Source organism: Melanotaenia boesemani, chromosome 22, assembly GCF_017639745.1.
Source record: "Melanotaenia boesemani isolate fMelBoe1 chromosome 22, fMelBoe1.pri, whole genome shotgun sequence".
Classification (NCBI taxonomy): Eukaryota; Metazoa; Chordata; class Actinopteri; order Atheriniformes; family Melanotaeniidae; genus Melanotaenia; species Melanotaenia boesemani.
Genome location: NC_055703.1, coordinates 6486122 through 6630300, shown reverse-complemented (window position 1 = coordinate 6630300; position 144179 = coordinate 6486122). Strand labels below are relative to the sequence as shown.

The 144179-nt window shown below is 40.2% G+C and overlaps 3 protein-coding genes and 1 long non-coding RNA gene across 6 annotated transcripts; 1 reads left to right on the top strand and 3 right to left on the bottom strand.

Annotated features, from left to right (window-relative positions):
- Nucleotides 1–43693: 43693 nt before the first annotated feature.
- Nucleotides 43694–50022, bottom strand: LOC121633305 (RAD51-associated protein 2-like). Of its 2 annotated transcripts, XM_041975187.1 has the most exons (4): nt 49060–50022; nt 46792–46941; nt 46332–46412; nt 43694–44558 (listed from the first exon to the last, which is right to left on the bottom strand). In XM_041975187.1, the coding sequence occupies exons 1-4, from the start codon at nt 49643–49645 to the stop codon at nt 44431–44433; spliced, it is 945 nt and encodes a 314-aa protein (XP_041831121.1). In that variant the 5' UTR covers nt 49646–50022; the 3' UTR covers nt 43694–44430. The 2 variants fall into 2 exon arrangements, with proteins under 2 accessions (XP_041831121.1, XP_041831122.1); XM_041975188.1 differs by lacking the exon at nt 46792–46941.
- LOC121634217 lies at nt 49770–62740 on the bottom strand. The gene is made up of 3 exons (XM_041976729.1): nt 62729–62740; nt 49942–51704; nt 49770–49822 (listed from the first exon to the last, which is right to left on the bottom strand). Exons 2-3 carry the CDS (start codon nt 51575–51577, stop codon nt 49770–49772), a joined length of 1689 nt encoding a protein of 562 aa, XP_041832663.1. The 5' UTR covers nt 51578–51704; nt 62729–62740.
- On the top strand, nt 55542–120381 carry vsnl1a (visinin-like 1a). Of its 2 annotated transcripts, XR_006009034.1 has the most exons (5): nt 55542–55830; nt 66399–66565; nt 99903–100118; nt 102054–102838; nt 118985–120381. XR_006009034.1 is itself a non-coding variant. In XM_041975189.1 (4 exons), exons 2-4 carry the CDS (start codon nt 66404–66406, stop codon nt 102249–102251), a joined length of 576 nt encoding a protein of 191 aa, XP_041831123.1. In that variant the 5' UTR covers nt 55542–55830; nt 66399–66403; the 3' UTR covers nt 102252–104234. The 2 variants fall into 2 exon arrangements, 1 of the variants encoding a protein (XP_041831123.1); XM_041975189.1 differs by lacking the exon at nt 118985–120381 and having other exon boundaries at nt 102054–104234.
- LOC121633310 lies at nt 112010–112914 on the bottom strand. The gene is made up of 2 exons (XR_006009035.1): nt 112598–112914; nt 112010–112449 (listed from the first exon to the last, which is right to left on the bottom strand). It is a non-coding gene; the product is annotated as an uncharacterized LOC121633310 (long non-coding RNA).
- Nucleotides 120382–144179: the final 23798 nt, after the last annotated feature.

The following is a 144179-nucleotide window of genomic DNA, read 5'->3' as shown; positions in this document are numbered from 1 at the left end:
GAGGTTGTCAGCCGCTCAGACTAAAGAGCATCATATTTCTGAGCTCTCATCCATTTAGGCCATGTTTCATAACCACATGGAAACAGCCAGGAGCAGCTGTGTACTGACGGCACCCCCTCCTCCTACCCCCAACGGTCCTACCTCTTTCCATCACTGTGTGGCTTTATCGCTTCATTTGCCAGAGCATTTTTTTTTAAATGTCAGCTTCATTTTCAGAGTCTGTTGAAACTCAGCTTTGTGATAGAAAACATAAAAAAATAGCAAATGTGACTGGAAACAGTCACATTAATGCTTCTGTCTTTCTGGTTTTTACCTTCACTTAAAACAATGTGAGAATCAAGTACTGCGAATTATAGAACTGGACAGAAAATGTTCATTAATCCACAGTAGGAGTGGTAAAGCTGCCTGTTTTGGGGCTGCAGCTGATGCACTTCGCTGAAATTAAGGTCAAGTGCGAAAAAAAAAGGTAGAGGTTGCAATAGTATGCTTCCAATAAAATCAGCAGACCAAACATCCATAAAGCACAAGTATAGCACATGTATAACCGTGGTCACAGCATGGGACTGTTGCTTGCGCTACAATAATTACTGTAGCACTGTAGCAGTGCTTCAAGATTTCAGTGGCTGCAGGGCTTATGTCTGAAGCACTGCAGCTCAGAGTAGTAGGTAAAAACTGATAAAGCTCAAATGTCTGGATCAGGCACATCAGCTTTTACTTCTACACCACGTTTGTGCAAACTAGATTATTTTCATAAGAATTTTTCATATATATATATATATATGAAAAATTCTTATGAACATTTGAAAAAGGTACCTACACTTTCATAAAAATCCAAACACTGACGTTCTATAACAAATTTAAAAACACGATATACATACATCCCAATAATGCAAGGATTTTCAAATGTGATAAAACCATATTTTATTCCCAAGAGAAACTGGTGCTGAAACTATATCATGCACACAGGGATTCCTTCTGATTCTATTAATCTTTTTATGCTAATATACACTGCAGATGGTGGAATCTTTTACGCAATTTTATTTTGAGGAACACTTTTCTAAAATGTTTACACAATATTTAGGCAAAAATAGTCTCAGAATGGTGAACCTCTGTCCACTTATAAATGCTCCTTTTATACCCACTCATGTTACTTGCCTGTTCCCAATTAACCTGAGTATGTGTTTCTGCCATCAGATTCAAACTGAGCTCATGTTTTCCATGAAATGTTAAAATGTCACTGTTTTAACATCTATGTTTTTAATGTTATGTGGGAAATAAAATATGAGTTTATTAAATGAATAAGTCATTGCATTCTGCTTTTATTTACATTTTATATAGCATCCTACTATAATTAGATTTGGGGTTGAGAGAACTTTATTCTGGTTGTGATGTACTGTGGCAATTCAAGGTACATTTCTTTGATAATTTATATTCAGAGAACACAGCTTCAGTAATTCCTGCTACTGTAACGTTATGTTATCTTCAACTCTGAACTTCCTTCTTATATGGAAAAAACTGTGGCCCATATTTCTTTTTAGTACAGTTGCCCTTTAAAGACGGGTGTTGAAAGCCAAAGGGCACAAAGAAAATTTAAACAGAAGCCTACAAAAGACTTTGCGTAATCATTATTCATGAAGGTTTCCCGCTATTGTAGTCTGGGTAAAAATTGAAGGATTTGCTGAGGAAGCCAGCAGCACTGGATTAGGTTGTGTGGCCCCATTATCTTTAACATTATTGTGATGCATTGCAGCTGTCAAAAGTACAGACTTGGTATTCCTTCAGATTTTTGAGATCCAAATAGATTCCCCTGCAGCACCATCTAATACACTTTTAGTCTAGCCAGGTTTAAGACCAAACCTAATAGATGAGTCTTTCTTTCCAGATGAAAACACTATCAAATTCAAGGTTTTATTCCAAACCATAAATATAACAAATTGGCAGCTCTTCTGACAATTTATGTTGTAATTGAATGAAGAGGGCAATGAAATATACCTATTAAGAGGTATGTTCTTCCCACAGAGCAGTGTTTGTTTATCTGCCCTTGTATGCCATTTTCTGTGGGGGTCTGATTGTTATTGCTTGTAGGGCTGTAATGGGGGTGTGGGTGGTCAGTGGCGTAGAGGTGGCTGAGATGGCTGCTGATGTTAGTGAGGGGATGAAAATAACCTTTTAGAGGAGCAACAATAATACAAAAGTCTCCGAGGGGTCAATAATATTCATGGAGCACAAAGCATCACATGCAAAACACAAGACTGGAGAGGTGAAAAACAAAAATCCTGCTCAGAAATTTACATGAAGTATATGTAAAAACAGGCGGCAGGAGCAGGTCCATGCTGGAGCTACAGGCTGCTGAGCTGCAGAGTCACAGCGAGGGCCGGGAGGGAGGAAGGACAACAGAGTACATGGTGCTCTGCTCTGCCATGCTGAATTTCCATGTGGGTGGATCACTAGAGGCTTTTCTCATGTTAGCTGAAAGCTATTTACACATAAAAACCAGACACAAATCCTGGCTGCTTTTTAAGGACATGATTTCTTTTTTAAAATGACTTTAGTATGCTGTAAGTATAAATCATTACCATGACTGTAGATGCTATCTATATGCCACAAACATGAAAATGGTACAAAAGGCTTCCTCTAATTGGTTCTTGGTGCTGTTTGTGGTCTAATCATAGATAAGTAGTGATTATCTATCATCAAATCAAATCATTTCTCCCCTGCTTCTTTTCCAGAATAATGCAAAAAGTATATCAGAGTTATCATTGACGACAGAATGTTAAATACCAAACTTAAAAATTCATTTTAACAAAGCAAAACATAAACAAACGAAATGTTAAAGAAGAATAGCAGGGCTACGATTGTTTCCTGGAGATTTTTTCCCCTTCCTTCCTTCCTTCCTTCCTTCCTTCCTTCCTTCCTTCCTTCCTTTATTTATTTATTTTTTCTTCTTTTTCTTTATGAATCCAATTAGTCTACAGGAACTATTTTTAATCGCTCCTTCTTCCGAGGATCGTTCCACAAGTTCATCGTCCACTTGTCCTTTGATAAAGGTCTTTGGGTCCACGGCATGATATTGTTTTCACCAAAAAAGACACATTCCTACTAAAATGGGTAACATTCTTTTTTAGAAGTAAAGTAAGATTACTTTGATTTAATCGTAATTATTTATTGTTACTTGCTAATGAAATTAACTCTGGAAGTTTTGCAGCTTGCTGACTACTTTATTGATCTGGCTTTATGAACTCTGAAGCTAAACAGAATATTACAGGGATTTTATTAATGACCTCAGCGAAAGAGGTCAGAGATTTATTATCACATGTATCAAGTACAATATGCACTCCTCAGTATGAATAAAAGGCCTTTTTGAGAAAGTAAACAGCAGTGGGTTATTAAAACTACAAAACTTATGCACATCATCACTAGTTACCATAAAAAAGAGGGTTAAAGTTGCACTTTAAGGTAAAATCATTTGATGTGATGAAACATATTTAATAAAAGTGAAAACATGTTACTCAATACTCCCTCTGAATCAGTTTATAGAACCTAATGACTCCACACTCCATGATGGCTGCTGGTTGCATGGACCTTGGGGCCTCCCTTTGTCTGCTCCTGATCCTCTGAGGGGGTGTAGTTGCGTTTGCACGATTGCACCCATCAGTAAACACAATATGCTTTTACAATAACATACAAACATGTGAACTCACACAGATGCTGATGTTTTGGTTGTTGATGTTCGTGTTTTTCTAAGCTTGTCTTCCTGTAGGTGCTCCCGATGATTCGCTGCTTTGTTCTGAGAGGCTGTCGGATGTTTGCTGTTTAGCTTTCTTTGTAGGTGAAGCTGCTGGTTTTTGTGTTTAGGTTTGGATTGTTGCTACTGTTCTTCTCTGTCTTTTCTATCCTTGTCTTCTTTTCTCCTCTGTTCATTCTCCTCCTTTATTCTGTCAGGTTCAGGAATTAAGAGAGTTGAAAATAATTGATTATAAAGTTTTATTCTTTATCTTACACTCACAAAACTTAATTTCCTTTGTATCCTTTAAGCTCACACCTAGTAAAGCCGATTTGTTTACAAGGACAACACGGTAGGCAGATCATCATTTTGCTGCCATGATGCTGGGCAGGTCATAGTGGGGGGAAAATATAACTAAACAATGACATTTATTGCCACTCCCTCATTGTGGAGGATCATTTATATGTCTATGATCCAGCTGCAGTAAGTCAAGCGGGAAGCCTGAGAAATTCTTCACTTCAAAGTCTTTTCTGCTTAGTTCAGCGATCCTTCACCTGGCATGTAGCTTTGCTGGCTTATCAAGAGAGAGAGAGGGAGAGAGAGATAAAGAGAGAGAGAGAATGTATGTGTGTGGGTAGGTATGTGTGTACATGATCTCATATAATAAAAAATCCAAGCACATGTTGCCTCTTTTGAAGTTCTGAAGAGCCCTACTTTCACTCCACTTAGATAACACCAGTCCTACCAGTGCTTATTACACGTTTCCATCCATCTTCTTCATATAACTTTATGCAGAAGAATGTGACAAGTTGAAAGTAATAAAATCTTTGCAGCACCTGTTTTATTATGAAGGCACTTTTTTCCTCTTTTATCTGTTCCAGAAAATTTCATCTTGTGTCCATTCAACACCGTTTATATTTTATCCTGCTGCTTTATGGTGGCTGTCAGGGGGTCTGAATCTAAAACCTGCCTTTTTATTGCCACAAATATTTTCCCTCTGAATTGTTATTGGACTGTAATGTGATTTCCTTCAGGAAGAAAACTCCCCTGCTGACATTTCTGTGGTATTTTACAGTGAAGCAGCTCAGAATGTAGATGACTGCTGAATCCATGTAAAGTTATTATACTAAGCCTGTTTAATACCACTTGAGTAAAGGACATGGGAAAAAGCTGAGATAGTGAGCATAACACTGTTACCCAAAATGCCTCTGTGGCAAAAAGGTGACAGCGTCTGTAGGGTGATAAGCAGGCTGCAAAGTACTGATAGATGTCTTTTCATGTATAGTGATGCGATAAATAGTTTATTATAAATATTGAATATGTATGTTAAAATGTCTGTGGTTGACCAATCTGAGCAGGTACTTTAAAAAAATATACAGTGGCATCCAGAGGTTGCCAAAGGCAAAGGCTGGCAATCACCTTGCGCCCTATGTTACTCACTATGGCTCCACCGACAGGTGCAGGTAGGGGCCGGGACATATTTTTCTGTGTTTCCAGGTGTGAAAACTGGGAAGCGTACGTTAACACTGACCTGACCCATCCTACTTTGTTGGAACCCTTCCATTGAGGTACCAATCTAACCGACCCGACCCAAAAAGGGGGAGCTTGACACACTGCAATCCGTTGATTGGTTGGGAAAAAAAATCTTAACCTGGCACAAGAACAAAGCAGGAAAGGCTCCTTGTTTAGAGCAACAGATTTTCTTCTTGTTGATTAAATCTCCATTTTGGTTATACTTTTAGGAAGGTGCTGCGCTGCGATGGCGTAATGCTGTTACATAGCTGAGGCATATCGCTGTCTGACTGATACTCGGCCTCTCAGGTAAGGTTACTGTTTGGTTGTGGAAACGCAACGAGATTAGTTTACAAACCATATCTGCAATTTTCTTTAAAAGTTTTAATAAAAGCTTACATTTTTGTGCATTTTTTTGTCAAAAAAACAAAAAAAAAACAAACAAACATGTGTACATTTATAGTTAAACGTTTAAATCAAACCTTTGAATTAACAACTGAATACAGAACCACAGCAAATTACATAACTAATTAGGATTTTGTTCATTTCTTTGCTCTTTCCTGACGGATTGTCTTTAAATCCGGCTCCTCCGTCTCTTCATAGGTCTGTTTTCCTGGTTTATACCAGTACACTTACAGGCTTTGGAGCATCTGTTGCTTTTCCCTTCTTTCATGTATTGGTATGGTCCTAGTCTGTCCTCACATGGGATTGGTTGCATGAGGTGCCCATTACAATAAAGCTCAGCTCTCCCCCAACAGTAGTCAGAACATCAGAACATCTTGCTTGCTTCTAAGAATCCACTCTTAGAGTTTTTTTTTTTTTTTTCATTATCTTTTTTACGTAACCCTTGAATTGTTTTAAGTCATTTAAGAGTACGATAAATAAATTATGTCTTGTACCAGTAATTTCCATAAGCTTTTACGCATCGAGATGAAAACAGTCTGAGTTCTTATTCCTCTTCGTAATCATTTATGTTGTTAGCAGAAAGAGTAGAAAAACTTAGAGCCTTTTTACTGAGAACAGTAGTATGATGAACTGGGTAATGCTAACACACTAATTTAGATTTTTACTAACTCATGTCTTAAAGTTACTCTTCATTTTGCATGTCTAACTGTTAAATCTGTCTTATGTAACACCATCCTTTTCAACACTTGGCCACATCTTTTGGTTTTCTTTCTATCGCACTTGGTGGTTTGCAGCTGATGCTGCTTGTATGAAAATGCAAAGAAACCAAACTACAACTTGTGTTTTAGAGCATACATAGTCTGCTGCTGTTTACCTGTGATTGTAATAAATTAGTTTACAATATCTCCATAATACCTCTGTGCTGATTACAATCATAACCAGTGCCTAGTGTTACGTCCCACATCAGGGGCATGACTGGGCGCAACAAAAGATGACGCTGGGGACAGATGGTAAAGTAAAATAAAACCATTTTATTAAAGCCCATGAACGGTGAGTGAAAACCTGTAACAAAAAGTACACAAAATGAACGAGTGTTGGGGTTAGCGGACCTGCTGAAAGAAATATACCAGACCCTATACCAAAAACCACCGAGTGAAAACCAAATGACTGTACAAAGACTCGGTGAAGCTAAAACCAAACAAAAGAGCAGCAGAACCATAAACTAAAGTGACAGAAGTCACAACCAAAACCAAACACTAATCTAGCCCAACGCTAACTAAACACAAAGCACCCACTGTGGCAGAACTACTAACGATGTAGCCAAAACTTAAACTTAAAGACTAAGTCCCCCTACAGGACAACACCAAATGGTTGGCAACCAAACGGATCACCCATACGAAGCACAGCGAGCACCCAGTAGCTTTGCTACCTAAAATTTCCACCACAACTCGGAATGTGGCCACCTGTGCTAACCAGCCACATTCCTACAACACACACATAGTGACTAAGTGGGGGGAAGCAGCCTGTGCCAATCCAGGTTCCCCCCTGACTGGCTTCGGCTGCAGCCTTTTCAGCCTCAGCCTCTAACAAGCTGCAGCCTGACTGGCTTCTCTATGGACCAATCAGAGGGGCGGGGACAGAGGTGTGCCGGCTCCAGCCACTCCAGACAGAGCCTCCCGAACTGGCAATCAGTGGCAAAATGAGCCACAGCTGCCAACAATAAGCGGTGGCCGTAACACCTAGCTAAATATTAAAGTAGATCATGTTAAGATTGCTATAAAACCTGTTTTTAAAATTAATTTGGGAATAACTGCCTAACCTAGTCAGTCCAACTACCCATGCTGCAGCCACTTTTGGTGCCATAAGTTTGTGGGATTTATCCACCAAGTATAAGATGTGTTTTCTCTCATCAGAAAGATAAAAACACCTGAACACCAAAGTGGCCCTGCAATGGACAGGTGACATATCCAGGGTGTATCCTGTCTCCCACCTGCTAAATGCTGGGTTAGGCTCCAGCTTCCCAGAAACCCTTAATGGACAAAGCGGTATGGATGGATGGATGGATGGATGGATGGATGGATGGATGGATGGATGGATGGATGGATGGATGGACACCAAAGTTTTGCTGAAAAAATTCAAATCTCACCAAGAACCCTCACTAGCAAATCAAATAAAGTGTTTAGTGACAAATCATGTCACTCTTTTTCAGGAAAATGCATATTTAAAACTAAGTGATGCTAACTAAAACCATTTCTTGAGATTATTTTCTCAGTAGAAAGTGGATTTAATTAAAAACAAATTATCCAAAATTACAAGGGTGCTGACATTGGATTGTTTGGCAATTATAGTTTTAATTAGTGCTGATTATGCTTAATATGCTTTTATGTTTTATATGTCAGAGTAATTATGAAGAACAAGACACACTCGCATTAAACAGCAAGGTTAAACACATTATCCAGGGAATGTTTTTTCACAAACGTAAGTACTAACCAACAGTTCAAAAATATTTAAAATCTGTGCTAACTGGGTTTCCTCAACAAGATGCTGTTGCTTAAGCTAGCATAACGGCTACTTCCAGCATCACTGATTATTAAGAGCTCATGAGGTTAGGATGTGAGTATGAGACTAAGTGGAAATGTCTCAGAGATGCAGATTAGTTTGTCTCAATCAAGTTTGTTTTGATGTATGCATGCATGCATTAACCACTGAAGGAAATATCACTGAGGGGGTTTAATTGATTTTTTCACACAAATTCCTCCCCCTGCTACTGACAACCACAAGTGCACTCTTAATAAAGAGGTTCCAGAGGATCCTGAGCTTTAATTTACATAAGTAGTTCAGGATCAGAGTTGTTTGCAAAATGTGGCCACATTTTATCCAGATTAGTAACGTTCCCAGAAACATCAGCTCTAATTTGCTCACTGTGCATGTGTTGGGAAAAATCACTTAAGCCAGGTATTAAGCGTGTCCCTTCACATGATTATCTCTGTCAGGGATGTTTTAGTTGGACATGCATGAAATGTATTTCCGTTCAAGGAGATGAAGTAGGAGGGAGTTGGGGTTATAAAGCAATAAAGCCTGTAAGTTTAAACTCTATGGTTCTTTGTAAGTTTGTGGATATGCATTAGTGTATTTTAGCCCATGAAGCTGTTTTTCTTCCTTCTGGAGATGATAGAAAGGTAACATGAACTCAAATAATCACTGGTTCCCACCAAAGTATGCAGAAAAGCATCTTTGAACACACAACTTGTCCAACCTTGAAGCAGATGGGCATTTTGGGCCCCTTTGTACCAAGATGAATCTACAGTTTAACCACCACAGCCTACCTGAGTATTGTTGCTGACCATGTCCATCCCTTTATGACCACAGTGGAGCATCTTCTGATGCTACTTCCTGCAGGATAATGCACCAAGTCACAAAAATCTCAGATCATGTCCACCTGCTTTCTAGAACATGACAATGAGTTCACTGTTCTTCAACGGCCTCCACAGTCACCAGATCTCAGTCCAGTAGAGCAGCTTTGGGATGTGGTGGAACGGGAGATTCTCATCATGGATGCAGCCGACAAACCTGCAGCAACTGTGTGATGCTGTCATGTTGATATGGAGCAAAACCACTGAGGAATGTTTCCACCACCTTGTTGAGTCTAAGAATAAAGGTAGTTCTGAAGGCAAAAATGGGGTCCAACCCCTTGTCCAACACAGTAAGGTGTAAAGTGGTTGGTGAATTTAAATTCTGTAACAGTGTCAAAATTTTGGTCGAAACACAGTGCTGCTCCTTCTCTGTGGCTGCAGCTTATCAGAAAGAACCCGCTAAATCAGCAACACTGGGCAACACAATGTCATCCAGCCAACAGAGCTGTTGCTGGACATGTTTACCTATGTGTTGGTTCACCTTTTCTATTAACAGGATTGTAAAGATTTGGGAAATGAGGGATCAGTGACTGTACATTTTAAAACAGATATTTTTGATATTAAAAAAAATCTTGATATTGATTTAATCTGCACAACAGTGGTGACACTCATGAAACCTTTTATCAACACTTTAAAAATAAGTAATTTATGATCTTACCTAATATTAGAGCAAATGTTAAAGTCTACATATTAGGTAGTGAATTGTGGATATAGGTTAGTTTTACTTTAACAGTAAAAATTATTCCTTCTTATTATATGGATCAGATTTCAAATATTCACATTGTTTTGCTCTCTTTAGCTGTGAGCCAAGTAATGTGAATAAAAACTGCACACAGGCAGCTGGTAGTTTGTTTTCTACACATGCAAGACTAATGTGACAAGGGGATAAAACAATAAAATTCACTGGAGCGCTGCTGACTGATTGCATTTCAGGAGGTGGAGGCGCTGGTGATGCATCGGCCTTACTTTTTCCACTTAGGTGTAATGTGTGAAAAAGCTGCCGCAGAGAGGAAAAACACTGCATCTGGAGGAGAAGAAGTGTCATTATTTCTAGGCTAAATTACTGTCCGGTTCACGGTGAGTCATCACAACATCAAACTGACGCAGGCATGAGAGATAAGCATGTCACCAATAAAAAAAAAAAAACCCTTCTTCCTGGTGCTAAGCCGTGTAATTAATAGTACGTCACCAAAATAAGGACAATAAATAAACAAACCTCTCTAAATGTGATTGTGGAAAATGTAAGCTGATAATATTTCACTGGATTTACAATAAGCTATGTTACAATCTGCAACTTTAAACAGAATTTACATTTATTTAACTAATAATGTACATTTACCTGTATCCCCTGATGTTTACTAGTGTTAGCATATCGCAGTATATTAATTTTATTGTGCCTCCAATAAAACTGATATTTTGTCAATTTTATTGGAGGCACAAATATAAACCCCAGTTCCCCAAAACTATAAAACTATAAAAAGAATGCAATGATTTGCTTATCTCACAAACCCATATTTTATTCCCAATTGAACATAAACAACATATCAGATGCTGAGACATTTTACTATTTCATGGTAAATATAAGCTGAAATTTTAATTTGATGGCAGCAACACATACCTGCGTCCATCTCAACAGCAGAGCTTATCAGGAGAAAAGTCCGGCTGCTGAACTGGCCTGCCTGCAGTCCAGATCTTTTACCAACAGTAAACATTTGGAGCATCATGGTAGCAAAGATCCAGCATGAAGGTCCAGGACTGTAGAGCAGCTAGAATCCTGCATCAGCCTAGAATGGGACAACACAATAAAATAACAATAATAGTAATGGATGGAGATTAAGGTGCACAATAATAAGAATAATAAGAAGGTGATAAGAACAAAATAAGAATATTATTGCTTTGAGACCAGAGGGTGTACCTCACCAATTAGGATCTTGGGTGAGATGTTAAAGTGCAGATTTCTAAATTACATCACATGATGTTAAAGTGCTAAGTTTATAACATGATAACGTGCACGAGTAACATTGCACAATGCCCAGACATTGCATGCTGATTAACTGAAGGCCACATGGGTCTCAAATCTGATCTGTTGTCAATCAATTAAATATACACATCATTTTAATTGGGAATGTAGTTTCCACTTTTATTAACTTTATCAACAAAAAGAGTACCATTTTTTATGTTTATAACTGTTAAGAGATTGATCCATTTGCCGTAACTATGGTAACTGCAATGGAGAACATACAACTCCAACTTGGAAACTCGCCATTCCCTCTAAAGAGCAACAACTTGCAAACTTTGGTAAAATGTCATCAAAGTAAAATGAAAACATTATCTTCCAAAAACCAAATAGTGACAGAAGAATTACAACATGGTTTGCTGCTTTTCCTCCACCTGCCTGCCTCAGCATTCCCATCTTCATTGCAAATGTGTAAAAGCCCTTTAAGGTGTGTAGTACTTCAGAGCACTCCCAAACCCACATAACCATTCAAAAGTCCCAGAACTGTTTAGTCTGAATGTGCTTGTTCACAGTACTGAAAGACCACCATCAATTAAGGTCTAAACCTACTTAATTTGGTCCTATAGGGGCTGCAGTCCTGCAGGCTTTTAATGTGTTCCTGCTCCAGCCCACCTGGCCCAAATTAATGAGTCATTGTGTATAACTTCATAGGCTGTTGGATCAATTTAATATGAGTCAGGTTTATTGCAGAGGACACACTGAAAACCCGCAGGACTGAACTGAGTAGCCCTGGTCTAAGCCATTAGATCTGAACATGTCCCTGTTGGATTTCTAATTCATTTAAAGACTAACGCTAATGTCAAGAGTGAACAAGTCCTAAAAGTCCTTGTCAGCTTTTCACCTTTTAGCCATCACCTCACCAAGTTTGTGGTATCTCTCTTGTATTCAGAGGTCACCTCTTGAATTGTTTGTTTGGGTTAACCAACCATTGATCTTTCCTTCTTCGGCTCCCGCTCTCCTTTTCATTCTCCTCCATAAATCCCTGTGGGCCTACAAATGGCTGTCAGTCAGCTCCCAGCCCATCCTGGTGAAACACAATCGCCTTGAGGGTGTGATCTGCAACCAGAAGTCAGGGCAAATGATTGTTGTATGGAGGGTGTTGGGGATGAAAGATACGGACGGTCTCTGTGTGCAAACTAACATTTACCTGGGAATGTTTATCACTGATTAAACTTTACATACATTTTATTGCTGTTTATTTTCTAAGTGTGTTTGTAAAAGTGAGCTTGATGAATTTTTACGTCTGTAAGAAAAGGATATTTAGCTTTTCCTGCCAGGGAAGCCTGATTATCTCAGGTCTCTATCATATGGGTAATTTTGTAATCAGGAAAAATGCAGCTCAAAAGCTGAAATATGTATAATTTATATCATAGTATTAAATGAAGAAAGCCAAACTCATCCATCTGTCAAGGTCCCAGATGAAAAGCAAAATAAAGAGCTTTTGTGTGATTTGCCTCATGGCTAGTATTCAGCATATATTTCAATCAAACTAAGGTTTGAGTCTCAAATCAAAGCCTCGAAACTTTTACATATACAAAATTTATGAAATCTACATTCACTTGAACCACCCCAATTATTTGTGGAGACACTCCATCAGAGCACAAAATGTCAGTTTGAGTTTACAGCATAGCACACATATTATGTTTTAACCTTAAAAAAGGACACAAAATAAAAAAAAATCTTCAAATGGAATAATCCATAGGATTTTCCACAGGAACGATTGTGTGGGTATTTAAATTCTAAACCCAATTCCCAAAAAGTAGGAACAGAAAACGATGATTTGAAAATGTCATCAACTCATATTTTATCCCCAATAAAACATAAGCAACATGTCAGATGTTAAAACATTTTTTTCATTTCATGGAAAACATGAACTCATATTGAATCTGACAGCAGCAACATGTCTGTAAAAAGTAGTTCCAGGTGATGTTTAGCAGCTCTTCTTTTAAAATCTGTAAACATCTGGGAAGTGAGGAGACCAGTTGCTGGAGTTTTAGGAATGTTGTCCCATTCTGGTCTGATGCAGGATTCTAGCTGCTCATGATGCTCCAGATGTTGTGTATTGGTGAAAGGTCTGGACTGCAGGCAGGCCACTTCAGCAGCCGGACTCTTCTCCTGTGAAGCCATGCTGTTGTGATGGATGCAGGATGTGGTTCAGCATTGTCTTGCTGAAACCTGCAAGGCCTTCCCTGAAAGAGACGTTGTCTGGATGGGAGCAGATGTTGCTCTAAAACCTCCATGTAGTTTTCAGCATTGATGGAGCTTCACAGATGTGGAAGCTGTCCACGCCATAGGCACTAATGCAGCCCCATCCCATCAGAGATGCAGCTTTTCACCTGTCCACTGATAACAAGCTGGATGCTCTGCAGGACAGGGTGTCCATTTATTTTAGTGTGAACTGTGTTTCAGATTTCTGGAAGTGTTCTTGAGCTTGTGTAATGACTTCCAGTAGAGAATCGTGCCTTTACTGCTTTTAATGTAGTGCCGTCTGAGGGCATCAAGATCACCAGCATCCGGTTAAATCTTCGTCTTCATCTCATGCACACAGAGATTCCTTCAGATTCTCAGAATCTTTTGATATTATACACTGTATGGTGGTATCTTCAAAGTCTTAGCTCTCTTCTGCCAAGGAACATTTTACAATTTCCCATTGAGAAACATTTTTCTGAAGTTGTTCCACAATTTTTAAACATGGTTTGACTGGCAAACCTCTGCCCAATTTTGCATCTGAGAGACTTTAACTCTCACTTTACTGAACTGTTGCAATTTGCTTCTCCAGTTGTTTTTTATTTGTACCAGTTACTTTCCCAGCATTTTTTTGCGTCTTTTCTAACTTCTTACGTGTGTTGCTGCCATCAGATTAAAAACCAACTCATATTTTCCATGTAAAGTCTCAGTTTCAACATCTGATATGTTGTTTATGTTCTGTTGTGAATAAAATATGAGTTCATGAAATTTACAAATCTGTTTTTCTGTACATTTTACATAAGATTATCAGTTAGCTCGAGGTGGAGGATAAGTTTTACACGGTACCCCTCCTCATCTTTGACCCCACTATGAAACAAAACAAAATAGAGAGAACACACTTAAACTATCACCATGGTTCTCTTCTTGCTGCTTCTCCATGTTTGCTGAGTGACAGTTGAAATATGCACCTCCAGGCAGGCTCCAACCAATCCTTATCTCCAAGACCCCTGAGACTGTGCATTACCACGCTGCAGCAGCATAACTTCATTAAAGTTTCATTGTGTCTCGGAGCAGGCTTGACTGGAGCTTTTAGCTGCCTGCCTGTGACTGAAAGTACAAATGTTTCATGCTCTTTTCTTCCTACTCTTCTCCTTCTCAGAGTCTCACTTCATCTCTTCTTCTTCCCATTTTCTCTGGTCCAGCCAAGCACTTGCTAAAGAACCTGAAGTTCCCCAGAGATTTAGTTAGAAGCTAAATAGGCCAGAAGACTTCTCCACTCACTTGTAGTTCTCTTCTGGTATTTGAGTTGTTGTTAAGACTCGGGAGAGACATGCAAGGAAAGCATGAAGCAGGCCTTTATCTTCACACAGCAAAAGGAATCAGTGCCAGAGTTTGTTTGTTAGACTTAAGGCATTCATCTGATGCATCAGCTTAGTGCAACTTTTAGGGTACATCATTAGTACGATTTATACACCCATTTCCATACTCACTATAGCAGCCTATCCCAGCTGTTGCATGGTAAGACAATGGGTCCACCCTGGACTGATAACATTACATTTTAACATTAGTAACACTGCAGCTTTTTTCTGGATCTTATGCACCCAGTCTGACAATAGACTTGAAAGGATTCTTTTGCAAATGTAATATGGAATCAGTTGTTTGTGGTTGGATTTGTGGCAAGGATTTATAAAGCTGATGACTATTTTTGAGCATTTGCATCAGACAGATTCTTTGTTTCTCTTTATATTCTCCGAATCAACAGCAGCTACTGGCAGGTTTTCCAACAAAGCAGAAGGGCAGTCTATCCTGTCATATTTCAGCAAATATTTTCATACGATCACATTTTATTTGCAGGGACTCTGAGCCAGGTGCAAATATTTTTTCTGCCTGGAAGTATTGTTTTACTAGCTTAATGAATGATAGCTTTTAAAACTGCAGTGAGTTTAGGATCAAGTGACTGATTTCCGGTTGCTGAGAACACAGTCATTATACTTTGTTACGTTACCAAAACCATTATTTGTATTGCTAACACTGTGGTGAGTTCTCCCTCTGAGGTTTAACCTTATATTAAATATAACCTGTGTAACTGCATGTACACAAGTTTCCCCAGAATATGCTGTCTTTTGGGGGAAATTACAAAGAAGCCCTGCATAAGTTAAAGAACCCAATCATGTTCACAGAGACCTCTTAAATCCCAAGAAAACAGGGATACTCTGATGTTATCAGGGTTATTTTGTTTTACCCATTTGAGTAACTGTGATTATAACAAAGGAAGATCACCCAGACACATCGTATCAGGATGTAGCTGTCTCACACAATAGCTGTTTAATATGTATATTTGTTTACTAGGGCAATGCGTAATACTGTTACAACCCATCCATCCATCCATCCATCCATCCATCCATCCATCCATCCATCCAGGTGCCGTACATAATTAATAAGCTTGTAGAGAACTTGGGTGTGGTTGAATAGTCGAAAAAATGAACTTTTATCACCTTTTCCTTGCTGCTCCCACTCATTCCTCTGGATAAACATAACTGAGCATTGCAGCTTTCCTCCTTTCTTTCTTAAAGAATGGTCTGCTTCATACTTTGCTAAAGGAGGTAAAAAAGGAAGCACTGAAGCTTTTTTCCACATTGTTTGGAGAATTTTAACAACTTTTTTCATGGATGCTGCTTAGATACTTTGGGGTCAGTTAGGAAGGTTTCTCAGTGAAACAGACTTTTTGACCAAACCTCTTGAGGAGCTTTATTTCATTTGCTCTAGGCAGTTGTTTTCTGTCTGGCAGCAGTTACAAGCCATAGAAAGAATGAAGATACATTTATTTAAATATGTGGAATCTATTATAACCTTTTATAAATTTTAAGTAGTTTCCTTGGGGTGACCCATTCACACTACTACCACTGTAAAAAATGTTCACTTCAAATGTTGTATTTTACTATGGGTGTCTGAATAAACTAAACCAAACTAAATTTTCTTTTTACTGTGAACAATGAGGAGAATGCATCTTGAACCAGCAATCTCTTGCATAATATTCCACAAATGTCTATGATTAGCATCTTCCATCATCCCCTTAGATGCAGGATGTGGGATGTGGACATCATCACATCAGACTACATGCACTACAGAGGCATGCTGATTATCTAAAATTTAAACTCTTATTGTATTGAGAATAAAGTAAGACAAATCGAGTACACGTACAAGTTCTTTTGCCCTTTTTGCAAAATATTTTACTGAGGTTGTCATGACATGAGGTCAGGCAGAACATAACTTAGATGCTACATTCTCTACAACTATAACAGAACTGTGCTTTACTGAATAAGTTAAGATGTTTTGCTTTTGCAGCACAATCAAATAGACTCAAACACAAAAATGGACGTTAGTTTGATGCTACGATGGTGGTGAAGAACATTGCTAACCAAATGTCTCATAAGCATTGTAGTGAGAAGTCTTCAGAATGAAGGATATGAGGAACAGAGTTCAATATGCATGAGATCTGGTGACTAATGAGAATTTGATTTCCATCATTTGCACACTTGTAAAATCACTCAGCAACTCCTCCTGTTTTATGGATTGAGTGGAGGATTCTCATCCTGAAAGAGGCCTCACCCATCAGGACCCAAACTAATTCACACAATGTCCCCTAACGCATAAAAACTATGCTAGGATTCATCATTTTCCTCTAATTTGTCACCAATCCCTCCCCTATTGTACATACATATTTCATTAGAAGCTCATTTGAGGAGTTAAACTGAGTTAGCAAATTATGCAACAGCATTTCATGCCTCATTACCACTGGTCACCAGAGACTAAATATGAAATAATTATAACTAATAAGCTTCTCCTGAAGCCCACAATAACTAGCACTGTTTCTATTGAACAGGGAAATTCCCACTGCAAGTTTTAAACAGGCCAAATAATCTACAAATCCCCTTTTTTCAACCTGCATCAACAGGTAGCTTGTTGTGGTTGAGTGAAGGTGAAAAAGAGAGTGACAACATGGCAGATAATAGGAGATAGGTGGGTGGAAAGTGAAACAAATAGAGGGAATGTTAATAAGAGGGTGTGATGTGTCCTGTGGGCGTATGGTGGGTGGTTTGAGCTGCATATTTAACATCCAGCGGGGCTAATTCTCAGACAACAGCAGTGACACGAGGAAGACTCCAGTGTCTTCTCCCTCACATGAGTGATTGCTGTGGAAAAGAAACGAAGGAGGTGATGTGGCACATGTTCTGTTACCATAGCAATGAGTTCCATGTCAACCCACAGATCATAAATTAATTTCAGTTTTTCTTGGGGTTTGACATGAAATTCCGTCTTCTTGTGTCTCAGTTGGTCTTTTCAGTTCCTGCACTTTGACTTCCACCTGCATCCCACCGCTATGTGAGGTGGGTTCATTCAGCCAAAATAGCAGCATCACTTTTAAGATCCGCTTTTAATACTGACAGTGAGATAATGCTTAGTCATAGTGCTCATTTATATTCATGCTGCTGTAACTTAAGCTCAAAGACATAAAGTAGGATCCTTTGCTGTTGGGGAGAAACATGTTTTAGTGTCGGTTGAAAACGTGCTGACAAGATTTCCATTGCATAATGCGCCTTGATGTGTCTGACGTGTTGGTGGTTGTGATTTATGGCGGTGAAAAATTGATGCTGATGTTTAGGAGATGAAAGACCTCTGCAGCTGGCAATGAACAAAAGCATGAGAGAATAAGGGGGCAGAGTGGCAGAGCATAAAACAAACTTGCAGAAAAGACAGCCTTGAATCCTTCATTGTTTTCAACCTGTGTTTTCACCTTGGCAGAAAAGGTAACCGTAAATCAGGGCATGCACAGCATAACAGCATTGTTTCACTGAGCAAATAAATACACAAAACAACTCTGTATAATGTGAATCTAATTAATATTCCAACTAAAACACATGCATTTATTTAGTCTGTCTAAACCTTGAGTCCGTCCACGCTGTTGACTGACTTGTTTGGTGTCATGACAAGATAATGCAGCTGAAAAACAACTGGTTTAATGAGCACTGCTGGAATAATAACAATTAGACAATCAGTGCCATGGGCTTTGTTAGGTTGGTTTCCAGCGTCCACTTCATTTTGTCCAGTGAATACTAAACTAACTCCCAAAACCTCAGCAGGAAATGTTTGTTGGCATGATACACTATCCCTGTTGATTGAATGATCAAATAAACACTCATCAGCCACTTTATTGGGTACACCTGTTTAATTGTTTAACATAAATATATAATCAGCCAATCACATGGTAGCAACTCAATGTATTTAGTCATGTAGACATGGTAAAGGTGTCTTGTCGAAGTTCAAATTGAGCCTCAGAATGAGGAAGAAAGGGGATTTAAGTGACTTTGAATGTGACTTGGTTGTTGGTCTGAGTATTTCAGAGTACAGAAGGGTAATTAAAGGCTTGATGCCATAGCTTTTTATCGCATGTGCAGTTAATGCTGTTGTTACATGGTCACAGATTTTCTAAATGTTGTGATAGCATTGTGGGATAGTGTGTTGTATGTTATGTGTTGTTTATTTTAAGTTTTATTTTTAGTGAAGACTTAGTGAAGACTTGAGGATTGATTTTTTGACCGTCTTTGTCCTGAAAATGTTAATTTGCCTCTAAAGAAGTTGCTTTCTACTTTATAGCTGTTAAGCACATTTTATTACATTACTCTTTGAGATTCAAAAGACATATTTCTTAGCAATATTTATAAAATGGAATAAGTGCAATACACTACTTCAAAAATCATCACTTCTTCACACTCGGCTGCAAATCTTTCCAGTGAGAGCTGAAGATCACGATCTGATGAGGCCAACAGAACCACATCATCCGCAAAGAGCAGAGACCTAATCCTGAGGCCACAAACAAACGCCGCAGCTGCACCTAGAAAGTCGGTCCATAAAAGCTATAAACAGAACTGGTGACAAAGGCGAAGTCCAACCCTAACTGGAAACAAATCTGATTTACTGCTGGAAATGCAGACCAAGCTCTGGCACCAGTTGATCAAGGACCGGACAGCCTATGCAAGGGTGTCGGCACTTTATACTCCCAGAGCAACCCCCTCAGAGTCCCAGAGAGACAAGGTCGAACACCTTTTCCAAGTTCACATAGCACATGCAGAGTGGTTGAGTGAACTCCCATGCCCACTCAAAGACCCTGAAGAGGATGTAGAGCTGGTCCACTGTTCAGTAACAGAGAAGAAAACCTCACTGCTCCTCCTCAATCTGAATTTCGACTCTCCGACAGACCCCCCTCTTCCAGGATCCCATAGACCATACCAGGGAAGCTGAGGAGTGTGATCCCCCCGTAGTTAGTGCACACCCTCCAATCCCCCTTTTTAAAGAGGGGGACCACCACCCTAGTCTTCCAGTCCAGGGCAACTGTCCCCAATGTCCACACAAAGCTGCACAGGCGTGTCAACCAAGACAGCCCTACAGCATCCAGAGCCTTAAGGAACTCCGGGCGGATCTCATCCATCCCCGGGGCCCTGCCACCGAGGAGTTTTTTAACCACCTCAGCGATCTCAGCCCCAGAGATAGGAGAGCCCACCCCAGGGTCCCCCTGCTTTCCTTCCTTGTCAAAAGACAAATGGGTGGGATTGAGGAGGTCTTCAAAGTATTCCCTCCACCGCCTCATAACGTCCCGAGTAGAGATAAGCAGCCTCCCTATTCCCACTGTACACAGTGTTGATGGCGCACTGCTTCCCTCCTGAGCCATCAGATGGTGGACCAGAATCTCCTCAAAGCCACCCGGAAGTCATTCTTGGTATGAGAATCAACACAGTTTATATATATATATATATATATATATATATATTGTATTTGTAATTGTATGCTAATAGTGAGCGAGACACTGACTTACTGATTCACCCACCCTGATCTACAGCAGGGACATTGGAAAGTCATTTGAACTTCAGAAATGCAGCTGAATCGTATCAAGGAGAGCGAAAGTCCATAATCTGGACTGAGGGCATTGCACTCCCAAAGGGCATAATAACAGATGTTGAGGAGAGCTACAAGTACCTTGGCATACCACAGGCAATTGGCTGCCATTAAGATGCCACAAGGAAAGCTACCACAGCCTAATTTCTGCAATAAAAAAAGCAAGTCCTGAGAAATCAGCTCAATGGCAATAACATGATCTGGGCAATTAACAGCTATGCCCTGCCTGTGATCAGACACCCTGCTGGGATGATAAGCTGGCCAAAGGAAGAAGTTCGGACCACAGATGTTAAAACACAAAAGCTGCTCACATTGCATAAAGGGTTCCACCCAAAATCCACTGTTTAGAGACTTTATGCTAATCGCAAAAATGGAGGCAGAGGACTAGTGAGCATCAGAGCCACAATACAAGATAAAACATCCAAGCTCCACAAATACATCAGGAACATGGCCCCAAGAGATGAAGCACTTTGTGAATGCCCTCAGGCAGTGGAAACTGAAGGAGAAGGTGTTGGAGGAACCACCATGGGAGGAAAAACCCCTGCATGTATGTATGTACCACTGACAGATAGCTAAAGTGAGGGATATGAAAAAGTCCTACCAATGGTTAGAGGGCAGGAAAGCCAGTGTCCTTATTGATTGATGACTTATTAATTTCTTTCTTTATATGTATTTTTAAAAGATCTTCATTTGTCTGTGTAAAACTATTTCCAATCAGTCATAACACTAAATATAAACCTTTCTATTAAATTAAAAGATGTCTGTACTGCAGTTTCTCCAACCTTAAATCTTTTTATAACTCAGTATAATTTGTATGCTCAGTATGTTTGAAAGCACTGGACAAGTGTGGTTGTGCAGATGGAAAGGTGTTTTATTACCCAATAACATTGCAGGGAACAGAGCATCGCTTAATACACAATGATGATGATAATAACAATAATTTTCAGTGTTATAAAGTCTAACCACAGTCAACAAGAGAGGAGGCGGCTAACTGAAAATGAGAAAGAGAAACAGGAGAGAGGTTAGCTCTTACAATCACAATTTGTTTTGCTGCATTGCAGCAGTGGTTCCCTCATGGCCCTGTCTCTGGAAAGGAGGGAGAGTTAAAGGAAAAATAAATAAATAACACAGCAGTCTAAATTCCAGTTCAACTCCCTGAATTAATAGACCCTCATCCAACATGCTGGTCTCTAGGCTGAATCAATGTTTTTATCTCAGTGCTGATGAAACACAAAGATGAGATGCTCCAGGATTTTTTCACTCTTTAGTTTGTAAAAACCTAAAAATGTGCATCTTTTTTTTATTCTTTCCATTATTGTCTAACTTCATTAAAATGACTAAAACCCTGTTTTTTCCAGCATTTCACTGCTCTAACCAGATCAAAGCAATTTATTAGCCTCTTCAGTAACACAGGCATTAGTTCCAACAAACATCAATATTATCCTGTGAAAACAGTGTCTGCTGCTTGATGATTTAGACAGATTCTCTAGCCCTGCATTTATCTACGTGGTAAATCAGCTAATCCCTGGAGAGATGCGTGAGACAGATGATGGAGAAGGTGCGTTTCCAGGTTGTAGTATTGTATTGACAAAACCTCACACAGAGGTCAAACCTTTTTGCAATGTGGTACAGTTCTTGAGACAAGCCAGTCCCACAGCAGACTGTTGTGAAAAGAAGAGGAGCAAAGTTTCCATTGCTGTTCTGGGGGGTATTTCAAAAAGTGGGTTTACTGGTTTAACTGGTTTAAATCAGTCAAAAATCACTTTGACTAAAAGAAATGGACAGACAACTCCATTATCGATTTTTTTTCAATTATTGTCTGGCAGCTTCTGCATTGCCTGAAAATAGAAACACTTCGTTATGCAACGTCATCACTCACTGACATTTTGGCCCATTTTGGTCTCCATGGATTTCTTATCTTCAATTTTAAGTATTCCGTTTCCAGGTCCGCCCTTGCAATCCTGCACTGTAAGTGGAATTTATAGAGTTACTTTGCAATCATCTGGGCCCGGTTTTGATGATGTAACTCCCTGGGATGCCCCTCATCATCGAGGGTCTTGGTTGATGCTGACTGCGAGCTCACATGGGTGAAGGTCCTTTGCACTGAACAATATTTATGAAAATTATTGCCTACCAGAGGATTTTTTTTCTATGGTGCTGATGAGAAATTCTTACTAGTCTGAAGAATGTTTTTATAGTTTACTTTAACTTGGAGCCATTAATATAATATAATATAATATAATATAATATAATATAATATAATATAATATAATATAATATAATATAATATAATCCACTGGGACTGCCAAGCTAAAATGTTGGATAAAAGAGGCAATCGAGATCAGGAAGCGGGCTAATAACTCCATAAACTGGGACAAGGGGGCATACATGCTCTCACACACCTGGGATTCCCTACTTCAGAGACCACCACATGGCGGGAGGTGTGGCTGTCCCAGTGGACCTGATGGATTGGCTGGGACAGTCACACCTCCGGAAAACAGCTGATAACAGTGGACGTTTCTGAGGAAGGCTGCAGGTGACACACGAAACATGTCAGGTATGTTACAACAGCCTACTTTTATTGTCTATATAGAAGGAAAGAACCCTTAACAGGCCATTTTAGCTGTGTCTGACTTTCCCATACTTCAAATAAATATTACAGAGATGTAAATAAAAAGGCAGCCGCGTAGTGCCAGGGTGAATTTGTCCGAATGTAGGACCTGGATTTATCTGGATCAGCTTTAAGGTCCACCATCAAAAAATGATATTCACCATGCTGTTTCTTTGCTTGTAAAATAGGATGAACCCTGGGTTGTCTTTCTCTTTTATACAGTAGAGTCAACAGCAAGATTCTGTTAATTCAAGCAAAATCTTCTGACATCCTTGATGCCTTGTCTGTCACAGACTGCTTTGAAAACGTCAAAATTCCCTCCAATGTCATAACCAATCAAATTTCTTTGGAGACAAGTGATCCAAGAGCATGTTGCATGACGCTGCTGCCGACATCTTGAACCGCTTCTTCACACGCTTCGACACTCCAAGCAGCAGAAATACTGTTCACCCACCACAGCCAGAGGTGCGGCATCAGCCTCCTAACCTGCAGCTGCACCAAATCACCTCCACCCTGAGAAGGATCAACATTAACAAGTATGGACACTAAAATCATGTGCAGACCAACTGGCAGAGGATTTTACCGACATCTTCAACCTGTCCCTGCAGCTTCCCATGGTTCCTGTCTGCCTGAAGCCCAAAAGAACAACCATCACCTGCCTCAATGATTACTGTCCCGACGCTCTTACCCCAGTCATCATGAAGTGTTTCGAGCAGATCCTCCTAAAACACATCAAGGACGCCATCCCTGCCGGCCTGAACAGCCTGCAATTCGCCTACAGAGAGAACCGTTCTATGGAGGATGCTGTCTCGATGGCAGTTCACACAACTCTGACTCACCTGCAGAATCCCAACGCCTATGTGAGGATGCTGTTTGTGGACTTTTTCAGCTCAGCCTTTAACACAATTCTATCGGATGTGCTGGCCCTAAAGCTCCACAACCTGGATCTGTCAGCATCACTCTGCACCTGGATCAGTGACTTACTCACCAACAGGCCCCAGGTGGTGAGGATGAGGAAGTGATGTGCTCATGAACTTTTACAGAGCCACCATGGGGAGCATCCTCAAAATTTCATTATGCTTGCATAATGACAATAAAGATCTTGAATCATGAATGTATTGAGCTCTATGCTCTGCCATGATGCTGCAGAGCGCTCTGTTATTAAGTTAGACACAGTTGACAGACTGGGTCAGACCATTCTGGGCTGCTTAGACCTTTTAGATTTTAGTGAAAAAGTCTTTTTATACAGCAGGTGTTTGCAGTGTTTGTCAGTGAACTTGGCAACAGCTCTGACCCTTAAAAACAAGGCTGCATCAGTTTCTCCAGGAGCAAGAGAAAATACTTTATTTACAGATCAAATGGTAAATCTTCCACTCTGCACTAATCTAGCATGGACTTAACAGGCAAGTTTAAAGATGAGGCCTTCATGGTCATCACCTGGGAATCTTTTTTTCTTCACAAATAATTTCTGAACAGTGGTTACTGCTGGGAAATGATGCATTATCCTGCTGAAGGAAGCTACTACCATGAAAGAGGTTGCATGTGGCCTGTGTCTAGTTTTCATTTTTATTTATTATTTGTATTGTAAATGAGAACATGTCAATAAGTAGTTGCAAATTCAAACTGTTCCATATTATAAAAAAAGTTTAGAAACTTGTGGTGGTTTTTACCTGTATAAAACAAAACAATTTATGCACTTTAGTGGGAATGAAAACATCGTTTTAAAGCACGCCTGACCTGACAAAGATTAAAGACATCAGGTCTGAGCATCAGTTTATGATATAATATCCCAGAGGTTAAAGTAGTTCATAAAGAAACACACTCTCCATTTTTCTGTTCTGGATGTTCACTGCAGTTGTTGAGGTTTGCTACCAATATAAAAAATACTGCTAAGATGGCTTCAAATTTCCTTCACTAGTGAATGGAAACCGGGCTAATGTTTAGGTGAGTCAAAATAGCATCCAGGTGAAATATTGCTTTGAAGAAGCACCTAAAGGCTGCACTGATTTTATATCACTGAGGTTCTGTTCTGAGTATAAGACCCATTAAACCAGTAAGTCTGATCCATACCAGCCAGTTAGCGGTGAACACACTAAATGTTTACAAAGTAACGAGAAAGTGATGAAATTATGTCAGTAAAAAGCTGTTTTTTTCATTAGTTTCCAGCAGGAACAACTAGTAAACTGGTTGTGTTTACTGGTTAAAACAGCAGATCTTTCTTCCTGAACTAAATCATCTTACTGAAAGTGAGAAAATAATCTTTTAACCATCATTTAGCAGCTTTCTGGTTTTCTTTATCAGCCCGTCTCTTATTGTTGGGGGCTGATAGTCGGATACTTTTGAGTCAAAATGTGTTAGAGGCAGCTTCTGTGTAGGTGTTTATGGAAGACACATTAATGAAACACTTTTTAAGATTTTTTATTTATATACATTTTTGTCCATATGCCATACTGTTTGTCTTTTTATCAGAGAATCCAATAATTCTGGACCTGGCTGCATCATTATGTTTAAAAGATCTTCAATCGTTTGTTAAACCTGGTTGAGATAACATAGAAGAGGAGCAGCAGACAGAGACACTGTTTCTACACTTTGTCCAGGAACAGTTCTCATTTAAGTCATTATTTCTAATGCCACTTTCTTCTTCTGTTTTTTTTCAATCACACAGTAGGAAATGCTGCTCTGATATTCATTGTGCTGGAGCATAGATGTTTTTTGTTTTTTAACAAATACACTTTTTGAAAGAATTTAATGTGTCTGTTCTCACTGATTCCTGCTAACTCACTGCATGGTTTTAGTGGCTTTAAGGAGTTGCACGGTTGATATTCACATAAGGGAGCGCAAAGATTTGTGCTGTGCATGAACGTGTATGAGCTGGTCTGAGGCAAAATGCCAGGACTGACTTTTTATCCTAGTCAGCCCCCTGGTTAAGATGTATGCATTGAGCCCTACATGCTTGATTTTGTGTTTATCTGTAAACAGAATCATTAATAAAGTAAAGGTGTCTGTAATTCCCGTCTTTAGCCTGCAGAGCTTCCTATTATAAATCATAAAACAGAATATGTAATGAGGTGGAACAGCAAGTACATTCAAAGGGAAATGTTCCCTGACTTTAACAAACAGCATAAGAAACTGCATGAATTGTTTATATTTGGTAATAAGTACTCTAATGAGTAACATTTCTCAGCAAGAAACAATAATGTTACTACAGTAATCCTTTAATTAATTCATTTTAAAACTATTGTTACCTGACACATTGCTGTGGTATTTAGTTCTGTTTAGTCAAAAACACATGGAAAGGGCTAAAATCTTTAAAAAAAAAAAAACATGTCTAGGGTTATCTATGAACAAATAAAACGATTTGTTTAGACATTGAGAAAATACAGTGTTGGGTTTTGCTATCACTATGTGAAGGATAATCTAATGTATATCAGGGTGGTCAGATCCGGTCCTTGGTGGCCACCACCCTGTTGGTTTTGGATCAGGGCTACTCAGTTTGGTGAGTGAATGAGTCGTTGTGGAGAACTTCATAGGCTGTGGGATCTTTTTAGGCTATGTCCACACGGCACCAAAGCCAGTTCAGGTGTGAAAACGGTGTGAAAATGGTGCCAAAAACTAGAAGAAAAGGCTTTAACATCCCCAACATCTCCACAAAATTGCTGTAGTACACACTACGAAGCTGTGGGGAGCGCTATGATGATTAAATAGTAACACTCCAGAGCTGGAACAAGACGTAGCGCATGAGCAGATAATCTACTATCTGCTTACACCCGCTGTTGATGGTACAGTAGTGCAATACTGTGTTGTAAAAGCCGTGCATTTTGGTGCTAAAGCTGTACACAAGCCAGGACTGTCTGGAGCAGCACCACAACACAGTTGGTCACTGGAGCCATTATTGTTGTAGGCATTTATATCCCGTCCAGCCACAAAATGGAGCGTTTATTCTGAGACGCTATGGTAATCCACAATGAGTGATGCATGATAAGGATTATCACATTTTCATAATAAAGAAGATCATTATCATTTCTATGTTGTTTATAGACTTCTATTTTGAACTGGATATCATGATGAAGGCCCTTTCTGTCAACTTTCCACCAATCAGAGAGCTTAAATTGATAGTAATGTCCAATCGGGATCAGCCAAAGATCAACAATTGAAAAGAAGAAAATTAATGGTCCTCTGTGGCTGGAATATAACCAAGATGTTCTTTATGCACAATGGCACCAAAAAAGCAGCTGAGTTGGACTTAGTAGGTAAGAAGTAGCATAAATAACTGTAAATAGCAAAAAACAGCTGGAGAAAAAAGTGTAAATATATAAAAAGTTTCTGTTGTGTTTTTTTTAAATGCCAATATTTTTTTGTCCTGAAAGCCAAGACTTGAGCGAATGATATGCAGATGAGAAAAGGCTTGGTCACTGTTGATTCGTATGTTATTTCTACAAAGTTATATTTGTTGTAACTTATGACCAGGCAGGCCTAAGATGTACACTGTAAATTGCTTCTTCAGAGAAACTCAATCATGGAGATCAGGTCTGGGAAACACTGCTCGTTTATTTTCTGCAGGACACAAGCAACTGAGACTGTCCTTTAAAGAATAAAAACATAATAATGAATTATAATAATAATAAAAATTGAAAAACAAGTTGGATGCCATCAGATCTGCTGTTCTGCAAAAGTTTGATCCCAGTCGTCATCACAAATTTTGTATTTAGCTCTGTACTCATGTCCATTATTCACTTGCCCATTGATATTTATCAACCCCTTAATGGGTGGCATTGCAATGAAATAATCAATGCTATTAACTTTTTCTGTCAATATTATCAAGCTGGCTGGTGAACATCCATCATCACATGTATATCTATATAAAGAGCAGCAAGCAGCACCATGGAGATCAATGATGGACATAGTGAGTGAGTAGTGAATCAGGGCTTGTGTGGATGATTAGCCAGCATGATCAAGGTACTATAAACAGTTTCAATGACTACACCGTCAGCCTTCCTCTGCTCCACAGAGGATTTAAATACACCTAATTAAATACCAGAAGAAACGCTGACTCATAGTCCCATCAAAAACAAATTAAAACCAGAGCAACAGATAACGTGAGGAGAAGCTCTGGACAAATCAAATACTACGGATCAAAACCAACACCACTGTGCTGTTGAGCATATGCTTCTTAATTGTGCCACCTCAGCACCTCTAGATGGTTGCTGAAATGACTGAAAAGAGAGGGCGGCTTCGCTTTAACGTGACTCACAAAGCGACAGTGATGTCAGTAAGAAATGTCATCTGCTTCAGCTGTTAATTACAAACAGCATGTCCTGTCAGCCCATCAGGAGAGTGATATTATAAAACACTCCTACACTCAGTCACCCCACTTACACCTCATAAATGTCAGATTTTCTTGGTTCTTGTTGTGAAGAGAATCTTCCGTTCCACCACATCCCAAAGCTGCTCTACTGGACTGAGATCTGGTGGCTGTGGAGGCCGTTGGAGTCCAGTGAACTCCAGTGAGCTTTGTGACATGGTGCTTTATCCTGCTGGAAGTAGCATCAGAAGATGTTACACTGTGGTCATAAAGGGATGGACATGGTCAGCAACAATACTCAGGTAGGCTGTGGTGGTTAAACCATGAAACATTGGTACTATAGGGGCCCAAAGTGGCCAAATATCAACTTCATTGCAAGCAAATCAAACAATTTTTTTCAAATTGTTCTGTCATGAACTTTAATCTCTTCATTGTGAGAGCTTCCTGTACAGGGGACTGCATGAGGATATAGCAATATAGCAGTAAAATCTAATTAGTTTTACTATCTGGTAGTTCATTGAACATGTTTGTTTTTCTGTGAATGTTGCACTGAACAAAAAATATTTTCAAACAAAGAACTTGAACATGATCTTGTTCAGATTATGTGAGGTCAGTCACTGTCGACATTTCTCCAGCGCTACACCAACTTCACACTACGTTACCAACACCAGAGCAGTCCTGCTCTAAAGTTCAAGCATCTGTCCAGTGTGAGAAGATATACCATTTCTACACTTTGCAGCATTTTTTTTTCCTTTAAAGGAAAGACTCAAGACAAGTTTATTTTATTCTATTTTTGTAAGAGTTAAGGTGAAAATTGCTGTTAAAGAAAAAATGTACTTCTGTTACGCTTAAAAATGTTACTTTGGTCCATATTTCTGTTCCACATGCATATCTATTTTATATGATCTAAAACAAAACTTTTTAAATTAAATTAACTGAACTAGTTCAAAATTTGAAATGGTGAACCATTAAAGTAAACTCATTCATTCATTTTAACCTGTGAAAACTGAACTTTGAACTAGTTCATGAGAAGCATGATGTTGGATAATACTGCTGGCAGCTGATAAATATGGTGCCAAAATGTGCCCACATGGCACATTTAGTGGTTCTACAAGAACATACATGTGTCCCAACATCTCTAAAACCGCTTAGGATGTCTGTATAAATGTTTTATACAGATAAAAAATACATTTTCTACTGTGTACCAGATGAATTTACTCTAACACAGTAACACGTATCTTGATTCTGACATTTCTGTAGAAATCTCATGTCTCAGTTTTTTTGTAGAGACTGGGGTTATACATGCAGCCCTTGTTGTGAAGTAATACTCCATTAATTTGGGGTAATTCATTTCAGACAGGGCAACAAAATGGGCCTTTTGATGAAGACGTTATCATTTAAAAAGCTAACTGAGGCATGTCGACTCTGAGAAGTAGCTATGGGTTCAAAGAGGTACTCATGATTGCAAATTATCAGTTTGCGTTGCATTTGATCAACAATGTCTGGCTGAAAATTCTCTTCACTCCTCTAGAAGCAGTAAGGGTGTGCTTGTACTTGAGTGCACTAGTTTTTCCACACACTACTTTAACTATAGTTAAATTAGAACAGGATGCTATACATCATGCGTTGCTGTTCAACTGAGATTGCATGTACCAAATTTCACAACATACTGAGGATCACATGTCCAAATACATAAAACCTGATGAGAAAAAGTGAGTGTACTTTATTTTTCACATGGCTCTGCAGAACATCGTATACTCTATTGACAGAATTGTTGTTCCCATCTGTATTTATCTGGACATTCAGATAAAGAGGAGCACAGGTGTTGCTAATGAAAATAATAACAGCTCCTTTGTATGAAAGTATAATATTGGACCATAGGACAGTGAAAGTAAATCAACTTAACAGATTTTAGTCATCACTGTTATCAACATTTACCTGTTCATACCTGTAAACATGGTATTGTTTACAAGTTTACTTTATCAGTTTATCCAGTTACTGACCTTAAAAAATTACTTAGCAGTTGCAAGGGCCACCTCATAGAGCATCTTTATTTATTGTTACTAGGAGGTGATGGAACGGGTGGCTTAGTGGATGATTTCCTCATGGACTTGATACACACAGTTTCTTCCCTCTGTTTTGCACTCAATCACATTCACTGACACGCATGCTTATAGTGTCATTGTGCTGTTCTGCAGGTTTAATCACACGCAGATACAGTTATATCCATATATATTTGTCACTATTTAGTTTTTTTCTTTTAGGTGCTCCTGATGATTGTCTAAAGTAAACCATTTATTTGTACAATGCTCAAAGTTCACCTTTCTACCTCTAATCACATCCACTCAGTTAATCAATATAGACTGAGAACACGCCACAGGCAAGCCTTCTACTTCAACAATGACCAGGAGAAATAATTTGAAAGGGAATGATTAACATTGCAAGAATTAGAAAACAAAAACTGGATGATGTGTTCCTATAATTCACCCTCCTACAAAAGAGGTAACAAAATTTAGAAAGGGAGCATTATGGGTGACATGAGTCCTATAACCAATCACTGAACGTCGGTATTGGTACCTAGAATTACCACCCTCTAAAAGCACATTTTATTGCTGTTATGTTTTTTAATTCAGACCACAACATGCAAAATGTTAGTCTGGTCATGAGCCAAGAAGAGTCCAAATATCATTCACCAGAAATGAGGTGTGTGTCTGGCATGTTTATGAAGTCAGTGTCAATCCTCCTCAAAGAGCATCTGCTTGGAAAAATAATGCTATGCTGTGTCTGAGGAGAAAAAAATCATAAATCTGATGAGAAGCAGCAAAGACAATGACATGTGTTCTGTCTTCCCTGGCACCCTTAAGCTCCTTTGTAAAAGCGTGAACTGACTTGTGAACCGAACCAAGGAACAAAAAGAAACAGAATAACCGTCATTTAACTGATTGAGTGAGACGGAAGCCATGAAATATTGGATAAAGCTGTCTTGTGAATGTTCATAGCTACAGTGTGTGAGGTTTAGAAAGCAGGCTTAGGAAGAGCATAAATCTTCTGATCAGAGTGGCCACAGCTGCACTGCCTGCTCAAGATTTATCCAGCAGTTTCTAAAGAAGAGGCAAAGATCTTCTCATTTAAAGAAAGAAAAAAAAACTAATTTCCAAAGCAGTCTGCAGGAGTTCATCTAAAACAGACTTCCCCAGTCCCCTTCTGACTTCTCTTCTAACGTTTAATATTAGAAGCTCATTAGAAGAGAGACTATTTTTACACATATTCTCATCCTAAACTGCAGTGCCCTAAGATGAGGGGGACAAATTCTCTGCTAGTCCTCTACAGATTAATACCCTCTCCCATCATGCCTGCGGGGTTAGCTAAGAGTCAGACAGCGATTAGTCATTGGGTGCGGTAAATTTATGACAGCCCCTCATTTTCATGTCAGCTCAGTGGCTGTGATAACACACACTTTGAATATCTTCTTACTTAATCAGCCCAACATGAACATGTTGTAAAATCTGTAATGATCTTGCAGACCCTGCACACCAAGAAAAGACATGAATTTCTCCCCGAATAGTCCCGAACTCTGATGTATAACAGCATGAATGTTTTTTAAATTTGCATAGCTGAATGGTAATGTGTTGTACTTAGCTTCAAACCTGAACACTGAAGACAGCTGGGACACAAAAAGCCAGTGTTTATAGTGTGGGAGGATAAAATGGTACTGCAGCATGTAAGTAATGAAGTACCATAATGGAATTATGAGCGATTTTGTTGTTAATTCAGGCTTTAACTAAATGGCCCCACCTACGTTGTTGTAGCTGATAGTCCTGGCCCTGATTCACGCACCACACACTTAACTGGACTTCACCTCAGTAGCATAACAATACGTCTCATCACGCTGCAGAACATTTCAACAGATGCCCACGGCAGCACTTGATGTTATGGACACAAATGAGGATTTAGAGGATGGAAGAATCTGTCCTGCTCTAGCCAACAACACAAAGCCAAAACCCTGGGAGGTAGAAATCATAACATAACCCCATTTATCTAATTACAGTTTGTAAACTTTGTGAAATGGCAGTTATAGAGATGATTTTCTAGTAAGTAAATCAAGTTTAAAAAATTTGTTTTAGCTTGACTTTTCAATTGGCTTTAAAAACTGGTGAAATGCATATAATTCTTTTTAAAAGTAGGACACATTTTAACAAATAAAGAACTGTAATGAAGGTCTGAATAGACCCATTAATATGTACCTGCAAGCACACTTTGGCACAATTACAGTTTTGCTGCATTTGGCCATTTGATTGCAGTAGAAGCAGTGTGGGAGAGCAGTTGCTCCCTGATGATAAATTTAATGGATCTTGATGACAGAACAACAGGAAATCGATCAGAATCACCCAGATGTTTTTGACCAGTTCCTTTATTTCCATACATTCTTACAGCTGTCTGGTGAAATGGTGGTTCTGAATGAGTTAAATCCACCCACAAAAAATAGTATTAATGTTATGAAAATGCAAATGTCAAAATAAATGGAGCAAACATAGCTGCTATATTTACCCTGAACATGAAGTCACATAAAATAAGTCTAAAAGGGGGATTGATCTGTAGCCAGGAGAGAGTGGCAACATGCCCCCTTTTAAGTTGCTCACATTGGGATCTTTCCAGTTGATTCATGTTATGGAAGAAACAAAGTGGGTTTCTTCCTGGTTGTGGAACAGTGAACCAGATTTTTACCCCCGCAGAGTGGCTGAGGGGAGTCACAGGCGTCTGACCAGTTTACATTTTTGTTTTGTGGATCTGGAAAGGTTTTTATAACTGAGTGCCTTAGGGGATTCTGAGGGGGGGGCAGGAGCTTGACTTTGAGCTACATTTTCAGCACAAAATCAAATACACATACCTGTTCACATACGTAAAGAGAGGATAAATGAGCCTTAATAGTAGAAAATAAATACATACAAATAGCTCTACTAATTACAGGGAGTGAAGGTATAAACATTGAAGATTTTGTGAGAAGTGGCCATGTCTACATGACTAAATACATCAAGCTGTTGCCATGTGATTGGCTGATGAGGTGAACTAAACCGGTGGACCTGATAAAATGGCTGTTATATAAATGAGGATGAAACAGATTCTTGAAAGTTGCATAACTTTCATATTTAGCTGAAATGAACTAGATGTTGAGTGTTTTTTTTTACTCTTAAAATCAAGAAAGCAATTATTATTATTTAATTCCAGGTCGCCTGCTTCTTGTTTTCTTCATTGTCACAAAGAAAGCAGATGGGTGGTAGCAATACAGCTTCTTTAAATAAATAAAGTAAAGTAAAAGCAGCACAGTCAGGATCCTCCAGATAAACATCAGCCCCTGCCATCTGACTGCAGTCCACAAGCTGGATATCAATGTCAGGCTCATTTATATGTGCATCTGTAAAATAAAACTTAGCCCTAAGCTGTCGGATTTGCTGTTGATCTGCAGAGGATGTATGTAAAAACATCTGTTGTGTGACTTTCTGAGAACCCATTAAGCTGATCTCGATTCATTCCTTACTAAAGAGGATGCAACTGTCTCACTAATTTAGAAAGCAGTGAAGTCATTACAGTGGAGAAAAACCAGCATGTTTGTACTCACAGAGCCGTATTGTTGACCATTCTGTGTGCAGAGTTTTAATAAAAGCTCAGGACAGCTGTTCAGGCCAGCAACTCATCCCACCTTCAGCCTTTGCAAGGATCCTGTTTACTCAACCAACACGGCGGTTTGTTGTCCTCCAACAGGTTTTCAGTCATCACCAATTTAATTAGAGCTTTCAGAGGTAGGCTAAACAATAGCACGACATTATGTCATAACAGCAGACTGTGAAATCCTCTTATTGCCCATTTTCTCAGCCTGTTCCACTTTGTTGTTCTCTATTGTGCCGGCAGACCTGAGTGAAACATCACCGGGGTATATTTTCTGTTTCCACTTTCTTTATGTCTTTGAAAAACTACTATAAGGGGATGATTCAAAGTTGATTTCTGGGGACAAAAGTATTTAGTTCTGCTCACTTTCATGGTTGTACAGTCCGGCAGTGAACTACAGCAGAGTGCGCAGGTCGATCATCTGTTTCTGCTGCTGTGACCCTGTGATTACTATCGATCTGAAAGGGCAGGAAATGCTCGAGCTTGGCTTGTGTGAGTGCCCGAGCGAGTATACATAACAGTTCTGTAATGTGTGTGTGTGCCAAGCTGTTAGATCACACTCTGCTTATTTGCTTTGGAGAGATGCTGCAATCTGTGTTTGATAGCGCCGCTTCTCCTTTGATAATATGAAAGACATGTCAGCGGCTGCACTGGAAACACAAGCAGGAAAGTAAACAACGATTTCATAGAAACAGACTCTGGACTGTACTTGATGTAACTATGCGGACGATGGAGATCTCTTTCTACAGATGAAGCTATGTTTTATTTTAGGTTTGATAAATATTTATTTATTCTCAGTCTGAATATGTTCTGGGCTGCAGAAAAAATAGAAATTTAAATAAAATAAAGTGATTTGCTCTCTGAGTAAATATTGAAAGCCCAGTCAGCTGATGTCAATTTTCTCTTGTAAGTTTCCAGTGATAAGTTTTCCAATAACAGGCTTTTGTGGTTCTTTCTACACGGCAGAGAAATAAAAATGGTGCAAAGGGCGTAAAGAAAGGGAATGGGCATGCCATTTTTTTCTTAGTTGGACTCTCCTGCTGGGATGATGCCCATCCGCTATTCTGCAAGCTGAAAATAAACAAATTTGTTCATGCGGGTTTCCTTTGATTTTAGTAGAAAGGAAGATAAAACAAGGGAATGTAAATCACGTCTGCTTTTGTTTTACATCTTGGATCCCTGGGTTTTGCTTAGAGCTCATAATTAGTGTTAAATGAAATAAATAGTGGAGATTCTGTGAGAAGGAGAGAGGCAGTTTGGAGTTAGTCTGTTATATCAGTATATAACACAAATGAAGGTAATCATTTTACATAATGACTTTGTTATTGCAAACTGGGCCATTTAACTGGTAAACCACTTGTAAATAAAGGGGTCTGATTTGGTTTAGTCAGATATGATAATTATCATGAGAAGAATTCATCAATGTGACTTTTAAATGTTTTAGGAAGGTTTTTTTTTGTGTGTGTTTCTTGTTTTAAAAACCAGAACACATAGGCATTAAGTAGAAATTTGATGGTGAGATTAGTAAATGGGACTTTGGAATAATTGTGCAGCTTATTTTAATTCATTTATGTTTATTTAAAACTGGTTTTATCAAGTCTACATCACCAGTACCGGGGGTGAACCCAGTTGCTCCATATTGACATGACAGCATCACACAGTTGCTGCAGGTTTGTCGGCTGCATCCATGATGAGAATCTCCCGTTCCACCACATCCCAAAGCTGCTCTACTGGACTGAGATCTGGTGACTGTGGAGGCCGTTGGAGTCCAGTGAACTCATTGTCATGTTCTAGAAAGCAGGTGGAGATGATCTGAGCTTTGTGACATGGTGCATTATCCTGCTGGAAGTAGCATCAGAAGATGCTCCACTGTGGTCATAAAGGGATGGACATGGTCAGCAGCAATACTTAGGTAGGCTGTGGTGGTTAAACCAGGCCACGTTGGTACTAAGGGGCTCAAAGTGGGCCAAGAAAATATCCCCCACACCATTACACCACCAGCAGCCTGAAGCACTGCTACAAGTCAGGATGGGTCCATGCTTCATGTTGTTTCCACCAAATTCTGACCCTACCATCTGAATGTGGAGCTCACCAAACCTGGCAACAGAAATTTCATCTTCTGTTGCCAGCATTGGTGAGTCTGTGTGAAATGTAGCCTCAGTTTTGTTTTCTAAGCTGCCATCGTGACCATGTCTACATGTCTAAATGAACTCAGTTGCTGCCATGTGATGTAATATATATGACATAATGTTTCTTCTATTCCAGAGAGAAGGCTGTTCTCGATCAGCTATTCTAGTGCCGAGGCCAGCATGCTTGTTATGTGCATCCTCCTTGAGTTAGACCGTTTTAACAACCCAACAGGATGTTTTTGAGGATAGCTGGAACTGCACACAGATAACATGCAGAGTCAAAGATGTAGGGTTAGTAAGTAAGTCAAATTTTATTTATGTACCACCTTTCATTTTTATCTTAATCTTCACAAAGAAATACAAGAAACAATGAAATATTAAACACAACAGCAAAAGCAAGTTAAATAGCTGCTTTTAGCTGCTCTTTTAAAGAGATCACAATGGATCTCAGAGGAATGGAGTTCCAGCAAGTCTGAGTGACTAATGCAGAGTCACCTTTAGTTTTTAACCTTGTTTGCTGCAAGACCAGCAAACCTTGATCACATGGCCTCAGGGACCCGTTGGAGACATATAGCAGCTGAGGCTGAGGACTGAGGCTGGAAAGTGAAGGTGTGTCCAGGGAGGCTTCTGAGCCAGCGCCACTGTAAGGCTGCAGAAGGAGGTGGGCATCAGAGGGCAGACTTAGGACAAGTTAATAACAGAACTTGCCGCTTTCACCAATAGAAGCATTCATTGGCTATTTATAACGTTCCAGGGTTAGGAGAGGAGTCACCTTATACACCCAATCCCACTGCATCATGGATCCTAACAATCCTAAACAGAAAGCCCACTGATAAACATTTTAACAGCTTAATTGTACAATTCAGCTCAACACACAGTTCTCAGCCTTTCAACATGTTTTAAACACTTAAATCTCCGGATTTCTTTATCCTGGCTCTAATTTTAAAATGTGTTATGTATTGCAACTCAAACTACCAGGTTGCTTTATTTATGTGTACAGGGTGTGCAGAATTATTAGGCAAGTTGTATTTTTGAGGATTAATTTTATTATAGAACAACAACTATGTTCGCAATGAACACAAAAGACTCATAAATATCAAAGCTGAATATTTTTGGAAGTTGGAGTGGGGCTTTTTTAGTTTTAGTATCTTAGGAGGATATATGTGTGTGCAGGTGACTATTACTGTGCATAATTATTAGGCAACTTAACAAAAACCAAATATATACTCATTTCACTTATTTATTTTCACCAGGGAAACCAATATAACAACTCAAAATTTACAAATATACATTTCTGGCATTCAAAAACAGAACAAAAACAAATCAGTGACCAATATAACCACCTTTCTTTGCCAGGACACTCAAAAGCCTGCCATAGATTCTGTCAGTGTCTTGATCTGTTCAGGATCAACATTGCGTGCAGCAGCAACCACAGCCTCCCAGACCCTGTTCAGAGAGGTGTACTGTTTTCCCTCCCTGTAGATCTCACATTTGATGAGGGACCACAGGTTCTCTATGGGGTTAAGATCAGGTGAACAAGGAGGCCATGTCATTATTTTTTCTTCTTTTAGACCTTTTCTGGCCAGCCACGCAGTGGAGTACTTGGATGCGTGTGATGGAGCATTGTCCTGCATGAAAATCATGTTTTTCTTGAACGATGCTGACTTCTTCCTGTACCACTGCTTGAAGAAGGTGTCTTCCAGAAACTGGCAGTAGGACTGGGAGTTGAGCTTGACTCTATCCTCAACCCGAAAAGGTCCCACAAGCTCATCTTTGATGATACCAGCCCATACCAGAATCCCACCTCCACCTTGCTGGCGTCTGAGTCAGAGTGGAGCTCTCTGCCCTGTACTGATCCAGCCACGGGCCCATCCATCTGGCCCATCAAGACTCACTCTGATTTTAAAAGTCCATAAAACCTTAGAAAAATCAGTCTTATGATATTTCTTGGCCCAGTCTTGACGTTTTATCTTGTGTGTCTTGTTCAGTGGTGGTCGTTTTTCAGCCTTCCTTACCTTGGCCATGTCCCTGAGAATTGCACACCTTGTGCTTCTTGGCACTCCAGTGATGTTGCAGCTCTGAAATATGGCAAAACTGGTGGCCAATGGCATCTTGGCAGCTTCACGCTTGATTTTCCTCAGTTCATGGGCAGTTATTTTGCGCCTAGTTTTTTCAACAAGCTTCTTGCGACCCTGTTGACTATTTTGAATGAAACGCTTGATTGTTCGATGATTACGCCTCAAAAGCTTGGCAGTTTTAAGAGCGCTGCATCCCTCTGCAAGACATCTCACTATTTTTGACTTTTCAGAGTCCGTCAAATCTCTCTTCTGACCCATTTTGCCAAAGGAATGGAAGTTGCCTAATAATTATGCACACCTGATATAGGGTGTTGATGTCATTAGACCACACCCCTTCTCATTACAGAGATGCACATCACCTGATATGCTTAATTGGTAGTAGGCTTTCAAGCCTGTACCGGTTGGAGTAGAACAACATGCATAAAGAGGATGATGTGATCAAAATACTCATTTGTCTAATAATTCTGCACACAGTGTATAATCAGTAAGAGATTTCCAGGAAGTGGAGATGGGAATGTGATTTTATTAAAGACAATGAAAGGAAATTGAATTTTTTCTAGTGCTACTTATTCATATTTGCTTAAGGATAAAACGTTATTAGCTGAAGGTTTAAAAACTGGCATTTCCAACGAGGAAAGAGATGTCGTATACATTTAGAGCCTGAGCCTGGCAACATACCAGCAAACAAACTGGCCAAATATGGCTCAGACAAACCCAACACTGACAGTCAATGTAAAAAAAAAAAAATCGAATTCAGCTCCCCAGCCTTCACCGACTGTATCTGATTAAGAGGCAGATTGAATGTGCATTGTCAGAATCCAATTATTTCTGGAAAGCCATACCGTGGTATTGTTTCTTTTTGATTTGCACTTGCCTGTCTGCCAGCTGAGGCACTTTGTTCAGAAAAACAAAATGCTCCAAAAACTGGTATTTACTGGCAGAAACATCCTCCCTTTTTGATTCAGACCTGTAATCAGGGCATGAGTATATGAAAAGAAAAAAATCTACACTGATCAAATTACTTTGATGAAATACAACAAGGGGATCCCTGTTTACGTATGAAAATTTGAGCTTAATGTAAAAGACAAACAAACAAAAAACAGAAGAACAGAGTAAAAACTACAAATTTGAATATTTTTCTATTTTATTTTTCAATGTTTGTTATATGGATAATATTTTTTTAATTTATTTATTTTATGCAGGAAAAGATTAAAAGCAATCAAGCCTGGCTCAACTGGTATTAAGCTGGTTCCTGCTTTGCAGAAACATCAACACACAACACATCTTTATAGACAAAACTATCATACAGTCTTACAGAGAGAGAGGTTGGAGGAGGCTGTGGGGCCACATCCGCGGTCACAGCCGTAACTATGTGTGTTTTAAACAGACCTGGTGATGCAGTAGCCCTCATGTGATGTGATATGTAGTTCCAGGCTTTGGTCAACACATAAAAGAAAGATCCTGAAGAGTGGTAGTGGCTGAAGTCCATCTGTTACTGACCTGGTTAAATGATCAGACCAGGGGCCTCTTTTATAAAACTGTGCATGGCAAAGCAGACTACAGGGGGCATACATAGGGAAATGCTGTGCACAAAAACTTACAGATTTATAAAAGCGTGTGCATGCACATTCCACGCCTGTTTCTGTTTATAAATCAGAATCAACTCTAAAGTTGGTGCATGTGAGGGAAAGCCTTGCCCCACCCTTATGCTGGCTATAAAAGGTCAGGTGAACGCCTACAATAAATAATATCATTTTCATGATGGTTCAGGAGGTAAACATAGGGAAGAAGCAATTTTTTTCAAAAAGCAAGACTGAGATTTTATTTGGTGAGGATGTCATGGGCATCACCAAGGTCAGAAAGGCAGAGAAGTGGCAGCAGGTGGCTGATGCTGTCAATGCCGCGTCAGAGGGCGAGACACGCCAGAGGAATCGTATGATGCTGGTAATCGTGGTGGTGGTGGATTGGGTTTGTGCTCCAGGACTGCTGCTGACCACTAGGGTCTCTGGGCCGCCCTAGTCTGCCTCCAGCCTCCGCAGAGACGTGGTCGCATTTGCAGGATCAAACTCCTCTCTGCTCACTCTTCATTCCTCATCCTCTGCATGCTGACACAGTCACTGAGTTGTCCCGTGGGTTTATACACTAAATGCTGCTGCTTAGGTTGGTTTTTGTGTGTGTGTTTCCAGTACTTTGGTTGTTGTTGTGATACATGTTGTTGGTTATTTTTTGTTTTAGGAACCCCTGATGACTGTCAGCTTAAGAGCTGTAGGAAATTCTCTGTTGTGTCTCTGTACTGGTGTAGCAGTTAGTTGTCTGGTGTTAGGCTGGATTGAAGGGTTGTTGCTTTCTATCTACTGTATCATTGTCTCCTCTTTCTTTTTTCCACTTTCCTTTTATACTTTCTTCATTACTTTCCTTTTTTTTTTTGTCCCATCTGGTCAGGTCCAGCAAGACTACATAAATGTCATAATTCATAAAAAAAAAAGAAAAAAAAAGAAAAGAAAAATAAAAGTCATAATATCAATAGGAGACTTATCCATACCCATGAAGCTCCCCTTGACCAAGTGAATTTGTTCATTCTGCTTGACAGCATGCTGGACAGAACAAGTTAATAAAAATAAAAAATAAAAAAAAAGATGAGTCATGGGTGGACCTGGGCCAACCAGCCACTACAGTGATAAGCAGCAGGTCACATGATTTGGACGTTTAGAGAACGAAAATGCTTTAATTAATGACAGCAGATTTAATTTTTCAATTTGCAATTTCCCTCTGGGATTCAAGTATCCTCTTTCTCTTTCATTTAAATTTCATTTTATTCTCACTTGATGCTCTTATTGCAACTTTACTGCAGCAATGGCACCGGTTACATCAGGGAAACCGGACATTGCTGCAAACTGCATAGTTTTGTTTGCCTGTTCAGCTCAGTGTAGTACAGTTAATGTGATGTTGTGACAAACCAGTGATGCTGTTTAACACGTCTGGTATAACACGGCTGAAGGTCGGCTGTGATATTACCGACCTGTCAGCCGGTTCCTTCTGGAAAGTACCGGTTGCCAGAAAACCTAGTGTTATTAGCACTTGCAGAGGGACTGGCACAGCGTGGTTCCTCCGGGTGCATCTCTGTAACGCACATGGTGGTCGGAACCGGTCATGACCCATGCAGTAAGTCCTGCTGGTCTCTGAAAATCTGCTCACTCCGGAGTCTTGTACCATATTGTCCAGCAGTGCCAGATAAGCCATTATGCCTCTTTACGCTTCAGGGCGTTTTTTAATATCCAATGATCAATTTTCTGAATAGCTACAGGTGGGGGATATACCCCGACTGTAGCCTGATTGACGAGCAACTTTGCAACCATGTGATTTTAATAGTAATTATTATTAATTTGTCTGGCACATGGTGGCACACTGTCCACCTTATTTAGTGTGAACGTATTTTATAACATGGAAGTTTTGTTTCACAATGACAGAACATATTTTAGCGTTGAGGTTCTTATTAATAACATACATCTCTATTTTCCTTATAAATTCAGATTTTATTTATTTATTAGTAAGCGTGTGCACATACACTCCCAGGAGTATTATTCTCAATATGCCTCTTTATTTATTTTTGCAAAAAGCTTTAATATATGGCATGTTGTAAAAGCTTATATTTGATTTTGCACAAATGTCTCACATTTCACATCATTCCCTTGATTTTATTTAGCCGTTGGTGTCGCAGTTTCCCGTTTCTCCAGATTTTGTGCGTATGCCAGGCTCAGAGCTGCCATGGAGGTAGGAACATTCTCCTGCAAAGTTTGGTTTTTTAAATCTCAAAAGTTGACTATAATTGGCATATGCCAGCTTTTATATGAACGTCAGCTTTATGAATGAGGCCCCTAGGGTTAAGTTTTGGCACTGAGACAGCTAACACTGCAGATGGGCATCTAAAGAGCAGGTGGAAATACAGTTTAGCCCGATGACACAACTTTATCAGGTACAAAGTTGTGAAAGGTTGATGAATTGACAGTGACAGAGCAGAACAGAACAGTGGTGAGTCCAGCCAGGTAGCCTGTGGTGGATCTTATACTTTCTGTTATAGTCTTACCATTGGCCCAAGGATTTCATTGTACATTTCGTTTATCTTTTTTATTGGAAAATATTAACCCCTATGTAATCAAACTGGCATTTAAAGGGTTAAAAGTCTAATAATTACTTTATATGTATTGTTTTTTATCAGGACTAATATTGACCAAACAATTTAACCCAACAAAAGATTAAAAATAATGATCTGTACTATTTTTAATTCTGTTTTTAGAACTAATTATTCAAATTTATAATTTATTAATAATTTATTAATCACTTAAAGTTTAAACTTGATGCTGCACAAAAACTAATAATGCATCAAAGCCAATATTTTAGCTAATCTTTATCATATTCATGACTGATTTTAAAAAAAAAGATTAATTATAAAAGAAGTTGCCTTAAAAACATGAAAGTAAGCTGCAATAAAAGGGAAACAATAAACACTAATACTTCCAACATCCTTCTATGTTCCAGGGATGCTGATCAAGTAAAAACAAACTAATCCACTTCCTGTTAATGGGTCAGTAAATGCAGGTAAACAAACCTTAACAGCACTCTTCAGATTAAAGTCAAATTATCATGGCCACTTCCTACAGCAAATACAACCACTGCCAAATCATCTAAACCGGATGCAAGGCAAGGCATTTTTTTTTGTATAGCACATTTCATGTACAAGACAATTCAAAGTGCTTTACATAAAACATTATAGCAGGGTGCAGAAAGCAATACAAGTGCATTAAAAAACAAAGATTAAAAGAAATGTAATTATTGAAATAAAAACAGAAGGAAGATGCTAAAATAAAATTGCTAAAATGCAAAAAAGAAAGTTCCAGTGTGGGGAAAGACAATATTAAAACATGATTCCAGCTTAAAAGAACCAGTAGATTTAGACTTTTAAATAAAAACTAGTGAAATGCAGCAGAAAACAGGTGGGTCTTTAACCTGGATTTAAATAAAAGGAGTGTTTCAGCTGATCTGAGGCTTTCTGGGAGTTTGTTCCAGACATGTGGAGCATAGAAGCTGAACGCAGCTTCTCCATGTCTGATAAGAAACATGATCCAGATAACATGAGGGTTCTGGCAGGTTCTTACTGGGTCAAGAGGTCACTGATGTAGTTTGGATGCAGCATAAAGACAGTGAAGAACTTTGAATCACCCTGTTGTTGAATTGTGCTTGACAAATAAATCTGCCTTGCCTTGCTTTAAGATGAGGGATTATATTACATGAAATCAACCCGTCACTGTTTATCATTTTGTACTCAGGTAACAACAGGAAGTGACTTCACCTTTAATATGTGTTAGTCTGGAAATCTGAGGAAGAAAACAGGTTTCTGTCATTTGGAAGAATTGTTCCATATCAGAGTCCTGCATGTGGATAAAAAACCTTGTCCTCTTATGAACAGCACAGCTGGATTTACTGGAAATCCTCCTTCTGGATGGAGTTTCTAAAAAGTTCATTTTCAGTGACCTAAAACTGTTTTAATGTGGACAAAAGGCAAAAATGCAAAGAAAAGTCTGTGTTCCCTGTGCACATGTGCTGCATGGTGGGTGAATGTGGCATGTTGTCAACAAGACTAGAAAAGCCCATTTATCATATAAAGAATTTAATCTTTACTAGAAAAGTAAATGAAATCAGCTGACGTAGTTCAACACAGCAGGATATCACTTACTGCTGCTCTTACAAAACAGTCAAAAACAACATTTAAAAATTAGAAAAAAACATTGTCTAATAAAGAGCAGACCAAGGAAACTGCCATAGCAATAAAAACTCCGGCAAACCTCCCACTGAACTACTGGAGGATATGTTGAATACATCTGAAACCATTCCTGCTACAAATAACAGAAAACACAATATACACACAACTTATGCATGCATGGAAAACAGCCACGTAGAACAGAAACAGTGTTATTAACATTCTAACAATATAACACACACAGATGTTTTATCTGTAATAAGCCTGAATTAAATGTAAATTTATCCTTTAATGCAGATTAATGTAAAAACGACAGAGATAATATATTTAAAGAACGTGTAACTGGAACCAGTAAACCTACTAAACAAACAATTCAAACCACAATCATGGTTCACATAAAGTTAATAAATACATATAAATAAATAGATAAATATGTATAAATAATTGTGTAAAATTTTCTCAACTAAAAAGAAATAAACTCAGTAAATGCGGACAGGAGACAACAAACTGGGATTTTATGAGAGGAAATGTAAATGTTTGAGTGAAATGAGGTGTTTTGAGCAGTAAAGTAAAAAATAAAAAAACAGCACAGCCTGGAATAACTCTATCCAAACACACCCAACCATTACACCTAGGAACCTCATAAGAGCATCATGTGCCCACACACTCATCACCTGATGCATCATGTCTCATGTTTGTAGGGGTGGAAGCAGTGCAGGTGTTTGGTCTTGGCTCTTCTTGAAAGTCCAACCCGGATTGGACGTGTGCATGTTTTCAGAGGCTTCAGCCTCCTGAGCTGCTCCGGTGGTCCTGCACACACAGCAACACGTTCATTTAACGTTGTATGAAATGGTCCGGCCGGTCATGCAGCCTTTCCTACGCATACGGCTTCTTTTCAACAGAATGCTACATGCTAACAGATTAACTTCATGGTCCTAAAACTGATGAACAGATCTTCTTTCTCAGGTTGTTAATTAATCCATCAGATCTTTTCTGTAAAGTATTTTTCATACATAACCAGATCTTCGTTTAGGAACGTGCATGAAAAATGTGTCACATCTGCCGTCTGCTGCATGACAGTTTCCCAGTGTTCTGCATAAAAGTGGAGCTAAACTGATTTTTTACCGCTTCAACATTGTGGTGAAAGACCAGTAAAAGTCGTCATTTGAAGTTTTTCTACTGCAAAACACCACCAGAAAATGTCTGAAATGAACAGACAAGACAAATCACCGTGACAGAGTTTATAGCATCCAGATCTGCTGCAAATGCTGAAAGAATCTGAATTTTTTCTTATTTGTGCTTACTGTATAACAACACGTTGCAGCTTCAAGAGCACTCTGCTGGGCAGTGAAAGACTCTTCCAGTGGGCTTTTACCGATTTTATAAAGCTGGAATATCTGAAGTTACAGTTTTGTAGAATTATTTAAAATGGATTTCAGATGCTTTTGCAAGAGAAAAAAAACACAAAAAATGGCTGCAGCTTCTGTTGCAACTTTCACAAAAGCTACAAAATAATCTAAAAAAATTGCCTTATCATTAAGTAATCAGAAAATATAGATTTAAATAAAGTAAACAAGACTAATAAGTAAAAAACTAAATAATAATAATAATAATAATACATTAAAGTCCAGTTAACAGTCTGACTAAATGGGTAGGTAGATTTTGGCTTTGAAAACATTACCTCAACATACATCGTCAGCTTCTAACTATCCCCAGATCACAGCTTGTCACAAAGGGAGATCGTTTTTTTTCCCCATCAGACACACAACACCTCTTGATCTCTTTATATCCTCCTAAAACTTTCCTTCTTCAGATTTTCTTTGGCATTGTTTGACGAGTATTTATAACATGTTCTGCTGCTGCTAATCTGACTGCCTTGTCCATGCTTTGCAATTCATAACTGTTGGGAGAGTTGCATATACATAACATCTTGTTTTTATTGTTTATTTTATTTATTTAATAAAGGGAATTCTGCTCAAGAGTTTCTTTATGTTTCATTTTGTTCATTGTACTGGTTTTTGATTCTATGCTGCTACGCGAAGAAAAGAACTATACGAACAAAGTTTTATTATCATTAACGGATTTCTTCAAGAAGACCTAATAGTTCTTGAGGGCTCATATGGTAAAAACAAATCTGATGAGCAGGAAGGATAGAGGCCATTAAGAGTTTAAAAAACTAATAATAAAAGCTTTAAATCAATTGTAAGTCTGACAGGAAGCCAGACTGGTTGCTGTTAAAAATATACCAGCTACTTTCAGCAGACTCGAGGTTCATCATGAAAAGGAAGAGCAAGAAAAAAGGAAAGAAAGCGTAAGACTGGATGAAGGAGAGAGTCATTTACTTCCACTCTCTGACATTTTACTTGCTGTTAGATGTCATAAACAAAGAAGTAAGAAAAAACAAGCAAAAACCACTTATTGACTAAATCATTACCAACTAATCTGCCTCATTTCACAATGTAAACACATTCAAAAAACCTTTCTTTATGAAGCAAGATTAAGACCCCCACTGCAGGAGAATTAGCATTTTACCAATCATATGCTGAAAGAGGTTTTAAGTCATTTGTCTTAAATTAAACTCACTGTGGCTCAATTGTTGCAGGAGAGGCTGACACATGAAGGACGGACACCAAATTTTCCCTTTCTGCTCCATCTCCCGGGGCTCTGAAAGCAACATATCGACAGTCAGGACGGGCTAATTCTGTCTTATTTCCTCGATTTAGCCTTAAACGTTTCTGCCTTCATTAAGGCGTTGTAGTTCCACCGCACTTTTACGGAGAAAGAAGGGGAGGGAAGGGGGGGTTATTTGAACATTTGTCGAACTGAGCTGTGTCAACTTGATGAGACAAGTCAATAAAATTAATTGTATTTCCTAGCTGAATAAACCAAGCTGACCTTTTCAAGTCCATCACTCACTACTCTGAGAATACAGTGTTAGCCATGCAACACAGAAAACAATGAAAGAAAAGAGCAGGAAAGTCTAATTAAACTTGGAATTTCTTTCTTTGGAAAAGTGGCCAAAAACATAAATGAAGCAGGGAACCTTTGTGCCTTTCTGCAGTGTCCTTGGACGTCTCCCGGTAGGGGTGTCTGTTAAGGGGCACTTCCTGTTCCCCATCGCTGCTGACAGCAGTAAGAGAAACCCCTGAATCACCTCCACATATTTCCATGCTGAGGTCTTCATCAGCTTCATCTACAAATAAGCAGGAAACAATCTATTTTTACACAGTGCAAAAAGAGCAAAATCTGAAAAGAGAGCAGCGTTTGGTCTCTGATTCCCTCAGTTAAGATTTATAAAAGACGACTGGGCAATTTTAAATAGATTTTCAGTGACAATCTTAATAAAGCTTATGTGCATGTTTTTTATGACAATGAAGAGCTGCAGAAATCCCCACAGCTCAGTTGGTTGAAGCAGTGACTTACTGTTAAGAAATGTTTTGTGTTTATTCAATTACTGCTGACATGCAGATGAGAGCCATTACACTCTCCCCACTTTTCCCTGTGGGATGAATTTCACTAGAGTAGAGCCATACGGGGCACTATTTTCTCAATCCCCCTCCCACTGAAATTCTTACCATTACTGCCCGCTCCCACACAATCTGTGTTTAAACACTCCCGCAAACCCATAGCCTTGTATAGTCCAAGTAAAATAAGCTTATGTGCACAGTTTTATTAACGGCCTGTGACAGAAGAACAAGCTAAATAAAAATATATTCATCAAAGTTCTCTCTGTAAAATGATACTGAAACATAAGCTGTCTAAATGTCTGCAGTTATATAAAAAAAAGCAAATCTATTAAACAAATGTGCCAATATTTGAACATAGTGCTGGGCGATATGACGATACATATCGTGGGGACGATAGAAAAGTGTCTATCGTGCCATTTCTCTTCTATCATTTCTATCGTTTCTAACCTAATTTTATCAATTATTACAACAAATATATCATTAAATACGCTGCAACGATTTTATTAACGTTGTCTTGTCACTATGCATACTCTAAGTTTATATAAGTGAAAATAAAGAAGAATAAAAAAAGATTTTTTGCAAAGAAACTCCGTCTGGTGGTTTTGCGACATGACGCTGCTTTACGTTCTTTGATTCTCACGCGGGTTTGCAAAATGCTTTACGTTAATCATGAGTGCTGAACGATGGACGCGGAACAGGTTGATGTTTCATGCCCGGAGTCCCAGCACCATAAACCAATCACATGTGCCATCTCGCGTTACATCTGTAAAGGAATGGCTCCCGTGTATATAGTTGAGAAGGACAGCTTTCGAGACCTTAAATTAATTAATTAAATAGTGTTTATTTTGACAGTTGAGTTTAAATAACTGTATGATTTTGAAAAAAATGTGAAGGCTACTGTACCTCAACCACAGCTGTTTTCATTTGATACATTTATATTGCTGCACTAAAATGTATGTTTCTCATTTGTGACAGTACAGTTAAATGTCACTTCAAAATAAAGCTGCAGAAAAGTAAACAATGAAATTTTTGTCAAACTTTTCAGAGAATAACTGAAAACATACTTTATTGTGGTATGTCGTGATATATTTCGTTATTGTGATATAAAATAATCCATATCGTGATATATGATTTTTTCCATATCGCCCAGCACTATTTGAACAAGTGCTAGAGAGAATATATACTTTAACGTCCACAGGAGTGGGAAGCAATGAGGACACGGAGTGGCTATATATCACTTTATTTAGTGCCTCAAATAATGATTACTGGCGGCTGCAACCTCGTCATACACAACCAAAACCGAACTCTGCACTCGTCTCAGGCTTCACTCCTCACAAACACACAGACTCCATCAGCATGCATGCCCCGCCCACTCGCCACACACACCAATTACATCCCCAACTGTCACAACACAACAGATAAACAGAACATGAAGATCAACTACAGGATTTTTCTTTCTTTTCTTTAGTTTCATACTCTCCAGCCTTCATTTTGTTACCAACCTCAGTTGCACTCTCCATCCATTCGTAAATTTGGGACTCGCTGCCCAATACAACCTTTAAACCGTCTGCTCCCAGTCCCAAAGCAAGGCTCTATTACAGACTAAATTAACTTCCATCACTGACATCCTGAGCCTCCTCCACTCAGTCTTCAACTAAGAGACAGCCAGAGGAGCCAATCAGAGAACTCCCATCCACATCTTTCATTAAACCACTAAACTCCCATTGTTGTTGTGGTGTGTTTTGATGGGGTGTGTTGGATCCATGTTGTTACAACAACTGGCTGAATTCATGTCAAACACTGTCCAGAGCATGAATTCACACTGATGCATCACACATACATACCTGCTGATGTGTTTCTATGATGTCCCAGTTTGGGGCTGCTGAGGTGATCTGGGCATTTTACTGTGATCCTTTCAAAGGTTGGAGGTGTTTTACTCTGCTGCTCGGGTGGAGATCTACGGTCTTCTGCAAAATCATTCTTACTGATCTCAAAAAATAAGTGCAGCTCTTTTAAGACCCTGTCCAACTGTTCTTTCATTTCAAACTCAGAGCAGCTGTTCAGACCAGAGGAAAGGCCTTCACTGGGAACAGCAGGAGGCACCGACTGTGGTTTCAACTCATCATGTGTGTCCTCAGAGGAATCACAGACTGATCCACAGTTAGGCTGTTGCTCTGGGCATCCGAGGGCAATGATGTCTGCTGCAGGGGTAAAGCTTGGGACTTCGTTACAAGTTAAATCGCTGCTGACAGATCCGTTTCTCCTGTTGTCAGTGTGACACTCAAATCTTTCCACCTCCTCTTCTTCGCCTGCTTCATCTCCTTCCTCCCCTGGTACCTCCATTTGATTGTCACTCTTTGCCACTGGCATGTGAAGTTGTTGCTGGGGTGTTTTCAGCAGTTGTCTGGGCAAGCTGGTGAGGACCGGCATATTGCCCAAGCCAGAGGCTACATCATCGTCCTCATCATCTGGTAAGAGTTGGATCTTTGCGAAAGTGTCAAACCCCTCCAGCACACGGCTGCAGTAAGTGAAGGCATATGGGGGAAATCTGTCACTACACTTCAATGCTGTGGTGCTGCGGAGAGCATTTTGTGAATGAAGTAAATCCTGCTGACATGGAACAACTGCATCACTTATTGAAGGGAAATTGAAGGCCAAAAGCTGATCTTTATTTCCAGCCACGGATGTGTCAGCTCTGTTTTGTTGATCAGAGAAACAGCTGAGACTTTGTTCCTGGTCATCTCCATTACAGAAGGCCAGTCTGCTCCCCTCTGTCCAGTCAACGGGTGACTCCAGACTCACATCCTCTTTTTTTTCACTTTGTTTCTGCACATCATCCTCAGATTTTTCCTCAGTTTTCATTTCCTCGTCAACGTTTATGTCCTCTTTTCTTTCCTCCCTCTCAGTTGTCACACACATCTGATCACACAAACATTCAGGTTTATCTCCTAGCTCAGTAGGGTTTTGTGTTTCTTCCTCGCTATGATCAACAGCAGATGCATCTGTTTCATCTTTGTCGCTCTGCAGCTCAAGCTTCTCCTCTGACTTTCCCTGCTCATCAATTTCAGTTTTTTCCAGAAAATTCAAACCTCCCTCTTTCTCTTTTATCTCAGCTGTCGTTTCCACTTTGTCAGTTTCCCTATGGGGGTATCCGACCACCTGCGTCTTCATGTGGTCAACACTCTCAGGAAAGCAGCTCGACTGACTCTGCTCTTTCAGCTGGTGTCCCTGAGTATCATGGCTTTCTTGTGTTCCTCCATCCCCAGCAGGAGGGGGCTTTAACGGACTAGATTTCCACTGACAGCTGCCTTCGTCTCCAGTTATGTCACAGGTTTCGTTATTTACAGAACAAGCGTGCAATTCTGCATATGACTGACAGTGAACCTCATTTTTAGCTCTGCAGGGTTGTGTTCGGCTTTGCTGATCAAACTGCTCGGCCTGGTCTGCAGATGAAACCTTCTGTAACGTCCCTACGTCAGAGCAAAGTGGAAGAGGTGCTTCCATCCCGCAGACTTTTTCTTTACCTGCAGTGCCGTCTGAGTTAGCGTTCATCCCCTCAGCCTCCTCGTCAGCTTCACTCCTGATTGCAGGGTCAATTACACAAAATGGGTCTTCATCATTATCTCCTTCGGCAGACTCTTCGTGATCAGCCCCGCTGTGGTTATCAACTTCAAGACTTGCTTTTTCAGCTGCAATATTTCCGATTAAAACCACATCATTACAAAGAACTGATCCCTCATCACATTTTGCAGCAGAGGGGATGAAGGTTTTGCTCTCATTACCTCGGCCTTTTGTTTCTCCCTTACAAATGGAGACATTTTCATTCTCATAAATCTGTACTTCCAATTTGTTCTTTCCTTTTTTTCCACCTTCTGCCAAGTTCCCAGAAGGGTCCTTTTCAGACTCTGAGTAGAGTGGTTTAAATTCAGCATAATCCCTGGAAGATATGGGACTCTCACCCTCTGCCCTGCTGAAATCAAGCTCCTCTCTCCTCTGATTAGTCTCCAGAACTTCAGCAAATTGGCTCCGTGTATTACAGAGACCTGTGCCATGCACTGCGTCTTTAGAAGTGCAATCAGACTGACATCTGACCTCCTCATCTTCCTTATTTCCAGCAGAAAGACTGCAGCTATCAGCAGCCTCGTCCTTGGGAGAATTCCCCAGCTGCTTGCAGTCAGGAAGACCGGGTCTGGCTGGAGGGGGAGACCCACCTGTACCATCTGTCAGATAAAGACTGAGCTGGTCTGCTTCGGTAACTGGAGGCTGTTCATCTTTCATCAGAAGCACAAGGTGTCTCTCAGTACTGATAAAACACACCTCGGATGATTCTGCATGTGCACTGTTACTGTTAGAAGTAGTCATATAAGTAAAAGGAGTGAACTGTGATTGGTCAGGAGGTTTTACAGCTTGAATACTGGACGTCAGGCCCTCAGTCTCCAGAAGAAAACTTATTGTTTTCCGCTCGCTTTAGGGACGGTTGTGAAATAGTCTCCCCTGTTGTTTGTTGACTTGCATTATCTTGTGCGATTTCATCCATTTTCTTTGAAAAGCCAGATCTAAAATAGAAAAAGATTAAAAGTGTAAACGCTTTGCAAACATCTAAAAATGGTTCACAGGAGCATGATATTAAATAAGTGAACTATCAGTATCAGAAAAGACTCCAGTGACTGTAAGTTCACTGTGCAGAATATCATGATGGGACTTTAACATCCCGACTAAGAAGAACTGAGATTCTATTAATGCTAGCTTTAAATACGACTGTCACAACTGACTTCTTTGTCGGCAAACATTTTGACTATTCATGGCAGGAAAACAAGTAATACTCATGACATTAAGACAGCTTCCTTTAGTCGCCTGGAAAACAATGACATTATCATCCAGCACGCACAACAGGAGGACTGTAAAACAGAAGCAGCTAAAAAATATTCACTGGGATCAGGTTATATTCATGTGCATTTTGAGCTTGTAAATCAATAATTACAAATAAGGTTGTAGTTGTAAATGAAACTCTGTCGGCCTGTGAAGTAGACAATAGATGTTTGATAAACATTTGTTCAGATACAAAGCAGAAAACTGTGTTTAAAACTAAAAGCACACAAATTTACAAGATGCAAGTACAAATCTCTGAGCCTTTTTTCACTCCTTGAACTGATTGGAGGGTAAAAAGTCAAACACAAACCAAATAGCAGGTAGTTTTGTAACCTGGACAATGCCAGTATGAATGTTGTGGGAATTAAAGAAAACCATTTAATTTAATATAATTTATTTAAAATAATATATGAAGGCTTGTTATTTCTCTTACTCAACAGAAATAGTTCATGTGTGTCTTTTGAATCTGAAGAAAACAAAGTATTCTTAGTGGTAACATCAATCTTTATACTTTAAATTAAAGAACTACCATTGATGTCAATGTCAATTTGTCTTTATTTAAAATACAAATTACACTTTTTACACATTTGCAAGTTTAATCTCACAGACTGATTCATTCTTCTGGCTAACAAAGTATAATTTACAACTAAAACATCATTTACAGCTGGAATAATTTGTGAACATTGATTTAGAAGCTAAAATGCATGAGTGTAATTTGATCATGTAGAATTAAATTATTATTAATCATTACTTTATGAATTAATGCTAATCATCACCACAGTGACATGACAAAGTGCTTCCCTTACCCATGCAAATGAACCTAAATTTGGGAGCTAAAATTTTAGAGCACCAGATTGTGCAACTTGCAGCACAGGAATCTCTGAAGGACTGTGGCATTAAAAGTGAGTTTTTTTTCTTTTTTAGTTCATAAATGTTCAAACACACCAAAAAAATAGTCAATTCACTGTATGAGATTAATGATAATGCTATAGCGTGACAAAAACTACATGCAAATTAAAAAATAGATTTTCCCTTTCACATTTATGTTTTTATTTTCTACTCATAAAAATATTTAGCAAATAAAAATGTAGAATTTATACGACTTACGCAGGGTTAGAATTATCTCACAGTACATAGCATGAACTCTTTATGACTCTTACTCTTATTAATTTGTACTTCTATTAATTAGCTGTTATGAAAAATTAAGGTTCTAATACGAAAGTCCTGAAGCAGCAGCTTCTGGTATTGCAGATACCTCCTACTCATCATGGTGGACGTCCTTGGTCATAATTGCAGAACTTAGAAGTATCTTGACTAGTCGAGGACTTGGGAGAGTTGTAGGGTAGCAACAAACCACAGACTGATGGCATGAAAGCTTGCATTAGCAGAGTTTGTGAAGCCGGGTAGCACACCCCCAACCCACTTGCAAGAGGACCTGCATTCTCACACCAGGGAAAGAGTGGCAGATGTTGGCAGATGAAACAGATGGTCTTCCAGAGCGACTGTGACAACTACATTTTCAGTTGGTCTGGGATAGAGAAAAGGGTCCTGCTGATAAGAGCTAAACATCCCCTGGGAAGAAGGTATAGGAGCAGGCCATGAAAGGAAACGTCTTCAGTACTTAGTGCTGGCAGTGAAGTACCAAGAGGCTGGCTGGAAAGCCAAGGTTTACGGCATGGAAGTTAGTTGCCAGGGCTTTGTGGCCCAGTCAACAGTCAAGCTGAGGAAACCACAGAGGTGCTAGAAGAAGCAGAGAAAGGAATCTACTGGCTCTGCCTACAGGGAGAAGACATTAGCTGGAGGTCAACACCCCACTGAAGGCACCTGCAGGAAGATGTCCCTAGTGTGTCACTGGTCCCCCCCCCCCACCGGGAGATGTACGGGTTTAGGGGGCTGAAACGTCTTGGGAACAGCTGCTTCCAGCTGATGACCCAGCACTTAATGGCACTGGTGGAGGTGTGGCTAGCCAAGAGGCCAAAGCAGGAGACATCATCTCTCTGTACACTGATTCTTAAAAATTCAGAAAAAAGGGGAAGTTTTTTTTTTTTGTATCTCATAAATTCAGAAAAAAAACTCAACAACGAGGTAATTCCTTTTTACAATAATTATCTTGTAAATTAATTTTAAAAAATCTTTTTTTCAAATTGGTTTCAGTTTCGAAAGAAAATAAAAATTCTGCTTATAGGATGGGTGGTCTGTCAATTCAGAAAAAGGAAAACATTTGTATTTGAAAAACTCAAACAGGATAAATTAAAAATGTATTAGACTTTTGTAATACACACACACACACACATTTTTTGATAATATTTCATGATATCTTTTCATGGGACAACACTATAGAAATTACACTTCGACATACAGAAAAATCAAAATTTAGTTTTTATAGTTTGGTGTCCTGTATATCAAAGTTTCATTTCTGTAGTGTTGAAAAGATATAATGAAATATATACACACTCACATATATATATATATATATATATATATATATATGAGTGTGTATATATTAGGGCTGTCAATAATAATGCATTAATGGCACTAACTCATTTATGTAGTTATTGAATTAATATTTTGCATGCATAGCATAACAAGCCCAATCAGTCATGGAACACTTATTTATTTTGTAAATTTATCTATTATTTCAGAAAACCCAATTTTTTTGTTTTCTTTTTGCAAGAACACCTTTCTCTAGTCATTAATTATTCTAGCAGTGTAAAAACCTTAACAAACATCTGTATTACATATAGTTGCACCTTATTATATCCTGATAACAGAAGTACTAACCACCAAACTTTTGGCAATGTGTTAATTCAGAATGTGAGTTTTCTTAAAACTCAGAATATAACGTTAGTGTAACTTAGTTTTTACTTTTTATATTTTATCAAAGGTCAACGCTAACACTACATAAATAAGCTAGTTAGCTAGCTTAGCATTCCAACACTAATTAGGAAGCTAACTCAAATAAGGCTAAATTAACGTTTTTTCAACCACTAAATGTGATATTAGTTTACATTTAAAGTTATTTTTTTTATCCCCGTTATCTGGTAATTTGTAATTAACCGCATACCCAGTTTACAAACCTTTTAGTTGTTCGGCACTGACTCAGTAATCTTCCGCCATTAGCCGGCTAGTCCGTCACTATGCCCTCGCGATGAATGGCGCGAAAATGGTTTTAACTTAAAGAAACAGCAGAGTGGAAAATTAACTTGTAGTTTTACTAAAAAATCGAGAACTGCTTTATCTATTCAGTCCGCCTAACTGGGGGAGGGGGGATAACAAGATAAGCACAATTTATTACGTGGGGACACAAAAGTTCGTGCTTGAACTTCTGCCCATATGAGGAATAAAAAGTTGGTGTTATTACTGGTTCCATTGTTTTCTCTGTACAGCATGATCACACGGTGCACAGCCACACAAACTGGGAGCGAGAGAGACAGAGATGCACACTGAGCTCCCTCCCAGTGTCTGTCTCCTCCTCTCAATTCATCAGCTGCGCTTGGTGTTCAGCAGCATCCTACGGACCTGCACCGCTTTACTTTCTGACTTTTCTCCCGCAAACCACGCAACAAAAACACATAAGAAACAAATCAAAACGCTGAGCAAACCCTAAAATTTTCTCGTGGGTCTGACTGAAAAGCATTTCAGACATTTGAAGCGCGAGTTCCCTTTCCGTCCTCGCAGGGGTTCGTGTGGCCACTCCAGACATCAGAACCGCCGGACTTCTCTCGTTGACTCCACACTCTCGCCAGGTAGGATGGACGCTTTGTGTAATGTAAAAAATGTATGTTTATTGTACACGATCCTCTCACTGTTGCATCTATACCAGCATGATGCAACCTGGTGCGTCATCTTTCTTAATTTCCTGGGAGTGATTCATTTATTTATGGAGCTATTAATTCCGTAATAACGAGGCACAAATTACAAATACCGACACATTCAATTTTATCAGCTTAGGGCGCCACAGCTGTTTGCGCGAATCCTGGTGACATGTTGGCGTTTTTGCACGCGCATACACGCCAGGCTTTTCGACTCAGCATCCAAAGTGAAGATGTAAGAAGCACTGGTCGGTGTGATTTCCCCTATCCGTGCAGCAGCGTGAATTTTCTCTGTTATAATTGCACTTACGTGGGGCGGTTTGGTGACATGGCACGACGTGGTGTGGTTAGTTTGTCACTGGTGCTGATGTTGCAATGGTGTGTGTGTGTTTGGAGAAGGTGGGGTGTGTGTGTGAGTGTGTGTGTTTGTGTGTGTGGTGATGATGGTGTGTGTGTGTGTGTGGTGGGAGGGGGGATTGGCCTCTCTAACCCATTCTCGGTGGGACGCTACTTTTTGCAAATCAATGCAGACATGAGTGAGCACATCTCATCCACCAGCCCCTCCATGACTGTTGCACCCCACCTCTTTTACACGTATACACAAACACACACACACACCTTTCTAGGCAACAAGGGCTGTAGGATTAGGCTGAAATCTGTCAGATTTTCCTAAATTAAAACCTCAGACTGCTTTGTTTCATCTAATGTTTCCTTGCTTCAACCAGGACTCTGCCTTCCTCTCAAGGTCAGCCCCTGTTGGCAAATCATGGTAAAGGGATGGTTATGTAACAGCTGATTGCATGGCTCTGGGGCATCTCTGTTGGCCGTTACATGACTGTAAAATCAGTTTTTTACAATATATCTTCATGTCAGTCTGCACCTGTCGCCGATGAGTCTGATTCTTATCTCTTTTTTTCTCTCTTTTTCTCTCGCTCTGACAAAGCTCCAGCGAACCCTGAGACACAGGGCTATGACTCAGTTTTAGTCAGCATGGTGCTCTGCTCCACACTGCACTGCAAAGAGACCCAGTGTATCTTATCCCAGACTTTACCCCTCTATCATCTCTCCCTTGCTATAACAAAACACCAACATCTGCTGATGATGCACCAGCAGTTTGTGTTTTTATGTTTATTCCTTTGGGTGGATGTGAGTAACTGGTATCAAAATATTGCAATGCATAAAATTAAGAGTGAGCATGCAGGCTGTGGTATGTTCACTGTGCATTTAGTTCAACATCACACCATCATTCTTATATCTCTCCAGAATCTAAAACCAGTTTAGCGATTATTGCGTTTGTGCACTAAGTGGTTAATTCGGCCGTGAATATGGAACATTTGAAGGCTTTTTTTTTATTCCAGTCTGTATTTAATGCAGCACAAGGTTGACAGTGAACAGTAACAACAAAAAAAGAGGGAGTGACAGGGCTCGTAGGCAGCTTTGAAGAGTGATTCTTAGTGGGGGTGCTGAAGAGAAATGACAAGTAGCCTATGGGAAGCAAATATTAGCAGATACTTAAGGTATGTAGGCCGTGATAATGGAAGTCAGTCAAATCCAGAATCAGAATTTTTCTGTACTTGCTGAAATGTGTGGGATGTTTTGAAGTTGCTCCATCTTTTTAAGATTTTAAACATAAGGGGAGTCAGGTCGGTTGCAATAAAGATGTCTTATTTGCTCACCACTAACTGAATAATACATTCCAGTTGTAAATGCGTATATCAGAAATGTGATGTTGGGCCACCAGCTGCATGCTGACAGCACAGATGCAGATTCAGCTCTGCTGCTTGCTGCTGAATGAATGGCAGCAGGCAGCATGGTGAGTAGCACCGGCATTATGATTCAGTGTGAGCTTTTGATGAGTACACTGTGAAAGCGACGGGGGGGTAGAATGACCACTCGGCACCACATTGGAAGTCTGTATCTTTTATTCGCCAGGGATTTTATTATGTTGTGTTGTAATTATAGGTTCGTGTTGTGCTTGGAAAGCTTTAAAAATAACACACTTGAGCTGAAACCTCTATGCTGTTTGTTGTCCCAGGATGCAAAGTGCACTCAAATTAGCAATCTCAGAACCGTAAAAGTCTGACATGGTCTGTTAATTCTGCACAGGAATATGAACTCATGCACTAAAGTATTGTGCAAAGGTCTTATGCAGCTTTCAGTTCTGTTTATATTGCCAAGAAAATAGGAAATAGGTGCAGCAATTTGCTGAAACATGCCTAACACAAATGGAAATACAGGATAGAAGGCAAAAACAGGGTTTGAACTATTCTAATGAGCATTAAGTGCATATTTTTATCACAACTTCCTGTCTTAGACAAGCTTTCTTGTCATTTCTTTAAGTAGTCTCCAGGAATAGTTCTCGAGGCTTCTTGAAGGACTTTTCATTTTATTCTGTTCTCTGTCCAGATGATCCAAAATTGCTTTAATAATGTTGAGGTCTGGGCTCTGGGGAGGATTCATTGCTCCATAAAACCTCAGCCGTCCTGTTTCCCTTCCTTAAGAAGACCTCTTGACAGCTACCTTTCCATGGAGATCATTTCTGATGAGGCTTTAATGAACATTAGATGGTCTAGATGCATCTCTCAGATCCTGTGTCAGGTCTTTGCTGGATTTGTTCCTGTTTCGCTTTCTGCTCCTTTTCATCTGCTGTAGATTTTTCTTTTTTGACCTTTTGTACTCCACTTATTCACTTTTCTTAATGTTTTTTAATGACGTCATGCTGGAATTTAGCTAATTGGGTTGTGTTTTTTGCATTTTTTTAATGTAACTGAAGAAAAGGAAACAAATTATGTTGTTGTGACAGTCTGTAAGCAATAAAGTGTCTAAAGCTGCAATTTAAAACCGTTTCTTTTAGGTTGTATATTATGTAGAGAAGCAACAATAGTTGATTCCTTGTGTTTAGTCCTGTTAAATTCTTGAATTATTCAAAGGGTCAGTGTTAAGTTGCTTAACTAACAAAAACAAACAAAAAACATTCCCCTGGAAACGATCAGGTAAAAGATCTGAGCTGAAAATGAGTGAAAAAGTTTTTTAAGAAAACCCTTAGAGAACCTGGAGAACTATTCAAGACCACTTCAGAAGATTATAAGAACGCCTGGCTAATTGGAAGTAAAATATAAATAAATAAGGGGTAAGATTTGGACACTTTACAGCACATGCTGTCTTAAAACAATTGCATTTGCTTTCAGTGTGCTCACACACACACACACACACACACACACACACAGTGACATAATGGCGAGGCTGCAACGTGGCTTCTGTTCACGTCTCTCCCAGGACACGTGTTTCCCACTGCAGCTGCTGTCTTCAGCCTCGGCCCACCTTGTAACAGAGAAGTGTTAGTAACTTAATGTCAGGCTGCATAGCGTCGTCACTTCGCCTGCAGCGCCCGGATATTTGTTTGTAGGATGGTACGGATCCACAAAAACAACAGAGGGAGGCTAATTTTCAGTTTGTGTCTGTGTGGTTTGGCCTACAACCACATGTCATTTAGAGAACAGATGAAACTGGTTTGTCTTTAATTCCTTTATCCCAATATTTATGATCTACAACATAAAGACTAGTGAATCAAGAAATAAAGCCAGATATCTTAGAGATATGATTACATAAATTATGTTTACTTGGTTCCATGACTGCAGCTTAAGAGTGGAGAGGAATATGTTTGTACTTGGAGTACTAACGGAAAGGAGAAACCAGCTATATTTCTTATGTAGACAACCTAAAGCACAATAATTTCGTTGCATAATGTACAATGACAATAAAGTTATTCTAATAACTCTTACCCAGCTTGTGACAAGGTGAGTCATTGGTCAGATTATGTGTTTGTGTCCTGGAGGCGCAAAAACAAAGAAAAAAAAATCTGTTACACTCCTTCTAAATGACAATATTCATTGCTGAAAATTACCCAAGCACCAATTGAGTTTATTTTCACATAGAAACTGCAGTTAATGGATAGCAGGGTCAGTTATGAGTGAGGAAACTGTGCTACTTCCTTTCCTTTTCATAAGCAACTGAATGCACATAAGATGCCCAAAGGGTCACATTAACACAAAGCCTGTTTTCCTGCACTGTTAAAAAGCTCCTGTTGAGAGATGCATGTTTTGTTTTGTTTTGTTTTGTTTTTCTTTTCTCATGTCTAAACACTTTTGTCTGCCTATATTACATAACCTTTGCTGAGATAGAGTACTGTGTCCTTACACACAGATGGTAAAAATGACTATGTCTTGCTCAAGGACACTTCTGGCTCACTATGATTTCCACAATGTTTAAATAAGAGTCTGTTTGGTTTTCTAAGTAAATACATTATTCATTTCTGTAACTGAGCACCTTAGTCTAACTTACTAGTACTGAGTTGGACCTCCTTTTCCTTTCAGAACTGTTTTAATTTTTGGTGTCATTTATTCAACAAGGTGATGGAAACATTCCTCAGAGATTTTGCTCCACATTGATATGACAGCATCACACAGTTGCTGCAGATTTGTCAGCAGCATCCATGATGAGAATCTCCTGTTACAGTGAACTCATTATGTTCAAGAAACCAGTTGGACATGATCTGAGCTTTGTGACTTGGTGCATTATCCTGCTGGAAGTAGCATCAGAAGATGCTCCACTGTGGTCATAAAGGGATGGACATGGTCAGTAGCAATACTCAGGTCGGCTGTGGTGGTTAAACCAGGCCAAACTGGTATGAAGGGGCCGAAAATGTGCCAAGACAATATCCCCCACACCATTACACTACCAGCAGCCTAAAGCATTGATATAAGACAGGATGGATTCATGTTTTCATGTTTCCACCAAATTCTGACTCTACCATCTGAATGTGGAGCTGAAATGGAGACTCATCAGACCAGCAACGTTTCTCCATCTTCTATTGTCCAGTGTTGGTGAGTGTGTGTGAATTGTAGCCTCAGTTTCCTGTTCTTAGCTGACAGGAGGCACTGGTGTGGTCTTCTGCTTCTGTAGCCCATCTGCTTCAAGGTTGGACGCTTTGTGTGTTCAGAGATGCTATTCTGCTTACTTTGGTTGGAACCAGTGCTTATTTGACTTCCTGTTGTTTTTCCATCATCTCCAACCAGTCTGTTCATTCTCCTCTGACCTCTGACATCTACAAGACATTCTGGTCCAGACAACTTACTGGATATTTTCTCTTCTTTAGACCATTCTCTGTAAACCCTGGAGATGGTTGTGTGTGGAAATTCCAGTAGATCAGCAGTTTCTGAAACACTCAGAGCAGCAACCATGCCACGTTCAAAGTCACTTAAATCTCATTTCTTCCTCATTCTGATGCTCAGTTAGAAGTTCAGTAAATTGTCATGGAGATTATAATAATTCATTCACATTACAGCAAAGCCATCTTTCCGACCTATGCATCTCTTCATCCATCTCTATTCTGATCATGCCTCCCCCAAATGGGATTGTTTTCTGTTTATAAAATCGCCTTACTAATTTAATTGAGTTTTATTTCTCATCAACGGAACAACCAGCTTTTTTTTATACTTCATACCTACAGTAAATTATTTTCTTGTGAATCTTTTTTTGTTGTTGTTCTTTTGTTTGTTTGCTTTGTTTTGTTTTTTGTTTTTTTATGTGTTAATTTAAATCACAAGCACAATGGAGGCCTAATAATGATTATTTTACTCAAGTTTCAGTTTGAGACATTATTAGTCCAAGGTTCCTCTGTGAACTTTGGTCACGTTTAGCTCAACATAAAAACTCTTAAATTGGCTTTCAGGGCAAAGTATATTTATCTTTTGCAGACAAATGGTTGCCAATTTGTGGTTCAGAGAGTCTCTGTGATGCCTGAAAAGGTGCTTGGCAAGGTCTTTTCAACATGATGGATTCTTTCATTTAGTTGTTTTTTTTCCTCTTTTGCTAAAAATAACTTTTCAGGTCGCCGACATTTTCTCTGTTTATCAACAATGGAGACAACCAGATTGAATTGCACAGCTGAAACACACACAAGCATACACACATCTGGTTTGGATTGAATGTGGAGACTCTCCATTGACGTAACTCTAACCATCAGAACTGGATCTCTAACCTCAACCCTTACCCTAAAACCAAGTGTTGACCTTCAAAGATAAATCTTGTACCCATGGGGACAAAATAGCCGCCCTTGCATTGACAGGAAGTCCTCTTAAGCTGTTACAGTCAGGTTTTGGCCCTCATCATCTAATAAATGCACACACACACACAGATAGCTATCTTTATTACAACATTACATTGATTCCATTCATTTATGGTATCAGGTGTCCTGTGTGTGTCACTCATACCCCTTACAGTCATGGATTTAGACTGAATAGAATTTCATGTTTAACAGTTCAAACTTCTTTACATTAAACATTGAAAGTATTCCAGCAAGGTGCAGAAGCATTAAAAAGTATATTAAAACAAACTTTAAAAAGAATTAAAAGAAATTAAATAAAGACAGAAAAGGCTACAATAGAACACGATTAAATCAACAGCTGTTTTAATAAAAAGCAGCTTTAAATTTATTTTAAACTTGTTCCACATTTGAGGAGCATAAAACAAAATGCTTTCTTCCTTAACACCAACAATTATTTTCATTATTTCAGTTTTGTCTTCATTTAACTGAAGGAAGTTCTGGCACATCCAATATTTAATATGATCAATGCATTTGATTAATGTTTGGATCGGACTACAGTTACCTGGTGAGATGGTTTTGTAGATTTGTGTGTCATCAGTATAATCATGCCAACATATTTTGTTGTTTTTCATACATTTTAATGAGTGGGAGCATGTAGAAGTTTAACAGCAGTGGCGCCTTGGGGAACTCCACAGGTTATTTTTATTTGCTCAGATTTATAGTTACCTATAGACACAAAGTAGTGCCTGTCTCATAAACAGAACTCAATAGACCTACTCTCACATGTAAGTCGCTTTGGAGAAAATTAAGATGTCAGATGCAGCAGTTAGATCCACTAGTACCAGGACTGAAATGTTGGCGCTACATGTATTCAAGCAGATGTCATTAAAGACCTTAACCAGAGCAGTCTCAGTGCTGTGGTTTGGCCGAAAACTTGAATGGTAGACATCAAAACAGTGTCAGGAAGTTGTGTAATTGACAACATCATTAGCAACAATAACTACAATAGTTTAATTTACTACTTTTATGAAGCTAATAGTTCATTGGCATCAGAGATGACTTTATCACAGGGAGGTCAAAGCAGCTAAAAAAATAATGGAGAAATACGGGTGAAAAGCACAGAAAATAGTTCAACTGTACTTTAGTTTGAAGAGTTTAACTAAAGAATTTCCCAAAGCAAAGCTAAAGGATCGAGCACAGCACACTAACACAACCAAGAGTTGCCCGCATCTCATCTTTTATTCCAATTTATTTTTGTTTTATTTGAAAGCACTGATTCAGATTTCATGCAGAACTATGTTCAAGCCCTACTCACACCTCAGCCCTAACTCAAGCCAAGACATTTTATCTTATAAGGACCAGGCTTTAGTCCCCACAAAGACAGTGATTTTTTTTCCCATGAAAGGTCCCCATGACGTCTCAAAGACAGCACATACACACACACACACACACAAATGCACGAATAAACCTTCCCTTCAGTTTCACGACTTTTAAAAACTATTTTAGTAGTTATATTGTACCACTTTGTTAGATTTATTTTACTACAGTATAAAACTTTAGACTCCTTTTGGATAACTTGTCACACAAGAACTATTGACTTTACCTCTGCTGATGAGTTATGTTTCAGCTTGTAATATACAGTAGAGCAGGGACCATTCTGGAAACTTGCCTGGATGTTGTCACCATGACGACGGACTGACATCCAAGGTGTAATAGTTAGCTGAAAAGCCTTTCTGAGCAGTTTTGCAACAAAAGCAAAGTCTAAAGAGATGATCAATAAGCTGATTTGGAAACCATGAAAGCATGTGTGTGAAGTGATAAATACCTCACAGTAACAGATTTGCAGGTTGGCAGCCAGCTTGGGAGTTGGATGTCACATCTTCTTTGAAAGTGATGTAGATGAAGCCAATGCTCACAATGTCTTGACCTAAAAACAGGTAATTTACTGTCATTACTAGTAGTATCAAACTACAAAATGATGTACTGCTGATTTCTTAAATTAATTTTTCCAAGATTGTTGATATGATTATACACTAATCAAGGTGCAACATTTTTAAGGCTTCTGCTTCATCAAACAAGCATATGATGAGGCAGTCTTACAGTACATTATTGCAGCACCTGCACACCAGTATGGCTGCACATACCAATGGGCTCCATACCATAGACACACACATTACTGGTCTTTCCAAGCCGAGGAGCTCAAATAAAACATCTCAGCAGAGAGTAAGAAATATTTCAAAACTACAGCCATATTTATTAAATTTATGATAATTAGAGGCTGCTTAATGAACTAACAAAGGCCATAAATTGAAAGCATAAGCACCACGCTGACAGGAATGAAGGAAGCTGTGTGTATACAGTTGCAGCGGGGAAATTAATGGGCATTAAACCAAAGCATCCTTGAGTTTTTCTGAAAAGTCACAGTGGGCCAACTACCTCAGGATGCAATTAGTACCATTTCTCAAAGCCAAAGATTTTCCATTTTAGACTGACGTATTCACTGATTGAAAAATAAATAGCTAGGGCAAGAATTGTGAATGGAAAAGGTGTTTGATTTGTAAATGGGTTCTTGTGATGTACAAATAAAATCATAATTCCAAAATAGGTGTGAAACTGAAAAATGTAAATACAAACAATGCAATGATTTACACATCAGCTCAACTTATTTCCCAGTGGAACATAAAAAGCACATATCAGATGTAGAAACTGAGACAATTTACCATTTTAAGGAAAATATTAGATAATTTTGAATCTGATGGCAGCAACATATCTGTAAATAATTAAAAAAGTGACAACAAGAGGCTTGAAAAGTAAAAAAAACAACCAGAGGAGCATTTGACAACTAGATTAACTGGCAACAAGTCGGTAACATGCTGGGTATAAATGGAGCATTTCAGAGAGACAGAGCCTCCTAGATGTAAAGTTTGGCTGGCTACTAAGATCAAAGCATTGGTCCATATCTCAATTACCCACTTCATTTTTTTAATTCTTTTGACTGGCACATTGCTGGCCTTCTGGCCCAAGAGTAATGCGGCCTGCCGGGAATCCTCCCGAAACTCCAGATAAGCCACTTCAGCATTTTGTGCATGTTTATCAGTCCAGTTGCCTTCCGTCAACAGTGTAAATGGCAGTGCTACGTGGTGTCCCAAAATGTCGCAAGGTGGCGGGCTTACAGTTTAGTTGCTGTTATAAAATTATTAATTTGCAGTTAATGAATAGATGGGCAGTGGGCCAGTCCAACAAGACTGATGAGCCATTTCTGGCCCATAGGCCAGCAGTTGAATGGCCCTGATCTACAGTGTATAATATCATGAAAAGATTCAGAGAAACAGTAGGAATCTCTGTGTGCATAGGACAAGTCTGAAGGTTAAAACTAGATACTTGTGATCTTCAGGCCATAAGGGGGCACTGCATCGACAACAGACATGATTCTATCCTGTAAACCACCGTATGGGCTCAGAACACCTCCAGAAATCTCTGTGAACACAGTTCACCCTGAAACCCATAAATGCAGGTTAAAAGTCAATCATGCAAAGATGAAGCCATATTTTAACACGATCCAGATTTCAGAAAGACTATACCATACCACTTACTGCATCCATCATAACAAAGATCCAGGACTGTAGAGCAACTGGAATCCTGCATCAGACCAGAATGGGACAATATTCCTCTCCTAAAACTCCAGCATCTGGTCTCCTCGCTTCCCAGATGTTTACAGATGTTAAAGGAAGAGCGGATGCTACCCAATGCTAATCACCCTGGAACTACTTCTTATAGATGTATTGCTGCCATCAAATACAAAATAGCTCATATTTTCCATAAAAAAAGGTAAAATTTAAAGCAATTTAAACATCTGATATGTTTATGTTCTACTAGAAATAAAATATGGGTTGACAAGATTTACAAATCATTGAATTGTGTTTTTATTAACATTTTACACAACATCCCAACTTTATGGAATGGGGTTGTATTTAAAAAAATAGTATTTTTATGTAATTTCCACTGATTGCACACAATACACACAGCCAAGCTCAAGTTTAATTAATAAATGAAATAAAAAAGTTTACATTAGAAGGGATTCAGGTTTTAAGCTTCTCTATAAGTGAAACAGCAAACAAAATATGGAAAAACAGCTGCTCAAAGACAGAAAAAGAAAGTAGTACATCTAAAAAAAAGAATCCTATTAGCCAGAATGGGCCAATTTATAATATGTGACACTATGCCAATGTCTCACATTACAGTGAGTTAAAGCTTATTTTTATAGTTATGTGGAAATCTCTACTTTCACTCTCCCAATGACAACATGTACAGGCTTTTCTTTGTCTCCTGCAATAATGGAAAGATGTCTAGCATCATCAATATATGTGTGCTTGACGTATGTAATTTCTTTTTGCAGGAAAAATGGGGAAACAGAACAGCAAGCTGACCCCTGAAGTGATGGAGGATCTGGTGAAGAACACAGAGTTTAACGAGCATGAGCTGAAGCAGTGGTACAAGGGATTCCTGAAGGACTGTCCCACCGGCCGGCTCAACCTGGAGGAGTTCCAGCAGCTCTATGTCAAGGTAGTGCTCCACTGACTCACTTTCACTTGATGGATTACAGACATGTTGCATGCTATGATGCAACCCTGGTGCTCATTTTTATGTGCTCAGCACGCTAGAGGATACAGAACCCAGTGTGCTGTCTAGAGTTCAACAAAGCAGTAACAATAAGGTTTGATAGATTAAGACGGTATAAAAATAGTGCAGTAAGAAAAAGACAAAAGCAGAGAGAGTTTAATAGATAACATTAAAATTTGTTAAAGAATAAAGTGACAGCACTTAAAAAAAGATCTGCTGTGCTGAGCCCACTATGACCGTTATTAATATGTTCAGATAATCTTTGATTTGATATCGCAAAGGTAGCTCATGTTTTCATATTGTATGCCTGTTGGAAAATAGTTTATCAATAAATAAATAAATACAAATGCATAATAAAGGTATACTCTAAAAAAATATATTGTTATAGGATAGATTGCTATAAAACCTTTTGGACTTAGATTGCTATAAAACAATAGGCATTACTCCTAAGCAATTATTTTAACATTTCAGTTTATTTTTTATTTGTTTTAGCTTTTGGTGGCAAATAAATCTACTGGATGAGGAAAAATCACAATTTACAATTTGAACTTTTTGATAAATTATTGAGCAAGTTGAGAGGTTCAAGATTTGCTGCTTTTAAGGAAAGTATTAAGAAGGGTTGGAGCTGTTCTAGCTGAACCTTGATCTTACAAGCATTGCTCCTGTGCCTAATAGTGTATTTATTTGGTGTGTGTGCCTTAAAAGAGGAGGAGTTGGTGTACTGCATGTGTGTTGAGATTATACCTGGGTAACCTGTCCGGGTATTTCCATTGCGAGTTCCTATGAAGCAGCTGGCAGGATGATAATAGCTTGTCCACATTGTATTTTTTATGTTTCCTGTAAAAACAGAAGTTAGGATGGCCTGAAAGGTCTCTTCGCACAGCTTGGTCAGTTTAAGTGGCCTGATCAGGCTCCTCCCACTTTCTGCATGAGCTCTGCTGAAATTCATAATTTAAAAATAGCATTTTAGCATACACCCCCAAGTCTGAAATGAGTCAACATTTGTACATTGTTTTTACTAGAAACTACAAACTCCTAAATACCATTAGATATATAGTATTTATTTAAGGTTTAGAATGCCTACAAACATTTTTTTTCTCATTATAAAGCCAAATACTAGTGCTAGGTTAAACATTTGAGCATCAAATTTGACTTCATGAAGGCATTAAATGTGAAATAAGTCCCCATAAGAACACAATCAGGTCTATTAATAATGTAAATACAGACTTTATGAGTAGAAATATTGTGAAACCATTACCACCACCATTACTTCTGAAACTAGCAATATTAGCTATTTGCTTTATTTCAACAAGATACAACTGGTATTAGAAGTGTTTGTTTGGGTCACTTGAACAATCTGAATCACCACAAAAATCTTTGAAATTGAATTGCCTTTATTGCAGCTGTTAGTCGGCACACAGCCATGCTCCCGTTCACCTCTCCTGTATCTGGGCAAAAAATGAACAGAGAACCTGAAATCAGAGGCTTTTGGATGATGATATCTTCTCATGCTAATATGTATTCTACCGCATCTTATTATATCCAACGGAGCAGCGAGAATTTATTCCATGATTTATTCATTTAGTCTCATCGAAGAGAGACAAACACATTTGCAGGAACAATGATGATCTAAGAGTGAAACTAATAAGACACCCAGTGGTCAAATATCGACTTGAATTGGGGTTGCGCATCCTGCTGTTGATTATAAAAAATTAAGATTATATTTTATCTTAAAAGTGATGTTGCATCTGTGACCTGGTAAACCTCATTTGCACAACTTCTGTGCTTAAAGAAGGCTCTGACTTTATTAGAGATGGTAAATGGGCATTAAATATATGGTAGCAAGTTTGGATTGTGAGATTTTTTTTTACGAAAAATCTAAACACAAAGTTCACACACTACATGGAGTGTGGTATAAATCGACACAGATATAATTTTTCCCCAAGTCATGCTCCTACATCAGGCTTATCTCAGCTGATGTGCTGGACGTTTTAACTCCCCGAGAGGCCTCATTGAAGAAAGCACTCTAAATGGTGCAAGAATGCACGTTAATCTTTTATCGGCAGTACCAGGAAATGCTTTATGACCAGAGGGGGCTGTCATTACATAAGACATGTTAGGGCATTTAGGTCATGGGTGCACTTCCTTTTAAATGTCATCGGAGCTCATGCATCAGCTGAAAGTTTAGAAAAAAACAAAACAAAAAAACAATAAAGAATCTTGGACATCTTTTGGACACAACGGGGAAAAAACCTGAACAAGTAACATCTGTCAGCACTAGAATATTTAATTTGAACCAATAATGACATTAAAAAGCACACAAATATCTAATCACATGACAGCAACTTAATACATTGTGACGCCTTGTTGTAGTTTAAAGTTTTCAAAGTGAAGTGAAATTTTCTGTGTTGTCAAGCTGTGCACCAAGACGAGGATACTTTACACAGAGAGGGCTGACTTTTTCAGCACTCATGGTGTAATTTATGAACTGACTCCACTACCCCAGCCAGACAGGTATGTTGGCATTATGCACTGTTACTGGTGATTGATTGGGAAAAGAAACATTAACCGGCCACTTTATTAGGTTTACTTGTTCAATTACTTGTTAACACAAATTCTAATCAGCTAATGACATGGCAGTAACTCAGTACATGTAGTCATGTAAACATGGCTAAGACTACTTGCTGGAAGTTTAAACTGAACATCAGATTGAGGAAGAAATTGGATTTAAGTGACTAAAAGTGGCATGGTTGTGGATCTGACTATTTCAGAAACTGCTGATCTACTGGGATTTTCACACACACAATCTCCAGGGTTTACAGGGAATTGTCTGAACAAGAGAAACTATCCAGTAAGCAGCAGTTATCTGGAATGGGCAGACTGGTTAGAGTAAAAAAATTAAACAGGAAGTCAAGTAAGCACTGGTTCCAACCAAGGTCTGCAGAACAGCATTCCTGAACACACAACACCTCCAACCTTGAAGCAGATGGGCTACAGCAGCAGAAGACCACACCGGGTGCCTCCTGTCAGCTAAGAACAGGAAACTGAGGCTACAATTCACACAGATGACAAAGTCTGATGAGTCTCCATTTCAGCTCCACTTTTAAATGATGGGTTCAGAATTTGGTGGATACATCATGAAAGCACAGATCCATCCTGCCTTGTATCAATGCTTCAGGCTGCTGGTGGTGTAATGGCATGGGGGATGTTTTCTTGGCACACTTTGAGCTCCCTAGGACCAACATGGCCTGGTTCAACCACCACAGCCTGAGTATTGCTACTGACCATGTCCATCCCTTTATAACCACAGTGGAGCATCTTCTGATGCTACTTCCAGCAGGATAATGCACCATGTCACAAAGCTCAGATCATCTCCATCTGCTTTCTTGAACACGACAATGAGTTCACTGGACTCCAACGGCCTCCACAGTCAGCAGATCTCAATCCAACAGAACAGTTTTGGGATGTGGTGGAGCGGGAGATTCTCATCTTGGATGCAGCTGACAAACCTGCAGCAACTGTGTGATGCTGTCATGATGATATGGAGTAAAACCTCAGAGGCAGTTCTAAATGGGTCCATCCTTGTACTAGTAAGGTGGACTTAATGAAATGTCCAGGAGTTTAAATATCTACACGCACATAGAGAGCAGTGGTTAGAGAGTCACAAAAAGGTTGAATGTGCTTCTCTTGTAAGCTCGGGGTTAAAACCTGTTATCAATGCACCCTATTTTGTTTCTAGGCAACGGTGTATCAGTGACAGGGCTTTATTTAAATCCAGAGGACTGATAAATGGAAAAATGGTCTCCTGCGACCTCACGTTAGAAGGACAGATTGTTCCTGTGAAGAGAGACTGGCTGTGTGTTTCTGATAGTGCATGTTTGAGTGGGGATGGGATGGGGGGTCATATGTTTAGTAGGAGGGTGAGGGAGACCGAATAGCCTGTTTGCGTTGGTAGAAAGTGAGAAACAGAAAGGGGCAGAGGTGGGAAAAGTAGAAAATGGGTTTAAATTATTTATCAATCTTTAGAGTTATTAGAGTCATTCAGCAGAGTGATGGCAGATGCATATGTGTGTGTTTAAGAGATTGTATGCATGAGATGGGTAGTGCATGATCTTTACTTTTCAGCACTCCCACGCTTGTGCCCACACCTCAGCAAAGATCTACACCTGTGACACTTGTTCACAAGTTGCTTCTGCCGGGGTGATGAGTGCAGCGTTACCTCCACGCTGCTGCCTGCCTGGAGTTAACGTTACTGTTTTGGCGGAAAACAGACATGCTGTTTGTTCTCTCAGTTTTTTATTTCCTTTAGTCTCTCACTATTTTAGGCGGATGTTAGAAAAGGAACAGAAAGCAGGTGCAGCATGTCGGGTGGAAATAATAGCGCTGCATTCGAAGGGCATTTCTGATGTCGTGTAACAAAGCTGAGCTGCAGCATTTCCTCATACAGTCAAATAAAAAAGGAATAACTGCTTCCAGATTTTGGATAAATTTAGTTAAATAATGACCTTGTTTAATGCAAGATGTGTACTGTTGTTTATTTTAGGTTATTTTTATTTAATTTGAACACCTAGTGAGGACCAGATGATACATTATTTTGATATTTAGGATTTATAAAACCTTGTGCCTTTTTGTTAATGATGTGCTGCATTCAGCAGAATAGCTAAAGGTGAATTAAGATTTAGTAAAATTAAGCAAAACTTAAACCATTCCAAAAATATTATATGGTTTAGTTAACCATATAAAAGCTGAATTAAACTAAAATTTGCTCAATGATTGTTTTTTTAAAAAGGGGGAAAACTTAACTTGTCTTTTGTGTGGAGCATCTTTTATGATAAATGGATGTGAAATGTCTTCATCACATGTTGTAATTGTGATTGAATTCTTTTGACTAAATAGATGAATTTTTTTGCCACAGTTCTGAGATCACTAGATCATTTGAGTAGAGGAGCTGACTGGAAACCTAAAAATAAAAATGTGAGTAAAATCAGTCTACTCTGTCAACGGGTTTAGAGTAATGATGCCTTGTTTGTCTCGTTTTTCTCACAGCGGTGTCAGCTCTCATAAATCCTGACCAAACTGCCCAGGATCATTAAAGTGACCTGTCGCAGCTTTTGTTTCCCAGTGGATTCTCGCATTTAGCGGTCCCGCCGCTGCCAGACAGCGACTTTAAAAATGGAAGCGAGCCTTCTGTGCCAATTCACACTCAAGCTCTCGCATGGCACGGTGTGTGAAATTTCTCATCCGACACCGACACAGGCCCCTCTGCGGGCCATTTGTAACAGGATAACTGCGCTCCCTGAAACGCCAAGGTGATTGATTTTATTACTGCATTTATTTTTTGTCTTGTGCTTGATGCCCACACTTGCATTTATTAGTGATCTATACACATGAATTACGTTTATTCTTGCTTTTTCAAGCAGGGAAATAATCATGAACATGAGACTTTGCATCGCGGTTGTGGGTCTGTCTGTTATTGATGGTAACATGTAGTTAGCATCAGTCCTGTTGGTCTCCTGCCAGTTCAGTGTTTAGAAAATGCGTTTTAAAGATTAAGATTGTACTTTCAGTGTCGTTGCACTTTAGATAGGGCAATAAATTTCTACTGGTTGGTCAAAGGGAAACAGCAGAAGTCCTTGCTGTAGATTGAAAGCATTGTTGTGAGCAGGGCCCACACTGAAACAAAGCCACTGACCTGAATATAGATGTTTGGATGGATTCCGCTCTGCTGCATCTCGCTTGCAAAGCCTCAAGCCTTTCGTTGTCGACGGGTGTGGTGTGAGTGCATGTGCCTACATCTACGCATGTCCAACACTGACTGGGAGACTCCCCATGGCTTCCTCAGGCCGACAGACAGACATATAGACAGACAAAGATCACGAGGCTGAGTGATAGAAAGGTAAATGGAGCGACAGAGGGACACTGGCATCATCTGGCCAACAGCCCGTTTCTGGGAGGAAACATATGGCGCCTAATCACAGGAGACAAAAGACAGACAGAAAAGATGGATCAGACTGACATTGAACGTTAACTGTGAAAGCCTGCTGTTTTCCAGGAGGCTTATTTGGAAACTCTTTGTGTATCATTTAGACAGATGTGACACATGGTGTAGCTAGCCCTCAGGTGACAGTGCTCTTACATAAATGGAGATCTTATTTCTGTTATTTCATATCTATACGCCATACACTAACAGTGATATGGATGAACTATATCCATGAGGAAGTATGGTTCTTTATCTTGCCATATTTCTTAACAGAGCCTCCCAGGAATTATTATTTATTTATATTTTTAATTGTATTGATATTACTCGTGGAAAATGTATGCAGACTCCACACCAGCTGGACTAGTCTATATTTTTGCATTCAGACTTCTGTTTGCTATGGAAGGTGCTTTTGCTATATGTTGTTATAATGCATACATGTACATGTACATCGCACAGAGCAGCACGACTTATGTACGAAAACCAAGTTATCAGCTATTTATCAAATGGGTCATCCTGTGGCTATCCTATAAATCAGGGATCTGCAACTCTGGTCCTCAAGGCCGCCTGTCATGCAGACTTTCAATGTTTCCCTGCTTTAACACACCTGACTCAATTTAATGGCTCATTAGCAGAATTGGCAGAGCTTGTCAGAGATCAATTTAATTTGAATCAAGTGTGTTGCAGCAGGGAAACATCTAATACCTGCAGGATAGTGGACCTTGAGGACCAGGGCTGGGGACCACCGCTCTAAATACAAGGCTTGATACTGTCAGAAACTTCATAAATAAGGAGAATAAAGCTGTTTTGGGGGGATTCGGTTCACCTCTGTGACAAAACAGCTACAGTGGATGCCCAAAATTAGCTTCTCTTGCCGAGATAATGCCAAACTTGAATTTTTAATATGAGATGAGCAATAACTTTGTTGTTTATGAGTTAATGCGAAATTAAAAGAAAATGTGACAATTGCATGGATTAATCTCTTTGCATTAGCACAATAATTTTGACAGCCCTAATTAAAATGTAAAAACCTGTAAAGTGTGTTCGTATGAAGTTACACATTGATAGTATTGGGAAATTAATTAACACATAATAATTGTGCTAATTATAAAATTAAAATTTCTTTGACAATAATTGTACCAAGTAAATTTGTAATCAGATAAGTTTGGACTTAATCAAGTTCAACAAATTAGCCTTCTGTTTGTCTTCTGCATCCTTTACATGCATATTTTGGTCCATTCCAATGATGTATCAAACAGGGCAGTATCACCAGAAACCATGGGGGCAGTGTTGCACAGGGTAGCTCATGCACAACTAGTGAAATGAACAAAGAAGAAGAAGCTGTATGTAATGCCTGTACAGATCACCACTGTTGAAACTGTACTGCCTCTTTTTATGTCTTTACTGAGAATGCACATTATCATGATCTCGTGCATCGCTGCCATGTTTGCTATTGTCTGAAACTGATGTTGGAAGTGAGCTCTAAAGTCTGCACTGCCCTCTGGTGGATGTATTGGCTAATAATCATGCCAACATTAAGCATGCATGGGAGTATGTGAGCAGTGGTTTTGATGTTTAAAACGGACATACTTACAAATGTACAGGGAACATAAACGAGGCTAAAGATGATCCCTCTAATTTGCTGAAACCCGTCTAACAATAAAACTCAAAGTTTCATGTTCCAACAATATGTGCTTTTGTATTTTCCGCCATGTCGCCATTGAATCAAAGTTCCACTTTGTAGGATTTAAGCAAAAATGTGATGCTATTTTTTTCATTAGTATGAATTCACACAAAATCTATATTGACACACACCACACATCCTCCACTGCAGTCACATTCCATTGTCATGTTTCTACAGGAGCTCAGAATGGACAAATCAACAACTGGCTGCCATATAGTGGAAAAATTAAAGCTCTCTTTTTCGTTGTTTTTTTTTTTTTTTTTTTTTTTTTTTTTATTAGTTGTGATCTGCAACTTCACCACTCGATGTCATCAAGTTTTACATATCAGTGGTCAAGAAATTTTAGTTTAATTCAGCTGAAGGTTTTTTCCCCAACTAATTCACCATTATTTTAAAAAGTTTATCACCTCTCCTCACACTTGTTCCTCTCATTTCTTTTCCGTCTAAATATAAAGTAGTCTGTGAAGCTCTGTACCATTCATCGCCATTAGATGGGTTTACATTCACTAACAAAATACATATAAAGCTGCAAAGCAGAAATGTGAATCGGAGACTTTCCATTAACTGGTTTGAAGCCCATAAAATATACTGTAAACTGTCACCAGCAGGTACTGGAATAAGCTACATTTTCAGTAAATGTAGTTTACCGGACTGTAAACAATACTTAAGTGAAAAAAGAAACAACTGAGGGGAACAGACACAAAATGAACTAACAAGAACTCTTCTTTAGGAATTGCTCTCTTCTATGGGAATATTTGGGATAATAAATCGTATTTTTGAAGTCTCCAGTCAGTCACATGAGTTTATTGCTTGTCAGCTAACACTGGAAACAACTGATGAGCCACTGACCAGTTTTTATCTTCCCTAAGTTAGGTGCACTTTAGAAAGTTGCATCAGATTTTTTTAAAGCAAGCAAAAACCACATCAAGTGAGCATGTATATGTTTTTGTGCACTATTTGATCTTTTATTTATTTATGTTGACAATTCCCATATTTTTTCTCTCTCCACATCTTCGAATAACAAATCAAGAACAGCAACGGCAATTTACTTGTTATAATAAAAATGGACTCAGATGACCACAAGAGTTTCCCGGGAAACGTGCTGAGGTTTACTTCCACCAGGTGAATGAATGAATGAATGAATGAAACTTTATTGTCATTGCAACAGGTGCAAATCTTTTTCCAGTACAAACCCGTCCAAGAGTAGACAACAACAACATACACTACCATTCAAAAGTTTGGGGTCACTTTGCCATGGGATTCAATAGGGAAGTGACCCCAAACTTTTGAACGGTAGTGTATAAGCAAACAGGATCAGGCAAACTGAGGCAGCAGCCGCCGTGCAGCCATTTTCACAGGTGGAAAAGATAACAAGAGGGAGAGTAACGGGAGGAGGCTAGAAAAAAATGCATCTCTACATTGGGCCTTGACGGGCCCAGTGTAGAGATACAAAAAAACACACCTCGGTACATGAAAGCACATAATTCAGACATTCACAACATAAGAAAACACATGGCGGGGGGGGGGGGGGGGGTCTTACTTGACTTCCTAATGCAGCTAAGTGAGGACGCTGCTGAACTCAAGCGCATCCAATCAACCTGCCGCCCGGGATTGAAGGGAGGGGGGGAAGGGTCCAACCAAGGCAGTGAAATCATGGGGGAGGTGTGTCTGTAATAGTGTACATGAGTGTGCTTGCATGTGTGCTTGCATGTGTGCTTGCATGTGTGCGTGCATGTGTGCGTAGTAAGTTTAAGTAAGTAAGTGAGCCTGTGAACTTTCTCCCAGTTCCTTTCTCCAGTCTCTGCCCCAGATGAAAGTGGGGCGACGTTGGAAGCTGATCCAGGAAACGCCAGTACAGGGAGCCAGATTACGATAACAGCATTTGTTTTGGTTCAGGCTAGAGCATGTTTCGTCTGCCTTGAGTCTCTCAGTGGTCTCACTGGCTACTTCAATTCATCCGAATTTTTGGGTCAGTTTCCACCCAGCCGAGCCGACAACTTCTCCAAGTTGGTGTCCACCCGGCGTAAGAGCTCCAGAACGCCATAGTCTGATTGTTCGTAGCTCGGCATACACCGGCACAGAAATCCGGCAGCTTGCCAGTGGCCGCCGACAGTGTCCGAATTTTGCGAAACACCTGGAAACTGCCCACTCCAAACAGCAGAAACCCAATTATCATTAATCCAAATGTATAAATGTCCTCTGCATCCTCAAAAGAAAGAATCAACAGACACATGACCCTCCACACCCTCCAGGAGTCCATCACGTATCCAGCCGCGAACGTTCCGCCAGGACAAGTGGGCTTCCCCCACGCCCGTTTTTCGGTTCGAATGAATTTGGTCAATTGCATTGAGAGACCAGCTGATCCGATCCATGGTTCAAGGTGGTTCAGATTTAGATCAGAAATGCAGAGAGAGGCTCAGATAAGACAGGACAAGTAGCAGGGCAGAGTGTGGGGAGGGAGAGAGAAGAAAAACATTTGCCTTCGTCGAGAGCAGGAATTGAAAGGTGTGCACAATTAAAAGGAAAATATTAACACAAAAGAAAACTAAATGGAAATAGTAATATAAAACATATTCTTAGAGAAACTCTGGGACTCTGTGCAGGATCTTAAATGCCAATATAATGCCTGACCTAAAGGAGTCTTAATTAGGATATATATTTTTTATTATAACAGTATATTTCTGATACAGAACCACTACAACATAAATAGTAAGACAAACCAAGGTGCCCTCCAAAGCTTGTTCATCCTTCTTATTTCCCTAAAAATATTAAGTAAAGAATACCATATTATTTCTTCCTTTCTTTGCTTCTTTTATTCTGTCTTTTCTCAGTACATATTTTCTTTACCCACTCCCTCCCTCACCTTCTTTCTTCCCTTGTCTTGTCCAAGTAGGTTTGTGGCTGCCATGCTCTAAAAATAGCTTTTGTCATCTCAGAAGCTCTGATGCCATTCTCCATCGTTGCCACAACACAATCTCTCTCACACACAGCAACACTTTGTATTGACTTACAAAAGAAAAGAAAAAAAAGTATTTGTGTGGTGCACCAGGCACAAATATAGAAACAACTCCGACTGCTGTTTGAATATGAGACTCATATGATGGCGATAAACTGTGGTCAAAAGGATTCACTTGTAAGGATGGAAGGGAGTAAGGAGTTAGCGATGTTTAGAAAGACCATAGGGAGGGGAATCTGACACTGAATAAGCATGCTGTAATTTTCACAAAGACAAACAGTAGTTTTTCCATCATGAATATTCTCCTGTCCCTCTGAACGGAAAATTGGTGTTAATTGCTGTAAGTGTCTGTGTCAGTGTTTGCAGATAGGGTTAGGCATGCAAAATGAGCTATAATGGAAAATATGGACATAAATACGATCAGAGATGCAGGCACTCAGACTGAAAGAAAGGTACACACAGAAACAGAAGATGGGCAGATGGCTGGATTTATAAAAAGTATTTGCTTTTGACCTCTCAGCTGCTCCCTGGCCTTTTTACAATACCTCCCTCTAGACTGTGAACATGTAATTGAATTATTCAGTGAATTTCAGAATCTCACCTCTGCTGTGGAGGTGTGAGAACAGGAAATAAGAAGTTAGAGTGCCTGTAGCTGCACAAAGTCGGATAGTAGGGTATGTTGTAGGGGGAAATTTTAGTCAAACTGAGCTGCTGTGTATTCAGCACATCATTTATCGTAGCCGAACAGCAAACAAGGCTCATAGCCTCACAGTACAGATTTTGAATCCTGTGGTGCAAGTGGGCAATGGGAATGACTTTTAACTGGTTAACAAGAGCTCAAGCCACCGTGTCAGCGAGCATCCACCCATGAGGGAAACACTGAATCCCTATTAGTCGGACCTTTGACCCTCATGTGTCTATAGGCTAGCAATGAGAGCACTTCTTCTTCACATTTCTATATTTGTCTATAGCTGACTAGTTCAGTAGACATTCATTAGACCACTGATACTCACTTCGGTCCTACGAGGGCCGCAATCCAGCAGGTTTTCCATGTATCCCTGCACCAACACGCCTGAGTCAAATTAGGTGGCTCTAACAGCCAATCAGGTTCTACACAATGACTCATTAATTTGACTGAGGTGTGTTGGTGCAGGGATACATGGAAAACCTGCTGGATTGCGGCCCTCGTAGGACCGAAGTGAGTATCAGTGCATTAGACCCTAACCAGGAAATACATCCCTATTAATTCTGCTCATGATGCAAGACATTAAAGTCTCAATTAAACATCCATCATATCCTGAAAACTCATCTATGCCTCTCAAAATGAATTGTAAATTTTTAAGTTGTTAAAAATAACCTCTCACATGCTTATATGGGAGGATTCTATCACTCCTCACTCCTGAGTCACAACCAGCTTGTTTGGCTGATAGAGCTGACCAGGAGCCTGGGGTGGTGTCTTCTCCCAGCTTGGCACTTTGGTAGTTCGCTTGATCAGCCAAAACCCAAGAGATTCACCAGCTGAGTGACTAGAACTGCAAATGAAAGCAGGACAGAGGGCAAACCCTGGTTCTTCCAGGGATTTGGAACATACGGGCGACCTGAGCTCACCTTTCTGAGACCACCTGTTGCAAAGCAAAAGACACCACGTATAACGATGATATCTGATTTTACTTTTATGTCTTGTAACTAGGGCTGTCAGAATTGTTATCTGGTTAATCTCAGGACAACTGCAGATCATTGATTAATCAGCATTCCTAAACATGAGGGAAAATTCACATTTTCTCTGTATTTTAATGTTGGAACAGAAAGATAAATGACAGCAGAGTTGTATTTATCGTTCCCATTATTGAATCCCATTCGCATCATAGCTGTCAACTCACCGGCCCACTTGTCCATTGAGGATAAGTTAACATGACTACTGGACAGAGTGCAAGTATTCTCAGAGCTGAGGGACAAGAGAACAGGACTGTTCTGGAAGAGGAGCCATTAGAGTGATTAGAGCCAAAGGCTTTGTTCTACCACAAAATGATTCTAACAACATTACAGCTCATGTCACGCTTGAGATTGTAGCGTAATTGCATCTATAAGATCTGAACAGTTGAGAAACACATTAGTTAAGTTGTGCAAATCCATTTGTGGTTATGTCGAGTGGCCCTTAATCAGCAGCATCTGAATTTCATTCCCCATGGGTGCACGCTGTCAGATAGTGTAACCACCAGATTCTCCGAACGAAGTTAAACAAGGAGCTTCTTTTTCTGGCTGGAGTTGATCAAAAACATTTAATTATGGAGACTAATCTGAACCCTCTGAAATAGCTGAGATAACTGGTTTAAAATACCCATGAAAACTTACAGCTTAGCCTGGAGCTGTTTGATCATAGTTTATAATCTACCTATGCCCTTCTGTGTCCAGGACTTTATCTGCTTCATGTAAAGGTAAAATTTTCCTTCCTAGCATTGGTCATGTGAGCATTCTAATTTCAGTATCAAGAAAATTACACCACACAGAACAAATAATCATCCTTTCTTTATTACCATCGTTACGATGTATTGTGAGTTTAGGGAAATGTAAAAGGTTTGATTCATCACTTAAATTAAAGAGCTTTTCTACCACCTTCTACGCTCTACATCTTTGGTTGAAATGTTTTTTTTTGGTTTAACTAGAACATTGCTTGACAACATTGTCATACTCGTAGCTAGGAACATATGCTGTGCTGATTCCTAATAGGCTGTTGGAGCCATCTGATTTGAATCAGGTGTGTTGGAGCAGAGCAACATCTAAAACTTGCAGTACTGCGGCCCTCTAGGACCAGGGTACCCCACCGCTGATCTAAAACCTGCAGGACAGTGTAGCAGAAGCACGTATAGACTAACAGTAGAGTAACCCCCTCTCAGTCTTGTCTTAACACACAGTAGAAATGTGTGGTTGTGAATATCTTTGCTGGTGTTTCTCTAGTTTTTTTCTTGTTTTGCTGTGGTGGAATAATATATTATATATATAATATATATATATATATATATATATATTTTTTTTTTTTTTTTTTTTTTAATGGCTCTGCAGGAACGGCTGCCTTACCAGTGTCTCTTATGCAACCGAGTGATTCTTTCTTTCTTTCCTATCGTTTTATTCCTTATTTTTTGTATATATATCCTATTTTTTGATTCTATTGAATATTTTTTAACTCTAGCATGGCATTTGCACGTCTTGTTTATTCAAGAGATGAACTTTTTGCATGGAGGACTAACGTTGGAATGCAGCACAACGTACCGACAGAGCTGAGGAGGAAGTACAGAGGCTGCAAGTCAGGATCTAAGCTAAAGGCTGCTCGACAACGTTTTAAGCCAGTGATCCCCTCTGTACTAATGGGGAACGTCAACTCACTACCTAACAAGATGGACGAGCTGTTGGCACTGAACAATCAACAGAATTATCGCGCGTGCAGCTTATACATCTTCATAGAGACATGGCTCACTGATGCGATACCGGATGGTAATGTGGATCTACCGGGTTTCACTGCTGTGAGAGCTGACAGAGACATGAACGCCTGCGGTAAGAGCAGAGGTGGGGGGCTCATCATATATGTGAACAAACATTGGTGTTGCCCAGGACATGTCTCAGTGAAAAAGGAACTGTGTTGCCATGACTTGGAACTGTTAGCCGTTAGTCTGCGGCCATATTACTTGCCGAGGGAGCTTAGTCACGTGATCGTGCTCTGTGTTTACATCCCGCCCGGTGCGGATGCATCAGCTGCCTCTGAGAAGATACACACAGTAACAGCAAGGCTGCAGACTAAGCACCCCGAGGCGTTTATGGTCATATCTGGGGATTTTAATCATGCTTCCCTGGACTCTACCTTGGCCTCTACCAGGCTGTAGACTGTCCCACAAGGAACAACAGAATAGACCTGCTGTACTCCAATGTGAAGGATGCCTACACAGCCACCCCCCTCCCCCCACTTGGAAAGTCTGACCACAACCTGGTTCACCTACAGCCACAGTACACCCCCCTGGTCAAAAGGATGTCTAAAACCACACGCTCGATCAGGAAGTGATCACCTGAGGCAGAGGATGCTCTGAGAGACTGCTTTGACATCACTGATTGGATGTACTGCTGAGACAACATGGTGAGGACACTGAGGAACAGACTCACTGTCTGATGGACTACATCAACTTCTCGCTGGACGTAGTCTCCCCCAGTAAGACTGTCCGTTGTTATCCAAATAACAAACCTTGGATAACACAAGATGTCAAAGCTGCCCTCAACAGGAAGAAGGTGGCTTTCATGAACCATGACAGGGAGGCAATGCAATTAGCACAGCGGGAGGTGAAACAATGCCTGAAGGAGGCGAGGGACACCTACAGAAGGAAGGTGGAGGATAAACTGAGTGAGAGCCGTATGAAGGAGGTCTGGGATGGTGTCAACATCATCACAGGCTTCAGATCAAAGGCCATAACTGCGGGGGGGACAGTGGAAGAAGCAAACAGGCTGAACATCTTCTTTAACCGCTTTGAACCGCCCACTGTACGCCCTCCCCCACTGCAGTACACATCCTCCCTGACTTCATCCCCTGTGCAGCCCCCCCCCCCCCCCCCCCCCATCTCAACACCCTCCACACATAACAGCTGAACAGGTGAGGGGAGAACTGAGGAAGCTCCACCCATGGAAAGCAGCTGGCCTTGACGGAGTGCCTCCTCGTCTGCTTAGGACCTGCGCTGCTGAACTGGGGGAACCACTCCAGCATGTTTTCAACCACAGTCTACAGCTAGGGAAAGTGCCTACCCTGTGGAAAACATCCTGTATTGTTCCAGTTCCAAAGAAAAAACATCCTGGTGATCTGAACGATTACAGACCGATGGCACTTACATCCCAGCTGATGAAGACGATGGAGCGGCTCATCCTCAATCTCCTCAAGCCCCAAGTGCAACAGGCCCAGGACCCCCTACAGTTTGCCTATCGCGCAGGTGTGGGTGTGGAGGATGCTATTCTCTACCTCCTACACCGTGTCCAAGTTCATCTGGATAAGGGGAGGGGCACAGTGAGGATCCTCTTCTTGGATTTTTCAAGTGCCTTCAACACAATCCAGCCCCTGATGCTTCTGGACAAACTGAGGGAGATGCAGGTGGACCCCTGCTTGGTGTCCTGGATTGGTAAATACCTCACAGAGAGACCGCAGTACGTCAGGCTAAAGGACATCACATCTGACACTGTTATTAGCAGCACAGGAGCACCCCAGGGGACGGTGCTGGCCCCCCTCCTCTTCACACTCTACACCTCAGACTTCTGTTACAACTCAGAGCTGTGTCACATCCAGAAGTTTGCAGATGACACAGCCATCGTGGGGTGTATCAGGGATGATGGAGAGGACGAGTACAGGAATCTGGTCAGTGACTTTGTCACCTGGAGTCAGATGAACCATCTCCAGCTTAACACCTCAAAGACTAAGGAGCTGGTTATTGACTTCAGGAAGTCCACCCCACAACCACGTCCAGTGACCATCAGGGACGATAAGGTGGAGATTGTAGACAACTACAGGTACCTCGGGTTGTGGCTGGATAACAAGCTGGACTGGACATGCTGTACAGATCACCTGTACAAGAAGGGCCAAAGCCGTCTGTACTTCCTGCAAAGACTGAGATCTTTTAACATCTGCAGGAAACTCCTGTGGATGTTCTATCAGTCTGTGGTGGCTAGTACGCTTTTTTATGCTGTTGTCTGCTGGGGGGGTAACATGACAAAAAGGTGTGCTAACAGGCTGGAAAAACTCATCACGCAGGCAGGCTCTGTGGTTGGCATGAAGCTGGACTTCCTGGTGACTGTGGCAGAGAGGAGAACACTAAAAAAACTATTGTGAATGATGCCAGTCACCCTCTGCACACTGCCATCAGTGCACAGAGAAGCCTGACCAGTAACAGGCTGCTCCTCCCCAAGAGTAGGACCAACCGGCTCAGAGACTCCTTTGTCCCCCGAGCCATCAAACTGTACAACTTTGCATTAGGCAGGAGGGGGAGAAGGAGGGGGGAGAGGGAGGTGTGAAGTCTGCCTGATAGAACACATGCACAATAAGTTCTTTATTCATTTTTACCCATACAAACAGTTGCAATAACTTATACGTGCAATAGTGAACTGGGAATCTGTACCACCTCTACTGTGTGCAATGCTTGTTTATATTGTTTTATTTAACTTATCTTATTGTTATTATTGTTATATTTATTGCATTCTATTTGTCTCTATTTTGCTTTGTACTTGTATATATTGTGCCTTGTGCTTGTCCTGCTTTACTGTTGGTGTTGTATTGCTACTGGTACCCAAATTTCCCTGAGGGCTCTCTGAAGGGATTAATAAAGTATTTCTATTCTATTCTATTCTATTCTATTCTATTCTATTCTATTCTATTCTATTCTATATTTCTTAGCTTCAGCTTTGAAGATGGTCAAAAGTGCCAAATTTACATTGGTGCAGGTGTGTGGACTAAGAAAACATAGAATAATCTTTTTATATTGTTTCTTTATACTAATTTGGTCAATGCACATGCAGTCAGTGTGTTTTGTCCTTTGAAATGCAAAATGAATTATAAATGTTTTTATTCATGTTTCTGCTTTAAACCTTAAAAGTGAAAAACGAAAAAAAAAAGAACTTTAAGTGTCATGTGTCATCCCCTTGTTCAAATAAAATGAGAAATTAAAACAATTAATAAACCATTTGTTTTTCCTAATTTCATTTCCTAAAGCATCGAAATTTGTACTTAAAACAAAAATGGACAAAAGAGATCATTGAAAATTGATCACTTTTCTCTGGTCTGTGTTGACCAAACATCCAAAACTGTACGGGAGTCATTTGAGCATCATGATTAAAACATACTGACAGCAATATAATATAATATTTACATGTGCATTACCATACCTCCATACCATTTATTCATTTATTTATCTTTCTACTTCTAAAACCAACACAACAGCTGATTAAAGTGTTGTGAAATTAAACTAAGAGAGGAAAGAAAACCTTAAACTCCACAAATGGAGAGCAGGAATTAGAATGCAAACAAAAATATAACAGACAACAACTCACTTTGTCAAAGGCTAGGGAGTAAAAGTGTTTAAATTAATTTATTTAACATGTTTTAGGTACTGTTAAAAGCACCTGATCAGCTGTTCTAAGAGCACATGATGGCATGTAAGAGTGAAGCAAATAAAAAGAGGGAAGAACATTAAGACACTTAAAAAGAAATAAAAGAATAGTAAAAATTTAATGTTCACATTAAAAACATTCTTTTTAATTTCCTTGCGACAATAATAGGAGTTAATGTTTTTTTTTTTTTTTTTTTTTTTTTTTTTTTTTTTTTAAGAAATGATTAGAATAATTGTTAAATTGTTAAATGGTCAAAACTTAAAACAGTAATAGGATACCAAACAATTTTGTCAGTATATACCCCAAATAAGTGGTAGAGAAGGCTTTGGCCGATTTAAATCCACAAAGATCCATTAAAGTCTATGAAGAATTAGCTCTACTGAGCAGTAGAGCAGGCAGTTAAAGGGTAAAGATGGATTTTTAGAAGGACAGGAAGCCAGTGAAACCATTAGCTCTCTTTAGCTTGCACCAGTTGAAAGTTGTGCAGCAGTAATTTCTACTGGCTGCAGGCCAGTCCTGGGAGAAATTTAAGATAATGAAAAAAATGAGCCGTGAGCAGCCATTGTTGGTGTAAATTGGTCACCAAGCATAAGCTATTATTTCAACTCCTTGGTATCTACTATAAGGGTGAAGACAAGAAAAAAATGTCTAATATACTAAATTCTTTTTCATTTTTTTAATATTCATGTCAAACAAAATAAGGAAACATTTGATTCTGTATTTATTTATCATGTTGATCAAAATAGTTAAACACAGTATTAGATGTGTAGCCAAGAGACAACTTACGGGTCATGATGCTTCTCTAACAGTTCATTTTTATTTTGGTTTTGAAAATAAAAAAAATAGGGTTCAATAAGCATATTTTTTTTTTGGTAAAGGAAAACGGGGTCATGTGACTTTTCTTAGATTCAAAACTAACCAATCAGGCAATTTTGTTTTGGTTTTTTTTCTTATCATTTCAAAGGAATAAACAAACTGAATGTACTTCTACAATAAATCCACAATCCTAGCAGCTTCTCACGTAGCAAATTGTATTTGTGCTATATGATATAACCAATGCAAAACAGGTGTCTAGGGGAGGGACCAGACGAAGTGTGGCTCACAAAACCCTTATGATGATGAAAAAACAAGGACCAAGGTTTCCCTTGCCCGGACGTGGGTCACCGGGGCCCCCCTCTGGAGCCAGGCCTGGAGGTGGGGCACGGAGGCGAGCGCCTGGTGGCCGGGCCTTTGCCCATGGGGCCCGGTCGGGCTCAGCCCGAAAGGGAGACATGGGCCTCTCCTCTCGTGGGCTCACCACCTACGGGAGGGGCCATAGGGGTCGGGTGCATTGTGAGCTGGGCGGCTGCCAGAGGCGGGGACCCTGGCGGTCTGATCCTCGGCTGCAAAAGCTAGCTCTAGGGACGTGGAATGTCACCTCTCTGGCGGGTAAGGAGCCTGAGCTGGTGCGCGAGGTTGAGCGGTTCCGGCTAGATATAGTTGGACTCACCTCGACGCATAGCTTGGGCTCTGGAACAACTGCCCTCGAGAGGGGCTGGACCCTCTTCCATTCTGGAGTTGCTCCCGGTGAGAGGCGCCGAGCAGGTGTAGGCCTGCTCATTGCCCCCCAACTTGGCGCCTGTACGTTGGGGTTTACCCCGGTGGACGAAAGGGTAGCCTCCCTCCGCCTTCGGGTGGGGGGACGGGTCCTGACTGTTGTTTGTGCCTATGCACCAAATAGCAGTTCAGAGTACCCACCCTTTTTGGAGTCCTTGGGGGGGGTGTTGGAGAGCACTCCTTCTGGGGACTCCCTCGTTCTGCTGGGGGACTTCAATGCTCACGTGGGCAATGACAGCGAGACCTGGAGGGGCGTGATTGGGAGGAACGGCCCCCCTGATCTGAATCCGAGCGGTGTTTTGTTGTTGGACTTCTGTGCTCGTCATGGATTGTCCATAACGAACACCTTGTTCAGACATAAGAGTGTCCACATGTGCACTTGGCACCAGGACACTCTAGGCCGCAGTTCGATGATCGACTTTGTAGTCGTGTCGTCGGACTTGCGGCCGCATGTCCTGGACACTCGGGTGAAGAGAGGGGCGGAGCTGTCAACTGATCACCACCTGGTGGTGAGTTGGCTCAGATGGTGGGGGAGGATGCCGGTCAGGCCTGGCAGGCCCAAGCGTGTTGTGAGGGTCTGCTGGGAACGTCTGGCAGAGTCCCCTGTCAGAAAGAGTTTCAACTCCCATCTCCGGCAGAGCTTCAACCAAGTCCCGGGTGAGGCGGAGGACATTGAGTCTGAATGGGCTGTGTTCCGTGCCTCTATTGTCGAGGCGGCCAGCCGCAGCTGTGGCCGTAAGGTCGTCGGTGCCTGTCGTGGCGGTAACCCTCGAACTCGTTGGTGGACGCCGACAGTAAGGGATGCCGTCAAGCTGAAGAAGGAGTCCTATCGGGCCTTTTTGGCCTGTGGGACTCCAGAGGCAGCTGATGGGTATCGGCGGGCTAAGCGGAGCGTGGCTTCGGCGGTCGCTAAGGCAAAAGCTCGGGCGTGGGAGGAGTTTGGAGAGGCCATGGAGAATGACTTCTGGACGGCTTCGAGGAGATTCTGGTCCACCATCCGGCGGCTCAGGAGGGGAAAGCAGTGCTCCGTCAACACTGTGTACAGTGGGGATGGGGGGCTGCTGACCTCGACTCGAGACGTTGTGAGGCGGTGGAGGGAATACTTCGAAGACCTCCTCAATCCCACCAACACGTCTTCTGATGAGGAAGCAGAGTCTGGGGTAGCTGGTGCTGGCTCGCCTATCTCTGGGGCTGAGGTCGCTGAGGTGGTTAAAAATCTCCTTGGTGGCAAGGCCCCGGGGGTGGATGAGGTCCGCCCAGAGTTCCTTAAGGCTCTGGATGCCGTAGGGCTGTCTTGGTTGACACGCCTCTGCGGCATCGCGTGGACATCGGGGACAGTCCCCCTGGACTGGCAGACTGGGGTGGTGGTCCCCCTCTTCAAAAAGGGGGACCGGAGGGTGTGCTCCAACTACAGGGGGATCACACTCCTCAGCCTCCCCGGTAAGGTCTATTCAGGGGTGCTGCAGAGGAGGGTCCGTCGGATAGTCGAACCTCGAATTGAGGAGGAGCAGTGTGGTTTTCGTCCCGGTCGTGGAACAGTGGACCAGCTCTATACCCTCTTTGGGGTCCTCGAGGGGGCATGGGAGTTTGCCCAACCAATCTACATGTGTTTTGTGGATTTGGAGAAGGCATTTGACCGTGTTCCCCGGGGACTCCTGTGGGGGGTACTCCGGGAGTATGGAGTGCCGGACTCGCTTGTAAGAGCTGTCCGGTCCCTGTACGACCGGTGTCAGAGCTTGGTCCGCATTGCCGGCAGTAAATCAGAATCGTTTCCGGTGCGGGTTGGACTCCACCAAGGCTGTCCTTTGTCACCGATTCTGTTCATAACTTTTATGGACAGAATTTCTAGGCGCAGCCGAGGTGTCGAGGGGATCTGGTTCGGTGGCCTCAGGATTGGGTCTCTGCTTTTTGCGGATGACGTGGTTCTGTTGGCTTCATCGGGACGTGATCTTCAGCTCGCACTGGAGCGATTCGCAGCCGAGTGTGAAGCGGCTGGGATGAGAATCAGCACCTCCAAATCCGAGACCATGGTCCTCAGCCGGAAGAGGGTGGAGTGCTCTCTCCGGGTCTGCGATGGGGTCCTGCCCCAAGTGGAGGAGTTTACATATCTCGGGGTCTTGTTCACGAGTGAGGGAAGGATGGAGCGAGAGATCGACAGGCGGATCGGTGCGGCGTCCGCAGTGATGCGGGCTCTGCATTGGTCTGTCGTGGTGAAGAGAGAGCTGAGCCGAAAGGCAAAGCTCTCAATTTACCGGTCGATCTACGTTCCTACCCTCACCTATGGTCATGAACTGTGGGTAATGACCGAAAGAACGAGATCTCGAATACAAGCGGCCGAAATGAGTTACCTCCGCAGGGTGGCCGGGCTCTCCCTTAGAGATAGGGTGAGAAGCTCGGTGATCCGGGAGGGGCTCAGAGTAGAGCCGCTTCTCCTCCACATCGAGAGGAGCCAGATGAGGTGGCTCGGGCATCTGGTTAGGATGCCTCCTGGACGCCTCCCTGGTGAGGTGTTCCGGGCACGTCCCACCGGAAGGAGGCCCCGGGGCAGACCCAGGACACGCTGGACAGACTACATCTCTCGGCTGGCCTGGGAACGCCTCGGGATCCCTTCGGATGAGCTGGTGAATGTGGCCGGGAAGAGGGAAGTCTGGGTTTCTCTGCTTAGGCAGCTGCCCCCGCGACCCGACTCCGGATAAGCGGAAGAGAATGGATGGATGGATGGAAAACAAAGGGTGTGATACAATTCTTTGTTCCATGTGCTTCTAACACAGCTGTTGTGCTGCTTTCAATGCCATCTGCACGCCAGGAATAAGAAAACGACACAAAATATTGGACTTTCTCATCTGTGTCATCGTTTTTTTTCCTTTAAACATAAACCCAGTTGACTTTCTTTTTGACGTGGCTGAATAAAAAGCAAACCAATAAAACAAGAGAACTCACTTAGAGCGATCATCCACTGATGTTAAAATGGGTCACAGACTTGTCTGTTACACTTTAGTCTCCACGTGATGGGAATGCAGCTCTGTGTTTGCATGCTGCTCAGAGCCAGAGAACCCAGTAAAATCAGACTCACACATGGGGGAGATGATGTAAGTCATTTAGACGTCTTGTTTGTGTTTTAGCTGTAAGATGGAAATAACTTAGTTGCAGCAGGGAGTACGACCACGGGAACGTTTGCATGCGGATGCAGAGATGGGTCCTTTCTTGTGCGTTTGCAGACGCAGTCGTGATTGAGTAGTGAAAAATGAATTCATGCCCAGAGAGGAAAAGTCAAAGAGATGATTTGATGAGTCATGTGAAATGGAAACGCAATGAGAGTAATGAGCTATACCAAAGACATCCAGAGAAAACCGAAGACAGGTCGTGTGCTGTGTTTTGTCATTCGGTATTTCTTCACCATCTCCCTTCCTCACACTCTTACTTCTCCCTGCTGCCTCATCGCCTCCTCTTCTTTTCTACTTTCTTTTCCTTCTACAGCTCTGCTGCTCTCTTTGTGGCCCTAGCTATGGAGGAGATGCTGGCAGGCCAAATGTGAGCTTCTTTAAAAGGTGGCTTCAAAATGCACAAGCTGCTGCAGATTTATCTGCCAAGCGCTTAAGAGAAGAGACACACCACTGGCGAGCGAAGATAAGCAAGCGGGTCCTCCTTGTTTCTCTGTTGTTCTGCCTGGCTTTGAATTGCGTTACATGAAGCAGAGGGTAGCCCTCAGCTCTACCTGCCAAACCTGGCAGCCAGCAGTGAATCACTTTCTGCTTTCTAACATCCTAATGAAAAGGCATAGAAACGCCACCAGAGAAGCACACCAGGCTTGTCATTTTACATGCTAATATGTTGATAAATACATTTTCTATTAGTCTATTTCAATCTCAGATTGAGCAGTTCTGATCTATATTATTGATTTGGAAACTTGCTCCAATACTTAATCTACCTTCATTGCCAATAACTACTGTCTTCACTATCCACTTGTGCATGAAATATGTTTGCACGCTCAATAGTGCCATCTGCTGTTGTGCTGTCATTGCAGACTAAGTGCTTCCAACACAAAACCAACTGTTAAAATTAGTATGTGGGATTTGTCTTTTCAGAAAGAGGTCTCTACCTTTGAAAACCCATTTAAGCTAAAATAGTCAAGACTAAAACAATATGTCATACACACTTATCGGCCACTTTATTAGGTACTCTTCAGTTGCTTGTTAGCACAGTTAGCTAATTAGCCAATCACAAGGCAGGTTGTGAAGGCTGATCTACTGGCATTCTCACACACAACTATCACTATAGTTTTCAAAGAATGGTCAACAATCCCACTTTGGGCTCCCGATCAGCTGAGCCTGGTTTAAACACCACAGTTTACCTGAGTATTGTCACAAAGATGGTATGGAAAAATAGAATACATTTTATTTCTGTTTGTTAACACATATTTGGATGTTTGAAGTCACTGCAACTCAAAAGCTCCAATATAACCCAGTCCTGTTACTTTGTTAGAGTCTGAAATTGTCGCACTCATTTAGCCATTTGATTTGCAGGGTGTGTAATGAGAGTAGAAATGTTTTGCCTCCTCATCATTATTTCCACCCAACTGGAACTTCAGTTCATGCTACAGCCACTCTTAGGCCCTGTTTACACCACAACGCTGACACAGTAAAGCACAAAAGCTTTGTTGCGTTCGAACCTCTTGCTTACACGGTAACAGAGTTTTGAGTGGATAAAACCACAAAGATTTGACAACGGCCTCCAGGGTGAAAATTTTTCACAAGGCGTGTCACTTCAGTTTAAACTTGAAGTGGAATTTTGTGCTGCTACATCTTTTTAATTTATTTGACCTGTTGAAGCAAAACCTGTTTCTGGTAGAACATGAATGCTGTCATCGGGCAGTGGTAGCCTTGTGGTTACAGAGGTGGGCTTGGGTCTGGAAATCCTGGGTTCAAGTCCCCGGGCTGGCAACTAAGGTATACCATTGTAGGCCCCTGAGCAGTTCCCTAAACCCTTGACTGCTCCCTGGGGTGCTGGAATCTGGCAGCCCACTGCTCCTAGCAAGTAGAATGGGTTAAATGGAGAGAAAGAATTTCCAAATTGGGATTAGTAAAGTAGAATGAGTTAAAAAAAAAATCGAAGACACAGAGGTTACATGCGCCAGATAACTGACACATATGTTGTGTTTTGTTTTGCAGGTGTGGTGCACAGCTGGGTGTGTTGTTGTAAAGTTTCACTGCCTACAAGTGATGTGCTGATTGAAATCAAAATATCGATACTACCAGCTTTCTATGTTCTAGAAACAATTTTCTTGTTAGAATATGAATATTTTACTGATTTGGGGTAAAAATGTGGTCTATCACCAACTGGAAAACTGTGGAAAGTAACTATAATATCAGGATCTTCTCCAAATTATACCCAATTGGCAGGAACTACTTTTTTTTCTGCCTGCCAAAGTCATTTGTATAATGGCTCAGCGTAGGAGCGCAGCAGCGCATCTCTCAGGCCGGAGCATCATGTGTGGAGCTGAACAGCAACGGCGCGATGTATGATGTTTGTGGGAAGACACAGAGGTGTTGTAGCAACACCGCAATCCTCCTTAAACATCTGAGAGTCAACCATAACACAGTATATAATTAAATTATGATGAGGAAGAGGAGGAAATTAGCGGGACAGGTGCTGCAAGGGTGAGACACGTCACTCTTGGAGTCCTTTGATGCTGCAGACAGGTACTAACCACTATTCAGAGGGAGAAAATGTGGAGCTGTGGACTGATGCTAAATTTTGGGACAGTGATTTTCATCTGTCTGCTAGGTTTGTTTTTGTGTTGATGTTTAAACAACAGGAGTTCAACTCGTTCTAAAGACTATTGCATCCTGTTTTGTTATGAACAATATTAGTTCTGCAATAAATAACTGTATGAATTCAGCCCTGAGATCTCTGGGATGACATAGTCTTTAACTGGTGCACACATACTGCTGACTGGTCACTAACATACATTAGCGTTTTGATGCAGTCTTTTGGAAATCTTTTGATTCACAAAAAGAAGTGCTTACAAGTGTGATCAGTACCAGAAACTGTCTCTGGTTGAACAGACGAGGCAATGAAAACCAGTAGTTAAGTTCTTCTCTATTGAGTAGTAGTCTGAACTCAGTTTGCAAGTGTGAGCTCATAGGCTTAGTATTGTTTGCTTTTTTTATATAGTAATGGTTACATTCCCAAGACGGGTGCAGGGGGAAAAGGGAGTAACACAACTTCAGAAGATGCCAATGAGGAGACGATCTGAAGTTTAGCTTTCATTTAATGTTAGCAAGTCAGTTAAAACACAGAAGGGCCAAAAGCATCAGGGACATCTAAGACCAACATATCAAATAGTACACCCCTAACTAGAAATAAAAGGACAATTTACCTAAAGTTGCCCTTTTTTAATAGTAAAAAGTTTGCACAAAGCTTTACCCTGGATGTCATTTCAGGAAGAAAGGGAAGAAGAAATTAATGGAGTGGCTCACTTTGCCCCTTGAAACCAGCAGCTATGAAAAGAGCAGTAAAGACATGGTTGAGAGAGATCTGCTGTTCTATTTCTTTGTGGTATCATATCTAACGCTAGTCGTAGCAATTTAATGCAAGACCTCAGAAAATTGCTCAAACTAAGAAAAAAAGAGCAAATTGTCTCCTTTAATGTTTAATTCATCTCAATGAAACATTGTTAAGGTGAAGTAATCAGTCACATCTTCACATTATATACATTAACTTATTGCTAAAAACAAACTTATTTACCCTCCTACAACTGAAAATCCTCAAAAAAATGCAGTCCTGCTTGATTTGGCAGCTCCTGTGATAACCATGGTAACAGCAAGCGTGGGTTAATAATACATCAAACACTACTTGAGCAGCTTTGTCAGACACGCAGCAGCAGAGCAACTGTTGTAAATACTTAGTGAGGCCAAACTCCCGTTGTTTCCCAGAGGAAAGTCAGTTGATGCTAACCACAGCTTCTAATTGTACCCAATAGTGGAGAGTAAACAGGGAGGCTGGTCCTGATGAGAGAAAATGATGGTTATAGGATATTGCACACATGCATCACACATTAACAAGCAATCTAGCTTACGAAGGATGGATTTCTTCATTTAAAGAAAAGCTTATTTTTAATTTTAAGATGATCTCAGTCAACATTGTGTGTGTTAGATATTAGTGGCTGCTTCAGTTGCTAATGTTGCTATTATTTCTATAGAATAAGAACTGCTAACTTTTGTAGATTTAGTGACACTACTATCACAGCAGACACCCATCTGAGAGGAACAAGAGGATGATTAAAAACGTATTTTGCAGAACAAAGGGATTGTGTGCAAGTGCATGTGTGTAAAAGTGTGTGTGCTCTGCAGACCCTGCAGGCTTGGAAGCAGTAGCAGCTACAGATTTGTGTTGGCTCTGTTTCTGCAGCTTCCTGGCATGTCATTGTGGTTTTATGTAAGAGCACATGCAGACATGCACACGCAGAACCAGAAACACACAATGGATTATACACGTTTTTCCTCTCTTTCTTCCTTTCAAGCCCTTCTGTCCTGCTACATGAAGCAGTATCTGTGCAGTGCTTTGACAAAGCAGTGTAAGCCATGTGCGGGGACCGCCAGGCCTGCCAAGCCGAGGTCCGAAGAGCGCAATTCTCCAAATAGGCTGTGCTGCATCTGACAATATTAGCAAAGGGATGTGTGAAACATGAGGTGTTATTTACACAGCAGAATTAAGGACACCATAAGAGACAAGTCAACGCAAAAATCAAACCTGTGTTTTTATGCAGGAGCAATGACAAGATTATAGCACATTTGCTTTGTTTTTGCAGGATCTTTGAGCAAACTTCTTATTTCAAACTAATCCTGCAGGTCCTGGTAACTTTCATCCATGAGGTAAAACAATACTAAACCATTCATATCTTTTTTTTCTTTTCTTTCTTATTTGTATAGCTCTAATTTACAACAATTTCATCTCAAGACTTTACCCAGACTAATTTGCCCATTCATAATAAATAATAGTCTAATTAAGGAACACCAACAGATTGCAATGAATATTTACTTTGAATCAATTGATTCATTGGGCCTGGATTTCCTAGACAGTAGGAAATCCAGGCACAATAAATATGAGGAAAGTGTTCTTTACATGCATGTGTGTGTGTGTGCAGTTAGGGGTTTCAGCATGTGTCTCTGGAAGCAGCAGGTGGAAGGATATCTGCACGGACAGATTTGGAGTCAGTAAGAGAAAAACTGAACATGGCATTGACCTGGCATCAGTCCAGATCAGGCATTATGGGGCAGTGAGCGCATGGATGATCAGATATAAGGTCACCCACAGTGAGTGTGTATGGATATATATATATATATATATATATATATATATATATATATATGTGTGTGTGTGTGTGTGTGCATGCGTGGGGGGATTGTGCAGGTTAAGCTTCTTTTATGCTGCTTTTAGCAGATGTGATTAATCATAAAATCCACATGGTTGCATGCTAACATTTTAGGAAAGAGTCATATAAACCTGTTAATGTGATTTTTCATGTGTGTTTGATGATAAATAAATAGAACATGTACAGCTCATTACATCACACAGTGACCATGGGCGTTGTGACTATAGCTGTAGCTATGATGAGAATCTCCCGTTCCACCACATCCCAAAGCTGCTCTGTTAGGCTGAGATCTGGTGGAGGCTGTTGGAGTCCAGTGAACTCATTATCATGTTCAAGAAAGCAGTTGGACATGATCTGAGCTTTACACTACCACCACCAGCAGCTTGAGGCCTTGATACAAGACAGGATGGATCCATGTTTTCATGTTGTTTCCACTAAATTCTGAGCCTGCCATCTGAATGTGGAGCTGAAATGGAGACTCACCACACCAGCAACGTTTCTCCATCTTTTATTGTCCAGTTTTGGTGAGTGTGTGTGAATTGTAGCCTCATGAGTTGCTGCCATGTGATTTACTGATTAGGTATTTCTATTAGGAACAGAAGTACCTAATAAAATGACCAGTGAGTGTACTTATTGTATATTGTATTGTAAATTACTTTTACTTCCAACTGTTTAGAATAAGACAGACATTTCTGTTTCTAGATTACAGTCATTCAGTTAATGCAGTTCCCAAACTGCAACAGAATATTTGTGCAGTAAAAATTTTCCCTACAGACATGTGGATCTAAAATGGCCTCACATCAAGTTATTTTCCAATCAAACTTAAGTAATTTGTTGCCCGTTATTGATGAATTTAGTGGACGCTGTACATCGAATGACCTCCTTTCACATTATTTGAGATGTAGTATTAATTTCTCTCATGAACTTTCCAACCAGCCACTTGTCTGCTGGTGTGAAACGGCCTTTGACTATGTGTGACCAGTGAAATGTCTTTCTCTTCTCCATTTTCTCTCCCACACTCGTCCTGTTTCACTCCTCCTTTTCCTTCCCCACCCTTCTCTGGCCGCCCCACTTCCAGCTCTTGGATCAACACCAGCGCCAGCTTGCAGGCTGATTATGAAGGCTTTAATGTTCCATTTAGCAGCCGCTTGTTTTGTGTGTGTGTGTGGAGGTTGGATGTAGAGGCAGAGTGTGCCTTGCAACACTCACTGTCACACACAAACATGTAGACATTAGCCATTATTAAGCCCCCTTGTGCCTGTGTGCTTTGCCCCTCCCTGAGTGGACAGAAGCAGCCTGGCACTCTGTCTTTTGATGGCCGACTCCTAACAACCATATCAAGCAGAGAAGTGTTGCTGGAAATGTTAACAGCCTGATATTCATGGCTGTAAAACCTTGACTGGCCCATTTCAGTTGTTAAATGGTAACTGTCTGCCATCTAGTGACTGTTTTCTTTTCCTCCTTTTGTTCTTATTTTGTTTTTACGTAACAAAGAGTTTCATAACTTGCCAGATTGTTGATATGCCACAGAGGCTTTTTCTCATCCCCTCCCATCCTTTAAACACCCCTCCCGCATCCAGTTTCCTTCTACCTTCTCACCTTTTCTTCTTATTCATCCCACTTAACTATTTCTACGTCTGTCCATGTGCATCCTGGCACTCCTCTGGGACCGGCCAGATGAGCTGTCGCAAGGCCATATGGGGGCGGGGGGCAGCACTTGTGGGAAGGAAGCCACATCACATGTATGCAGAAAATGTCCTGTGCATCCCAGCAGCTTCACGCTGGTCCTCTCTCTGCCGAGGGGGACTTCTTTTCTCGAATTTGCTTCGTCTCTTTGGTACAGATGAGTTAGATAAGGACCCGGATCAGAGGCCTGAGCCGAGACTTTTTCTGTCACCCTCAATTCAATCTGCTCCATCTCTTCTTTAGTGCTTTCAGTTTCTCCTCATCTCTGTGCTCGTTCATGCCCCCCTTTCTCACATCCCTGACATGACTTTTCTTAACTTCTCACTGCAGTCTGATCGGTTTGCTGCTGCAGCAGAATTCAAGCAGATAACTCACTCTGCAGTGGGTGGGAGCTCATTGCAGATAGGCAGGTTTGCTGGCTGAATTAACAGTTCTGACACCCTTTCTTCCCTTGTTGCACACCTTTTTTTATTGCCTTCCTCATCCCTGTTTTATTTACCTCCTATCTGCAGCCTTCCTTTAGTATGATTGTGTTGCTAGTTTTAGTAGTGTGTAGGGAAGCATCCTTTTTTTCTTTTTTCTTTTTTTTTTTTGTACGTGGCGAGACTGTCTGCTCCACACATGAGCAAGGACACAATGTAGAGCAGTCACACCTGAAAGGAAAGTACACTTGTCTCTGCTGCACAAGCTGCAGCATGAAGCCATGCTGTTGTGATGGATGCAGTTTAGAATTGTTTTGCTGGAATCTGTAAAGGCTTCTCTGAAAGAGACATCTGGATGGGAGCAGATGTTGCTCTAAAACCTCTAAAACTTTTCAGCATTGATGGCAGCAACACATCTCAAAAAAGTTGGAACGGGAGCAACAAATGACTGGAATAGTAACTGGCACTAAAAAAAACACAACTAGAGGAGGATTTGACAACTAATTAGATTAACTGGCAACAGGTTATTTACATGGCTTGGTATAAAAGGAGCAATTCTTCCTCAACATAAAATGTCTTAGGACCTCAAGAGATTCAGAGAATCAGGAGGAATTTCTGTGTGCGAAGGAACAAGACCAAAGGATAAAACTGTATCCTGGCGATCTTTGGGCTGCAAAGTAATGCACTAAAAACAGGCATAATTCTGTACTGAAAATCACTGCATGGGCTCAAGAACACCCCATAAATTACTGTCTATATTCTATTGGGAAAATATGGGTCCATGAGATTTGCAGATCATTATATTCTGCTTTAATCTGCATTTTACACAACATACCAACTTTTGGGGAACTGATGTTATACATGCATTGAATTTAATATCTGCATTTATTTTAAGCATGGTTGCAAATGCTGAAAAAACAACCGATAATTATGTTTTCTATAATACACTACATGGATTTGCTTATTATTTTAAATTTCCAGCCCCGACCACATTTATTATGATTTATGCTCACCGCTCACATCCACATTATCTATAATGCAGGAAAAATTTGTTAAAAAAAGCACTGCATGTGCTAACAACTTACATATTATTAGCAACTGGCTGGAAAAGATCATTGAAAAAGCAGCTGCTTATGGAAAAAATATGGTTCTATGTCACTGATACTGAAAAAAAGAGCTGTAAGGGAGGTTAAAGCTGCCCTCAGATTCCTCAATTTTACAGGTATTTAAAAACCCTTCCTTTGAATGAATGCAAGTTCTGTTTCAGCCAACTGTTTAACAAAATCAACAGGAGTTGCATCAGTGAAAACATCAGTGAAACTATGGGCTATTGTTTTCTACCTGGCTAGCACAAACCAGGAAGCCGTTAAAATTAGCAAACAAAGACGTTGGTACTTGAAAAGTTAGCTTAAAAAATTGTGAAACATACTGCAGATATCAAACAAGAGGTGTTTGAATGAATGCTAAGTTTGTTTTGTTTCTGTGCCATGTCAAATTAAGCTGTTATTAGTTTCAGTGAGCATTTTCCCATTATTTTCTTTTTCCTTTGTTTTAATCAAAACTGCCATTACATGAAGACATATCACTACATGGTGCTTTTTTGGGGCTAAATTCTACTTAATTTTTACAGTAGCATTTGGCTCTTACACTTAAAAAAAGGTTAAAGATTAAAGGAGATCCATTCAGGCAGCTGACTGGATCTCCTCATGGGAAGACAATGTGTGCCCTACATCCTGATAGCCCACACTTTCCTTTCAAACGGTGTAAATGTGTCAAGATTGTGATGTGGTCCCAAAAAAAATCTGAAATTTCAGATTTGAAAACATAAATTAGTGGGTGAGTTTTTGCCAATTTTCTTTTTTTTAAATCAGGGACCAGTAATTCAGCTAAGCCACTCATCGGTTAGCCCTGGAAATGTCAGCTCAAGCAGGATATCCTGGCATTTGTGAAAATATAAAATATTTAAATGATATAGGGGCTCATCACTGAATATGATGAACCATTACTGTATTATTTATATTAAATCAGCTACTAACTATAAAAAGGTTAAACAATCAGTCTCCCTAGGTCCATTTCCTTGATAAAAGCCAAAACACCCTCCCTTATGTGCTCACACAAGTCTTGAGAGACCAACCTCGTTCACACAGATTACTCATCAGCTCTAACAATTTTTACGTTGGAGGTCAAGTAGAAGGCTGTAACTAATGAATTGCTTGGCTGCTCACGGCCACCCACATGGTTTGTGGTTTACAGCCGAGCTGAGCAGGGACTCATTAGTCTTTCACAATCAGTGCATTAACTTCTGATCTTGTGTTCATGTAACATGCTGTGATGGCATGGGCAGCTTGGACTGTCAACAAACAGGAAGTCTAAGCTTTAGAAAATACCGATCCATAGTTGTTATTACCTTGTTCTGCTCTGATTTTGGTTACTCAGCTTGGAGGTAACGCTGTCCTGTCAAATGTAATTGTGTAGTTCATCCGAATGGATTGTGGTGCTCGTATATGCAATAAGTTTAATTGAACACTTAATCCTTTTTTAAGTCTTATGAATTTATTGGTTATCAGAAAGCGGACAAACACCCTGTACGGTGGTGTGGTGGTTAGCATTGCAGCCTTGCAGCAAGAAGGTTCAGTCTGTGTGGATTTGCATGTGTTTGGGTTCTCTCTGGGTACTGGCACCGTCCAAAGACATGCATGTTAGCTAGTCACTCTAAATTGTCCCCTAGGAGTAAGTGTGAATGGTTGTTTCTCTGTGTTGGCCCTTCAATGGACTGGCAACTTGTCCACGGTGTATCTTGCTAATTGCTGGAATAGGCTCCAGCTTCATTGTGACCCTGAATTGAACTAAGGGGTATAGAAATGGATGGATGGAAAACTGCAAACGGGTACATCAGGAAGTGCTGCAGTGTAAAGCTGTAAAAGAAAAGGTCAGTTGTGTGTGTGTTTGTGTGTTTGAAAGCCCCCAGCTCCAACCTTCCCAAGTTGAGGATCACAGGAAAAGACAGACTCACCTTCAGGGATGAATAAATACTGAAAATTAATTGTTGTTGCCTATTTTAGAACTAGAATTCCCATTTATCCCCATGGATAGACTGGAGGCTGTAAACAGCTTGATTCAGCAGATTTTTCTGAGGTAAATTTAAATCCCTACCATACCAGTTGTGCCAACCTACTTATGAATACACAGAGAAATGGTTGCATTTAGCAAAGGTAGAGGCAGAAATACTGAATCTAAGTAGGAAATCAAATCTAATTTGATCACTTTAGGAAGTCAATATCTTCTGTTTGTAAATGCAAATTATTCTTTGTTATAATGTACCCCAGTAATACCACCTGTTTTTATTATTCTGAGGCATCCAGGATACATAAGGTTGAAGCTGTAACCCAAATAACTCCAAAAAAGCCATAGTACCTTTCTACCTATACCACTACCAATTTACCTTTCTGTTTCTTTCCAGTTCTTCCCTTATGGCGATGCATCTAAGTTTGCCCAACACGCCTTCAGGACCTTTGACAAGAACGGTGATGGCACCATTGACTTCAGAGAGTTCATCTGTGCTCTGTCCATCACGTCACGGGGCAGCTTCGAGCAGAAACTCAACTGGGCCTTCAACATGTACGACCTGGACGGAGACGGCAAGATCACACGGGTTGAGATGCTGGAGATCATTGAGGTATCACAGCTAAGATGAAGGGATTCAATCGCCAATTCATTTATCCACAGCACCTTATGTCAAGTTGAGAGTTAGCTCATAAAGCAAAAAGCATGCTAGATATGAAGAGAGACCCTTACGTTGCTAGTTTGAAATGACTGCATGAGTCAGTTTAGCTTTATTTGGATTCACAGAGATTAGAGTTTCCTAGCCTCTTAGCTAAATAGGCTAACCAGCTACAGGCTGTACTGTAGCTTCACATTCCCCAGCAAACATGAGAATGAAATCAAGATTGTCATTTCATTCCTCATCATGGGTACAGCATGCCAGCATCATAACTTGCTGAGTCACAGTGATTTAGCAAGATATTTCTTTACCTTACAGGTTAGACCACAAATGGTTGAGTCTCATGTGCATTTGGAGCAGACCCACCTGGAAATTACCTGGTACTTACAACTCAGTCTCTCAGTGTTTGGGTACATCTCAGCTAGTTTATTTGCTATTCCTACCTCCTCACCTGGATTAAAGTAAGCTTCCTGTTGGAAACGCACTGCAGCAATTAATGTGTTTCAGCTAGAAACAAGTTATTTAACCCTATCTGGTACAGAGAAAGCTTTTCATTCCTTAAAAAGTCAACTTGGGAGACATCCTGCAGTCATGGAAAAGATGTTACTCTGTTTCACAAGGGTCAAATTATTTTATTTATTTTTTTCACTCAGGATCATGATCTTGAGTGATCATGATCAGACATTACTTAAAGATTATGTGACATGCCTGCAAACCTGGGGGCGCAGCGATGTGATCTAGGGTTGCTTTAGTTGGTCAAGTCTAGGTTCAGTAATGTTATATACCCAAAAATTAGGTCAGCTAACTACTGTATCTAAAGGATCAGGTTTTTCTAGCAGCAGATTATTTTTCTTATCTGATGATGAAGGCATATCCCACAATGACATCAACAGAATTCAGTGGGTTTAAACAGTGAAAGAGTGACTCAGGAGGTGTTTTTACACGGATCAACCACAACACAACAGAGTCCTGAGCTTAACCCTATGAGAAACTTTGGAATACCTTGGAGTGGACTTGGAGAGCTCTTCTTTGGTATCACCTTAACTCTCTCACCCTTAAAATTTGGAAGTTCAGGGATAGTTTCTACCTGAATCAAAGTTGAGGAGAGCAGAATCGCCTCCCCAAGTTTCTATCCAAAACATCCAACATGACAAAAAGTCTAACATGTGAGACTCCTGATATTCTGATGGAAGGATGGTCTCCTCCCTACACGCACACACACTGGTCTGCAGAAATGCTTAGGAGAGGGAAAAGTCTCATTTGGGCTCTTTACGTATATAAAGAGCTACGTCTGTTTCAAACTTTGTCAAACCGCTCTACCCACATTTTCCTAGAGGCCAGTACATCCACATGAGGGGAGTGCAGAGTTCATAGTTTAATAGCTAACATTGCAACGGTGAACAAGACTGTGATAATGCATATACTCAGAAAGAGACAGCGGTGGTATTTAAGCCATTGCAGCTTCTTTTTCTTCTTCGTTCCTTTCACTGGTCACATGTGAGCTACACTGCACAGCACTACCCCTGGTGACCTGCTCTGTTTGCTGCGCTTGCCTACGCATCCTCAAGCTCGCTGAAAATTAACTGAAATATCATGTAAAGTATGGAGAGGATGCTTAAATGAGGCTTAAATGTCAAGGTAGCATCCACTTAAAAGCCAGGATGCAACGAATAGCTCCAGAGGCCGCGACGCAGTCAGAAGGCGGCGCACATGCACCTGGTGGAAATTGGCCTCCAGCCGTACCTATTTATGTACGTAAAGGGAGCTTAAATAAGGCTTCACCCGACAGTGAGCATAATGTTAGGGCTGATTTGTGTAAGTGGATCACTTGAATTAAAAAACTCCACCTGAGTGTTATCTTAAAATCCACAACTCTTTCTCCCCCTGCAGGCAATCTATAAGATGGTTGGCACAGTGATCATGATGAAAATGAATGAGGATGGCCTGACGCCCGAACAAAGGGTGGACAAGATCTTCTCCAAGATGGATAAGAACAACGATGACCAGATCTCACTGGAAGAGTTCAAAGAGGCGGCTAAGAGCGACCCGTCCATTGTATTACTGCTGCAGTGTGACCTCCAGAAATAGGCCAGAGTGTGAGCTGAGCACTCCACCAGCCGCCACGGACTGCACAGAAAGAATTTCATGTTCCATTCAGTTTGCAGCTATTTCCACTGAAAAAAAAATGCTTGGACTACCTTTCAATGGATCTGCTTCTTGTGTTTGAAACACTTGTGTGCATGAGAATGTTATTTGCTATAAAATAATCTACACAAAACATACAACAGTCTGCGGGTGCACACTGACACCATTAACACGCTCACAATACATACAAACACACATACACACACATCTCTCACACCATATAAACAACTCGCACAAATAATATATATATAGATATATAAATATGAATATATTTAAATTATTTAAAGATTAACTGCCAAAATGTGAAGTGTGCAAACTATTTTCCATACAGTCTCATTCTACACAAGCTTGCGCATCAGCGATGTGCTACGTTGAATTTGCCGCTACTCTATTTATTATTCCGAGTTTACCGATGCTAGCTATATGTGTTTCATAATACTGAATAACGTCAACTGAACCAGATTCCTATAATAATGTACTTGATTCCGATAAAACACTATCCATCTTCTCCAATATTAGCTCTAGAAGAGGTGGATTCACGTTTGTGCAACTTTTCCTTCTGAAACATGCTTGTACTGTCAGTAAATACTGTAAATGTAGTTAATTTGCATGCCTTTAGGTTCTGCCTTAAAAATCTAATTTTCATCCATTGATTGAAGACAGAATGCCTTAACGCAGTGCAGTGACTCATGGGGAAACCGTGAGAGAAGATTTTTACTGACTGGGGAGGGACAAAAAAGAATCACACTACAGTAGGTCCTCCTACAAGTTACCGTGGTATGGGATGTACTTTTTGTGATCCGTTGAGACATTTTTGTTTTGACTGCTTTAACTGTGGGAGCATGTTTCCTTGTAGATTAGCTGTGCTATATGTTGCTAAGAGTTCAGTCCCTGCCCTGCGTGCATTTAAATACAATATCTCATTATAAAATTAGCAGATCTTGTATGTCGAGGGCATGTGCTTCTGAAAAAGAGAGATAAATTGGTACATTGTTGGAAACAAATGGATGGAAGCCAGTGAGATCAAACAATTACATTGAGATTCCCTAAATGAAAAAGCTGGAGTTTGATAAGATGAGAGAGAAGAAAGTGGTGTTCATTAACAGTTAGAAAGCCTGTGTTTTATGTTAATATCACATCCACTTTTTTCCCAAGTAGCTCACAGGTTGCATATCATTACAATAAATTCAGAGGGAGCTTTTTTGGAGTCTGGGATGGTTGTTGAAAAGCAGAGATTAGATCCGTGCAAAGCATAAACATTCTTCTTTGTCTTCTTTGGAAGTACATGAGTGCTAAAGTAATGTGACGAGCAGTGGATTGTGTTTCAGAGCAGTCATTAGTATAAAACCTTGTGTTTCGTAGGTTGGACAATTTGCCCTTCTCAATCCTCCAAATTACTTCTCTTTTACCAACCAGTCAGTCTTTTTGTACTTTTTTACTCCCCTCTCTCACACATTGCACACGTACTAATGCAAACTAAATGTAGAAAAGTTCAGTGAAGTGTGGTGCCTCCTAAGAATGTCTTGGAAACAGCCACTTCTTTAAATATATTTAAGGAACTTTGCCTGGGGCCGACTTATTACAAACTGCATCACTATTAATGTTTTACAAGCTAATGGAGGATAAAAAGATGTGATAACAGACAGTACCGCAATAAAGAAATATCACACCAGTCCATCATCATCCCTCAGCAGTGTGTATTGTTTCAGTCGAGTTTCTAATCTGAACTTCTTTACATGAACATCTTTGGCCAGATAATGTTTCTAATTACAACTCTGTTATAAGTATTACTGCTATCAAGATACCAAATGTAAGCAACGGCAACCGTGTACAAGGATTCTTTTGTAGCATGTATTGTGTCCCTGACGACATGGCTGCACTTCTCCCTGTGTTGTGATTTAATCTAATAAAAGGAACTATATGGGCAGTTGTTTGGTCTGGTAAGTCAACCAACCATCAAAAAGAGTTCATTGTTATCTCTCTCGTGCGCAGTACGAACATCCACATACGCAAAACAAAGCAGTTGAATTAGTAGAGGACCTCACGTAAAAGATTGTTTAAAAATTAGTCAGATAATAAATGAATAAATAAAATACTTAAAATAATTTAAACATTTTTCAAATATAAAAATCCTCCATCTTTTCTATGATCTTCATATTTGCAAATGTATCTGACATACAGTATCTTTAAATAAAGGTTTTAATTTATCTATGTATTTTTAAGTTAATAATCTTAAAGCTTTTAAAAGCTTAAGTTTTGGTTTTCCTAACATAAAATTAATTTATGGTATCAGAAATTATATTGATGATGAGTTCACGTTTGAGGTCTACATGTCTACATACAATTGATTAAATTCAGGCTATTTCTGAGGAGCTAATTCAGGCTATTTCTGAGTAGCTAAGCAAGACTCTCAGATGCTACAGCATGACCTTTTAGTCTTATTCAGTGATGCTACAGAGACTAAATTGTGTTTTTGCGTCAACCTGAAAATGGTCCATGCAGGAAAGAAGAACGAAGCTGAACATTCCGAGAAGGCCCTGAAAGCATCATTTCATTGGAAACAGTACGATGTGTTATTGTTTGTTTTTGTTTTGGGTTGTTCTGCTTAATGTTTACTGTTAATTTTGTTTAAAAAGTTACACTGCAAAATTGACCAAAACTGCGGCGGTAAGACGTGAAAGACGAGAAACATGGACAGCAAAAAGAAAAAACCACCGACTCTGGTGACCAAAGATCCCGCTAAAGAGAAAGAGAAGGCCGTGTGTTTGAATGTGACTGAACGCCTGAGAAATGAGTCTGAAAGGTAAACTACACATCTGCTCCTGTTTTAGGGAATAAGTTTCAATAAAATATCTAAGTTGCATCATTTCGGTATATGCAGAATTATAGAAGGAGTCTGGCAAAAAGTTTCCTTTTTTTTTGTTATTGTTGTTAAAAATTGCCAAGAGTGAGGTGGAATTAGCAGGGCTAGCATTAGCTTATATAGCCCGTTGTAGCTAAAAGTAACTGACAGATTCAAGTAACTGACAGATTTAACTAATATTAGATACGCGCTTTTTCTGTATACAACACATAAACAATATCTTAGTATAAAACATTTCTATATGGAAAAAATCAATCAAATAAAAAGATGAAAAGAAAAAGTGTTGACTCAATGGAAGCAGCTATTTGTATTCATATTAAAATCAAATTAAGTTTTTTTTTTAATAAGAATATATTTGATAATTAACTGTGTTGACTGAAGTGCGTTACAATAAGTAAAAAGGCACTAAAATTCCCAAAAATCAAACAGTAGCCTACACATTAAAAGTGTATGAAAGCAGAGGAAGAAATAAAGTGAACAGAATTAAAATTAAAGCCGCAAGCGGCATCCATCGGGTCCGAGCGGCCTGGACCCCGCCACCTGTCTCATACACGTCTTCCTAGCATGGTAGGTAGCCTGGTAACATGGTAGGTGACATGGTAAAACATGCAGCTGAGAATCTGAAACGTTGAAATAGCAAGTTATCATTTTTTGCTAGCATGCTAATTTGCTAGCTAACATGCTATGTTGCCATGACAACAGGTGGTGTAATGCGTGAAGGATGGAACGTGTATGAATCCTTTCAAGTTTGGTGCAGTTACCATTGATTCCTGTGGAGATATGAGCAAACCGTGTTTCATGGCGAGGAGGCTTTTTCTGTCGGTTGCCACGGTTACAGGCTTTTTCCTATGAGAAAGATTTGAATAGCGTTTGTTCCCCAACTTGTCAGTAACGTTCCCACCAAGTTTGGAGTCTGTCGCACGAATCCCCTCAGACTAGTTCGTTGAAATGGCAGTGAAATCCAAGATGGCGGGCACCCAGTTGCCATGGCAACAAGTGTTTGATTGACTACTTTGCTGGACTTGGGGTGTCACACGTATGAATACTGTGAACTTTGGTGCAGATCCCATCTATTTCTATGGAGATATGAGCAAACCGTGTTTCATGGCGAGAAGGCCATTTTCCGTCGGTTGCCATGGCAACAGGTGTTTAATGGACTTCTTTGCTGGACTTGGGGTGTTACACATATGAATCCTGTGAACTTTGGTGAAGATCCCATCTCTTTCTATGGAGATATGAGCAAACCGTGTTTCTTGGCGAGGTCATTTTCCGTCGGTTGCCACGGTAACACGCTTTCTGCTATTAGAAAGATGTGAGGAGCGTTTGGTCCCCAACTTGTCAGGAAGGTCCCCACCGAGTTTGGAGTCGGTCGGACCATTCCCCTCAGACTAGTTCGTTCAAATGGCAATGAGATCCAAGATGGCGGCCACCCCGTTGCCATGGCAACAGGTGTTTGATTGACTTCTTTGCTGGACTTGGGGTGTCACACGTATGAATACTGTGAAGTTTGGTGGAGATCCCATGTATTTCTGTGGAGATATGAGCAAACCGTGTTTCATGGCGAGAAGGCGTTTTTCCGTCTGTTGCCACGGTAACATGCTTTCTGCTATTAGAAAGATTTGAGGAGCGTTTGGTCCCCAACTTGTCAGGAAGCTTCCCACCAAGTTTGGAGTCAGTCGCACGAATCCCCTCAGACTAGTTCGTTCAAATACGATGTGTGTAAAGTGGAAAAAATGGCAAAAAAATGGCCGCACACGCCAAGATGGCGGGCGCCCTGTTGCCATGGCGACAGGTGTTACATTGAGTTTTTTGGTCAACACGGGGTGGTACACGTGTGTGCCGAGTTTCGTCTTCCTACGTTGAAGTAGACTTCCTGGTTCCCATTCATGTGGTGATTTTTGGTGACTCTAGGTGGCGCTGTTGAGCCAATTTTGCATTGAATAGTATGCGGACCTTATAATATCCGATTTTCGCCGGGCTTGACGTGTGTGCCAAGTTTCACAACTTTTCATGGGTGTTTAGGGGGTGAAATTTGGCGTGGAAATGCTTAGGAGGAGGAGGAGGAGGAGAAGGAGAATAATAAACATTTCAGGAACAATAGGGCCTTGCCATACTTTGTATGGCTCGGACCCTAATTATGAAAAAGTAATTAAAGGAGAGCCAAATACTTAATCTAGTAAGAAAATTAAATATAATTAATAGCTAGGAACATTTATTTTTAGCTGTGTATCAAATGTCATTAGAGATGCCACCTTTTACTGCTCGAAGGAGCTTTTCTGTCATCTCCATTATCTACTGGCCTCAATCAGCAACCAATCTAAGTGGTCTGAAGTTGGAGCAAAGACACAGAAATGCACCAAAGTATCATTCAGGCAAAGGTTTAAAAACAAAATAGAGGATTTTTAACGAATTATCATCTCTCTACTGACGTAATATGGCTTCAGTAACAGAACATATTGCCCCAAGTTATTTTAATGAATCTAACGTTTTGTTTTATTCCCATGTGCCTTTTAATCCTACAGATATAAGCAAAGATCTAGGGAGCTAAAGAGAGAAATCGAGGACATGAACGCTGAGTTCAGGGCCAAGGAGGTGGACTATAAAGATATACATGAGTACCTGGAGTACAAGTTAGCAAAGTTAAAGAAGAAAAAAGAGAAGTTCAGAGAGCAGCTGGAGAAGGAGAAAACTGAAACGTGAAAGCCAAAACATTGCTATTGCGTCAAGAGATTCAGGAGCAGGAAAGAAGGAGAGATGAACGCAAGGTCGAACAGGCTTCGAGAGTGGACAAGCAGAAGCAAGAGTTGGAGCAGCTGAATCAGCTGCTGTCTAGTAAGAAAATTGAAGTTCAGGAGGAGATGGACCGTCTGAAGAAGCAACATGAAGATGCTTTACAGAAGATGGAGATGGAGGAGCGCATGCTGATTAAGAGGAAACAGGAGGAGTTCGACCGCCTCCAGGAGCAGAAGATTGCAGCTATCGTTCAGGAGAGAGCTCAGTTTAAAGCTCAGTATAAAGAGGCGACTGAAAAGGGAGAGTTCCTAATGAGAAAAGTGACACGTCTGGTAAAACAAAAGAGGCACTTCCAATCACAAGTGGACGAACTTTGCCCCAAATTAGACAAGCTGAAAGTCACCCTTGACAAACACAAGCAGGGCCTCCTCGATCTTGAGAAGGAAAAGGAGAAGCTGGTAAAAAGGTGCCAGCGGCAGAAAGCTAAACATGAGGAGATGGTCAGGAAGGCAGAAGCTTTGACCCAGAAACAGGCAGAGTGCCGTTCAAAACTGACTGATAAATCTCAACTGGAGGCCCGAGTGCAGAGGGAGAAGAGCAGGATAAAGGAGCTGGAGGGCGATTTAAAGAAAGCAGCGTCTATGCTCACAACCGTTGTCTCAAACCCAGAGATGGAAAACAAGGATCAGTTGATGCTGAAAGTGCTGGAGATCCTGGAGAGTCCAGGACCACAGGAACCTGGGTCTGCAGATGAAATCAGTGGAGGCCTGAAACCAGAGGCCTCTGGTACTGAAGCCACTGCAGAAACAGAGAATTTGGAGAGAAAGGCATTGTTCCTGATGGCTCAATACAGGAAAGGTGACCTTGGCCTCATACCTCGACCCACATGGAATCCAAAACCCACCGGGGCCCGTCACCACACATTAAGACTGCCTCCAGCCAGGGAACCTCTTTGGCATAAAGCATTGGATAAATTTAGTAAGCTTTAATGCTTATTTTTTTTTCTTCTTTCTTTCAACATAAATAAATGCATGAATTCTAATGGCCAGTTTTCTTTGTTACACTTATTAGAAATAAAACGTGATCAGAGTTCAACTTGCAAAAGACAAATATGACTAGAGCTGCTTCTTTTTTTATCTACGTGACTCTTTAAAAAGTAACACACAGATGACACCAGTGGCTTTTTGAAAAGTTCAGAGATTCTTAACTTAAAGATCATGCTGCTAGTTTAGTAACAGTATAGTGGACATAGCAAGATCAGTTGTACTAATATAATTCTTTATCTCAGGTACATAGAAAAGTATGTACAATAAATAGTAAATAATAATAATAATAACAGAAACAGTATTTATATACACAGCCTCACTCAGTTTGATGTGCAGTGGTGAGGTGTTATTACTCAGGTGAATATGGATAAATACAAGACATGAATTAACCATATAAGTAAATGAGTGGAATGAAAAAAGAGTAAACATCAGTCCTGCTGAGATATGAAGAAGTTTGTTGCAATAACAGAATTATAGTGGAGCATTAAACAGTCTGACGGTGTTTGGTATGAAGGACCTGCGGGAGTGCTCCGTCCTACATCTTGGATGTCTGAGTCTGTTACTGAAGGAGCTGTTTAAGGCCCCCACAGTCTGGTGCAGAGTCCACTGTGTACAGGGGTGAAGAGGAAAGGCGAGAGGACTGTTCCCTACTGTTCTACAGTATTTCCAGCATCTTCCAGGTGAGACAGGGATCTCTGCAGCAGGTAGATGACGGCTTCCTCCACCGCAATGCCGGGTTGGTATGCAAACTGCAGGGGATCCATGTTTGAGCTCACCAGGAAGCGGAAGTGCCTGAGGATGATCCTCTCCAGTGCCTTCATCAGGTAAGATGTTAAGGCCTCAGGTCTGAAGTGGTTTGACTGCTTGGGCTGCAAAGTTTTAGGGACTGGAACCACACAAGACGTCTTCCACAGGACAGGAACTCTTTCCAGACTCAGGCTCATGTTGATGACAGTCCCAGAGGAGTCTGGAGCTGATGCCATCAGGACCAGTGGCTTTCCTGGCTTTGATCTCCTTCAGCTGCCTTCTCACCTCACCTGATCCACAGTAGATTTGAAGAGATTAGGAGAGGGGGCACTGCCATCAACACCTCCACCCAGAGATGGTGGAGGTGTTGATGGCAGTGAGGGAGCATGCTGGCAGAGGGAGATGGAGGTGGGCTGGTCTGTGCTCAGGCTGAGGAGGGTGGAGGTGAAAACAAACTTTGTTTTCTCGAGATAACAGATTACTCAAATGCAGAAATGTGAGACGGGTTGGAGCTGCTTCTGGTCCATCACAGAACTAACACAGCGAGACAGACATATACATCATGACCGTAGCCCTGCCTATCAGCTGTCATGGGGTCTGTTTTGATCATTGTAATCAGGTGTCACACACTCACTTTTTAGCTGACCTAAATCATCTCGTTGTCTCGAGAAAACGAAGTTTCTTTTTTTAAGAACCATAATCTTCCAGGAAGGAATGTGAAGGTCACATTATAATACAAGAGTCCAGACTAAAGGGGTGACGTAGGTCACCATTTCTGATAGCTATCAGAATATGTGATTTTATTGTACCTGCACAATTATGAACTCAGACTTTGCTTTCAAAACTTTGCTAGTCTAAGATGTACATGCAGAGTAAAAGTTTTTTGGTATTGTACTGTTATGTAAATGTTAACATGGTTTCTATGAAGTGAATTTGCATTGGGACAATGTGAAAGTGTTGCCGTGAATGCAAATGTGTATCGCAAAAATGTGTTTCAGTTGATGTAATATTGTTTTGCATTTCCAGACCACCATAGTAATCCCTTTAACATTTCGTGAAATCAGAGCTAAAAAAAAATAAAAAACACCAGTGGAACTCACTGCTATATTTAATAGTAAAAGTAAAAACATTTCCACATGAACAATGTGAAGGGAACTCAAGGGATTGGGACTCAACAGATGTGTAGCCATAAGAAAACCACTAATCAGTGAGCCTAACTGGAGAAAAAGGCTTCAATTTGCTAGTGAGCATAAAGGTTGGACTCTGGAGCAATGGAAGGTCATGTGGTCTGACGAGTCCAGATTTACCCTGTTCCAGAGTAATGTCAGCATCAGGGTTAGAAGACAGGAGGATGAAGTGATGCAGCCATCAAGCCTAGTGCCGACTGTATAATCCTGTGGTGCAGTGCGATGATCTGGGGTTGCTGCAGTTATTTACATGTCAGTTAAGCTACTTATTGCATTACCTTGTTAGTAAACCATCAGCTTTGTACCGGAGTTGTAGGTTGACAGCACCTCATTATCAGCAGATCTACTAGTCCAGTGGATATTCCCTCTGTTTCAGAACCGTTCATTGTAATCCCTAAAGGTGGTTGCATAAAAATCCCAATAGAGCAGCAGTTTCTGAAAGAAGTCTGGCAGCAACAATGCTTAATTCCCTTTCTTCCTTTTTCTGATGCTCACTTTGAGCTTCATCTACTCGTCCTGATCACGTCTACATGAGTAAGTGTAATGAGTGTCTACCCTGTGATTGGCTGGGCTATTTGTGTTAACAAGCAGTCGAAAAAGTGTCTGATAAAATACTGACTCCACTACACATCAGACCATATCTCAAGTAATGACCCTCTACAACCACCAGATGTCCCCATTGACACTTTTTTTTTTTAGTAAAAGTCATATAGTGGTGGTTTTACTTTTACATTAAAAAAAAAAAACTCTTGCTGTTTTTTATTAATTTACAATGACAGAAAGAGAAATAGGTAATAATTGTAACTCTCCTCAGAAAAACATTAAAGAGAAAATGCCTGCAGCAGTTACCCATGACTCATCACTATCCCCCCCCCCCCACCCCCCCACCCCCACCCGGCTGCATTACTTTTACATTGACCACACACACACACACACACATGTGCAAATCACCACGGGAACTGCATCACTACAGGCAGTTCAGACTAACCACGAATTGGGTGACCCTCTAACCTTTATGTAAATGTGGAAAACACATCATCTATTGAATTGATGGGTTCACAGGGAGGGCAGCACCTCTACTTCATTAAGTCTGCAGTTAGTAAAGAGGAGAGACTGGCTTTATGAAAAAAAAGCATTTATTTTACAGAAATTATATACTTTAAATGGGGGGGCACACATCAATTTCAGCTTCCCATCTCAACACTGTAAAGCATGGTTAAGTTTAAATTTAGGTTTATGAAAACAAAAAATTACAAAACAAAAACAACCATATTGGCCAGAGTGAAGACGGCCACTGTCAGCATGTCCTGTCTGCCATCTTACCAGAACAAAACTAAAATATAAAGACCTCAAACTGTAAATCAGGGTAGTATTAACAAACAAACAAATGGGTAAATTATGAAAAGCATAAATCAAACAACATGAAAAGTTTTAACAAATGAAAAAACCAAAGGTGATGTAGATCAAAGTGGAAGCTACTTGGGAGGGTCTGTGTTGATGCCATATTTCTCCTTCAAAAGCTTCAGCTGCTCTTCTTTTTTCTTTGTGTCCATTTTCTGGAAAGCCTGCAAAAAAGTAGATGAAAATGTAGAGAACTCAGTTAGCTTGGAAAGAAATAAATTTGTATCTAAAAATGTTTAAATATTTTCACGTTGAAATAAATATTCTAAGGTGTGTTTTACAGTCTGCATATGTTGTAATACTCATACATACTCTGTTAGCGTTGTAGTAAAGAACCACCAGGTAACGATTGCAGACGTTGAAGCCTGACAGGTGGTCACAGGCGTTCTTGGCGTCGAAGATGTCTTCGTATACAACGTAAGCTGTTCCTCTCGTTTCAGGTGTGTTACCTCTGAGAAAGAGAAAAAAAAGGGTGATTATAAAGCTAATTCATGCAATCTCATGAGTTTTTAAAAGAAAGTAATGTATGCATAGAAAATGTTAACATTTGAGCTGCACAATAACACAGTCTAACATATTGGGACCATCTTCTTCACTCTCACCATTTTTAGAACACATTAAACTGTGTTTTGTTTTTTACTAAATTAATAAACAGGTCTAATTTAGTTCAGTATGAATTTAAACTGAAACCATCAAAACCAAACTGATGATGTACTGAGGTTACCAGACATTATGTTAGAAACTGGTTAAACATCTTTTTTTTCCCTGCACCAATCTGCATGGAAAGACTTGTTTGGCTCTTTTCTCTGATGCTCTCTGCTGGACATTAAAAAAAAAAAGAGCAATGTAAATTAGAAATTAGTGGAGTCCCTTATTAGTGAAATCTTGACTAACTCCAGTAAATGATGCACATACTGCAGTTTCTGTCAGTCACATGACTTTCACACTCCTGAGCTACATATATTCCTCAAGTTTTGACATAATCATTTCTGCCTTTTCTGAAAACCAATTACTGGATTATTCCTCTGAAACACTGCTTGGATCGTTCACATGGAGTCAGATTTGTGCCAATTTAGCCAAAGTGGTTGGTCTCATTGATGTGAGTGACAGCTCCTTGTATGCTGCCCAATGTAGCTAGCAAACTTTCCATGATGGTGTGGGTGGACACATTAAGCTGGATTTATACTTGTGCGGGGTCTGCGAAGGCTCGATGCGCAGCACTTCCAGACCTGACCTGCACCCCTGCTACACATGCAGTTACACGAAAGTACTCCCTTGTGATCATCAAAATAACACCGTCCTGTTGAATTTACCAGCCAAAACCACCCCTGCTGCCACCTTCAGATTAGGAAGAGAAACTGCAACACAGCAGCAAAATGAAGCGTATCTCCTATGCTTGAGTGTGAGAGCACACTGACCAGTGTCAGCTATGCCGTAACCGACCTCATGCAGTATAAATCCAGCTTTACACTGACATCTCATCACCCACTAACAAACTATAAATTTGAACCCTGATCACATTTTTGCTGTACTTAAAATAATTCATGTTTTTGGGACAGGCGCATATAAGCTTTCTTGCTTTGGCCTACTCCTACTACTTGTTAAGGATGATGTGAACAGTTTAAACAAACTAAAACTAAATAAATAAATTTGTGACTTTAACTTTTAAGTAAAGTCTAACCAATAATTCTCAGGTTAATAACCATGATTAACAAAAGCTGCTATAATTTGCACCTGTATAAATATAAACTGGTAACAGCTCACTAACAGTGTCAAGCTTGGCTTTCTTTTAAGTTGAAACCAAAAAGTGTCTAGTCACAAAAAATAAATAAATAAATTAAATAAAATCAATACTCATTATTTCAATCTTATAAGATCCACTATAGCTAGTTTATGGATAATGACAGCTCAGTGTTGCAGCTGCTCAAGCTAACATGCTCATTAAGTCAAGCAAACATGAAATGTACAGTAGCTGCACTGAGCAAGGTGCAAGGCACTGAGTTGTTACTCAAACACTCAGTCACCAATAGGGTAAAAATAAAAAAACACCTTAAAATAACTTTGCGTCACAGAAGCGCAAACAAACAGACCAGCAGTACATGGAAAATAGCTGTCAGTGTAACTGCAATGATGATGGTTGGTGACAATGAAACAGAGGGAACAGAAAGGACTTAATATTTGCTTGGGTGAGGACTATTTTCTCTCAAAGTCTTATCTGTTTGATATTAAAGAAATTTTGTTTTATGACACTAGCATAAATCTAATTTATTACCTTCAATGCATAAGTTTATATACATGTGTACGTCATAAAACAATATATTCATAACTGCAATTCTTTTAGTATCCCAGACATTTTAATGGTTTTAAAGGGAATATGTTCCAGAATAACAGATATTTGCCTTGATCCTCTTCATCTGAATTGTGCTCAACATGTAAACACTCTACATAAAAAGTCTATTTATAAGCCACCCAGATTCTATTAGTTACAAAATTGTTACAAAATGGTCATAAACCAAGACAGCTCGCCATCTGGAGCCTTGAACAGTTAAAACTTAGTTTGAACATGCCTTGTGGCTGAACAGACTTGCAAAGAATGAATTTCTTTCAGTGGAAGGTCTGAATACTTATGTACACCAATCAGCCATATCGCCACGACAACCTGCCTAATACTGAGTAGGTCCTCTCCATAATCACCACAGTGTCTCAGACCAGGCAGTCTGTAAAGAAGTGCATCTGAGGTAGCCTGGAGGGTCGGGTTCTCGGACATTTGTAATAAACCAGTTGGGTCCTTTGAGTTGGGGGCTAAGTTCTGTAAAAATTAGGATTGTTTTCCGCAGACCCCATTAGACTGGCATCTGGAGAGTCTGAAAGTTGGATGAACATCCAACATGACAAAAAGTCTAACATGTGAGACTCCTGATATTCTGATGGAAGGATGGTCTCCTCCCTACACACACTGGTCTGCAGAAATGCTTAGGAGAGGGAAACGTCTCATTTGGGCTCTTTACGTATATAAAGAGCTACGTCTGTTTCAAACTTTGTCAAACCGCTCTACCCACATTTTCCTAGAGGCCAGTACATCCACATGAGGGGAGTGCAGAGTTCATAGTTTAATAGCTAACATTGCAACGGTGAACAAGACTGTGATAATGCATATACTCAGAAAGAGACAGCGGTGGTCTTTCAGCCATTGCAGCTTCTTTTTCTTCTTCGTTCCTTTCACTGGTCACATGTGAGCTACACTGCACAGCACTACCCCTGGTTACCTGCTCTGTTTGCTGCGCTTGCCTACGCATCCTCAAGCTCGCTGAAAATTAACTGAAATATCATGTGAAGTATGGAGAGGATGTTTAAATGAGGCTTAAATGTCAAGGTAGCATCCACTTAAAAGCCAGGATGCAACGAATAGCTCCAGAGGCCGCGGTGCAGTCAGAAGGCGGCGCACACGCACCTGGTGGAAATTGGCCTCCAGCCGTACCTATTTATGTACGTAAAGGGAGCTTAAATAAGGCTTCACCCGACAGTGAGCATAATGTTAGGGCTGATTTGTGTAAGTGGATCACTTGAATTAAAAAACTCCACCTGAGTGCTACGTTGAATTTGCCGCTACTCTATTTATTATCCCGAGTTTACCGATGCTAGTTATATGTGTTTCATAACACTGAAAAACGTCAACTGAACCAGATTCCTATAATAATGTACCTGATTCCGATAAAACACTATCCATCTTCTCCAATATTAGCTCTAGATCACTGCATACATTCTGGTCATTTACCGCCCTCCGGGTGGCAGTATAGCTGAGTTTGTCTCTGAAATGGACATGATTCTCTCTGACGTTCCTGATGATGGCACACCACTAATTGTCATGGGAGACATGAACATTCACATTGGCAAACCACAGGCAACTGACTTTCTGGCTCTCATCTACTCTTTCAATCTCAAACTGGTACAGACTCCTCCAACACACAAAGCTGGCAATACTCTTGACTTGGTGCTGACCAGAAACTGCTCCACAGCCAACCTGTCCGTCACCCCGCTGCATCTCTCAGACCACTTCCTGGTTATATTCTCTGTCTTCCTTCCTCATGTCAATCAAGCGGCTCCAAAAATGGTGTCCTACCGCAGAAACTTGAGATCCCTCAGACCTACACAGCTGTCTGATGAGGTTTACTCTACCCTCCCTTCCCACTCAGACTTCTCCTTACTGTCTGTTAATGAGGCTACAGAAACACTCTGCTCCTCTCTCGCCTCCTCTCTGGACAAACTCTGTCCTCTGGTGTCAAAACCAGCCAGACAAAACCCTCCCAGTCCATGGCTCACAGAGGCTCTAAGGGATCACAGAGCCGGACTCAGGGCTGCAGAAAGAAAGTGGCGCAAATCAAAAGAGCACGCTGACTTGTCTGAGTACCAGCAAAAACTTGAAACTTTCACATCCAGCCTAAAGGCGGCCAAGATAGCCTTTTATCAGAACAAGATCCGCAATGCTCCCAACACACGACATGTTCATGGTGTTTAACTCTCTTCTATCTCCACCACCTGCTCAGCCTCCCACTGTGCTGACTGCAGAAATGTTTGCTTCCTACTTCACTGAAAAGGTTGCTACCATCAGTAACCAATTCACTGAGCCTGACCAACTCAGCCTTACCAAACCAGCTACTGGTGCCTCACTCTGCTCTTTCTGCTCTCTAAATGAGGACGAAGTCTCTAAACTTCTAGTCAGCTCAAAACCCACGACCTGTCCTCTTGATCCTGTTCCCTCTGACATCCTGCAGAGCATTTTACCTACAATCAAACCTGCAGTAACTCATATTATCAACTCCTCTCTTAAATCCGGTGTCTTTCCTTCTGCCTTCAAGCAAGCTCAGGTTACCCGCTGCTGAAGAAACCCACACTCAACCCAGCCCAGGTTGAAAACTACCGGCCGGTCTCATTGCTTCCATTCATGTCTAAACTACTGGAGCGTGCCTTCTTCAGTCAGGTCTCACAGTTCCTCCAAGACAACAACCTGTTTGATCCATACCAATCTGGATATAGGCAAGGTCACTCTAGTGAAACTGCTCTCCTGTCAGTTACTGATTCCCTACGGGTTGCCAGCTCCACTGGTCAATCCTCAGTCCTTATACTGCTGGATCTGTCGGCTGCCTTTGACAAGATCAACCATCATATACTGTTCTCCAAACTCTTGGAGCTTGGCATCTCAGGATCTGTCCTCTCGTGGTTTACATCCTACCTCACAGGGAGATCATTCAAAGTATCTTGGCGAGGGGGCGTGTCCAGATCACATGGGCTGAAAACAGAGGTGGCTCAGGGCTCAGTGCTCGGCCCTCTTCTCTTTTCACTATACACCTCCTCACTTGGTGCAGTCATTAGCTCTCATGGTTTCTCCTACCACTGCTATGCAGATGACACTCAGCTTTTCCTTTCTTTCCCACCTGATGACACAACCGTCTCAATGCGAATATCAGCATGCCTTGCTGATATCTCCGCATGGATGAAGGATCGTCACCTTCAGCTAAATCTGTCCAAGACTGAGCTTATTGTCTTTCCAGTCAATCCTTCCTTACCACTACAGATAAGTGTACAGCTTGACTCAATCACACTAGTGCCTACATCTTCTACCAGGAATCTTGGTGTCATGGTAGACAACCAGCTGACCTTTAAGGACCATGTTGCCTCGGTTTCCCGGTCTTGCCGATTTGCTCTCTACAACATCAGGAGGATCAGACCCTACCTGACTGAACATACGACCCAGCTCCTGGTCCAGGCTCTGGTCATTTCACGCATTGACTATTGCAACTCCTTACTGGCTGGCCTGCCTGCATGCTCAGTTAAACCTCTACAGATGATCCAGAATGCAGCAGCACGTCTGGTCTTCAACCAGCCCAAAAGAGCTCATGTCACTCCGCTGCTAATCGCTCTTCACTGGCTTCCAGTTGCAGCACGCATCAAATTCAAAGCTCTGCTTCTGGCTTACAAAACAATAACTGAAACGGCTCCGGTCTACCTTCACTCCTTAATCCAGAGCTACACTCCCTCTCGACAGTTACGCTCTACCAGTGAAAGACGCCTAGTGCTCCCACCACAACGTGGCGCAAAATCAGTAGCTAGACCCTTCTCCTCTGTTGTTCCCCGGTGGTGGAACGATCTACCAAACTCCGTCCGATCCGCAGAGTCCTTATCCACTTTTAAGACCAAGCTAAAAACTCAGTTGTTTAAGGAGCATTTCCACATTTAGCTTAACTAAATGAGTTAGAAAGATTTGTCCAGCTCTTTGGCTCAACCAAGTACTGAAGAAGCTGTGTGCACTTATGACCAAGATGATATTGTGTGATGAAATCATGCACTTATGCCCAAGTTGATATTATGTGATGAAATCATGCACTTATGACCAAGTTGATATTGTGTGATGAAATCACGCACTTATGACCAAGTTGATATTGTGTGATGAAATCGTAATCTTGTATTTAAATAAAATGACTAAAAAAAAAAAAAAAAAAAAAAAAGAAAAATTAATTACATGCACTGCACTAGCACTACATGACAGCACCTGGGTCCAACTGGACTGAAAAGCGGTCTGACTATCACTTAATTATGATGTCCCATCTTGTTTGAATTCATGCTTGTGTTGTTCTTACTCTCAAATGTAAGTCGCTTTGGATAAAAGCGTCTGCTAAATGACTGTAGAATAGAATAGAAGAGGTGGATTCACGTTTGTGCAACTTTTCCTTCTGAAACATGCTTGTACTGTCAGTAAATACTGTAAATGTAGTTAATTTGCATGCCTTTAGGTTCTGCCTTAAAAATCTAATTTTCATCCATTGATTGAAGACAGAATGCCTTAACGCAGTGCAGTGACTCATGGGGAAACCGTGAGAGAAGATTTTTACTGACTGGGGAGGGACAAAAAAGAATCACACTACAGTAGGTCCTCCTACAAGTTACCGTGGTATGGGATGTACTTTTTGTGATCCGTTGAGACATTTTTGTTTTGACTGCTTTAACTGTGGGAGCATGTTTCCTTGTAGATTAGCTGTGCTATATGTTGCTAAGAGTTCAGTCCCTGCCCTGTGTGCATTTAAATACAATATCTCATTATAAAATTAGCAGATCTTGTATGTCGAGGGCATGTGCTTCTGAAAAAGAGAGATAAATTGGTACATTGTTGGAAACAAATGGATGGAAGCCAGTGAGATCAAACAATTACATTGAGATTCCCTAAATGAAAAAGCTGGAGTTTGATAAGATGAGAGAGAAGAAAGTGGTGTTCATTAACAGTTAGAAAGCCTGTGTTTTATGTTAATATCACATCCACTTTTTTCCCAAGTAGCTCACAGGTTGCATATCATTACAATAAATTCAGAGGGAGCTTTTTTGGAGTCTGGGATGGTTGTTGAAAAGCAGAGATTAGATCCGTGCAAAGCATAAACATTCTTCTTTGTCTTCTTTGGAAGTACATGAGTGCTAAAGTAATGTGACGAGCAGTGGATTGTGTTTCAGAGCAGTCATTAGTATAAAACCTTGTGTTTCGTAGGTTGGACAATTTGCCCTTCTCAATCCTCCAAATTACTTCTCTTTTACCAACCAGTCAGTCTTTTTGTACTTTTTTACTCCCCTCTCTCACACATTGCACACGTACTAATGCAAACTAAATGTAGAAAAGTTCAGTGAAGTGTGGTGCCTCCTAAGAATGTCTTGGAAACAGCCACTTCTTTAAATATACTTAAGGAACTTTGCCTGGGGCCGACTTATTACAAACTGCATCACTATTAATGTTTTACAAGCTAATGGAGGATAAAAAGATGTGATAACAGACAGTACCGCAATAAAGAAATATCACACCAGTCCATCATCATCCCTCAGCAGTGTGTACTGTTCCAGTCAAGTTTCTAATCTGAACTTCTTTACATGAACATCTTTGGCCAGATAATGTTTCTAATTACAACTCTGTTATAAGTATTACTGCTATCAAGATACCAAATGTAAGCAACGGCAACCGTGTACAAGGATTCTTTTGTAGCATGTATTGTGTCCCTGACGACATGGCTGCACTTCTCCCTGTGTTGTGATTTAATCTAATAAAAAGAACTATATGGGCAGTTGTTTGGTCTGGTAAGTCAACCAACCATCAAAAAGAGTTCATTATCTCTCTCGTGCGCAGTACGAACATCCACATACGCAAAACAAAGCAGTTGAATTAGTGGAGGACCTCACGTAAAAGATTGTTTAAAAATTAGTCAGATAATAAATGAATAAATAAAATACTTAAAAAAATTTAAACATTTTTCAAATATAAAAATCCTCCATCTTTTCTATGATCTTCATATTTGCAAATGTATCTGACATACAGTATCTTTAAATAAAGGTTTTAATTTATCTATGTATTTTTAAGTTAATAATCTTAAAGCTTTTAAAAGCTTAAGTTTTGGTTTTCCTAACATAAAATTAATTTATGGTATCAGAAATTATATTGATGATGAGTTCACGTTTGAGGTCTACATGTCTACATACAATTGATTAAATTCAGGCTATTTCTGAGTAGCTAAGCAAGACTATCAGATGCTACAGCATGACCTTTTAGTCTTATTCAGTGATGCTACAGAGACTAAATTGTGTTTTTGTGTCAAACTGAAAATGGTCCATGCAGGAAAGAGGAATGAAGCTGAACATTCCGAGAAGGCCCTGAAAGCATCATTTCATTGGAAACAGTACGATGTGTTATTGTTTGTTTTTGTTTTGGGTTGTTCTGCTTAATGTTTACTGTTAATTTTGTTTAAAAAGTTACACTGCAAAATTGACCAAAACTGTGGCGGTAAGACGTGAAAGACGAGAAACATGGACAGCAAAAAGAAAAAACCACCGACTCTGGTGACCAAAGATCCCGCTAAAGAGAAAGAGAAGGCCGTGTGTTTGAATGTGACTGACGCGAAACCTGCTAACCCGAGTGACCGAGGAGCAGAGAAGGTAACAGCGGACCTGGTGTGCTTCAAATGCGGCCTGAAGGGACATCTGGCCAGGGCCTGCCATCGAAAGTCTTGGTGCAGTTACTGCAAAAGCCCCTCACACCGGGACACTACCTGCAGACGGAAACGGCACAAACGGGATGACGAACGACGCCTGTGGCGAGAAAGATACCCAGGACGAGGAGTATGCCTTCCGAGGTCCTGATGGTTGACTGCGGGGCAACGTAGCATATCGTCACAGATCTCGGGAAATTTAAATGCTTTGACAAGAACTTCCAAGCCAGATCACACTGCGTGGAGCTGGCTGACGGCCCAAAGTACAAAGGTGTGGCAGAGCGCCGCGGTGACGCAGAGGTCTGTCTGATTGACAGCGGAGGCAGACATGTAAAGGTCGTTTTGAAACAGACCTTGTACGTCCCATCCTACCCACAAGACATCTTCTCGGTGAAAGCAGCAACAACCAGTGGAGCCACTGTGATCTTCAAGAAGGGGAAGGACGTTTTGATCCACAGAGACAGTTAGAAATTCCACATTTATGTACATGACAGACTGTATTGTTTGCACACAGGAAACAATTACAAATGTTATGACAAATGTAAAGGGTGTTTTGATATGCAGACATGGCATGAGATTCTGGGACACTGCAATTATGATGATATTCAGAAATTACAAAGAGTTGTTGATGCCATGAAAATTAAGGGGTTAATAAGCAAGCTTCCACATTGTGGAGTGTTCATCCAAGGGAAGTTTAATCAAAACAGAAACAGGAATCCTGACGTTGGAGCTAAAATGCCCCTAGAGCTTGTACATGCAGATTTAGCAGGACCAATCCACCCAGAGTCTGAGAGGGGGTTGTTGCGAAAATAGTGGTCTGGTCCAGACCATGGTCCCTGCCACTTGGAGACATTTAAATCAGTGGTAGCTACATACTATACATTTCAGATACCAATATCAGAGAGGCTAATTTTATTATTATTATTATTTTTTTCTTTCTTTTTTTTTTTACATTTTTTATGGAAGAGCAAAATTCATCATAAACAAAAAGAGATTTGGTAAAATATAAAAATGTTCACAAATTTTCACACAACCTTTCTTCCCATGCTTCCACTTTACGGAATAACAGAGTGATAACCATTAATAGAAAATCTATATTTAAACAGAACTGATATGAAAAAGGCATTGTCTTTGTAATAGACTTTCTGGACACAAATGGAAATATTTTATCAACATTTTTCCACTAAATTTATCTTTTATTTTCCTAAAATGGAATTCATTAATATTTGCAAACCATTCCTGTACCCCTGCTTATTCGCACAACGATTTGCAATATTCTCTTCTGAAACCAAGTTTAACAAAAATTGCAGAAGGATGACTTCATTTTTTTAAATTGATTATTACATTGTTTAAATCTACATATTCTATAATTATGATCGACACATCAGACAAACAGCAGATTCTAAACTTTTTTCAGTGATAAAACCTAGTCTAATTTTATAGAATGCCCTGTAAGACCCAAAGTCAAGGAAACACATTTTTAAATTATAAAAAAAAAACATCTATCCAGTATCAAACATTTTAAATAATTTAGGGTGAATCCATGCTCTTTCTGTAAGGTTGCAGTAGAATCCTTAGAGCATTTTTTTTTGTCCTGCCCTCTGTCAAACAGTTTCTGGGTTACTAAAGAAATTCAATCCTTTAGGCTTTTGACATTATGTCTACTTAATGGTTAACCTAAAATTAAATTTCTCTGATGTTATCAACATCATTATTTTATTGGGAAACTAGAGAAATCACAGAAGCGTGTAAAAACGTGAAACTTATTACGTTATAACGTAATAATAATAATAACTATACATTTTTATTTAAAAGCGCCTTTCAAAACACCCAAGGACACTGTACAAAAGAACATTAAAATAGTTACAAAAACAATGAGTACAAAACAAAACATAATACATTTTGTGGTGAAAACGTGGACTATAAACCATATTTGTCGTTAAATGGGGAAACTGTGCTACGTTCAGAGAAATGCCTAATTTACCAAATGGGATTAAGTTGTACTTCGTTGGAGCGATTTTATGGGATAAGCTTTGTGCCACTGGGGAGTGAATCTGAATTCTTTATATTTGAATTTGAATCATTCAATTTGAATCTGAATATGTCTGTTTGAATAATTGCTTAAAAAAACTGAATCCAAATGACCATATTTGATATTGAATCTTTGTTTTTTGAATGTGTATATTGGTAAAGTTAAAACTTTTGTATTTGAAAAAATTCATTCCCTAATTCATTTTCATAGTTCAGTTTCAGTTCTCTCCATTCAAATTCAGATCTGAAATTCAAATTCAGATCTGAAATTCAAATTGCAGGATGGCTGTATGGCTACAGGATGAATAGATGGCCCTGAGATTATGAAAAGGATGGAGGTATAGCGAGTGGCGGTGGAAAAACGGTAAGAAGCGTCTAGACATAAAGGCGTTTTGAAGCGGTAAAAAACCGTGCAACCTCCTGTTACCCAAGCACCCCATGCACTGTCACCTCCATGCCTATAAGCACTTCCCCTCCACACCGCCACCAATAGTGGGTCACCTGTGCCATTCCAAACGTAAACAAACACCAGCACCACAATAAACCTGGACCAAACAATAAAGAGAAATAATGGCTCCTACAACTGGTGTTATTAACTAAAAGCAGCGCACACACTCTATGAGAGGAATCACTAACTCCGGACCTCCTGAGTCAGTGTCCTGCAGGTTTTCACTGCATCCCTGCTGCAACACACCTGGTTCAAATGAAATAGTTCTCCAACAGCTTGTTGTTAAGGTCTCTGAATGACCCATTATTTGAGTTAGGTGCTACAGTATGGATATATTAAAAACCTGCAGGACACTGGCTCAAGAGGTCCCGAGTTGATGATGCCTGCATGATGCCTGTTGATGATAAGGCAATTCAGGTACACGCACGCACCGTCTCACTGTGCCCTGGCAGGGGACGCACTGCATTGCTTATAACTGTCCCACATTTCTTGCCCTTGGGACTTCAAATTCCAGCAGATATAGCTGAGTCACAAAAATCTGATCCATCTTTAGCTGCTCTTTTTCAAAAGGTGGAGAAGGATCCAGGAGTGCATGGAGCAGGATGGCAGAGAGGAATACACTCTGAAAAATGGCATACTCTACCGCCAACAGGGGTCAGGGGTCAACAGGGGTTCCTCAAGTAGTGAGGGACATTGTGCTCACTTTGGGGCACTTTATTCCCTGGGCTGGCCACCTGGGTAAAAATAAAACAACATTTTTACTGGCCTGGTCTCTGCAAAGATGTGGCAAATTATTGTAAAAGTTGCCTTCAGTGCCAAATAACATCTCTTAAAACTCCCTCCAGAGCTCCACTTCAACCATCACCCATCATTGCTACACCATTTGAACGGATTGGAATGGATATTGTCGGTCCTGTAGAGAGAAGCAAAGCAGGAAATCAGGATATGCTGGTTATCACTGACTATGCTACCAAGTACCCAGAGGTGTTCCCATTGAAGTCCATAAAGGCCAAATCAGTTGTTTTCTGTTTGGTGCAGTTTTTTTCCCGTGTGGGTTTCCCAAAAGAAATATTGACTGATCAGGGCACTAACTTCATGTCTCATTTCCTGAAACAGGTGTGTCAGTTTCTGGGGATCAGGAGTTTGAGAACAATGCCAGATGCTCCGAAAGGTGGTAAATGACAACGGTACAAATTGGGATCAGTGGTTGCCATATCTTCTTTTGATGTGTCTGAGTGTGAGGGAAAGAGACCAAGTCTGAGCGCAGAGTTTTGGAAGGAAAAACGATATATTTGAAAGCAAAAGGGACTTTCTGAGTGTGAAATCAGAGTTTTGAGAGAGAGCAAGATGATATTTGAGCGTAAAAGCCAGAAATCTTGCTTTCAATGCAAACAATTACGCTCTAGATTAAAGATAGAAAAATACCCCCATATTTATCATATATTATTCATGCCTAAGGAAAATGTCAAACAAGTATGCAGATAAATTTGTGGTGCTTTTGTAAAAATATTTTTCCTCCAGAAAAGTCTTCATGTGATCTATATGTAACTGATTTACATGATTTGATGTTGGCTTATTAATATGGTTTGATGACAGCTATGTCGCTATACTTTTTATTTAATTGTCCACTATTAATTTATCTTTATTTACTGAACCCCTTTGGTATGATTTTTTTGTTTTGTTTTGTTTTGTTTTTGATGTTCCAATACTTTTGTTGACCTAGTTCATGGTTGTATTGGCTTATCCGGTGCATTCTATACATTTGTATAGTGTACTTCCCTGATGATAGATTATATATATCAGCAGTATTAATAAAGAGAAAAAATTGGGAGCTGCTTTATGTTGGAAGTTTTTATTTAGAATAAGATTTTAAAATACAAATTAATGTACTATTAAACATATCATAATTTTAGATTTGGATTTGACACATTAAAATTGTCCAAAAATCAGCTCACAAAACTTATGACACTGAATTTGTTGTAAACCAATGTTATCAGATGCTCTTAGCCATGGCAGTAATTCCACGACCAGAAGCTGAAGTGGGAGTGTTCCCAGTCCCACTGTGACCTCTGAACGCTCTCCCTCCTTTCTGTTTGCTGAGTTTCTGCTGGAGGTTCAGCAAACACTCTTGGACATAGCCTGTCACAGGGATTTTTCCCTTCTCAGGGAAGAAGAAATGGTCCTGAAGATTAAAAGAAGTTTGAAATAAGCTAAGTTTTCTATGAATTTTTTACATGTTTGACACTGAGTAACTGTGAATTAAATGCCTTTGTAGAGGGAGTCTACTGGCTACATCCCTTCAAAAGATCTCCCTCAAGGGCCACCTTGCTTATATCATTCCCCCTCAAAACTTTCTGAATGCCCCTCTTTACTGAAAAACCTGCAGGAAACGTTGACTATTGACCACATGTTTGTATTCTATAACACATTATAGCGATTAACTGTTGAAACTTACATATACGCTACTGGAGTCAATCCTCAGCTCTGGAAAGTCATTAAAAATGGACTCTGCTGGCATTTGTTTCTCCTCTCTCCTCGGACTACAATGAAAAAGTAAACAGAAAAACTAGTGATGGCATTTTTGGCTCTTTTAAGTGAGCCATATCATTTGGATCTGCTTATCAAAAAGAGGTTGGTCTTTTGGCTGCCAAATGACCCCCTTATTTAAAATTACAATTCAAATTTCAAAAAACATTTAGCAGCTATTTAGATTAATGGGATCTGAGTGATGTTGGTCCTTGGAATCAGTATTTGACTGAGCAAGGGAATTCAACGCTGCAGGTATGTTATTATTAATGTTTCTTGAGATTGAATTAAAGCGTTTTGGTTGTAGTAATTTTGTATTTCTTTTTTGCAGTTGTCGGGTACCGTTACCTGCTGTCCTTTTAAGACTTCTGTTTTTCACGTTAGTCCGCTCCTGGTCCGAGTGGTTATGGTGGTGACTATTGTAAGAGCGGACTAACTGTTTGTTTTTTTCTGTTGTTTTGTTTGTTTGTTTGTTTGTTTGGGTCATTCCCCTGAGAACGATTTTGATCCTCCTGTCTGTAGCTGCTCGGACACGTTTACACCTGACTGCTTTGCATGCAGATACGCGGTATTAGTTTGCAGTGGTTTGCAGTGCAATCGTGTGCAGTGTTGGTTTGGCCCGCTGTTGGGGCAGGTTACCTAAGTGGATCCTCCGCCTTTGTGGTGTGCGGTTATAGTTCAGGTGGAAGTAAACCGGTTACAAGTTGGACTACAGGAGGAGAATATGGGGATGGTCCCTCCTTGTATTTCATAAATAAATTGAGTTAAAAACTTTACGTTGTTTGTCCTCATTGGACTTACGTTACACTGTATGACCTGGTAACATATGCGTGGGTTCCCTCCGGGTACTCCAGCTTCTTCCCACCTTCCAAAGACATGCATGTTAGGTTAATTTGTCATGCTAAATTGTCCCTAGGAATGAGTGTGAGCATGAATAGTTGTTTGTCTCTCTGTGTTGGCTCTGTGATGGACTGGTGACCTGTGCAGGGTGTCCCCTGCCTCTCCTGCTAAATGCTGGAATGGGCTTCAACTTCAGCAGACAAAAATGATGTGAAGATTTGCATGTTGTACATGTACATGTTAATGTACTGAATTGTGAACATTGTAATTTCTGAATTTATTGTTTAAATATTTATCACTAATACAGTGAAAATGGCATAAAATGTAAATATTTGTTATGCAAGGCGATTTCAGTGTGGGGCCCTAAATTTTCTGCTTGTGAAGTATCTTATTCTCAGCATTTTATAGTTACACTTAATTAAAATGACATAAGCTGGGATACAGTTTAAGCAGACTGCCACTTGCTAAGGGTAGTGAATTTTAGAATTTTAGAGATGCATTTTTGTTTAAGATGTCACTTTTTGTAATGAACCATCGTTTTTTATACATCAAGCAGATGTCCAGAGCTCTTCTTTTTACCTGAAAGTATTTTTGTCACATCACCTGCGTCCACAAAATAAACAACACTTGCGCTCCTAAAAATTTAAGTTAGGGGCCACTGTGCTCCTCGTAAAAAAAAAGTTACCCTGCTCTTCTGTTTCCTGGACTGTTCTTTGGAGGATTTAATCATCTCTTGAAGATGTTTAATAATCTTTCGCGAGAGGTTTGCTTTACCGTAGTCTTCTGAGACGTTTCCAACTCCTTCTTCAGCTCTTTATTTTCACAGCGTAACGAGAAACATGTTTCTACCATATCATTATATTCCTTTAGTCTCTTTTCATTGCAATAACTATCTTCAACATAATCTTTTGCACGTAAAGTATTGGTTTTAGTATCATCCTGTTCATTTTGATGCTTTGATTCTTTAACCTCCTTGGTTAAGTGTTGATTCTTTTCCAGCAGAAACTTGTTAGTTTTTTTTAATTTTTCAGCAAGTTCTTTGAACTTTTTTTGTTCTTTCGAAAAACTAAAATTTTTTGCCTTAAGCTTTCCATTTTCTTCCACCAGTGAGCAATTTTGTTTTTTAATACTTGATATTTGCTCCGCTACTTCAGCTTTCATGTTTCTTTTTAGAAACTCTTCATAAGTTTCATGTTCATTCTGTTTTACGCTGTACTCCATGATGCAATAAGTTAAATCCAAGTTTACGAGAATTAATAACTTGTTCAATGCTCAGCTGCTGGTGACTAAATTCTGAATTTCCTGTCTGACTGACTAAATATATACCTTCCAAAATAATTCTGACATCATAAAGCCAAATGTTGTCGTGGTTTGTTGTTGCAAGCTGCTTGTTTAAAGACCTGGTTGAAGAAAAAAGTATTTTTCTGTTCTGCTCACTCGATGTTGTAGGAAAATGAACCAACTCTCAGAGAAAAAAACTGTTAATAGTAAACAGAATTGTTTACATTTAAACACAAACAAAAGTATCAACACAAACAAGAGTTTGAATACAAGTACAAATTTAGTTTGAATTTAGCTTCATTTTCAGCAGTAAACACCTGTTCATGTTCCCATGGACACCCAACTTCTGTTAAAAGAAAATCTCAATCTGTTCTTTTGTACTTTTTCAGTGGTACGAAATAAAACAGATTTTTTCATTTTATTAAGCCATTCATGAAAAAAATAAAATAAATAAATAATCTGAATTATTTTATATTACCTTTGGCTCTTTTAATGTGAACACATTGAATTGTCCCTTTTAACTCATTTATTCTTGTTATATCCTGTTTTTAGTGAACTACAGCATTTACCAGCTGTTATATTGCAAAAAGATGGATAAAATCATGTTGCAACATAAAAAACATGCATGATCACACTGTCACCCACAGTCTTTGCTGTTATGGACAGAATAGTGAATATGAAGATGTAAGGGATATGTTGTTGGACTGCAATTTGCTGTTTCGTACACAACCGTTTGCTTTGCTGGTGACACTATTTGTGTACATGCATGTTTTTTAGCTTCTGAAGCCATGCGGGGCTCCACCCCCCTGGATGTTGCAGCATCTAATGTACAACAGCGGCTTGGCTCTGGCTTCGGAGGAGCCTGATCTGGAAAAGGTTTATCACTTTCAGAGGATAATAAATAATACATTAATAAAACAACACTTTTTTTTTGTTTGTTTTTTTAAAGCACATAAGCTTTCTCATTAAATATCTGTACCGGACTTATTAAAGATGATCAGTACTGACTCATGGTGATCTTAAGTCAGATTTGGGAAAACTCATACCATCCATAATGTTTCTGTAATAATGATATTCTGACAATAAATTTGCTTAGCAGCTTCTCAATGAGGCAGTGTGTTCCGCTGAAGCACCCAGGAGTGAAGCAGAGTTGTTGGGAGTGACATACCTGGCAGGATCTGGTCTTCAGCTGTGCCATGCTGGTTGCCAAGGGTTACCCAGACCTTGGCTGGATCCCATTAGATGGAGAGCCTCTATGTCCCATAGTGAGATACAGAAACAAATGTTGAAAGAGAACTTTAGGTTAAGAAATGAATTCTCTCTGAAACATGAGTGAGGTATCTCATCAGTCCACCCTCTTCACCTGGAGTGAGGAAGAGGTGTGCTTACCTTGACTAGAGAGAGATGGTCATGTCAGGCTCTTATAGTGGGAGGAAACCCCTCCCTTACAGAGCAGACTGCTTCTGCCAGTCAGGACTGGTGTAATGTAACAGGGCTTCTGGGGACAGCGACTGGGGGCGTTTCCCATAGTGAGATACCTCATTCATGTTTCAGAGAACTAGGAATAATTTCTTAACTTAAAGTTCTTCCACAGAAGATTGCCTTCCCCAAGATGGTGGCCAGTTGCTGTCGTTTCCTCTTATTTCTGTCGTATCAGCCGCCAGAATCAGAAAGCCACGTTTGACCACCTCAGCTATGTCCTGAAAAACAGCAGCGTCAGGCTGGCTAAGTCATCATGCATTCACTAAAAGAGAGGGACAGCTGGAAGATGAAGGACAGTGTCATTTAAACAAGCAGGACAGGGCTGACAATTCTCTGCCTTCAGGTCCTGCTGAAAACTAAAGCATCCACCTGCGAACAAACACAGATTAACTTGGTCTGACCAGTGTTGATGAAAGCAAACACACCAGTTGTGGTGCAAAAAAAGTGATGTTTCTGGTGACAAGTGTGAACTTGTTAGGTTATTGGCAAGCAAATCTGGGAAAGTAAAAAAGTGAGGATATTTATGGGGGTCAGAGACATACCACTGATTGTTCTTAGGAAATCATGTTTATTCTTATTTTTTTTTATTAAACATCCCACTTGAAGCACCTTATTCAACTCCTCACCTCCATTGAGATTCCAGGGCAATATTCTTCTTTCATGAACACATTAGTAGAGTAGTTATTAAGTACATCATGTCTAATAAATTAAAAATGTACTGTTGATATATTCTGCTTGAAGATATTTCCTGAAGAAATTGGCTAGATTGCAGCTCTCGTAGGAACAAAGGTATGAATTACTGACATCTAGTATTAAAGATGGACATAACAATGACTTCTAATGTCAAGTACAATTGTGAATGGATGGAGGACGTCAGTGACCAAAATTCTTCCAGACATAAACATGTTTTTATTTGTGAGCACATCCAGTGGCCTCAGCTGCAGCGATGACTGCACTACAGGTAAATACGTCAACATTGTATATATGTGTGTGTGTGTGTGTGTACTGTCTTCCTCTATGGTCCTTTTTAGGCGTTACATATCACAAACGGTGCTCTAGCACTTATCAAACAAAGCACTGCAAAGTACTGCAGTTTTAAAGCTCAGAGGTTCTCACTTCACACACAGAATTGTTTGTCCATTCAGTGACACCGTAGTAAATCTGGCGGCACTAATGTAGCAGTTGCCATGCTTGTGGACCCACAGAAAGTAAATATAAATGGCTAATAACAGAAAAAAAAGTTATATTAGTAAAGTGATTAGATACCAATAAAACAGTTTTTAATGACATATTAAATTTTTCTGTCACTGACCTTTGATTTAGTTACACACTGCATCTTTAAAGAAGTGTAATCAAAGACACCACAATTTAAAAGATTTGAAGTATTTGTTTTTTTTATCTGTTTTAAATGTTTAGATGAACTAAAGTTAATCATTTTAATATGGCAGGAAATGTTTAAAATAGGATCAAGTCAACAGTTTCTATTGGGTGTGGTTATTTGTTTTTTTGTTTTGCAACTTAAGTTTAAACCACATGCCTTTGTTGTGTGTTTTCACCAAAGTTGTTTAATTGGATCCTTCGCTAATCCTTCTTCTTGGGCTGAATAATTTCTTTTCCAGTTCATTTAAAGCAGGGATGCCCAGTTCCGGTCCTCAAGGTGCTCAGGACTGTTCGGGTAAAACTGAACAAGAGCGCCACCTATGTATGATCCCCCCCACCACTGCACGTCAGATTCGCTACGCATGTTCTACCTGCTTGAGCGAAAGAAAATTAAAACAACATATCTGAACCAAAATGGCCACATATGATGCCAGTCCCATCCTGAACACATCTACATGTCAATATTTGGATTAAGAATTGGCCACGCCCCCTGGCGACAGGAAGTCATGGTTTTTACTCGAAGGCCCACTTCTCTGTCATTTGGGACACAACCAGGTCTAAACTGGGTCAGACAGCAGAAAACAAGTAGGTGATGATATCCGGTGAAAACTGTTGCTCTACGCTACAGGGCGAGACCGTGGCATAATGGCGAACGTCGATTAGACACCATGATATCATAAATTAGTATAAATCTCTCAATTCTCATCCAATCCCCATCAGCCTTGCAGGGATTAATAAGTGTCTGGCCATGAACAGATCCATATGACCAATTCCGGTCTAGCCCTAAGCCCCGCCCACTTTCAACAGGAAGTGCTTTTTTTCAGACGCCGGGGTCCTTCTCCTCAGGAATGAAACTTACACACTTGAAAGTTCTTCACAACAGGTCAAACCCTTTCATGATACCACAATAAAAAGCTCAAGTTTCTTCGCCAAATGTAACCATGGCGAATAGTAGTCCAACGCCATGACACAGGAAGTCCTTGTAACTGAGCCATTGTAACGTTGATCTCCACCAAACTCACCAGGGAGGGTCAGGCCGGGAACTCAACCACATTGACATATGTTGGAAAAATTGCAATATGGCTCTATAGCACCCCTACAAATATTTAATTGATCATAACCGCCTACTACATTGACCAATATGGCTGAAATCTGGCATATTGATAGAATTGGAAGGGTGTACAAAACAGCCTCTTGGAGCTGTATGATAACTTCAACAGGAAGTCGGCCATTTTGAGAAAAGTGTCATTTTTGGGGTCATTTTTGCATGTTTCTTTGCCTTGCATTTAAACTGTTTCCTCCCAGAGATTTGATCGTGTTGGCCTCAAAATCGGTCTCAACACTTCAGAGGCATGTGTGATAAAAAGTTATCACAAACATTTTCAAAGGAACTGGTGTTCAGCGGCGGTGCATCATCAAGTTTTCATGTTTTGCCATCAAGCACGGAATCCATTATTTGTGACATTCAACACTCAATCTCAAAAATCAAGAATCTTTATTGTCGTTATGCAAGGCACAATGAAATTTTGTTCAGCAGCTCTTGGCTTAAGGCACACAGTAAGACACATATAAATATAAAAATAAAAAAAGTATAAAAATAGAATAAACAGAATAAAAGAATAAACTAACAGTGCAGATCAAATCGTTAAAGTGACCAGGATGAATATATTACACATATTGCACAGTATTAAAGTGCAGTGCATTGGGAATGTCTGTCTGCAGGGGTTTAATGCTCAGTCTATGGGTGGATGGGGGGTGGATGTGTGAGGGGATGGGGTGATGGATTTCACAGCTCTAGGGAAGAAGCTGTGTCTCAGTCTGTTGGTGTGGGTTCTGATGTTCCTGTACCTCTTTCCAGAGGGAAGAGGCACAAACAGTTCATGTCCTGGGTGGGTGGGGTCTGCAGCTATACAACTGGCCCTCCTTTGGACCCGGCTGTTGTATATTGAGTCGAGGTGTGGGAGAGGACCCCCCACAATCCCCTGTGCTGTTTTCACCACTCGGGCCAAGTCCTTCCTGTCTTGTGCAGTGCAGCTCCCGTACTACACTGTTGCGCTGAGACAGAGGATGCTTTCTATGGTGGCTCTGTAGAAGTTTGTCAGTAGCTGAGGGGAGAGTCCAGTCCTTTTGTTGATCCTTCTTCACCAGGTGGGACATATGCATGGACCAAGTGAGGTCAGATGTAATGTGGATGCCCAGGAACTTGATGTGGTCCACCCGCTCCGCCTCCTCCCCATGAATGAGGAGAGCGGTGTGTGCCATCCTCCTGGATCTCCTGAAGTCCACAATGACCTCCTTGGTCTTGCTGGTGTTCAGGACAAGGTTGTTGTCTGAACACCATCCTGTGCTGGATCTCCTCTCTGTAGTGAGTCTCATCATTGTCCGATATGAGACCCACTACGGTGATGTCATCTGCAAACTTCACAATCATGTTTGTGGAATGATTAGCAGAACAGTCATGTGTGAACAGAGTAAAGAGGGCCGAGCTGAGCACACACCCCTGCGGTGTGCCTGTGCTCAGGATCAGTGTGGATGATGTGGAGTCCCCAATCCTCACCACTTGGGCTCGATCTGTTGGTGAGAAAGTCTCTGATCCAGAGAGGCAGGCAGTCCCAGGTTGTAGAGTTTTAACGTCAGCTTGTCTGGGATCACAGTGTTGACGGCTGAGCTGAAGTCCACAAATAACATCCTGACGTAGGTGTTAGGATGCTCCAGGTGAGTCAGGGCCGTGTGCAGTGTTATTGAGACTGCATCCTCTGTTGATCAGTTCTCCCTGTAGGCGAACTGATGTCTGTCCAGAGTAGCAGGGATGATGTCCTTGATGTGACTTAGGACGATCCTCTCAAAGCACTTCATGATTACCGGTGTCAGAGCGACAGGGCGGTAATCGTTGAGGCAGGTGACAGCAGATTTTTTCGACACAGGCACAAAGATGGAGGACTGGAGACACATAGGAACTGAAGCGAGCTGCAGGGACAGATTGAAAATGTCCAGAAAAACTCCAGCTAGCTGATGCGCACACAGCTTCGGAACCCGACCTGTTACCTTATCTGGTCCTGCATCTTTGTTGATGTTGATCCTCCTCAGGGTGGAGCTCACCTGGTGTTGTTGCAGGACGAGAGGTTGGGGCTGCTCCTCCGGCTATGAAAGATGAACAGTCTCTCTGCTGCAAGGTGTATCAAAGCGTGCAAAGAAGGTGTTTAAGGTGTCAGGCAGAGTGGGGTCATGGCAAATCTGCTGGTTTTTGCAGCAAAGTGCTCCTCGATGCTCTGTCTGTACCTGTGTTTGGTCTGCCGGATGCCTTTCCTGAGTTCTGTCCGGGCCCTGCTGTAGGCCAGCCTGTCACCTGACCTGTAGGCTGCATCCCGAGCTTTGAGCAGAGATCGCACTGTGCTGTCACACCGTGGTTTCTGGTTTGGAAACACCTTGATGGACTTTGTGGGCAGAACAGCATCAGTGCAGAACTGCACATAGTCCAGGAAGGATGACGTGTAGGCATCCAGGTCTGAGCCATCTTTGAACACTTCTCAGTCAGTGAGTTCAAAACAGTCCTGAAGTGCTGAAGAAGCCTCCTCGGTCCATACCTGAACTGTTTTGGTGGTTGGTCTTGTCCTGCAGATCAGAGGTTTATATGCTAGAATCAGCTCCACAGAGATGTAATCCGACATGCCCAGATGAGGAGCTGCTGCAGCCTTGTGTGCTCCAGGGATGTTGCAGTAAACTTGATCCAGTATGTTATTGTCTCTGGTGGGAAAGTGTATGAACTTCAGAAATTTTGAAAGCACTCCTTTGAATTCCACATGATTGAAGTCTCCAGCCACAATCACAGCTGCCTCTGGGTTGGAGTTCATCTGCCTGCTGATCAGACAGTAGAGCTCCTCTAGCGCTAGCTTAGCACAAGGAAGTGATCTGACGTTGGAGAGGAAGAGACTGGAAAGAGCCGGTCGGTGCGGGTTAGCATGTATCCTAGCGTACACGCCGCTCCTCTTACCTGCTTTTGTTTACGGTGTCTCCTTTGTCTCCTAGGCCACAGAGGGGGGATGGCGAAAGCACTGATGCTCTGCTGCATCTCTGGTGGTATGAAACCCGGCTCAGGGGATGCGTAAAGTTGGCAGTTTCTTCCGATGTACAATAATTCAGCCCTGCCGTACTGAACTAGTGCTTCCAGTGACTGGAACAGCAACAAAAACACAAACAAAAGCCGAGAACCCTGAGCCGCTGCGTGCACACGTGCCGCCATCAATCAATCGATCTGCACCAAACTGAAGATGTTTCACTTCAGTTCCAAGCCAACCACATGTCCAACGTTGCATGGCGAGACCGTGGCGCCATGGCTAACTTGGATAAGATGCCATGACATCATTAATCAGTATAAATCCCTCAATTTTCATCCAATCACCATCACATTTATAGGGATTAATCAGGGTCTGCTCCTGAGCAGATACATATAACTACTTCTGGTCTTGGCCTAAGCCCCGCCCACTTACAACAGGAAGTGCCTTTTTGAGACACTGGGGTCCTTCACCTCAGGAATGAACCTCACACACTCAAAAGGGCTTCAGATCAGCTCAAACCCTTTCATTATACTACAGAAAAAAAAAACTCAAGTTCCTTCGTAAAGCAAAACCATGGCGAATGGCGTCCACCGCCATGAAACAAGAAGTACTAGTAACTGACAGGATGTGCTTCTTATCTCCACCAAACTCAGCAGGGAGGACAGTGGTTGGACCTGGAACTGATTCAAATAGACATATGCTGGAAATATGACTCTATAGCGACCCCTATAATTATTTAATCTACCAGCCCTAACAACGGCATTGACTGAAATTGATGTAATGTGGCATATTGATGTAACATGCCAGGACACACAAAAAGCCTCTTCATGTCCAGATTTTGTCAACGCCATAGCCCCGCCCCCTGGAAACAGGGAGACATCATTTTAACCCTTTAATACCTGTAAAACTAATTCAAACTCATTAAGATCATCCTTCATGAACTCCTGATTGAAAATATGACTGACTTGTTACAGCATCATGATTAAAATGGCTTCCTGTGATGGTTATATCATTCGCCATGAAACAGGAAGTGTCTCTAACCCTGGCGTCAGTTTACCAATGGAAATGATATTTTCCTGTTCTTATTAGAGTTCCAACCTGAACATGGTTCTACATGACAAACGACTATAGCGCCACCCAGTGGCCACGTGGAATTTTCCTCTGGATAAAATTATGCTCCGGTTTGTAAGAATTCAACAGTTTGTAAGAAACAAGCTCATGAACCCTTCAGATGTCATCACTGGTCAGACTGAGGTGCAAGTTAATCCTCTCATGAGGAAAATCACCCTTAATGCAGAAAACCTCTGGATAAATGGGCATACGGCTGCAGGTGAGAGCGGCCGTGCTGTAGGAGGGAGGTTGCAGGCTGATGGGGCGGTGCAATAGGCCGGAGCGGCACTGTAGGTGCGAGGGCCTTCATCGCTGCTTGCAGCTTTAATTCTGTTTTGTTTTTTTTACTTAATCATTCGGGCTAAATATTGTACTTTTATGACCCAAGATCTAAAACTTTTTTTTGGACAATGAAGTCAGAAAAAAATACAGTCACAAAAAAATTGAAAAGTGACTTAATTTTTGCTACACTTTTTGGTAAAGTCTGTGACTAAACCTTTAAATCTGATGAAGGTTATTTGAATGCTGAGCCACAGCCAAAGAGGAATGGATTGAATCATAAAGGAAACTTATTGTAACCCAAATTTCTGGGCGAAGACATTTCATTTTGATACAGCAGCTCTTCTAAACACAAAATAACAGTGTGTGTGTTTCTGGAGTGAACCAGTCCACTATAGTGAGTACCAAAATACCAAAAATGGACAAAAATGGACCTTGGACTTTTTGGACTTTTGTTCGAAATAAAATGCACAAGGTGTAAAACACATTAACAGAAATAGACTTTTTCAAACTTTGTATTAAATAATACAAATACATAAATAAAATACTCTTCAAAAGAAGAAAAGTGCTTGAAATCTACTAAATAATAATAATAATCATAAAAGAGAGATAACCCTTCCTATGATAGAATGTATGCAATGTATGTTATCTTTGTATGTATACTGCAGATTATTCCTTCTACTTTAACTTGTCGCCTCATTGGCAAATCTGTCGTTTATTTTTGGTGTTCAACTCTCTCTTCTTACCTGCTTCTTCCTGACCTTGCAATCTCTCCTCTCCTTCCCCTTTTCACCTCTCCCTCTTTGGACTGACAATCATACACAAATATGTTTTATTTAAGTAGATAAAAAAAATTACATAAATATGAAAACATATTATTGAGAATACTAATAAATAAAGTCCTCTCTCTGCACCTCTCTCTCTTTGTACTGTCAACCAAAAGGCAAATACCCAAACAACGTGTTTTTTACACCCTCTCCTGGTCCAGCCTTGCTCCACACTGTAAAAAAAATTGTATAATTTACGGTGAAATACTGCCAGCTTTGGTTACCAGTTTTCCACCGTAAAAATTACGTTGCCAACATAAAGGATATTATAGTATGCTATTTTGACATACGTAATTTTTTCTTAGTACCACATGGAACAATTTGTAAGAGATATATGGTATTATACACTAGTCAATATATTGAGTTTTTGAAGATACTGACATATTTTCAGACTAAAGGTAAGATAATAAGGCTAAAGTGGCATGAGTTTGCAGAGGCCTGGCCTAATACTGAGAAGAAATATATTTTACAAAAGGAAACTTCATTTTAAAATATTAAAGTCTAAATGGGACTTGTCACTTCTTTTTGTTTAAAAGGAGCTTCTATTATATATATCTTTATTTTTTAAAGTTATTTTTCATATCCATGTTAACGCCATGAGGCTTGAAGTTAATAAGAGGTTCCATGACACTGAATTTGGCTCATGTGGATTTGATTTTGAACTGGCTTTGTTCATTTGTTCTTTGTAATTTCTGTACTACAAAACTATCGATAGATCATATCACCCATGTTTTTGTCCCATATTTTTATGACAAGCTGACAGCAGGTCATTATGGGTAGTAACCGCTTTTTTTCCACCTAAAGCTTACAGTGAACTTCCTGCGGCCGCTCTGTTCTGAAAGGGATAATGTTTTATGTAAAACACTTTCAGTTGTTGTGTACATGAAATGTGCTTGCCTTGTGCAATTTGAAGCCTAAATACAGCAAAATTCAAGAAATCAGACAGTCACCACTTACCTCTTATTAGACTTCAAAAGAGTGGTGTCCGAGTCACTGGGCCTAGACCTGACTGAAGACAGGCAGGAGTCTCAATGACACTGTATGATGTTTAGGCAACTGGAACTGTGAACAGGTGTTGTTATCCTTTCTGCCTTAAAACAAGAACCTGTCTGCTGCAAATAAAATGGATTATTATTATCTTAGTATTACCTTTTTCTGGCTGTTACAAAGGCCAGTCAAACCCCTTCAAGACAGCAATCACTTGGGAATCAGAATGCAATGCTTGAAAAGTGGCAGGAGCAGAAGACTAGAAAATAATTTAAATAAGAACAGTGTGTAAAGATAATTACAACATTCAATGCTGTTTTCAAAAGATGTATTGGTTATCTGTTCAGATAACTTACCTTAGCAGATATTCTCGATCTTAGTAATGTCAGCAGTATTCAACCTACTTCACAAAGACACTGAAACAAAAGCTCAAATGTTCTTCAAATACAGTTTGATTAACTTAATGCACAGTATAACAGAGTAATTCAAATCAATCAATTATTAAATCCCCTAAAGAGGCTTTATCTTTATAATAAGAAAAGACAAAATTGGAAAACTAAGCATGTAACATAAAGTTACAGTAAATCACAGTTTTTGTAATCAGTCAGTCCTTCCCTCAAATTGTCTCAATTTCCAGGCCTGATAGAAACAACAGCCTCCAAAAAGTGAAAGTAACAGTAGTATTAATGCAAAATGTTTTCACTTTGACCTTATTTCTCAAGTACTGAAAAAAAAAAACAATAAAAAAAAACCTGTGAATTTGCTTCTAAAAACCACTAATCACTTTCTCAGCAGCTTTCTCAGCAAGCTTTCAATAGCAGAGTCAAGGCTGACCAAGGCAGGTAAGGGCAGCACTGTGTTTGGAGTGGGTGAATATACATAAAAATGTGCTGACATCGGCCCATTCAAAAGAACTCTGAAAACCTGTCCTGTTTAATATGAACATCCAAAATTGTAAAAACAACATGATGGAACATGATCAAAAGTATAATATTTCTCCATTAACAGTCAAATCTTTAATTTGATGATCTCTCCACTCATGATCTGCAAGATCTGAGATGAGGGTGAGGACTCGTGGGTTTACAGGTAGTTGCTTCTTGTTTTTTTTTCCACTTTTGTTCCCTTCTCGGGATTGATGTTGAAGAAACACCTTAATGAACACAAAAAATTATAACCAATCACTAATCTAAATACAGGGGTGTGTTTTAAAGATGTGTGTGTGTGTGTGTGTGTGTGTGTGTGTGTGTGTGTGTGTGTGTGTGTGTGTGTGTGTGTGTGTGTGTGTGTGTGTGTGTGTGTGTGTGAACAGGTGGGCTTTTCCCTCTCCCTTTTTTGTTTACGTTACAGAGGAAAGTTTCCTTCAATGGTACTCCAGTAAGTTCCTCAAAGTAGACTGCCATGCCACTTTCCTGAAACAAAAAAGGCCACTCCTCCAAGAGGGTTTGCAGTTCTGTCCCTTTATTTCTTTCCGTTGTGAGTAGTAGGTGCTCTTCATAAGACTGTTCACCTCGTGAGTACTTAAGTTCAACTGTTCACTAAGCCCCTTCATTTCATCTTTCTCCTTTTGCTGGGTTTCTGGTGTCTCACTTACTGGAAGGAACTTCATGTCCCATTTCACGCAGCCCTAAGTATCTTGTACTGCTGCCCTTTTTTCTGCTGGAATCTCGTCCGTGTCATATTCATCTGACACTTTTTTGCGTTTTGTCATCACAGGTGTTGAGGACCGCTTTACCTTGTCATCCCTGGTTTGTAACTGTTTCACAAGGGAATGACAGCCTGGTCGCACCACAATGCCTTCAATGGCATCTTGCAAAGACTTTTGAAACTTTGCAACCATTTTTTTTTGGCCTTCTTGCTTGGGGATGGGCATACCTTCATCATCTCCGAAACAACAATCCAAATCATTTCTTTACGCAGCCGTGGCTTTGGCCTTTTCTCCCTCTCCAAACACTGGATCAGTTCTTCTGGAAGAACTTTCCATGGAATCTCAAAGTAGTCAATCCAGTCTGGACCAGTAATCTGGTGGCTGTGAGAAAGGGAGGCTTGGGATGAGGAGCCTGATGCGGTAGATGGAGAGGATAATGCTGGCCGACGGCAGATTTCAGTGTTCTGTGCTGTAAAACAAAAATATAATAATTAATCAAATGTAATGAATAATGTTTTTTGTTCTTGGCTATAGTAGAAAGGGAATTTTGTCAAAATTAACATACTGGTTTGTTTCCAGGCAGCAACCAATTTCCTTGCTTGAACTGGTCTGAGTACTGGCAGCAGATCACTTTCTTGTACAAAGGTAAAATCTTCATTTGTCTCCACCCCAAATGATTGTAGGGTTTCCACCAAAATATCCAGAATTGAAGTTGGGAGTTCTGGCAGCACTCTGGTAATGGCACTACGTACGCTGTCATTATGTGCATCATCCATTTCTAAGTATAAAAAAAATAATATTAAGCTCAATGAACTCCAGAATGTAAGCAGACCCAGACATATTTTAGTGTGACAGTACACAGTGTTTTAATGGAACCATTTGGTATCCTTCTTTAATGTAGGATGGCAAAGGACAGAAATTAAGTCACTTATTTTTAGACATTTCAAATTTTATTATCTTTTCGAACTGAGTATACATGGTACTCAGGACAGAATTCTGCTACATACACTAACACCAGAAAATGAACAGTGTCATTTTTTATCAAAATGAGCACTAGTTCACCAAACTCCACACAATCAATGCTACCTGTAATAAGGAACTGTCCTTTCTTATATGACGTTTCTTTAGCCATGACTTCTACTGTGGCCTTTGTGTTTGTGTCGCTGAAATCAAATTGTCTGGCTGCATCTTGTATGGCTTTGCTGTACAATACTGAATAAAATGGAGAATGATCTTTAACTTGCAAGACAGCTCGTCCCATTGATCCTGCTGAAAGATAAGCATGCAGCCTCCGATGTCTTTCAGAGAGTGTATAGCAGAGGTTTTTAAAGTTTTTTAAATTTCTCGCACAACTCTTGAAGTAACTGTGCTTGCTTTCAAAGCGCATTGTCCATAGCCTGATTATAGGGCCAAAATTTCAGAATGAGAGCTGGGTAATGAAGCAAATAATGGTGCTTTGGTTTTAGGTTGCTTTCAGGGAACACAGCTTTCGGTGACTCTAAATATTCTTGAATAAGAACGTCGAGATGAGCAACTTGAGGAACAGAGATTTTCTGTGCACATACCATCTCCACAATGTCTTTCAGCTGCATTGTCAAATGCCAGATATCTGTTTTGTCTTTTACTTTGTCGCCAATTATGAGAGGCAACAGCCTTAGGAAATTCCAGTTCTGTACAGCCTGGCCTGACAGTTTAGCTGCTTGAGGGCTGACTTCACATGGCTTTGTGGAGGCATCAGAGTCACACTAACCGAACTGTTTAATCTGCCGATTCAAAGTAGAGTAACTAAACCATTCCCTTTTCTTTATAAAATATTGAGAAACAGTGCAACATCATAAGACAAAATGCCCTCAAATATATCATGTCCCAGACAAGGTGGTAACCCTGGCTGACAGACATTAAAGTGCTCCAAAGAGTTGAATACAGACATGAATGTTATTCTTTCCACATCTGCAGTACCTTCAGTTTGGAGGCGATCAACAGCAGAAGTGTAGTTCTCAGGTGTACGCTCGGGTCCACACAGATTTGGGTCACCACCCTGAAATTGAGATCATGTTATCAGGCAACACCTACAAAACTATTCTGAGCGACTAAAATTTTCATGGAAGCCTCCAATACAATGTAAGCCCAAATTATCTCCCACTGTTCCTTTGACAACAGTTTCATCTGATCCTACTACCCCATTCATCTCTTATTCCTACAAGTCAGTTAGTAATTCAGAAAAAAACCTTTGCATGTCCAAATTCTTTGAAATCTTTCTCTCTGCATAATAACACAAGAAACATGTGGTCTGTGTCTGACCGCACATGAAGTGACAAGTTAGCAACCGATGCATAGACAGCTCTATATATATATTTGTAAAGATAGTTGAACCTGTCGGTATTATATTTTACTATTCCATTACCTCTGTAAACCAACTGTGAAGTCACAACATCATGACAGTGAAAATAACTGAAATTGACTCATCAGGATCTCAACTGGTAGAGTCCATGAGACGTGTCAATCCAGAGGGGGACATGATGCCACGCTTGTCTATTCAGACTGCCAGATGCCGTCACTACAGTGTGCCAGTACCAAGTTACCTCTGGCATATAGATGGAAATCATAAGCTAATTCGGTCAATATTTGAGAGGGGGTTGTTGTGAAAATATTGGTCTGGTCCAGACCATGGTCCGGACCACTGTGATGGGTGGTCCCTGCCACTAGGAGACATTTAAATCAGTGGTAGCAACATAATAAACATTTCAGATACCAATATAAGAGAGGCTAATTTTATAATTATTTTTCTTTTCTTTTTTTCTTTTTTTTTTTTTTTTTTTTTTTTTTTTTGTTTGTTTTTTACATTTTTCAAGGAAGAACAAAATTCATCATAAATAAAAAAGATATTTGGTAAAATATGAAAAATTAAGTATTAGAGCATTAGATTTTGAGTTATTGGTAGGTACCATTAAAATTCATTTGTTAAAACCTTTTTTTGTTTGTTTGTTTTGTTTTTTCTGTTACAAATTTTCACACAACCTTTCCCCCCATGCTTCCACTTTACAGAATAACAGAGTGATAACCATTTATAGAAAATCAATGTTTAAACAGAATTGATATGAAAAAGGCATTGTCTTTGTAATGGACTTTCTGGACATAAATGGAAATATTTTAATCAACATTAAATTTATTTTTTATTTTCCTAAAATAAAATTCATCACAGTTTGCAAACCATTCCTGTACCCCTGCTTATTGTCTTACAAAACAATTTGCAATATTCTCTTCTGAAACCAAGTTTAACAAAAATTGCAGGAGGACTTAAATTTTTTAAAATTGATTATTACATTGTTTAAATCTACATATTCTATAATTATGATCGACACATCAGACAAACAGCAGATTCTAAACTTTTTTCAGTGATAAAACCTAGTCTAATTTTATAGAATGCCCTGTAAGACCCAAAGTCAAGGAAACACATTTTAAAATGATAAAAAAAAAAAAGAAAAAACATCTATCCAGTATCAGACATTTTAAATCATTTAAGATTAACCCATGCTCTTTCTGTAAGGTTGCAGTAGAATCCTTAGAGCATTTTTTTGTCCTGCCCTCTGTCAAACAGTTTCTGGGTTACTAAAGAAATTCAATCCTTTAGGCTTTTGACATTATGTCTACTTAATGGTTAACCTAAAATTAAATTTCTCTGATGTTATCAACATTATTATTTTATTGGGAAACTAGAGAAATTACAGAAGCGTGGAGCGGTCACACAAATAAAACAAAATGAGACCTTATCGCGTTATAACGTGATAGTTTTATTGTAAAAACGTGTAACTTATTACGTTATAACGTAATAATAATAATAATGATAATACATTTTATTTAAAGGCGCGCACCCAAGGACACTGTACAAAAGAACATAGTTACAAAAACAATAAGTACAAAACAAACATTAAAACGGTTAAAAACAATAAATACAAAACAAAACATAATACATTTTGTGGTGAAAACGT

Coding starts and splice junctions, on each gene's coding strand:
- LOC121633305 (XM_041975187.1), bottom strand. CDS start 49,645: ATGCCGGTCCTCACCAGCTTGCCCAGACAACTGCTGAAAACACCCCAG. Junction 46,942..49,059: donor TCATAGAAACACATCAGCAG/GTATGTATGTGT, acceptor GCTTATTTGTAG/ATGAAGCTGATGAAGACCTC. Junction 46,413..46,791: donor CACTGCAGAAAGGCACAAAG/GTTCCCTGCTTC, acceptor TGTTGCTTTCAG/AGCCCCGGGAGATGGAGCAG.
- LOC121634217 (XM_041976729.1), bottom strand. CDS start 51,577: ATGACTACTTCTAACAGTAACAGTGCACATGCAGAATCATCCGAGGTG. Junction 49,823..49,941: donor TGGAGATGACCAGGAACAAA/GTCTCAGCTGTT, acceptor CCATGTCAGCAG/GATTTACTTCATTCACAAAA.
- vsnl1a (XM_041975189.1), top strand. CDS start 66,404: ATGGGGAAACAGAACAGCAAGCTGACCCCTGAAGTGATGGAGGATCTG. Junction 66,566..99,902: donor TCCAGCAGCTCTATGTCAAG/GTAGTGCTCCAC, acceptor GTTTCTTTCCAG/TTCTTCCCTTATGGCGATGC. Junction 100,119..102,053: donor AGATGCTGGAGATCATTGAG/GTATCACAGCTA, acceptor CTCCCCCTGCAG/GCAATCTATAAGATGGTTGG.